Below are 144179 nucleotides of genomic sequence, written 5' to 3'. Positions count from 1 at the left end.
ATTTCTGTTCTCATCCTGAAGTAAAATTCTTAACCTGAGGTACTATTTCTGGGTTAGCGGAGTCTGTAACCTGAAGCGTATGTAACCTGAAGCGTATGTAACCCGAGGTACCACTGTACTGAAATTAGGTAATTGTTGAAACAGCTGCTGGTTTGTTGATATTGTTGTTATTATTTTAATTGGTTGTTTTTATATTTTGTATTAAGCATCTATAATAATTTTGATTGCTAAACTGCAATGTGACAATCTCGTAAAGGGTGGTATAAAGGTAAAGGTAAAGGGACCCCTGACCATTAGGTCCAGTCGTGACCGACTCTCGGGTTGCGGCACTCATCTTGCTCATATGGAGCATTGGAGATTCCCTATGTTGAATACCCTGCCCACCATTTTACTGTAGAGACAAGCTGCCATGCTTAGGCAGAGGCAGTCAGTGCAGGTATCACCTGTTGGCAGGTGTCAGTGGTGGCATAATCTGATAAAGACACAGGTGTGCCTAGTCAAATATTTCACACATAGTAATAATTTGTCCAGAGCCAGTGCAAACAATTCATATTCTGACTCCACCCAGGTCTTCCTCATTGTTCTGTTGTCCTCAGAATTCAGACATATTTGTTTAAAATATTTATCTTACTGAGGCTGATACACTAAGCCAAAATGCAGAAAGTTCATTTGCATCCTTGTTCTATATAGCCCTTGCAGCTTAATGGAACTATAGGTCACTTGCAGAATTGGGGCTTCACATTTAGCAACTCACCCCAAAGGCTTCCTCCTCCCCCCCCCCAAAAAAAAGCAGATTTAGGAGAGGGCAATTGAAATTAAGTTATCTCCACCTACACCAATGTGTCAGGCTACTTTTGTCCCCACAGGATTCAAAAGATATATTTGTGATGGTGAATAGATGTTTGAAACCGGGGTAAGGGGGTCATCACCTTGCCAACAAAGGTCCATATAGTAAAAGATATGGTTTTCCGAGTAGTGATGTATGGAAGTGAAAGCTGGACCATAAAGAAGGCTGATTGCCAAAGAATTTGTGCTTTTGAATTATTGTGCTGGAGGAGACTCTTGAGAGTCCCATGGATTGCAAGAAGATCCAACCTCTCCATTCTGAAGGAAATCAGCCCTGAGTGCTCACTGGAAGGACAGATCCTGAAGCTGAGGCTCCAATACTTTGGCCACCTCATGAGAAGAGAAGACTCCCTGGAAAAAACCCTGATGTTGGGAAAGATGGAGAGCACAAGGAGAAGGGGATGACAGAGGACGAGATGGTTGGACAGTGTTCTCGAAGCTACAAACATGAGTTTGACCAAACTGCAGGAGGCTGTGGAAGACAGAAGTGCCTGGCGTGCTCTGGTCCATGGGGTCACGAAGAGTCGGACACAACTAAATGACTAAACAACAAGGGGGTGGTTGGAAGGGGTGATTTGGAATGAAGAAACAGCAAGTGGGGAAGAGCGCCCCCAAACCTGTTGCTGCTGCTCTGCTGCAAATTGGCAATTGAGGCAGCTCTAGGGAAGTGCGACCGGTGTGGTTGCACAGGACATGGAGCTTCTGAGGCGTAGGAGCAAGATCCACCACTATTACTTCAACGGAAGATAAGAAGCGGTGGGGGTGCGAGGGAGAGAGAGAGAGACCAGATTTTGGCATCACACAGGGCGCCACTGAAATCTGAGACACCAAGGTCCGCCACTGGTTGACCAGCATGTGTTTTCATGGGTAGGTGGGCCTTCAATTTCTGACCTCTGAGCTGAATCACATCAGCCAGCAATTCACATGAGCACCAGTCCTTTCCTTTAGGCTCCTCATCTTTGCTGTGAAGCAAACAGGCCAAAGGAAAACCTGGCTGCTTAACAGGAGCCGGGCTGGTGGGGCAAGCTAAGGAAAGAGCAGAGCAGCAAGCAGGGCTGTCTTAAGCATATGCAGCGCCGGGGTTCAAAGATCCGCCCGGCGCCACGCCCCCCAGGTTGCCCAGTCCCAGGCACACAGGAGGGCGGAGCTGGCCCACGGCCTCAGCGTCTCGCTGGCTCGGTCACCCCCAAACTTGCGGCACAGAGCCACCCACAGCAGGAGAGCCTGCTGCGGCACTCCGACCGATGGACGGGCTCTTCCCCAGACTCAACTCTCCGGCCCCAGACTCTCAACCTGGCGCCCCTGAGAGCCTGGCACCCGGGTGTCCCACACCCCTAGCACCTATGGGTAAGACGGCCCTGGCAGCAAGCTTGGACCTTGAGCAGTTGCATTTGCCTTGGCACATTAAAAGGTACCAGTATGGTCTTGGAGCTGAAACTTAGTAGGGACAGCCCATTTCTGAGACAGAATAAAAACAACTGTCTGAAGCACCAGGTGCAGGGCTGCAGCAAATTGGCATCGCCCTGGGAGCCCCACTCACTCCATGATTGGTCCCTGGTCTTGCTGCTGCTGCTGCTGCTGCTGCTAGCACCACCAGCCTCGTCCTCCATGTCCTCCTGCCTGGCTCTTATTGAGTGCCATAGCAGGAAATGTCATTTGTGATATCTTCAACTTTTATGATCGTATGAATGCTGTGGTCTGTGTTGGAGGGAGGGAGGAGGACAGAGGAAATCAGCTTGATGAGCTCCTTGTTATTCTGGAAGTGGAAGTTGCAGTTGATGCAATGTTTAATGAGAGTTTAAAGTATCCCCCCCCTACTTTCCTATCCTCCAGAAACCACATCTACTAGTGTTCAGGTTTGCCACCTGTAGCCACCCCTAAATTTTGAGCCCTTTAGAGCAGAGGGTGGTGAAATATTCAGGAAGCAACCAAGTGTCCTTTTACATTTACTCCTCCTACAGCTTCCCACCTCCTAGGAAAACCAGACCAGTAGTACAAACAGGGCTGCCTGGAGTGAAACAGTGGATGGCACCCCACACCATAAAAAATGGATGCCCAGTTCCCAAGACCAGCCAAGTTATTTCGACCCCAGAGGCAGAAAATTCCACAATCACCTCCCCCCGGCAGTAAAATGCAGTAATTACAAATTCTAAAGCATGTCTGAACAGCACTGAATGAAGACCCTTGTTGCAGAATTACCCTTGTTATAGAACTGTATAGTTTGGTTCACTCTCTTTTCCTAACGGCAACTAGAACATGGCATGATTTACTTTAGATCAAATCCTCAGAGATTCATGTCCCTTCTTTGTCACAGCCCCAGTTAATTGGGACTTGCCAAGCTTTTCTAAACAGACAAGAATCCTGGCATTGCCTTTATTATTTCCTGAAATAACATCTATTAAAAGCATTTTAGAGCCCTACACATGGTGGATGTGACTACGTGCTCTGTTTTCCACAAAATTGGTGTTAATTGGCCCTAGAAAGGCGGGTGGGGGGGAGACACATGGTAAAGGACAGGGAGACTTGGAACATTTATTAACTGGGTTGCATCTCGTATACGTATGCAAAGGGAGACTCAGGGTGGAAAGAAATGCCACGTTTGTAGAAACAAATGAGAAGGCACTAATGAAGGTTGTTGGGTTTTGTTTTGTTTTGCCAGTTTGACTGGGGTATGTGACCTTGTAAATCCTGATTAACTGCTATTGTGTTTTCATCTAACCTGTTCAATAATTTGTCCGTTAAGTGGCTTGCTCCAGCGACCCAGTGAGCACCACCAGATGCTTGTTGCTGCAAGAGTTAAAATACTGTTGTGCTGCAGGTTGAGGGTTTTTAATGTTGCAGAACCATGTTGTGCTTCTCTCTCCCCAACACCTTTTCTTCTAATAGGTGGATGATATATAAATGGATCTCAGGCAAGCTGCTAAGATTGTTTTGTTCTTATAACAACTTTAATGCTGTACCAGTTGTTATTATCAAGACCTTTTCCAGATTGTTTGGATGACAAAAGTAATAAAAGAGTTGCTGTTTTGTCTCCCTTTTCGCTTCCAACCTCATTTCACAGCTCACTGTAAGAGAGATTATTTCTAGGCTCGCTTAACAATTAACTTGAAATGGCTGAACTATCACATTAGAGCAGCAGCGATATAATTGAACTGGCCCCTGAAAATAGCAGTTTGGAAAATTGCATGCCATATATATATATATTCTCCATCCAGAGGAAATCACTGACTTTCTAACATGCCTGGGCTCTTTTCAGAAAGAACAGGAATGATGGTGTGAACAAAGTATGGCAGTTTTATTTTCCTACAGGAGCATCACCCTCCTGTGCCACGCAACAACATTTTAGGAAGATCTGATGCCTTGAAGTGTCTGAGGCACAGGAAATATCAGAACCTCTAAAAAGAGCCCTGTTGTGATGGCACAACGTTAATTAGCCAGCGGCTCTGGAAATGGCTCCTCCCTTGTAGGCTATGACACCCAAAGGTCCAATAGAATTTCAAGTCACTGCAAGTCATATCTGTGAGCAAGCCGTAAGCTGCATCAGACTTTGCCATAGGCCTTTATTATCCCACAAATATTTGTGATGTTTACTGGGTCATTCATTCTGAAAAAGTGACTAAAAGTTTGCCTTTTATCTTGCCTTTCAAAAGGTAGATGCTAAACCTAGAGCTCATAGCTGCCCCACTATGTGGTTACATATTCAGCATTTGTCTTTAGATGTGTTTCAGTTTGGCAGGCCTACACCCCATGGTCGCTGGTGGAGGAACAGGGGGGTGGGGGAGCGCACCACCCCCGGCACCATCAGGGAAAGGGGTACCATTGCAGCCACCCCCCTGGACACGTGCCGTGCACCCCCCCCATGCTGGGCACCACGCCCCCGTGGACAGCATGTCACATGCCTGGGACTCGCCTCAGCCATGCCCCCACCTGCTCTCCACCCCCAGTGCCGGAGCATGCAGCTTCACCCACTATGAGAGAACGGCATGGCGCTCCAGGATTTTCAGCACTGCCAACAAAGCACATTCTCCATTAAATTTGTGTAACCTCATTAACTGCTATGACATCACACATGTTTTTCATAAAAATAATATACCTTATCAGGTATTCTAGAAACAGGACATGGGTGTCCAGACAAGTTTTTTGCTCTCTTTTATATAATAGTTGGGATACTACCAGGGAGATAAAGTCCATCATGGCCCCCAAGCCGGCTGCCGGACGATCCATCGATCTCCCGTAGTCACGCAGTGTGAGCGATTAGCGACACGAGTTTCCTGAAAATACCTTGCCACATTCCAGGGCTCATGCACACTCTTATCAGCAGATAATGCACAGCCAGAAGTTGCACTCAGGAGAGCATTATTTACAAGCCTTTATTCAGCGTTGATCAGAACAAAGAAAGACATGACTGTCTGCGTCAGTGTCTTCGACAGAGAGAGAAACGAAAGCAATAGCAAACATAAACATCCTGTGAACAGGACATGCGCAGACTCTGTGACTCACAAAGCCTGCTCCCTTTTAAGGTGGAACGGAAATATCCTAACACAAATTAGCCACATTTTTTAAAAAAGAAGTTTTTTATAGAATTGAATCGCTGGAAGGGATCCCAAAGATCAACTAGTCCAATCCCCATCCAACAAACCTCCACGGTAGGAGAATCCACAACCTCCCAAGGGAATCCATTCCACTGTCACCAGCTCTTACTGTCAGAAAGTTCTTCCTGATGTTTAGTCAGAATCGCCTTTCTTGTAACTTGAAGCCATTGGTTGGGGTCCTATCCTCTAGGCCAGGAGAAAACAAGCTTGCTCCATCTTCCACGCTGTGATGGCCTGGGACTAGGGCTCGGACTCGGAACCGGAGGAGTCTCGGTCCACACTGGATCCTCTGCCTCAGGCGGCATCTGAACCAAGTCTGGGGCCTGATTCTGAAGAGCCCCAGTCTGCATAGGTTCCCCTGCAACAAGCACCAGCTGGGCCATCACTTACAGCTGCTCCACTACCAGTTGGGTCAGGAGAGGCTGAGGCAGCCTCTGGGTCTAGTAACCCACCGACATCTCCCGAGTACTCGCAGGAGGAGTGCTCGCCTTCAGGTGAGACAGGGAGGTGAGTCACCGGGGGATCAGGACCAGCCATTGCCCCATCAGAGATAAAAGGCTGTTGGACCCTGCCCCGGGTTGTGGGAGCAACATTGCTGCTTGCTGGAACCTGCCTGTAACCCTGTGCCGGGCCTTGCCTGGTTTCCTGCCTTGACCCTGTTGGATTGACTCCTCGTGGAATCCTTGGATTTGGGACTGGACCTCATTGCTCAGGTTAACCCCCGGGCCCAGCACACGTGTGACAACTCTTAAGATATTTGAAGATGGCTATCATATCTCCTCTCAGTCTCCTCTTTTCCAGCTTCTTCAACCATTCCTCATCAGGCTTTTTCAATCACACTTTGAAATTTATGTCCTTGAATGACTCAATTAACTAATTCAGCACACAAGAAGGTCCGCTGAGAGGAGGGGGTGGGGACAACTCATGCATGTCAACTTCAACGCGTACCAAATATGACTGCAGATATGACTGAAAGAAGCCAACTTGCATTTTAGGGCTACAACCTTTAATTGGTTTGGTGGTTAATTAGATCTTTAATGATATATTGTTCCACTTTAAGAGAAAACTAAGTTGTGCAAAAGTTTACTCCTAAAGGTTTTTCACTATCCAAAGCGAAGCTGCAATCTGGATCTGAAGGAGCAGAGTGAGAGAGGGGGGCTTCTCTCTTGCCTCCTGGGCCATTTTTTTACTTTATAAAATACACTTTCTCTCCCTCTCCCTCTCTCCCTGAGCTATTTTTTGTCTCATGGAGAAAAGATATGAGTACCTGTACCTTTTCTCATGCAGAGCAAAAAAACAGCTTAGCAAGCACAGTTTTTTGATAAGAACAGTCTTGCCCAGTGACTGTCTTATCCAGATTGCAATTTCCCACAGCTGCTCTGAGTAAAAGAGAGATTGGTGGGAAACCTCTGAGAAAACATCCACATGACATCCACATATGGATTGACTCTAATAGGTGGGAATTGAAGCAAACAACAGTGGTTGCTGCTTGGGTCTCTTGTGCAAGGCAGGAGATGGAGAGGTATCAGCCTCGTCCTCCCCATATCAGACTTGATGAAAAAGGAATCTTAACATTGCATGGAATGAAAACAAAAAGGCTTTCCATCCCACTTTGTAACAAAGTGAACAACACATAGTTGGACTTTCGGGGGAATTCCTGTGCCATTAACTCTAATAGTAATAACTGCAAAAGCAATGGAAACTGACAGCCCTCAGTTTCAAATCAGTATCAATGGCTCTATTAAATCTGAACATTTCACAATACTAATAGGATTTGAACTTGTTTATTTTTAAAGTCATGTTGCTACGGTAATAGATGTTTTCATATTCACTAATTTAATGGTGGGGGAAGAATTCAATATGAGGCTTCCATCTAACCATGTGCTTACATTAGTGTTGTCCTTTCCTATCTTAAGGATAATTTGGACAGACGTCACACTTTGAGCACTTATTATTCACTGACAGATCCTTCTTTCCTAAAAAGAATAAGTGTTATGGTTCTTCTGTCTGTGTATGCAGTCTCTTTTATTGATCAGATGTTTGTGCAAGGTACATCTATTGGATAATAATACTTTTTATTTCTGCAAAATACACTGACATACTCACATGCCATCCTTTGCCTGGCTACAGAAGAGATGTGGAATCAGCAGCAGCCATGAGGTCTGCATAGCCAAATTTCTTATGGGCAGAGAATTTCTTCTGCTTTTTAAAAATGTGATTTCCTTCCATGGGGAGGTTTGGAAGGTGGCAACATGAGATCGGGTCTTTTCAGTGGTGGGCGCCACTGGAATCCCCCCCCCCCTGGAAGTCTGCCTGGCACTTTCTTCATCTATTTGTAGGTGCCAGGCAAGTACCTTTCTCTGTAACCCAGGCTTTTGGCCCTTAATTTGAAGGGTGGCATTGTGACTTCTTTATTGGGGTGCAATCGGTAAGTCCCAATATGTTTGGCTGAGTTTTCAGATTTTTTGCGATATTCCTAAATGGTTTTAATGCCCCCCTGTGAGAAAAGCTGCTATAAATAAATACACAGTTTAAAACTAACAGAGTCCTGTAAGTACCATCAAGACATTTATTATGGCAAAAAGATTGTGCAGATTAGAGTTCACTTTATCAGATGTGTGAAGAGTTGTTCTCAGTGCCAGGATTGACTATTCTCAATCTGTGAAATCACACTGGTGTTTGCATGGTCACTGCAAACTTTAATTGAATTTCCTTAGATCATAACATAGTTTTTTTTTTTGCGTTGTATTCATATTTGACCCTACTATTTGTCACACACATGCATATGTAATAAATGTTGTTAGCCTTTAAGGTGCTAAATGGCTCTGTGGTTAGGATGTTTATTCTTCTGGAAATTTAAATTGATTCATGTTCTATTGTCTAGGGCTGAAAGAAATGGGTTGCTCCACACGTCTTTGTTCTATGTTTTCTTCTTTTTCGTGCGTCTCTCTCTCTCTCTCTCTCTCTCTCTCTCTCTCTCTCTCTCGTGTGCCAGTGCATCTTAGCTCCAGTTCACACATTATTATTCAGCCCTCAACTGTAGCAAAAAAATATGACTTTTGTGGGAGAATGAGTCATCATAGGCAGTCCATAACTCCTCCATGGGCCTGGGAAATGTAATTTGAATGCAACTCTTCTAGGAGGTTTCACAGTGGTGGCTAATCAAATTTCAAGAGGCCAACAAAAGACAGACCCCAGTCATGCCCAGCCCAGAACATGGTCACTTTTCCATAGATGCAACTGCTCTGCTTTATCAATGATTTGAAAACGTTGGGTGGGGTTTTGAATCCAGAGTGTGAAGCCTGGTTCCACATTTTCTCTATACCCAGGAAAAATAGAAGAAGAAGAAGAAAATAAATAGCTTATGGATTTTGAATGCTAAATTCTGCCCCATGTACTTGATTCTATGCTTGTGTGGTTCTAACGCGGATGTGCAGAATATAGATAGTGCTGAATATATATATACAACTGTTTTATATCACTAGTTAAATATTGCCTCATCCTTTTTTACAGGAAAACTGCCTTTACGAAAAGCACCCCCACCGGTTGATCATATTGCAAATTTCACAGAATTTAAGGTCAGAAGGAACCATTAGAATAATCTAATCTCACCTCCTGCATAACACAAGCTGTAGAGTTTCTGCAAAAATTTGCACAGGTTTGATAGGATTAAAGGACACGCTTTATACTCCCTTGCTTTGCAGTAATTGAAGGCAATGATTTTTTTTTTTTTGCCTAGATACTTTCTTTATTGCACAGAAGAAAATCTGAGCCTATGAGGTGTAGATAGTTTGCAGAGACTTAAAATTAACATTAAAATCCCTTCTACAAACTCTGTTAAAAATTATGAGTTGATATTTCAGTGAGTGGGGGGGGGGAGTAAAATTACATGTCAAATATGAAATGAATACCATTTCTTCTTTTTCCGTGGTTAATTTTAGAAGTCTCCAAGACAGTCGCTGGTATTCTTTGCCATTAGAAAAATCAAAAGGTGGGGGAAGGGAAAGAGAGGGAACCACGTGGGGACTTTTAGCTTACAGCTATGAGACAGTTCTGCACTCTCTCCTAATAACCTTGACCTGCTTTTCCTGGCTCAGCAGTGGCAGCTGCGTCACATTGGTTTAGCATCTGTTTATCAATCTAACAGTGCAATCCTGATTCCTGCTTCTGTTCTCTTTAGTGCCCAGGATATTAAAATGACCGAATGAACGCAACAGAGTTCACGAGACTGGGACAGATCTGTTAAAACAAAAATGGAAAAAAATATGTTACAAAGTGAACTAGTTTGGGAAGATGCCATTTTTGCTTGGTGGAACTATAACATGTTAGGGGTTTTGTGTAGGGAGGGGGAGATATTTGAATTTTGCTGGAGTCTTGCTGTACATTGCATGCCTAGATCTTCATGTGGGCAGTGTAAAAGTACTTAGTAGGCCATTTTCCCCTTACCATCTTTTGACAAACACTTTTCAATATGTTTCTGTGAATGAGCATTAGAAGAGAGCAAAATTATTTTTAGTCAGCATTCATCATTGAAGGTAATGATGTCTCTCAACCTACCAGCAGCCTTCTTCCAGTTCTCTGTTGTTTATTTGGTATTTGGTAAGGCACCCCATCAGACCTATTCTTTCATTTGCTAATGCTCATCTAAGTGAGCAATTGAGGCAACAGACTATTCCCAGCAGTGGCGTAGCGTGGGTTGTCAGCACCCGGGGCAAGGCAAGTAATTTGTGCCCCCTAACCCGTGGATTTGCGCCCCCTAACCCTAACCCCCAGATGTTGCAGCCGGTGCGGCCGGCCCCCCCTGCACCCCCCACGCTACGCCACTGATTCCCAGATGTCCTGAACCACATAATGGGAATTGGAATCCAACAACATCTGGAGGACAACAATATTCCCATCCCTGCCCTAACATAGTTTTTCATCACATTTGCTGATTCTTACTAGCAACAGCCAATAATGTGGAATACAATACTGTATATATTTAATGGCCCAGAAAACCAGAGCTGATTCGTGCTATCAGACATGGCATGGAGAGAATGCGGCTTGAGTGGAACTGAACTGATCAGAGTTTGGCACAAATTACTGTCCATCCTACATCCAGTTGCATCCCAGCCCACATATACTTTGCTGTGGCCACCCCAATTCTGAGGCGGTGAGGTTAATGTCAGCTGACCTGTAAAAAGAGTATGTTAACATGTCACTGACATGCCGAAATAATGCAATGGTCAGAACTTAGGCTCAGGCACACCAAACCAGCCAATTACTCTGTTAACAAGGACACACAGACACCTATAGTCTGTTCTACAATAGAGGCCAAGTAAGCACATTGATTCATGACAATATACCTGTCAGCACTTGAAACTCCAAAAGAGGGAGGGCTGCTTGCTTTAGGGATGCTGAGTTTACTGAGTTTAAACACATTGCAACAACACCTAATAGTATATATACATGCAGAATATAACAAACAATGTAACAAACCAGAAGGGGTCATTGAGGGAAGTCAGATGGGGAGGGAGAAGATTGTAAATGTAACCGTAAGGCATAGCTGTCAACTTTTCCCTTTTCTTGCAAGGAATCCTATTCGGAATAAGGGAATTTCCCTTAAAAAAGGGAAACGTTGACAGCTATGCAGTAAGGTAGGATTGGATATTGGTATGTGATATATGGAATTTGCAATTATAAAACCGCAGTAAAATGTATTTATTTTTTTAAAAAGGAATGCTGGCACCCTTCTCATCCTCTTGGGAGATCATAGAATCATAGAGTTGGAAGAGACCACAAGGGCCATCGAGTCCAACCCCCTGCCAAGCAGGAAACACCATCAGAGCACTCCTGACATATGGTTGTCAAGCCTCTGCTTAAAGACCTCCAAAGTAGGAGACTCCACCACACTCCTTGGCAGCAAATTCCACTGTCAAACAGCTCTTACTGTCAGGAAGTTCTTCCTAATGTTTAGGTGGAATTTTCTTTCTTGTAGTTTGGATCCATTGCTCCGTGTCCGCTTCTCTGGAGCAGCAGAAAACAACCTTTCTCCCTCCTCTATGTGACATCCCTTTATATATTTGAACATGGCTATCATATCACCCCTTAACCTCCTCTTCTCCAGGCTAAACATGCCCAGCTCCCTTAGCCGTTCCTCATAAGGCATCGTTTCCAGGCCTTTGACCATTTTGAGTATTCCTTTCTGAGAGTTATGTTAGTATTAGTATTCCTTTCTGAGAGTTATGTTAAAAACAACAAGTAAAATTATAAATGCACATCATTTTGCCGTTTATAAACTGATCAACAGAATTGTATTACTTTTGATTTTATGTTATAATGAGCTGGGCTGGGTGATAATAATAATAAAAAGAGTCACTAATAAGATAACCTGACTTCTTCCTTCTGGTAGAACAGTTTACACTAATGTGCAAATGTACTAGAAATGCTTTGGACTTGTTCCACAGCAATACAAATTGATATGATTGTTGAGCAGTTTGTTTTGGCCAGGTTTTCTGATTGCAAAATAGGTGGGAAGAAGGAACCCCTTCAGGGTTATATGCAGGTAGCAGTTATTGGGAACCTGTCAACACATCTTGATGCAAGTTATCCGGATCCTTGCCAGACTTAGAACTCACACAAAGAGTAGAACGCGTGGGGGAAACGTTCTTGGGTTGTCATGTGCTGGTGCCAGATCACATGTGACGGGGTGTTCCTCTGCATTAAACAAACTAAACAAATACTGGAGGCACACAGAATACAAGAAATTGGAGAAAGGGGATTCCAGCTGGGCTTTCCCCTGAGATTTTTTATTTTTTTAAAAAAATATTTTGGCACCACCATAATCCAGCACCATCACCACCTGTAGTCTGGGAAGGGCCATAGCTTTGCATGCAGATGATCCCAATTTCAATCCCAGTATCACCAGGCATGTCTGGAAAAGGCTGCTTGAAAACCCTGGAGAGGGTGTGTGTCAGCCATATGGGGCTAGGTGCTAAGTCAATAAAGGATCCTGGTTTCTGGTCTTCTATACAGAGAATGGGGGCGTTGTGTCTCTGTGTGTTTAAAAAATGTTGAATTGTGCCATTTAAAAGTGGGTTTGCTGCTTATGGTATGTACATTCCTGCTTTCACTTCTGGCAAATTGATTTTGTATTGTTTTGAAAAATGTGACATTATAAGTTTTCCTAGAGGCAACAGTGGGACAATAAGTAAATAAATCGTTGAGTACACTATCAGTAGTTAAGTCTCTCTCTCTCTCTCTCTACACACACACACACACACACACACACACACACACACACACACACACACACATATATATATATATATATATATTTCTTAAAGTATGTCCCCTAGGAGCCTCCATAAGGATGCTGTTTCCAGAGGAAGAACTATGAGGGGAGAGAGACTCTGTTTGCCATCAGGGGGTGGTTGGTTTCACCTGTGCTGCTCCACCTCCAGCCTGAGGAATATTCAGAAGGGAGTTGCTGCCAAAGGCATGAGGTGTATGTGGCTTTTAATGTGATGAATCAAGTGAAAGATTATGGGGGTAGGAAGAGTGTGCATTTGAACTTAACAGTGCTTAGTTTATTTTTTGGCTGCTATTTTGTCAATGTTGTTAATGTTGTTCTATAGGATATAAAGGGACGCGGGTGGCGCTGTGGTGCAAACCACAGAGCCTAGGGCTTGCCAATCAGAAGGTCGGCGGTTCGAATCCCCGCAACGGGGTGAGCTCCCGTTGCTCTGTCCCAGCTCCTGCCAACCTAGCAGTTCGAAAGCACGTCAAAGTGCAAGTAGATAAATAGGTACTGCTCCAGCGGGAAGGTAAACGGCATTTCTGTGCGCTGCTCTGGTTCACCAGAAGCGGCTTAGTCATGCCGGCCACATGACCCGGAAGCTGTCTGCAGACAAACACCAGCTCCCTCAGCCAGTAAAGCAAGATGAGCGCCACAACCCCAGAGTCGTCTGTGACTGGACATAACAGTCAGAGCTCTTTTACCTTTATAGATTACAAATAATGTATTGATTTGTATAATATGTATAATATGACATTTGCTTTAATTGTGATGTTTAGCTTATTTTTTAGTTGTTGCTTTGTTAACAATGTTTTACAGATTGTAATTGTTTCACTGATAATTTGTTAATTATTCTATATGATTTATGATGTATTTGTTCTATTATGTTCTATCATGCTATTTTTATTTATTGTTTGTAAGCCACTTTGGGATTCATTTAAATGAAAAGCAGCAGAGAAATATAATAAATCAAATCAATCTGTTTGAATCCTCCCCAGTTCCACATTCGTTCATCATTCCTTAACCCCATCTCACAACTTCTTTATTGACCCTTGCCCTTTTCTTCTTACTAGAAGGTTCTGTGTGGCTATATCTGGCAGTAGATATAGCAATAAAAGTAGTGAGTCAGCATGAAGCTGAATTATTTCCACAAAAATAATAATAATTTAATAATAATTTATTATTTATACCCCGCCCATCTGGCTGAGTTTCCCCAGCCACTCTGGGCGGCTCCCAATCAGTGTTAAAAACAGTACAGTGTTACATACTAAAAACTTCCCTGAACAGGGCTGCCTTCAGATGTCTTCTGAATGTCAGGTAATTATTTATCTCTTTGACATCTGATGGGAGGGCGTTCCACAGGGCGGGCACCACTACCGAGAAGGCCCTCTGTCTGGTTCCCTGTAGCCTCACTTCTCACAATGAGGGAACTGCCAGAAGGCCCTCGGCGCTGGATCTCAAAAGGATGTCCAAGCTGAGTTCCCATTCAGCTTCTCATTTCTAAGCACATTTGCTAAAAGTAAGTCCCAGTGATTTCAGTGGACTTATTTCCTGCCTAGTGAAACTGCAATCTCAGAGCCATTGTATGTGGCCTGGTTCTAACATGGTGTAAAGGGACCCCTGACCATTAGGTCCAGTCGTGGCCAACTCTGGGGTTGTGGCACTCATTTCGCTTTACTGGCCAAGGGAGCTTCCAGGTCATGTGGCCAGCATGACTAAGCCGCTTCTGGCGAACCAGAGCAGCGCACGGAAACGCCGTTTACCTTCCCTTCAGATACCTATTTATCTACTTGCACTTTGATGTGCTTTGGAACTGCTAGGTTGGCAGAAGCAGGGACCGAGCAATGGGAGCTCACCCCATCATGGGGATTCGAACCGCTGACCTTCTGATCGGCAAGTCCTAGGCTCGGTGGTTTAAACCACAACGCCACCCGCGTCTAACATGGTGTAGAAGTTGTAAAACATGCTAAGATTAACTGGCACTAGCATATAAGCTCCATTCAGACGGATGATGAATTCATGCTTAGTGGCCACATGAAGTGGAGTAATAGCCCCCCCCCCATGTTGCTGGTCTACAGCTCACCCTTCCTGATGACTGGCCATTCTTGCTGGTGCTGAGGGTAGTTGCAGCCCTGCAGCATCTGAAGACCCAGAACTTGGCCACCTGTTCTGACATATACCAGATCTTTTCTATATACCGTATTTTTTCGTGTATAAGATGCCCCCATGTATAAGATGACCCCTATTTTTTTTTAACCCAAAATTAAGAAATTAAGTTGTTTAGCTTTTTTTGGAGGCGGAGGTCACTTCCACCAATCGCTCCCCTGCCTGCCCGCCACTGCCAATCGCAATCAGCCACTGCTGGTTGCACACCTCACCACAGCCGCCAGTTGTCTGGCCACTCGCTGCCACCAACAACCCACCCGGCCACTTGCCACAGCCGCCAATCGCCAGCAGGCCTTGCCACAGCCGCCAATCACCTGCCCAATTGCCACTGCCAATCTCCTGCTTGCTGCTGCCATTAATTGCCCGTCCCCCCTCTACATTCACTATCTGTGTATGAGACAACACCCAATTTTTGCCTATTTTTTTAAAAACAAAAAGCATTGTCTTATACACGGGGAAATACGGTGTATAAAAAAAATCAAATGCAAGCTTTTGATATGCAAACATTTTGACTTGTGGAAGTTTTCGCACAGAATAGCAGGAGGACAGAGTAACACAAAACATATTGAAATTTATATATTCTGGAAGCTAGGAAAAGCAGGTGTATTTGTGTCTACAAGGTAGAACCTCCTGTTTCTGGACACATTTGAAACCTGTTTTCTCCTGCTCTGGAGGGAAGGACTTGAACCAATGGATCCAAATTACAAGAAATAAGATTCCGACTAAGCATTAGGAAGAACATTCTGAGGGCAAGAGCTGTTTGTCAGTGGAACAGACTCCCTCGGAAGGTAGCGGACTCTCCTCCATTGGAGGCTTCTAGCCAGAGCTTGGATAGCCATCTTTCAGAAATACTTTATTAGTCATTCCTGCATTGCAGGGGTTGGACTAGATGGCACTTGGGATCACTTCCAACTCTGTGATTCTATGGCATCAGATGTATTCAGAGAGTATGGCTGAATGTGCCGAAGTTGAGGCTGGGTCAACAAGTCCAATTTTCCTTTTTTTTTTCTTTCTGCCTCCACAGAAATTGAATGCAAAGTGTTCATTTGAACAGGGCTACTTCAAAGTGAGAGAGGACCACTCAAAGCTTTTCTCTTTGATGTACTAATTTACTAAGGGAGTTTTTTTACTTGAGGAAACACACACACACACACACACACACACACACACACACATAATCATTCACTATTTGTAGTGTGAAGTGGTACAGTCCAGAATCCTGTGTGACACTGGTCTGCATAGGGACAGAACATCTCTGAGTCTCTAAAAGTGTACTTCATATTGAATATGTCCCCAACAAACGGTAGGGTTCAGGGGGCCTAAGGATATACAAGTAATCTGTAGGAGAATAGCATGCCGAGTCAGAGCTCACAGCAGCATTTACCCAGAATGCCTTAGTCAGCCCCTGCTCCAACCACATGTTATCAATATGGGCTATTTCTATTATTTCCAAGAGCATTAGTAATGTAAAAGCAATTCTCCCCATTTAGCTTGAGGTGCATGCAGGAGAAAAGGAGGCATCTCCAGGAGGTTGACCATTACTCAGTAACTCTGCATGCAACTCCACTTTCCCCACCTGTGCTCTTGTATTGCTCTAATGGGGTATTTATCCCTCTGAGACGATAGCTAGGAGAATATTTATGTGGCTGTAAAAAACTTTAACAGGAGGCTGCCTGGATCTAATAGTCTCAGGTATTTCAACACATCTCTGCTTGCCATGTGTCATGTTGAATTACACCATGTCCTGCCTTTGACAGCAGCCTCTAATGTGACCCATGTAACAAAGTCGGAAAGGTAATTCAACAGGAGGGGAACTTAAAGTGAAAGGGTACCTTTTATCTTTTTTTCTGGAGGGCATATGTTTTCGCAGAATTAACAGGATTATGGAAACATAGTCATAACTGTGTAGTAAGCTAATATATATATGATTTGTAACAATTATATAAACATACATAAATTAACAAATATGGTTCCTTAGAGTAGCATACAGAAGCTCACCCAGTATGGGCTATTTATTCTTAGAACTTCATATTATTAAATGCTCTTGAAGTTCAATAAAAGAGTGGGTTGTTTCCTCCTGCCTGATACTTAAAAAAAAAAAAGTTTGGGGGTGAGAAAGAAATTTTCCCATTTTATAACACTTATTTATCTTGAATGAGCAAGTGCAACTTATTTACTTTGATTGAGCAAGTGCAACACTGGATTAATGTATTTATTTAGAATATCAAAAATTTCTACTCAAAGCACATAAAATCGTGTACAATAAAGCATAAACAGCTATAAAACACAAACTATCAGTGGGGCATTCCAAACTATAGAAGTCAAGCACAGCCCATGAATGACAATGCTGCTTTTAATCCTTGGGATCTTTAAGATTACATTGTTAGCAATGGGGAAATAAGGCACGTGCTCAAATTTTGTGCAGTGGTTTCATAACCAATAGGAATTTATTTTTTAATTCACCTGTTATAAGCATAGTATACAATGATCTTTGTTCATTACCTAAATACAGAAATTTATTATTTGATCCACGCCGAAAACTTAAGCCCACATAAAAAGGGATTAAATGGAAGCATGAAAAGATTTAATAATCTGCAAGAGGACCTTAAGAAACTCAGGAGACATTGTTTCCATTTTCAGTGGTGAAATTTTACTTTTATGAAGCACTGGGCAGCATTCTGTGAATTTTCAGCTTCTAATGAATTTTCAGAACTTTAAAATCACAGTTTAATCCTGTACATGTCTATTCAGAAGAAAGTTTCATTGTTTTCAGTGGGGGTAACTTCAAATTAAGCATATATAGGGCTGTAGCCTTATGTTCCCATTTAATTAAATTTTGAGAAGAATTAAACATGTTTCACTTTCATATTGAAACCATGGAGACTCAAATGTGCTTCATTTTGGCTGGATCATGCCCAAAGTATTTCATGCTAGCAGGGTGGAGACTAATTTCATCTGAAATAAATTAATAGTCCTGCTTTCACTGTTTATGGCTGTTTTTGTAGAACTGGCTGTGCTTTTCATTGGCTTGTGGGGAGATTTTATTTTATTTAGCTGGCAGAAAAGGCAACATTTCACCCTCCAGCAAACTGACAAGAACTGATCATTCTGGCCATTTCTAAAACCTCCTGCATCCTAGGCAGCACAAAATTGAGCCTGCTTCATTCTGACTGGCAGACACTGATGGAGAGCAAAGATCTTGTGATTCTGCCCACTGAAAAGATACTGCAACACAATCTTGCAGTGAAATTGCGTAGTATGGCCACTATCCAAAACAGAGTTAGGCATGCTTAATCCCTATTGATTTCCTTCAGTCTAAAATATACCTAACCATGTACTGGATTATTGCTAATGGATCTGAGCCATCACAAAAGACATACAGCATACTAAAACATTTACCACCAATTCGGCAGAATTGCACAGGTGTGAGGAAGCAGACGAATGAGGCGCACAACAAAACATCCATGTTAAGCAAATAATCTAGGATATGTGGCAACTAGGAATGGGAAACAAATCTGCATTCTAATGAGAGCCAACACCAAATTTGCACTTCCTGAACCAGTATCTGAAGTGAATGGAGCTATTATTTGAAATTTGGCACTCCTTGCCTAGGGAGGTCTGCTTGACTCTTTCCCAGTGTTTATTTGTCTAAGATTGTAGAGTGGTACAACCTGGACAATAGCTTAGATGGAGAAATTGACCAAACAATGGTGAAGAAGAAAATATCTAACAAAGAAACATGATTCCAATCCTCCTCTGACCCCTGCCTCTCTTTGTGGGGAAGATGCAGCTCAACATAATTTCAGACCTATAATAACCTCAACTACAGCCTGGATATTACTGGACAATCATGTTGTGATGCAGTATTTACTAACAAGTGAGCATTGGTAATTATAACAGAACAAAATACCTTTCGTATTCAAAAATGTTTGTCTTACCCTACTCCACTAGTTCATTTTTTTTCTTCTTCTTCATTTTTTCCTGTAACTTGTTTACTGGAATATTTTATTTTGCATGCAAGGTTGATGTATGTTATTCTTTTCTCTTTCAAGTACTGCAAAATCTTTAAGAAACATATTCTTAAAAAAGAATGTTCAGGGTGATATTTGGTTCTCTGAAGAGGGAAAAGGAATAGGTTTATCACACTGCATGTTTAGTTAAATTTGTTGTGTTTAAGATTTATCATTTTAGAATGGTTTTATTCTTTTTTTATTGTAGCAGTGGTTATTATTTGCTGCAAGTTGCTATGAGACGCTGATGAGGCTGGTTAAGTGGAATTTTCTTTTTTTTTTAAGAAGAGCTTGAATTCCCATTGATCTAACTGGATGCATCATTTGAAGAAGAAGGCGGATGTTAGTTCGGAGTGACTGATTTTTACACATGACAAGTGATGTGCAACTGCAGCTGGTCAGGGGTTGGTATCCAAAGAGCTCCTAGCACCGCATGCCATTCCAAAAAGCCCCCACCCTCAGGAATTGCTTTCCAGCAGGTGAAAGCGGCCGAAGTAGAAAGGAGGACAGGAGAGACTTAATAAACAAATGCAACTCCACTTTGGATCCAAGCCAATGTGTCTGTTTGGCCAAACAACTGGCCATACTACAGAGATTAACACATGGCTTCTTTCAAAGTCAATATTGAAACACAAAGTCCAAGATTTATCTTTAAAACTTTGACATTTCAATATAAACTTTTTAAAAATGTCCCACTAGGTCCTATACTGCTGCATCACTTTTAGGGTGTGTCCCCCCTTCCACCTGTTAGGTTTAAAACTGGTTTTTTTAAAATAAAGAAATGACAGATGTGCTGCAAATATAAAACCTACATAAGCTGCAAATGCTCATTCAAATCGCAAGTACTTTCTTCAGCCACATCAACATGTCTCAGTGGAGAAGTCTGAATGACAACATTTCGATCCCTCTCGGCTCCTTAATTCTATAATGATATGAATATGTGAGTGGTTTTTGCTCAGATAGTTGAGTAATGAATTAAAAAGCCCTTCCCTTACTGATCCCAGGGTGGATTTTTAAGATTGGGGTTTTTTAGGCATGCATTCTGTGTGACTGGAATTTATTTCATCAGGCCCTCTGCTGCTGAGTTCACCAGAGAACAAACAAATCATCTGGAGAAATGGGGTTTAGTGGGCTGTCACACAACATCTGGGAGCATCAGGTTCTTGTGCAGTGAACAATCAGCATTCCTTCCATTCAGAGAAGTCTGGTCAATATTGTTACAGATTACTGTCATTAAGAGATGGAAAGGGAAAACCCATACATTAAAAGAGAAAGCAATGCTATCCATGACTGGTAGGAAATTTCATCTTTATTTACCAGCAATACTCACATGGAATAAAATATCCCAGTCCAAGCAATTCCTTCAAAAGGAAGTAACATTTTCTAAATAAATCCATTTCCACCAATTTTTATGATTTAAGAAAACCTTTAAAAATAACTGTTAAGCTACTGGCATTTTGTAGCCAAATGTTTGTGTAGTGAACAGAGCTTTTGTGTTGCCCCACTGCAGGTGCGAAGAGAGACAAGATGTTGGTAGGAGAGCAGGGCAGGAGAAACTGCAGATGTACCTTAACTGGAAGCCACAGGCCTGCTGAGATAAAGATATTTGGATATTGGCGACCTAGAAACCAGACAAGATATAAACTCTGAGCAAACCATATTGATTCCAATTATTTACAATGTGAGTCCAATGATAACCTAAACCCAGTGTCACAGGAAAAGGCTGTGAAGTCTCATCAGCACTAGCTGGGTAAATAAAAAACTATTATTTGTTATATTATTCATTTCTGCCACAATGAAGCCAAAAGAGGACAGCAATGCTTTCGTAACAAGCAACATAAACTGTGCATCTTATACGTGAACTGGAATGCACTTTGCCCAGTGCTCCATGCATGTGCCTAACAAGTATAACAGCAAACCTTTTCTCTCTAAAGGCAGAGGGAATAGTGTGAGCAGAGTTAACAGGATTACATCATAATTATAATACTTTGTTCTTGAAATGTTGCCCTTGGAACAAGAAGACACACCAGGTGATGCTCGTTGACAGCACACCTTTCGTACGGCTCTTTTGCAGACTTCTAACGGCTGCCTTTTATGGTTGTTGACAAGCTAGGACCAGACTTGCACACATGTTCAGAATGCCTTTGAGATTAGGGGATGGATTCAGGGCTCAACCAGACTTCCTTTTCACCCCACCATGAAAACCTGCTCTTACCGTCGAATGGGAGCAAACCGCAGAAAACCCAAATTAACGTTTGCGTGTTCAGACCTTTAAACCTCCCCCTTAAATAAATTCAGACAAGACTCACATTTTGGTTTGTTTTTTGGCAGAATTTAGGCCACAACTTTATTGATTACAGCAAGTGAATGGTTGCATAGGCTCTGGTTTGACTAGCTCCCTGCACTGTGGCAGGTAGCACTGACCCAGGGCACCAGCATAGGTCAACCAAGGGTGAACACCTGGAACAGCGGAAAGCTGGGGTCAGGCTAGTCCACCACCCAGATGTCCCCCTGGACTCAGGCATGGGCACAACCCCTCTCAGGGTCTGACCAAACCATTGAGTCCCTGATTCCTTTAATGGAATACCCTTCACATAGGGATGGCGAGAGTGTTCTCCCATCCCTATCACCTGAACCAGAGCCTATCCGCAACCTTACAAGTTGTGACGATTTGCTATTCGGCAGGCGAAACCCAAATGGCACCAGCCAATCAGCCAAGTGTGGGAAATTCCTGCCGTGCCCCTGTCCCAACGACAGACGACACACGATGGCATAGCAAGGTCAAGCACACAGCCCTAAATATAGGGACAGGTGGGCAGGTGTTCCGATGCACGCACCGAAAGAGGAAGCTCTGGGTCATGTGATTAGGTATATATAGGTCCCTTGATCCATTTAGCTTGCGTCCCATTGGCCTGATTAAACCCAGCATCAAGGGACACAATACCAACTGGGTGTTGTGGCTAATCAATCGACCCACCCACAACACAGGGTTTGGTTGACAGGTCTCACTGCAACTCGTGCCCTCTTTAAGGGAGGATCCAACAGGACTTGCTGCAAAGCACCTGCAGAGCACCTAAATAGCTCCTCCTTAAGACTGTGACCAGATGCAGACTCCCTAGCTTCAACCTGAGCCAAATGTCCTCCTTCCCTCACCTGCACCCTCCTCTGCTTCCTATGATGAAGAGCTCTGCAAATCTCCAAAGCTTACATACAATTTTCTGTTATTGTGGTTGGCCTAAAAAAGTATTGCCTTAATATGAATTTAGATTGTTGTCCATATCTGCCTCAAGCTTCTGGAAAGAATAAACACATACTATGTATTTTTTTGGTGCAGCCCACTTTAAAATGCATGTGTTTTACCTATCTAAGTCTAAACAGTGAAGTAAGAATTGGCCTCTGGAAAAGCATCCGTATGCCTGAAAAAAAGCCCGGTGGCGTAGCATGGGTTGACAGCACCCAGGGCCATGCGGGAGGGGGGGTGTTGGGTGGGAGGGAGGGAAACGGACTGAGCACGCATGTGCATTCAACTGCCAACAAACAGTATCTGCATCACCTAGGAGATCACAGCTGCAGAGATAAGTAAAAAAGAATAGTTTCATTGTCTGGAGACGTCACTTCCTGGTTTGCATGGAGAAGCCGTGTTCAGCAGATCCCAATGAGGAAAGCATGCAGCTGTATTGAGGCAGCACTGGGTGTTGAAATTAAGTGTCCCTTAACTAGTTTGTGCCCAAGGCAACCACCCCTGTGGCCCCACCACAGAAAAAGACTTTTTAAGAGTATGCTATTTCATTTTTGTACAGTGGTACCTCGGGTTAAGAACTTAATTCGTTCCGGAGGTCCATTCTTAACCTGAAACTGTTCTTAACCTGAAGCACCACTTTAGCTAATGCGGCTTTCCGCTGCTGCGTGATTTCTGTTCTCCTCCTGAAGCAAAGTTCTTAACCCGAGGTACTATTTCTGGGTTAGCGGAGTCTGTAACCTGAAGTGTCTGTTACCTGGAGTGTCTGTAACCCGAGGTACCACTGTACACCTTCTAAAATTTGTTTTGCTATCCTCCTAAATTCCACCTCACCAAGTAATAATGCTTGAACTGCCAAACTTTTTTTCTTATTCCTTGCAGCTCACATCCTTGCTGAGTAATGAATTATCTCCTTGCAGCATATTCAGGAGGGAGAAAGTGGACCTTGTAACAGCCTGAGCTTTTCTATGGCTGCCTAAAGAGTTGCCAGTCTGGATTGCATATTTTAGAGCAATGTGCACCTGAGGAAAAAAACTCACCTGGTGAGCAAGCTCCCTTTTCATTTAGAAAGAAAATCCCTCAATTTGTGTTTGCTTTACAATTTTAATTCGGCACTTAATTAAAGCCAACAGAGGATAAAAATTAGAGCAACAACTTTTACATTTTGCTCCAGGCATTCTTTCACTTTTCTCAAAAGAACATAGGCCCCTTTCCTAAATATATATTTAGATTATGATGACTGTACTGCATGCTCCTTTTCGTTAGGGAAGTTTTTTTTCTTTCTGACATGGCATTCCCTGTACAAACTCAATTCTCCACTGGTACCACAAGTAGTACAGCCAGCTCCCTTATTGTTCAGCAAGAGGGACTGGGCAGGCAACTTTCAAACCAAAATATTTATCAGCACAAAGCTGGTGCTACAGAAGCTTGAACATTACAAGGGTTTGTGTAAAGGGGAGGAAAAATCCATTTTCAGGTTGTTAAGAAGAGAAAACTAAGATTCCTTGCTAGGTTCTGCTAAACAACTGCTCAGGCCCAAACTGCTCATGATGGCCACAAACTCCTGGGTGGGATACAACTAATGTGTTCCATCAGCAGATGCTCTGCACAACAGCTTCCATTTGTGCAAAGGAGCTTTCCCTTCTGTCCTTTCCCAGCACCCTCTGAAACTGGATCTGGGGGGTCAGGAGAACCCCCAGAACCAGAGGTGCTAACTTGAATGAAATAATGGGGGGGGGGAGGTAAGCTCTGCCCTGCATAACTGATCACATGATGCAATGTATGCACACCATTTGAAATGCAATGCCCATCAACTTAGGGGGCCTGGCCCCCTCAAATGTTTTATTGGGGGGCTGAAGACCCCTTGGCCCCTAGGAGTTGGCTCCTATGTATGTGTGCCATCACTTTGTCCAATGTTTTGTTTTGCTATTCTTCTCAATGAGCACAATGTGTTCAACCAGCAAGCTGACAAGAGAGTGGCCATCTTGAATAAGGATTGGTTCGAGGCACATGTTGCTGTGCAACATGTGAAACAATCCTAAATTAGAATGGTAGCGGCGCTTGATGCAGGGAAAATAGCATACCCATTAACTGTCAGCAGGTTTAGTGTAACATATGGAATTCTGCCAGCACACAATGTGTGCCAAAAAGCACATTTACACCCAGACAGCTGCATAAAGGGATTTGGCTCTCCAAGTAGCAAGGTTCAGTAAGCAGCACATTTCCAAAGCATTACGAGTGCATTGATTTTGGTTGTGCAGAGTGTGCTGAGCCTATGTCCAGCATGAATCCACTAGACGGGGTCTTTTCTTCCTGTTGTGGCTGAAACAGTAACACTGCATATTTGTGTCTGTGATGCTTATGTGGCTGTGCCCATTCTCATATCATAGCCGAAAGACGTTGTTTGCTTCTTAGAGGCTGGCAGTGTCTAACATGTTGCTGTTCCCTTAGCGATTGGTAGCAATTTCCTTCGTCTTGCAGATCTGGGATCTTCTTTTCAAATTTCATTGTATCATTGGTCAAGAGCCAATTCACAAGACTATCAGTCTCATGGCAGATTTGCAATGGCATTCAGAATGCTTAATCCCGCATATGAAGGCTGCACGGCCAGCTGGTGAAAAGTGAAGAGCCAATACATGCTCAGGAATTTCAAGGGTTATCACAAGCCCAGTGATCAGCAGATCTCATGGCCTGCTGTACCCAAGGTCATCACTTTAGCTCCTGTTAAAGATGCCTCAGTTTTGATCACAGTTTATGAATACCATTCCTGTGAGGTCTGATTCCTACAAGAAGCAATCTCTAATTCACCACAACTGTCCTTTTAAAAAAGGAAATGAGAAGCATCATTGTATTCTATTCATGTATCATATTTATTCAGTTAACTTATGTACAGTTTCATAGTTCAACAGAAATATCTGTTTTGTGTACATATTGCAACAAAAAGAACCAATATAAAAATTACAATACGTATTATATTGTTGTTGTTGTTGTTGTTGTTGAAATGATTTAAAAATGCTTCCATTCTGCTCCAAGGTAGATGGTGACTACCACCTGTGCTCTGCTGCAATACCACATGAAGGGAAGAGGCAATAGCTTAGTAGTAGAGCATGTACTCCGCATTTTACAAATCCCAAATTCCGTCCTTAGTAATTTCATTTAAAATGTTTTCAGGCAGAATAGGCTTGGAGAAGTTCTTACCTAATAACTTATAAATTCATCATCACTCGGAGTAGGTGAGCCAAACTTTTGACTCATTAAATATGATCTCCTACTCAAGAAAGTGTTGCCAACTAGAACGGGGTTTTATGGGACAGTTATGATTTTGGACGATGGCCACTGTGGCTGGTTTTGTAAACACTCATTCTGCCATTTGGCTTCTCAGCAAGGGGACAGGTGCACAGTGGCAAAGTCGTTGAGTGTTCTGGGGGTCCCGGGCATGTGAAATCTGTGTGCCGAACACTTGAAAAGCCCTCTGTCTGGTAGCACCCTAAGATTAACTCAGTATCAGCACTTGAGGTACATCTCTCTCCCTACCAGCAAATATCTTGCTGTAGATCATAATGGTATAGAGTTAAATGGCAGGATTAGTAGTGCTGAGAAGTAAGAAGCTGCCTGTCGCACTAATCTAGGACTCCTTGGATTATTACATGGATTTCCTCTGTAAAAGTTGTATAGAGTGTGCAAGCAATAGCACAGTGATTTCTACCTGAGGCAAATGAATAAAATCACAAGCAGAAGCAAGCCAGCTTTTTGTAGGAGATAGGATGAATGGGTTCAATAAAAATCAGATAGATACTTCTGAACAGTGGCCAAGAATGCTTCTGGCTACATAACATCCCTAAAACTCACAACAGGGAACACAGCTCTCCAAACTTAAAACGAGTATATTTTCAAAGCACAATGCAACATTCTTTTAAAACAATGTATATATGTACAATTTGAAAAACGTATTTCTACTGGGAAAAAAAACATTTTTAATAGAATCTTTTCTAAAAGTCCATTTAAACTCTTCAGGAAATGTGATTATCTAAACTAAAAGTAAGCTGGGTTTCTTCAAATTTATGTGCTTAATCCATTTCCTTCAGCATGTTCAGCTCTGTGTATTTTGTAGAGGAGGAAGGTAAACAGTGTTTCTATGTGCTCTGGCACTCTCAGTGTTTCCCGTGCACCAGAAGCGGTTTAGTCCTGCTGACCACATGACCCAGAAAGCTGTCTGCGGACAAACGCCAGCTCCCTCGGCCTGAAAGTGAGATGAACGCTGAACCCATAGTCGAATTTGACTGGACTGAACCTAGCAGTTCGAAAGCACGTCATGTGCAAGTAGATAAATAGGTACCGCTCCGGCGGGAAGGTAAATGGCATTTCCGTGTGCTGCTCTGGTTTGCCACAAGCGGCTTAGTCATGCTGGCCACATGACCCAGAAGCTGTCTGCGGACAAACGCCAGCTCCCTCGGCCTATAGAGCAAGATGAACGTGCAACCCCAGAGTCGGTCACAACTGGACCTAATGGTCAGCGGTCCCTTTATCTTTAACCTTTACCTGTAGGGGATCCCCACAGACCCTTCTCTCCTATCCCCCAATCTCTCTGATCCTCTGCAGACACACAGTATAGCGGGTACACTCCAAGGCACCTGACTGAATGGAAGTTCCATCTGCATCTCTACTTTGGGTGGCTAGATGCAAAACATGACAGGGCCCCAGTACATTTAACAGTTGACTTCAGAAGAAGTCTGAAGATAACTTGATCAAATGCCATCTTCTGTGTCAAAAGTGCAAGAGCCCTCTCCTCCTCTGGCCGCCCTGTCAGTCATAGAGGCACCTAGGAGGTGCATATGGAGTTCATAGGTTTTACTGCTGCATCATTGCTGGAGAAGTAAAATTAATGGTTGGATTTCTTACACAGCTTTCGCCATAAGGTCCTAGGGTGAAATTACAGCAAAATAGAAATTGGTCTTTGCATAGACACACCCCACACAAGGACCCTTGAAATGAACTGACTTGAATGGGAAGAAGACAGGAGGAGACTTTATGTAGATATTTAAGAACTTGCACCCATCTTCCCTGAGAAAAAGGCCAGGGAAGAACTAATCTTTCTGTCTGAGAAACAGGGTGCAGAAATAGGTGTGCTGTGACCTGTTTGTACCACTGAATCTGTACATATCTGCAGAATCAAGATTCCTAAGTCTAGTCTTACCAGTGGCGTAGTGTGGGGGGTGCAGGGGGGGCCGGCCGCACCGGGCGCAACATCTGGGGGTTAGGGTTAGGGGGCGCAAATCCACGGGTTAGGGGGCGCAAATCCGCGGGTTAGGGGGCGCAAATCCACGGGTTAGGGGGCGCAAATTACTTGCCTTGCCCCGGGTGCTGGCAACCCACGCTATGCCACTGAGTCTTACGTCTTCTTGTAGCACTAATCAAAGGCTTGGGAGTGGGACAATGTATCACTACATCTATAAATAATGTTACATTTATCAGCCTGGGGTGGGCCCCCAAAAGGGGCTTTGTATCCGAACCAGTCTGGCCGATTCCATGGAAGGTTGCACCCAAGTCCATCCATCCTCCTGGAGGTCAATATATTTTATTGCTATCACAACATTTACATACCGCTTCATTCTAATTGTCAGTCCAAAGCTGTTGAGAACAGGTACAGTATTAACATTCAAAATATAATATAAATCAACAATAGGCTAAAGGAAACATGATTTAATATCAGCGAAGAGTGGTCATGTATCCAACTTCAGGGTTCTCTGTTTGAGGATCTGTCGGAGGAGTGCTAGAAGGATTGCCCAGGCCAGCTCGTTTTAAAGATAAAGAACCATAAGTAGAGCATGTCAGGGCCTTGAAGCTGCCCGTCAATAGTTAGCACCTAGACAGCAGACTGAGCTGGCCCTCAAGTCCTCCAGTCACAGACTTTCCTCACTATGGTATGGCGAGAATGAACTGTATTTCTATTTAAATCAGGAGCGGGGAATCTCAGGCCTGGGGCTGAATGTGGACCTCCAGGCTGGTACATCTGGCCCTCAGGACTCTTTCCAAGCCACACACCCTCTCCAGCCACACTTCCTCTGGCTCTGCTTCACACACCCCTGGGCTGGAATGTGCCCTTGAACTTCAGAATTGCCTTTTGCTTGCCTGGATGGCATGTGAGTGGATATAGAAACTAGCTTACTGTACAGAGGCAATATTTACATCCAATACTCCACCCACATTTGCCTCTGGTTTGTGGCCCCTGAAAAGTTGGCCAGAGGAGAACATGGCCCTCTATCTGAAAAGGATGCCCAGCCCAATTTAAATTGCAGCAATTATTTGTAAATTTGCACCTGTACATATGAATCAGCGTGTGTGCATTGTATGCAAATCTGTGCCTCATTTTGTGGGGGTGGGAGTGTGATACATTCCCTTTCTCTCTTGGCAATGCTTACATGGGTGCCCTAGGCTAGCTTCCTGAACTCAGTGCAGCAAACAGAAAGTACAAAAGCAGAATGCCAGAGCAGAGGCTTCACACCACCGGCCAATTGCAGGGCCCTCTATGACAACACCCTGCTCCTTTCTGCACTGAAGAAGGCTCTGAACCTTGGGCAGTGCACTCACTAGGCTATGCCTCATGCCTTGTTCAAGCAGCCCCCAATGCTCAGGGACTATGGCTGTGGGTGGAGTTGCTTGAGCCATTGCTGTCAGATAGGGAAGGAGGCATTGGTTGAGTCAAGCCTGCAGGAGCCCAGATGATGTGAGGCAGCTTATGATCACTCAGCAGCAGTTCAGTGAAGTTCTGGGCACCAGTCAGAGATGGTGAGGGACTGTGACCCATCCCTTGTTGCTAAGACCACTAGTAGTGACATGAGCCCAGGTTGGTGAACCAAAGAAACACCACAGATCCAATTTATTTGGGGGTAAAAAAACAACAAAAACCCCATTTCCCCATGCCTAGTAAGGCAATCTGAGAATCCTTATAATGTGGCTTCAATGGTAGCAGAACATTTTGCTCACAAAAAGAAAGTAAGTGAGCTGAGCTCCCTCCTGCCTCTTATCTTGCCACTGCGCTAGCAGCCAGTGTGACTGTTCTGTGGTGAAAATGTTATTCCTTCCTCATTTTTTCATAACCCACTGGAATGAACCCAGCCATTTCTCCAAATGGATGCCCTGTGACACTGTACTTTTAATATCGCTCAGAAAGATATGGCCATTGCCTTTATTTGACAACATTATGGTCCCCTAAACACTCATCTGCTATTTGTTCCTGACCTTAGCAGAGCAGCATCCTATTGCTTTTAATAGAGCATTTTCCCTAATACGTTGTTGACATAAAATGTCATTTAGCAGAATAGACAGGGGACCAATTTTGAACGGTCTGGAAAAATAGTTTGGCCTGAGATTTTATTATTATTATTATTACACAAAGCAAGACTAAAAGCTGTTTTATGAGGGGAGGGGAGGGGGAGGGGAGGGGAGGAGAGGAGAGGAGAAGGGAAGATAGAGCCTGCAATGCTGAGGACATTGACTAGCAGTTAAGTTCCACTGAACACTGTAAGACTTGGTCCTCAGCAAAGGTGCTTAATATAGATCTGGAAGAAGAATTGGGGAGATTCCTTGCAAAAATGCATATATTTGGCAAAATTTTGTATAAAAATGCATATTAGGATAAATGCATGTGAATTCATGCAAATTCTTTTTAAAAAAAAAAACTGGAAAATAGTGAGAAAACAGGAAAGTGAAAGAAACCAAAAATGACATATTCATCCATCCCTAGATGGATAAATATCCTAAGTAAATTTACTCTGTGTGATGGAGATATATAGCTTTGGGCAAGACTGCAAGAGCTAGTTTCTCTTTCCTCCAGAAGTCTTTAGTAGGGTCAGTCTCTCTGTCTCTCTTCTCTCTCTCTCTCTCTGAAGGAAGGTAACAAATTAGATTCAGGTCTCACCTGAAACAGAATCTAACAAATTTGCACTTTCTGAAACAATATGCAAACACAGCTATGCTTCAAAATTTGCTCTTACCCTCATTTTTCTGTGCACTTTGCTAGCCAAACAATGTTTACAGAAAGACATTTATTATGGCATAGTGTGAAAATCTGTAAAACTGATTGGGAGAGGTTGTGCTTTCCTCCCTATGGTTTTCCTTGTGGGCTCTGATTCAGTAGCCTTAGGTGGTGCCGCACGTAAAACAGGAAGCACCTCAGGTGCTAAGAGTACTTAGGGCTGATTGAACCCTGACTGGAACTTCAGTGGCACCCATGCGATGGTGGCAGAGCCCTTCTCCAACGACAAAGGAGATAATTCCCTTGCATTATCCTTTTCCTGTCATAAGCACATGACAGAATAAGCACATTTGCTTTGTGGGTTGCTTGCATTTGTTGCTGTCATTTATCTTAATTACGCAGGTGGAAGGAAGTCTAATCTGATGATGTTCCCCTGCCTGAAGAGTGGGGTGGCACCAGCCCCTTTCTGCTTCAGTCGAGAGCCAAGGAGCGGCACCCCTGTTCAAGAAGTGGCACGTGCTTCAATGCAGCGGCTCAATCTGTACTGAAATAACATACTTTCCCAGCTCAGTGGGGGGGGGGGGCACTGGCCCTTAGCTGCAGTGTTGAGTAATTGACATAGTTGCCCAATGCTAGAAAACAAACTCTGGAACTATTCTCATTAGGCATCCCCCTGGTTAGCTACTCTGTTATTGTAAAAACCCAAATGCCGAGATCCTACCAGCATGGTTCTGTTTTTAATTAGTTCTGATGGTCCTGGGCTATGTGCCAAGAAGGCGGGGGAATGAACTTCCTGCAATGGGAGCTTATTGCTCAGTATGTTGCTCTTCTGTACTGAGATTGTTTTTGCAACGTTTTATGAAAAGGGGGGCTACTGATAGAAATCATATAAGTTCTTTTACTGCTTTTGATTCTCCCTTCCTCCCTTCCAGGCTCATAAAAGCGCTCCAAGTGAAAGGAATCCTAAAGTTACAGCAGAGATTTGTGAGGCCAGCCTCACAGTTCCACTGATGAAAGACATCCTAGTACATTAATTTTTTTTTAATGGAGTAAGCCCAGACTCCTGTTAAAATTTTAAGACCAATGACTTTTTAGTGTTTTAAGTAAATTAATTTAGACATTTTTAATAGTGCCAGCAGTAGAAGTAGTGAAAATAATCACAAAGAGCACATAAATGCATTCCAACCATGTAGATGCAAAAGCTGTTTACAAGATACAGCAAAAAGATAGTAGCTAGCTACAATATTTTTTCTTTGATATTTTTAGAGTGCATTGTTTTAATTTCCCTTTAAATCACAGTGGTATTGAACAGAGACCCATCTGCTGCAAAAGCAGTGGCAAAATTATCTCAAGCGACAGAATGCTCCCTTTGCATCAGGGAGGCGATGGGGTCAATACCCATGTTCTCCAGCCAACAGCTTAGTGTTAGATCATTTGTTCTTCATACAGAAGATCCCAAGTCTAACCACTGTTAACTCCAGCCAAAGGAGTATGGCAAGTGATGTGAAAGATGCCATACAGATGCTGCAGGAATGGCAGGTAACACAGGTCCAGAGGGACAGAAAGGCATCTTCCTAAGATTCCTAAGATTTGGGGAGGATAGACAGAAATTCCAAAGGGTTGAAAAGGAGTTTGTTGCAAGGTGGTTGTAATGAAAGGGCTGCAAATATGGTTCCCTCCAGTTGTTGTTGGGCTAAGACTTCCTTCAGCCTGCTCCACAGGCCATGTCGGCACCACATTGGCTATCAAAAAATTTAATGTTCTAAGACTCTGTGGTTTCATGCCCCTGAAGGGTGTTCTTAAGACACAAGATACAACTAAGACTCTCCAGGGACCAGGGAAATTCAGGGAAGTGGTCCTATGGTTTTATTACCAAGTTAGTATCAAATAAGTGATTAAATGGAGCCTACCACAAATCTTCCTAATACACCTGATCAGGTAACGCTTGTGTAGGACATGCTTAAGTCCTAGATAAAACCTGGGTTGCGACTGCTCCAGATTTTGGCATACTTGAAAGAGCAAAGGAACATAGGGTGGTCTTGTAAACATTACACTATGGAGAGGGAAAGAGGCTTTTTAGCCCTTCTGATGGCAAATAGCCAACTCCAAAAGGGCAGGTTCCCTCCTGGGCACCCATACTTTTTGCCAATCTAGAAAAGGTTTGGGGAGGGGGTTGAACTGTTGGGGGGGGAATGCAGGAGAGGCAAGTATGTAGATCTGTCTGAAACAGATTTATTTTGTGAACAAAGCATTGCCCTGGAAGGAACTCATATGAGACACATGATCCAAAATCATGTGTACTTGGCCCTGAAATGGTGTGTACAGTAGTTTAAATAATGTGCAGTATGTGCTTGTAATTCTGTGGTTTAATTCTTGCCTTAGCTATGAGTTTGCTAAGGGACTTTAGTAAGTCAGTATCCCTCAGTTTCAGCCACCTTCCCCATCTTCAATATGGGGTTAATAATACTTTCTGCTTTCCCATCTTGCTGGTGCATTGTATTCACGTAATGTGTGTGCAACACTTTGAGTCCTATATAAATTGTAAGTTTTACATCTTTCATCTCAAATATCCCATAGATATGCCGTTAAATGCATTCGTCATGATTTCAGTAGGCTTCCAAGTACCTCTTAGTAGGGGTTTATTTAATTGCCCTGTGTGTTGCTACTCATCTGCATAAATAAATATGAACTGGTGTATTTATTCCCATAGAAATTTTAGTGCATAATCACTACACTCCAAGCCTGTGCAGGGACAAAGACTTCCATGGGTAAAGATTTTCTTTTCAGAAGTTTCCCTGTGCTCCAGTCCTTAAGGACCTAAGCCTATTAGAATACTTCATGGGGATCCAGTAAAGCAAATAGTGGCTGTCCCTAGAGCTGTTCAAGAAGTCGCCCTCAAGGGGGTGGGGAAAGCCCTTGATTATTATTATTTTTGATTGTGCATATTGCCTCCGTCCAAATGCTGCAGGCAATTCACAATCCTATAAAGCGCCATCCCCTCTGGGCGACATTATTGAGCGTAGACTGTAATGTGCACGAGAACAAGCTCTGTCTACTTCTATCTATAGTGACATTGTTATTCAAAGGACTCTTGTGGGTGAGGAAAAGAAAGATGCAAACAGCACTAAAAAAGAAAAAGAAAGAGAGAGAGAGAGAGAGAGAGAGAGAGAGAGAGAGAGAGAGAGAGAATGCTCCCCATTGCTCTGGCAGAAAGAATGTGAATTCTCAACCATCAGGTTTGACTAAACAAGAAGGATAGAATTTGAAAGCCAGTTATACACTTAATGTGGGAGAAGGTGATGCACTGGTAACTCTCAGTTTTTCGAACTCTGCTCCAAATCTTTTTAAGCCTCTCATCTTAACTACAGTGGTACCTCAGTTTGCAAACAGTCCTGTTTATGAACTAGTCGGTTTACAAACTCTGCCAAACCGGAAGTAGTTTGCGAACTTTAACTCAGTCTATGAACAGAAGCCGAATGGTGGAAGGGCCTCAGTTGGGAAAGCGCGCCTCAGTTTAAGAATGGGTTTGGTTTAAGAAAGGACTTCAGAAAAGGATCAAGTTTGTAAACCAAAGTACCACTGTACCACTGCTTAAGCTTGATTGATGAGTGATGATAGATATAGTAAATAAGTTTAAGAAATTATAACACAAATTACATTGTTGTTGTTTTCTTTTCATGGAGCTGAAGCTCTTGCAGCATAAATGTTTTCACCCTTCCACTATCCTCTTGGGTGACATGCCATCCAGTTATCCTTGGTTGGAACAGTATTGCTGTCCAAAATGCTATCCCTGTCTGGATTTCTTCTCTCCCATTTTGTTGCCTTGTGGCACTTCTGCTATGGCATTGTGCTTGTGTGTGTCTCAGCCTCACATCATTGGCAGGCCTCTTGGGGGAGCTGGGAAGTGCACAGTGCATCACACCGCACAAGGGGAAAGTGAAAGGAACCTGACACAGACGTGCCAGCAGGGGCGCCAACTTGCCCCATCACATGATGCGTCCTGCCCAGCACACTAGCGTTCGTGTGCCACGCCAGGCCGCACGGGTGTCCTGCCCCCACCGCCGCAATGCTGGTGCTCACAGCCTCCTTCTCCTCATGGAATACACTGGGTGGGGTCAGGACTTGTGGAGAGAGATCTTTGCCCTCACTCATTCCAGGCCCCTCCTGGCTCCCAGGCTTCCGGTGCGCGGGCTGGAGCGCATGGAAGCCCCCTGCTTCAAAATATTGAGGGGACTGAAGCCCCTTGCGCCCCCTATACCTGACGCCCCTGGATGCCAGATTTTGCAGGTTTTTATAGTGTGTATAAACACTCTATAAACTCTTTTTGATCAGAGCTGACTGTAGAACAAAGAAAGAAGTATGTACATAGGACAGGGTGTTCCCCCCCCTTTTCCACCTTTTACTCACTTAAAAATTATTGCTTACCACCAGACTGTGTGTGTTCCATGCTCAGTTTGACCCAGTCTAGGAAATCCAAATTCCCTGTTGTTGTTGCTGTTGTTGTTGTTTTAAAAAAAGTAAACTGGGTGCTGTTTGAGGACAGCATCATGTGAATGATGCCCAGAAAAGTGAGGCAAACAGCTTTGAATGCACAGTAAACCGTGATGTGGGCAAGGCTTTAGTCTCACTCCTGCACTCTGTCCACAACTGGCTTTAATGGGGAAAGCTTTCAGATTGGAACGCACCTGGATTGCCCTGGATTTTCATTGTGGACCCACCCATGCTTTTATGTCCACTGGTTATTTTTATGATGCAATGCACACTTGTAGAATGAGTTGGTAAATCGGCTCCAGGGGACCTTACACCAGGGACTAGTTTGATTCATTAATTTATGTGCATCACATGTACAGATCCCTGCAAGTATTCAATTATGTTTGATGTCCCATCTTTTAACTTAATCATTACTTAGATTTGTTACCAAAACAGCCACTTTTAAGAGGCTGTTATCCATCCAGGGAGGAGAGATTTACGCACTTACCTTCCATTAGCATTAATAGGAGTTGCCTATATAAATCACTCAGCACCAGAATGGGAAGATCAAGCCCTCTCTGAGTCCAGAAGATAAATGACTTTCTCAATTGGAAGATCATTTTTTGGAAAAGAAAGAAATGCAATTATCCAAGATGAAGCTGCCTTGAAACTCCATGGTCTGTAACAGTAAAGTGTATGCAGCATATACTTCCTTGCTCTGCAACAAGTCAGCTCTTCAACAATAGCAACAACAACAAGCCGTATTACCCTTAAATCTTGAAACTTGATGAAGCATGCAAAAAATAATAACATATCATCATAGCATGATTTAAAAATAGCAACAACATTTGAAGATATATTGTTGTAAATGTGCAGATTAACAGGGGAGAAGGTCTACTTTAAGACTATACTGGTCAGAGCTTTTTGTTACAAAGACTGCTGGCTAAGTGGTCCAGAGTGGCTAGAATTGCCTTCCAGGTGTTTTGGACTACAACTCCCATCAGCTCCAACCAGCACAGGGCTAGAGGGCACTAGGTTGGCAAAGGCTGGGCTAGATGGTGTGACCTTCAGAGCTCCAAAAAGGGGAAAGCATTGTGGTAGGGAGCAAACCTTCCCCCAAACCCCACCTCAGAGGGATGTGATGGTCAACAGTATTGAAAGCCACCAAGATGAAGGAGAACAGGGTCACACTCCCCTCATCTGTCTCCCAATAACAAGGGTGACCAAGGCAGTTTCAGTGTCATGACGAGGCCTGAAGCCAGACTGGAATGGATCCAAGTAATGGATCCAAGTCTAGTCGTTAGGTCTGGTTGAGGGCAACTGAAACAAAGAATGCTGAAGGAATCAATTAAAAAGGCCAATGGAAACCAGAAAGCCCTGTTTGTACTATCCTAGAGGTGAGCATGATAGAGCACGGAGGGCAAAGGGCATGGCTGGGGATGCACTATTGCAGACCCCTGCTTTTTAATTGTAATGTTGCCCTTTTTATAATGCACATACAGAAAATAAGGATGAGTAAGCATGGTAGGACACAATGGTTATTTTGAAACCTCATGAAACTAACAAAAAGACTTAAGCGAGACCAGTGTTGCCAAAAGCTAGTTTGGACTGCACTTAATAAGACTAAGACTCTAAGTGCATGTAGTCAGAAGTAAGTCCCATACATTTCAGTTTGATTCCTCCAAGTAAAAAGTATCCCATACGAAGTGCTATTTTCCTAGACTAAGAGGTGCCAGAACTCACCATGAACATCTCCCTTGGACTCTCATAATGGCAATGGCGCCCACTGAGTTCCATTGACTTCCGGCTTTAAAAAAGCTCTGCCCATAGGATTGTTGCCTATAAGGCTCTGGTGTCACGGAGGCGCACCTAACTCAACACAGGAGCAGACTGCACAGCTAATATGCACATGTGGGTAAGACTGAATGAGGTTTACTTCTGAGTAAACACAGATAGGATCAGGTGGTGTGGGATTTAAGGAGTCTAGTTGTGCACAGGGCTGTAGTGACAATTATAAAGATATGAGGTTATTAGGACTTCAAGCTCTTCAGAAAATAAATATCTAAAAATAAATATCTGAGAGTCAGAAATCACGGAAGAAATCTTTCTCCACCCCACCTCCACCCCCACCATGCCAAAAAAGAAGAAGAAGAAGTGAAATGGTTGGTTGTCTCCTTGTGACATATTTTTTCTCTCAGCCTTGCATATTTGCATTAAAGTGATTGTGAATAATGTACATTTGACCAGTGCTGTCTGTGGAACTAATGCCTATTAAAGTGATGGGAAGTAGCATATGTTGTGCCTAGGGCAGAGAAAGTCCAATCACCCCCACTGTGTGAGTCTCCAGCTCAAAATGCAGGACAGCCTGGGCTTTATCCTAAATGAACCCAGCAGGGAGAAGCAGGGCCCAGCCCTCATTCTGCATTTAAGCCTCTATACCAAATTCTAAAGAGTTTGATTGTGAAATGGCAACTGTAACATCCATCAGTTAATTCACACTGGCGCAATGGCACCCTCTTTCTCTTTAGACCAACTTCATAAATGCAAGGGAAGGCATTCAAAGAGAGAACGGCGCGTGTATTCAGTTGTCTCAAGATGTATTCACTTTATTTGCAACCAAAGCAAATTGAGAAAGAAAGGGAGAAAGAAGAGCCCTCTGCTCCAATTATTCTCTCATATTTTCTGCCAGTGAACAATTCTGTCAGTAATTGTCAAATGACTTGGGTCTGCGGTTTCACTTTTATATTCCTGCACTGTACTAGAAATGCTCTGCTATTTCAGTACTATGTAAAGACTCCCCCCGCCACCTCTCCCTCTGTCTTTTGGTGAGTTATCTTACATAAGCCTTCAAATGACCTCCAGCGTTAAGTTCAGATTCAGAACAGCCTTTCTTCTACTTCTGTGAGCTCAGTAGCTGGGGCAGAGAAAAAAGAAAACCACCACCAAAACCAAACAAACCCAAAACATGAGCCAATTATAAAAATGTACGTGAATGAGAAATTCAGCTGAAGTCAGGGGAATAAAAGTTGCCAACTTGTCATGGATACCATCATGCCATGATGCCTTTTGCCTCATTTAGACGCAGCTTTGGAAGCATGTGTGTAGCACAAGGAAGCTTTCGGATAACAGCTTTTCTACAGTCTCCCCAACCCCACTGAATAGAAGGGCACCTCTTTACGTTTTAAGGGAGGAAACCCTAAACGTTAAAGTATTTTATCAGCATTCCTTGTCACTGAAGCTGATAGGACACATTCTGATCCTTTGTGATATCATCGGACAGCGAAGTCTCGGATTCTCAGTGACACTGTTGAATTGTGTTGCTAAAGTATTAGACTTTATCTATATTGTATTTCCAGATTTCTCAGGCAATTGTATTGTTGTGCTGTAAACCACCCTGGGATCTTGAGATGATGGGCAGTATACAAATTTAATTAATGCAACAGCAACACAATTGTCAGAGTTGCACGTGTTTGGATTTGGGCTTGCAGGGAACTGCACACAGAGGAATAAGAAAGGTTTGGAGCATAAAATTCCCCTCAAAATCTGGAGAAGGACAAGGGGCTAATAACAACCCTAGTTCTGCCTTCAGATTATTTAAATGAACATGCGCTAGACATTCCGTGGGCAGATTTGTACTGTCAGCCTCAACTAGCAGATTTCTGCAGAAAATCTGTTTACAAGGGTGCTTACCTGCACAAAGACCTCTGGTGGCAAAATTGGCCAGCTACAACACTGTTCTGCACAGGAGCTGTGGTCAAACTGGACATTATGACAGAAGATCTGTGACTTGCTCACATGATGGGGTTCCTCTTCAGATGGCCCTGGTCAATGTGCAGGTGGGGGGTCACACTAGCCCAGAAGTGCAACTTTGAGAAAGGACCAGCAAGTCCAGCTATTTGTTCTTAACGTGGACCCCTCATCTCCACACATTCAATGTGTGAAGGATAGTACAGTCAGAATCCCATCCACAGCTGTGCTGTGGCTGTGTAGTGAGAAGAGGTGCAATCATCAGAGCCTCTCAACTGACTTTTAAATATAGCGATTTAACTTCTGCCAAGTCTTTGCAGAAAGGAGCCCTTGTCAAGGGGAGGAGTGAGGATTCCCATGGTAGCTGTGCTCCTCTATCCTCATACCACTGCTCTGCCCACCCTGTGCTCCTTTTGCTATGCCATAATAGCTTCCTGCTGGTGCAATGATGTCTCTGCAGGATGACCTAAAAGTGATCCTATCCTATCCTACCCACGAGGGTTAACGAGAATAAAAATGTTCTGTTAGTTTGAATGGGGGTGGGGGACAACATCATGGCTTTCCTCAAGCGACCTTTGTCTCTGGTTCCTTTAGAGTATCCCTTGGGATCTAAAGAATATGAGCTAGTTTAGCTGCAGTCAAAAGTGCCTTGTAGCTGAACTCTCCAAACATACATCAAAAATCATGCCAAAAATTTCCTGTGACTGTCTGAGACTTTGTTAGACATTATCTTAACAGATTATCTTCTGTGATTCCAAAGATTATTGCGAATTATCTCATTATTCTTTTATAATGTTCCCTCTTGTAAAACCACTCACTTTTGATTCTTTCTCTCTCCCCCCCCCCCCCCGCTTTAGTCATTTCCCTTAGAATGGAATTTTCTTGTTAGTAAGTTATGAGGTCCAGTGCCAATGAAATAGGAGGGGGGAGCAGGTCATTATTTCTGTAGCTTTTTTGCTCCGGTTATTGGAATGTCTTTCCTTATTTCCAGTTGGATTTCATAATAGTTATTATTTACAATGGGAAATTGCTTCTTCTGAGGTTAGAGACCTAGTTGTGCAACTGAGTCTTAAAGTCAAGGATTTTTGCACATGTAAAGAAGAAGACGCCTCCTCTCTTTCTCCCACTCTTTCTCTCTTGTGTGCTTACTATAATTCCCTCTTCTACACATCTTTTAAACATACAACAGCTTTGTCTTTGCATATGATCATACTAACTATAACAACTCTGTGTGCCCATAAAAAAATTAAAAGCACAAAGGAGTTATTTCCTTTTAAAACACTGGGCCTGGACTGGTTTTGCTACTACAGTACACAGGAAACTTTTCAGACGTGATTCAGTTTTAATCAAATGCTAGCATCAGTCCCTCCCATTTCCAAGTTTTAAGTGACATTCTAGAATGCCTAGGGCTGGAAGTGTGATGTGGGCTACTGGAGTTAGTGGAAATAGATACAGAGTCATTTTTTTCTGTGGTATATTCTTGTGCCAGTCCATATTACAAGAAGCCACTAACTCAAAAGTCAGTTGCCATGGAGTTTCTGAAATAGATTAAAGTTACAGTGAGAATCCATAACTGGCTTTACTGCCTGAGCACTGCAGCAGAACTCTAAAGCTGCACTTCATGTCTCTCTGCTGTCTAAACAGAAGGCTGGTTTGTGGGCATGAGACACAACAGATTTTTTTTGGGGGGGGGGGTTGTGGTGTATCACCAAGACTATGGGACCCCATTCCATGGGAGGCCTGCTTCACTCCTTCTCTGTTCACCTTTTGGCAGGCAGCTGAGACGTACTGGTACCTTTTTCAGCAGGCTACTTCAGAAGTAGCTGCTTCTTATAATACGGCACCAGGCTCCTCTCATTGAAAATGGCTGACTGATCATCGGTTTTAATTTTCTGTGTTAGTCTGACCTACAGTTGTTTATACCGTTTGCTGACTTTTAAATGGCATTTTAATAGAAACATGTATAAATGTCATAAATAAATAAATAAATAACCAATCCCCAAATTAATCTGGAGATTTCTGCATGCAAAACAATATGTGGTTGTACAAATTATCACACACACAAGCAAATCTTTTACTTGATGTTCCTTCAGATTTGCCCATCCGACATGAACTTTCAGAGAGGGTGGATTCCTGGATAGTTACTGTTTATCTTATTGTTCCGTTTAACACCTACCTTTTCAATATGCTTGCAAACGTTCTTACCCATATACTCTTGAAAACGTTAGAGAAGGCAACCAGTTCAGATAAGATACAAAACAGATGAACATTTGTCCATTTTGCACACACAAACTCAAACCAGATTTGTGTTGTGATTCTGAAATGTTCTTTTCCTTCTTATGGAAAACCAGGAGAGGAAACGGAAATGCCAAAGTTAGCAGAAAGCCTACAGTTCTCATGGTTGGATAGGAAGCAGATGTGGTTAAAAAAATAAAAATAAAGGAGAGGCTTTTCTCACAAGAGATTCTTCCAGCATAAACGTATGGACTTACCAATGCAATCTTTTATTCTGGTTGTGTTAAGGCCCATTCAAAAAAACAGGAATTACTCAGGAAAGTCTGAAATTCTATAAAGCTGTCTGAAGTTCTCAAAGTATTTTAACACACTGAAATCGTGTACACAGGCCAATTTAGGGACAAACTAGATTAGATGTGGGGAATGGGGGGGCTGGGTATCTCAATATCTTTTTCTTTCCTTAAACTGCTTGGGCATGGGCATGGATGGGCCCTGCTCGCCACAACATCCTTTCTTATTTTAAAAACTTTTTATAGTCCAGGGTTGGCTATCCATGCATATACAGTCATACCTCGGGTTGCGATCACTGCGGGTTGTGCATTTTCGGGTTACGGACGTGCTGAACCCAGAAGTACCGGAACGGGCTACTTCCAAGTTCGGTGCTCGCACATGCGCAGAAGCGCTGAATCGCATCACGCACGTGTGCAGATGTGGTGCTATAGGTTGTGAACGCTGCGGGTTGTGTACCGTATTTTTTGCTCTATAAGACTCCCTTTTTCCCTCATAAGAAGTAAGGGGAAATGTGTGTGCGTCTTATGGAGCGAATGCAGGCTGCGCAGCTATCCCAGAAGCCAGAACAGCAAGAGGGATCACTGTTTTCTCTGCGCAGCGATCCCTCTTGCTGTTCTGGCTTCTGAGATTCAGAATATTTTTTTCTTGTTTTCCTCCTCCAAAAACTAGGTGCGTCTTGTGATCTGGTGCGTCTTATAGAGCGAAAAGTATGGTACGTGCCTCCCGCACGGATCACGTCCGCAACCCAAGGTTCCACTGTACAGAATGTGGTTACAGATGCTCATTTTATTATTTTTTACTTTAACACATATATTACCCTTCCCCACAATAAAACAGTGCTTGTTCCTAAGTAAACGTGTTTGGCATCAGGGCAGCAGAAGCATCCCCTGTTTTATTCTTGTAGTCATAAGTGAGTTTAAAGTGTTGAAACTGCACATGCTCGGTATATTTATTTTTCTAGCAAGGTTGGTATCACAGCCACATCCCAACTGCCAGGCTCCCATGCCACTTGCAGAAGGGAGATTTGGCCACAACAAAGTGTATCCCTCTGCTTGCATGCCCCACGCCGCCCCTTGCCCCCTATGAGATATCCACCACCAGGTAAGAGCTAAATCGCTAGAAGAAGGATTTTGACAAGCTGGAATGTGCACAGAGGAAGGCAACCAAGATGATCAAGGGTCTGGGAACCAAGCTTTACAAAGAATGGTTGAGGGAGTTGGATATGTTTAGCTCAGAAAAGAGGAGACTGAGAAGAGATATGAGAGCCATCTTCAAATATCTCAAGGGCTTTCACATGGAATATAAAACAAACTTGTTTTCTCCTGCTCTGGAGGGTAGGACTTGAACCAGTGGCTTCTAGGTACAAGAAAGGAGATTCTGACTAAACATCAAGATGAACTTTCTGACCGTAAGAGATGTGAGATCATGTTCTTTCAGGAAACAGTTCACTTATTAATAATTATACTAAGTCTAGCGGATGTTTAAGGCTTCTAAACAAGGTAGCAAACACACCGCTTCTTTTAAATGTCAGTTGCTTACTTCAGTTATTACTCCTCTGTTATATGTTACAGGTTTCTAGACTAGATAGTAAATGCTTAGCTTATTTCCAGTTATTTCACTTCAGTTTCTTAAACTTATTTACAACAATGTTACAGCTTAATACTTTGGTTCTTATATAATTCGATACGTTTTGTCAGTTACCTAACCTTTTGACAATCACACTCCTGAGGTACTCCAAATACAGTGGTACCTCGGGTTACAGACACTTCAGGTTACACACGCTTCAGGTTACAGACTCCGCTAACCCAGAAATAGTACCTCGGGTTAAGAACTTTTCTTCAGGATGAGAACAGAAATAGCGCAGGGGCAGCAGGAGGCCCCATTAGCTAAAGTGGTGCTTCAGGTTAAGAACAGTTTCATGTTAAGAACGGACCTCCAGAACGAATTAAGTTCTTAACCTGAGGTACCACTGTAGTACAACAGACCTAAAGGATCCCCACACCATTCTGAACTGATATGGGTGTCTTCTCTTTCTAGAAGATCTCTCCCCTCCTGATTGATATGAGACCCAAGGAGACAGTGTCCTCACAGCTTCTACCTCTCCTTGCTCAAACTCAGCCTTCCAGTTATCTGCTGTCTGAATACACTCACAAGACACTAAACACTGTCCTTCACATTAAGCTCAAAGCTTCCTTTCTCTAGCTATACAGTGGTACCTCGCAAGACGAATGCCTCGCAAGACGAAAAACTCGTAAGACGAAAGAGTTTTTCGTTTTTTGAGTTGCTTCGCAAGACGAATTTCCCTATGGGCTTGCTTCGCAAGACGAAAACGTCTTGCAAGTTTGTTTCCTTTTTCTTAAAACCGTTAATACCCAGGGAAACCGTGCTTCGCAAGACGAACAATTCACAAGATGAAAAAACTCGCAGAACGAATTAATTTCGTCTTGCGAGGCACCACTGTATATGTTTCCTCAGCATGGGTGTTCCACACAGACCAGAACCAACTCTCTAATTCTTTAGCTCTCCTTCTCTCCCTCCTGCTCTCTCTTCAACCATCTCCCCATCTGAGCCCTCCCTTAGAAACAGCTCTTTTTATTCTCCCCCCCCATTCCCCCATAAATGATGGCACCACCCCTTTTGGCTGACTGTCTTGGTAGCCAATCAGGGAGAGGCTCTGGCCCTCTGGTGGAATTCCTAAGCACTGCACCACCAGACTCTGGTCTTAGCTCAGCTGTCTGTCACAGTTGGCAAATGGGGTTTTTCTTTGAAGAACTTTCTGAAATGTTGTGGATCAACACCTAATCACTTCTGTTAAGATCAACATAACATCTCATGTGAGAATTTCCCATGTAAACCCCCTTTTTAGGAATCAAAGAAAGCCCATGTTTTCAATGCTATGTCAAATTACATATTATTACAGGAACCAGACCCAAATCTAACCTTTGAACCAGCATGGGGGAAGTTCCCATTTCAAAGAGAGCTTTCGTAAGACGTGGCAACAATGTGCACTGTGTCCCCAGCTGGCAAAATGTTGGCAGCCATTCAGAAACCCTTGTTAACAATGATGCTTTTTTTAAATAGATATATCTATACAGTAGATCTTCTGTGTCTCAACACACTTGTTTGAACAGCATTTCAAATCTAAAGCACAATCTTCATGAATATATAAGATGTTCCAGATGTTCCAGCATCCCAGGCCATGCATTTTAACCAAGTTTATTCTGCATTTATATTTTGCCATGCAGAAAGTGCATGTTGATTAGACTTATCAGTGAAGTTGTTGTTATATTTTATTTTATTGTTATATTTTATTGCCACTTCCTTCTATATAGCCTTTTCTATTAAATAAATAGCTTTTTGTGCTCTTTATTACCAGTGTTTTCAAGGCTGTTTTAAACACATTGAGGACAGTGTCTGAAATCTTTGCCATATTTACTTTGTTCCAGAAGTACTTGATGAGGCTGGGAAGGAATTTGCATGGGTATACACTTGAGAGAAAGGCTAGAGATACTCAGATACACTGATTTAAATGAGCACTTTATTGATACTATTGTAGCTTCCACTGTCAAATCACTTTGAGGCCTGGATCCTAGGATCACCCAAAATGTGCAGTGACTCTGAGCCAGAAGGGATCCTGTGAGCAGAGGGATGTGCATGCTGGACAAAAGATAATACGGGGCATATAATTCATTTCCCTGAGAATCTCAGCTTTCATTTTAAGAAGATCCCACTTCTAAGTCCATCTTTGTGACTGTGAAGATATGTTTGCAGAGGAGTGTGGCCATGGCCAGCAGCCAGAGGAGTTGATAAATAAGATTTCCAAATGCTGGGGGCAGGTTGAGTTCCAGCATAGCTCCTTACCGCTTGTTCCTGATAAAGATCTTCACTCACCTCTTCTTCCCTGGCCTCAGGCACCAAAATGTCTTGAACCAGCCCTGTCATAACGTATTAGACTCATAGAATTGAAGAGGTAGAAGGGACCACAAGGGTCATCTAGTCCAACCCCCTGCAATCCAGGAATCTTTTTGCCCAACGTGGAGTTCGAACCCACAACCCTGCAATTGAGAGTCCCTTCCTCTACCAACTGAGTTTAATTACTATCTACAAACTGTAGGTTGTAGTGGAGAGTCACAATGATCATGCTATATCCAGCAGAGAAAATATATATCCAGGAAAATGTGCATGATGCTCTGAGTGTGGCTTTGTGGCACATGTGTTTGTGTTAAACATGAATCAGCCATTAATGAAGACATATGGACCAGTGAGCTGGAATTCTGAATATTCCTGATCGTAAAAACCTTCAGTATTGCTGAAGACATATTTCTAATTTCAGTGCCGAACAAAACATCTCTGATACGTTTATCCACCCCTTCTTTGCAAAATTCCACAAATTCTTCAAGCTCCCTAGAAAACCTGATGACAAACCATGCCTGCATTTGAATTCATTTGTAAAAAATGCACAGACTTCATTCCAAGGACTCTGTTTTGACTGGCTTGGGTTGGAGCTGCAGTTTTATTTGGGAAGAACCATAGCTCAGGGCAAAGCACATGCCTTGTATGCTCAGAGTCCCAGGTAGTAAAAGGCTCAGGGAAAAACTTGCCTCTGTGCCACTGCCTATCTAAATTGATAATATTGAGTAAGAAGGCTCATAATCTGACTCAGTAGAAGGCAGCTTCATATTATTCATAGTAGTTTTCATTTTTTAAAAATAACTGCCCTTCCCCCAGTGTGTGTGTATATGATGATCAGACATGTTTCTAATAGAATAAATTTCCCCTCAAAGAAAGATTTTGTCAGACTTGGGAAGTCTGTGTGTTCCTCTGACAGTGTTTTAATCAAAATAGACTGCTTTTTTGGTATAGTGTGAATTAACCATTGGCCTTAGGCATCTGCTGAGACTTTAAAATCTACCAGATTATTCTTATTTTGGAGCCAAGTCTTTGTGGGGCTGAGTCATCCAGGAATGCTAGAATTGCATTTTTCCCTTTAACCTGTCCCTTTTCCCTCTCAAAAAAGGTGCAAAAAGTTTCTAGCTCTAATTAGCCCTGGGAATATCCCCAAATTCAAAATGCCCTCCTTTAGTCAGTGACCTCTGCCCTCTAAGTTCAATGCACTGTCTGACACATGCATGGAACAAACCATTTTCCTTAGCATTGTAAACCATGCTGAGGCTGGGTAACTTCCCTAAATGCATCACCAGAATAATATAGGATGCAATTATTTGCAAGAAATATATTACTAGAAAAATACATTGCTCGGCTATTCACTGGATTAGCTCTCTCCAGCCATTTAAAGAAAGAAAACTATTTTGTAATAGGAAAATTATTTTTATATCTCTGATCTCACTTGCTGTTTTCTCCCCTTCTATTCTGCTGATAATTTCAACATTTTTTTATGAAGAGCAATTCCAGACTCTATTATGTTCCATGCTCAGACATTCTCGTAGGAAATGAAAAGCTGCCCTAACCTTCCTTCCTGCTCATAAAGTCCTATGCAAGGTGGATAAGACCAGAGACTCTTCTAACTTATGGTACCTTTTAAACCATTTAGCATAAGCCCCTTGGGCAAAAGGAGGCAAAACTATATTTCAAATCCAGATTCAGATATTTTTCATGGAGCATTTCTCCTGGCAATTACAGAGCTGACCCCATGAGCATAGTAAGAGATAGGCTGAATAATGTGGTATTATCAAACTTGGTTAGTAGCGAGAATGGCATTTAAATCAGTATTGCCCAAATATTGGAATGTCCCATTTTGGGGCAGCCTCCTCAGAAACATCCATTTTTTCCTTAAGTTAGTGGCTTCCAAGCAGTGGTGCTGGTGAAACACAAAGTTCCTGGGTACATCAGTGATAGTGGGCAAGCTTCCCTGAAAGACAGTGTGTCCCCCATGGCTGATTTTCTGTGCTAACAGCAAAACCAACAAGCATTCCTTCTAACTTCTCGTCTATGACAGCATTCTCCAAAGAATTCAAGAAAATGGAACATTCATGTTGTGATTAAGATTGCAATTCTGTCTAAACAGAATTATTGGCAAATAAGTCATACTGAACACAGCAAATTTTACTTCTGAGTAGACACAAAACCAGGCTGTGTATGTCAACTGCCCTGAAAAAGATTAGTCATAACTGGTAAATTACTATTGTGTTTTCATTTTTTTAATACCAGCAGCCTAAGACTCAGTACTGAATTTCAGCGTACTGGACCAAAACAGTCACAACTTGTGAAACAGTTCCATCCAGTTCATATGTCTTTTTATAAGAGAGCAATTTTGACTACTGCCCCTGGAATAAAGTTTGAACTTGTGGGTCTCTTCGCACACAACATTGTTGCAGGTGTATACCTGAAACAATTGCCATTCTAATATTTGTCCATAAGGTAGCCAGATGTGGAAGAGGAGACCGGCTCATGTACCACTGATAGTCTTGCAGAAGCGAGGCTACCAGCAGGATAGCTTGTCATGCAATACAATATTAATAGTATATTAGAACCTTTGCAATTACAAACTGTAACTACAGTTATAAAGATTGTCACTATAACCTTTCATATAAATGGTGTGAAACCTTTAATAAAGGTTAGAGGTTTTGTGTCCATATTCTGTAATAGCTGCAGGTTCCAAACCATCTTTCCATGCAACAAATTGCAGTAGCCTGAGAAGTTGCCAGAGCATGATGACTATAGGCAGGCTAGCCCTCCCCAGGCGATGCCATAGTTGGTGTACCAGTCTCAGCTGATAAGGCTCATCATGTCACTGAAAACAACTGAACCTCCAGTTACAAAGCTGGATCAAGGAACAACCCCCACAGCGAGCCTGATTATTCCATCTACAGCAGGTTGAACACTATCTCTTTAATCACAGGAAGCATCTGCCCACTGAACGTCTGTCTTGTCGGGACTGAGCTGCAGTTCATAATTATTAGTCATCTTCTAGCCCAGGGGTCAGCAAGGTTTATCTTGCCTGGACCAGATTGGTCCCATGGATTTCCAGGAGACACGATTTCCGGCGCCACGGAAGCAAGTCCCCGTGCTGCGCTGCGCAGGTTTAGCGCAGCACGCGAGCGGGCGGCTCAGTTTGGGGGCAGCTTGTGGGCCGGTCAAACAACCTCCACGGGCCGCTTCCGGCCCATGGCCCTTAGGTTGGTGACCCCTGTTCTAGCCCATTACCACGTCCAGGCACTGATTTGGCACTTCTACCATGCCACCTGATTTAGATGGCAAAAAGAATGAGATTGGGAAAAAGAATACTGATGACACCCCACTCAAATCCCTGAGTGAACTCTCCCAGTGGGTTCACATACATATTTGAAAAGTGAACCCAGAGCACACCTGTCAAAGAGTCAAGTAGAAATCCACAAGGATCCGTTTCCATGTCTTTATTTGATTTACAATATGTGTAATATGCCATCCAGCAACAGCATCTCTGGCAACAGTAAAACATTAAAATACAGTAACTACTGTACCAATAAAGGAAAAAAAGGAAAGGAAAAAATAGGAGCAGCGGAAAGAAATACAGCATCACTAAGAGCAGATCTAAAATTAAGCAGGGGGCACTCCCTAACCTCCCAGAACCACCATCAGAACTCTCTGCGGTAGCCAAAGCTATAAAATGAACCCCATACTCCTGAGGTCATTTGTGCCTTTAATGACAATGGTGGATCAATCAACACCCACAAACTGCAAAACCTGATTATTTAAGGGGAGTCCAACCCTCCCCACCCCCAGTACCAGTAGAACACCTGAGCAGACAAACCACCCAATACATGTAGAATCATAGAATCCTAGAGTTGGAAGAGACCACAAGGGCCATTGAGTCCAACCCCCTGCCAAGCAGGAAACACCATCAGAGCACTCCTGACATATGGTTGTCAAGCCTCTGCTTAAAGACCTCCAAAGTAGGAGACTCCACCACACTCCTTGGCAGCAAATTCCACTGTCGAACAGCTCTTACTGTCAGGAAGTTCTTCCTAATGTTTAGGTGGAATCTTCTTTCTTGTAGTTTGGATCCATTGCTCCGTGTCCGCTTCTCTGGAGCAGCAGAAAACAACCTTTCTCCCTCCTCTATGTGACATCCTTTTATATATTTGAACATGGCTATCATATCACCCCTGTGCCATGTCTGAGGTGAGCTTTAGTCATTTATTTGCCCTCATCCAGTTCATTACTGTGGCCACTACCCCTCCTAATCTGATGGAAAACAGAGATTAAACTGGGTGTCCTCAGTTCATATCCCTGGATGACCTCTCCCAGCAATGTTAATCTTAAGCAACATGGGGGAAAGAACAGAACTCTTTGAGACCCCATAGCATAATTGCTATGGAAATAAATTCATTATGTAATTAAAAGCTCCCAGCTCACTACCTACATTAGAGGCTACATGTTTTGTCTCTGAATGTTTGTGCCGTGGCCTCAATGTTCTGCCAGTGTCTTCTTCCCTTCAGTCTAGGTCAGAGGTGCCCAAATAAGCTCTAACCCTCATAATTGACCACGTCACATGACATGGTGCATGCCCATCAACTTTGGGGGAAGCCCCATCAAATATTTTATGGGGGGTAGGGTTGAAGAGACCTCAGCTCCTATGTGTCTCTTTGCTGGGAATGATTAAATGATTTGCCTCCTTTCAGGACTCAGAAACACAGCAGTGGGTATCTCTGAATTCATGCTGTGTTCTTACACTGTAGGTGTGTGACCATGAGAACACAAGAAAAGCTCTGTTGAATCAGACCAAAGGCCCATCCCTTCTAGCACCCAGCTGTGAGAAAACCGATGCCTATGCAAAGTCCAGAAACAGGACGTGAAGCCCTGCTTTTTGGGTGTAACAGTGAAGTATGCCTTCCATTTTAATTCAGGGAGGGAGGAGAAGAGTGTCTTAGTGAAACGAAGTCCTACCAGTGAAATCACAAGAATTTGAAGCATTACAGTGCTTCGGGATAACAGGAAACAAATCACTCTTTGATGGGGCATGGCACTAAATGAATTTATGGACTGATCTGACTCCCACTGAAATAATTTAAGTTTTCCTGCAGATAATAACAACAGCAGGATCAGATGCTGTAATAGCTTGGATTATTGTTAACAGCTAACAGTGTGCTTCTGGTAACAGGGGTATTTAAAGGTTTACTATTTTAACAACATCCTTTCTCTTTCATTTATGTTTCAAATAAACAGATGCAGTCAGGCTGACACCTAAAGAAAAAGGAAACTGATGTCAGTGTGGCAGTTATTAGCGTACCACTAAATTTAGGATTCACCTCTGGCGTAATTTTGCTAAGGGTAAAATTTGCTTCAGCCATCCCCCACGCCACCCCACCCTGCTTTTCTAAATTACTTTCACCATAAAATGGACCACACAAGCTTTGCTTTTCTGAAGTTCTTAATCAGGATTTTTAAAAAGGCTTATATGGCTTCAACTAGAAAGAATGCTTTGGGATGAACAAGTGATATTCCATGAATTGCATCAGGCTTAGAAGGAGGAATCGCAACACCTAATGCCACTCTGCTGCAGAAAACTGTATGGATGGCAAGCCATGGAAAATAGTCAGGGGAACACTTTAACATGCCGGGGGGGGGGGACTTATTTCAACCTGAGGGCTCTCCCAGGTGCTTGGGAGTGGAATTTGTGGGGTTTTCCTGCTGCTGCTGCTGCTGCTGATTATCAGTTTATTATTTGTGTTTGTTTTTATGTGGTTTTTCTCATTTTCTGCTGTTGATATTTTAAAGTAGTTTTGTAATCTGCCGCAAGCACTAGGAAGGGGGTATAAATGTTTTGAATAAATAATTTGGTCTCAAAATGCATTGTTTTACAAACAATATGTATGTCCTTTCTCATACTATATCAGAAAACTAAAATCAGAGAAGAGTTGTATTTATTTATTTTTTAACCTTACCACTAGGAAGGAAGGAAAAGGCTCCCCGGGCCTTTTAAAAAACCTTTAAATAAACACTTGGAACCACCAGCTGGCAAAACTTTGGGATATCCTTTTCATTTTGTGGAATGGCCTTCATGGTCAGGAAATATAAACCTCTCATCACATTGGCCACAACCAGGATTACTGCTTCATGCAGTAATGTATTTTCCCAAATCTATTTTATGCAGACCACAAGTGAACCCGCACTCAAACCATGGCTTATTAGGTTGACAGTCAGATCAAGTGCATACTTACTCAGAAGTAAGATAGACCCAATGAGCTGAATAGGATTTACTCCCAGGAAAGTACTGAAGGGATGCAGGCAGTGCTTGATTATATATATATGCTTTAAGCCTGGGCTCCAAAGTGCCCCAGCATTGGGTAGAGTGAGGCAGCTGCCACAGGTGGCAGATGCTGGAAGGTGTGAGGGGAAACAGCAGCAACTCCCACCCACCTTCCTGCCCCATAGGGGCCAAGGGGGCTTCAGGGCCCCCATAAAATATTTGAGTGGGTCAGGGGGCCCCAAAGTTGATGGGCATTACCATTCAAATGGTGTGCATACACTGTGTCGAGTGATCAGTTATGCAGGGTGGGGCTTGCCTGTGTCCCCCCCCCCCCAATTTTATTCAAGTTGGTGCCCCTGTTGCTATTCCTCCAGAATCCAGGCCCATTTTACTACCGTTGGAGAATAAAGCTGTTTGTCTGCCCTCCCCAGAAAGCTTCTCCCCTCAGGTACTGTGGAGATACAAAGGGCTGCTGTTTGGATTAACCAACAAAGGGCTGCTGTTTAGATTGCCAACTGATGGGAGTGGGGGTGGGGGTGGGCGTGGGGTGGGGTGTCTGACCTGTTCTTTATCCCTTTGAAAGCATCTTGACATACAGACATCAAGAAGCAAAGCGTGATGGATATGAACATTAGCTCTGTTTGATAATTCAGTACCTATGGATGCCAAATGCACAAATGGGCTAGTTCAGAATGCAGACTAGATGTACTTTGAATATGTACATTGAACTCTTTAGATCCTGACCTAAGCCTGCAATCCTGAGCATTGGAAGTAAGTCTTCTGAACAGCAATGGGACTCACTTCTGATGAGTTTAAGTTACTATGTCAGTTTATTTAATGTCTTTACTCTGAGTATAACTAACGGGGGATATCACCCCTTATTTGCAGCTAAATTCTGAACCAAACATAAATCCAGCATGTTAAGACCCTAATAGAAAGTGATAGAGTATGAATCAGAGGAAGATTTGTGAAGTGCTTTTTTAACTAATATGTTCAAGTGAATGCACATATTGCAAAACCTCAGTGAAGCTAGCCTTTTGAGGTTCCAGAAGACAGTGTAAGTGTAAAAATAATTTAAATTTCAAATTACCAGTCCATGTCAGAAGGAAAAAGCTATTTAAGCATTTCCTTTCTTTTCCTATGCAATCTTACAGCAATTAACTGTTAAGGATACTTAGGAGTCAAAATGACTTCAGTACACAAGATGTCAGAGACAGTAATTCCAAGTGACCCCTGTCATCTTTGATTGTCTGAGTGGTATTCAGCTTAGTTTTGCTCAGAGGAGACTCATTGAAACTAATGGACATAAGTTAGGTCCATAAATTTCCATAAAGCCTACTTTGAGCCCTTCAAGAACATTTTAGTTTGCTTGTTAGCCCCATCACTTACTTACCTTTAGACTTTCTCTCCAAAATTTATGTGCTACTCTCCATCGCAAAAGATCTCAGAGTTGTTTATATAAAAGAAGAGTGGGGGGATTTTACTCTGCAATAGAAGCTTTTGCTGAATAAATTTCACTAACTAGCTAACTTAGTGGTAGTATACACAGACAAATCCTCAGTCCCAGTAATCACACTAATGTTTAGATTATGTTACATAAGTACATGTTTTGCACACATAATCAGCTCCAGATGCTCTCTCACAACTACAGTTCCATACCTCCATTCATTGCTGGTATTCCATCACAAGCCCATTGGGAGTCACATATAAGTCAAGCACACTCCCAATAAATATTACATTCCCATTCAGTTACTGTCACCCCCTCTCGCCGTAACTAACATATACTCTCTCGGACAATTTCACATTCAGTTACATATACTCTCTGCAGCACTCACATCTTGTTATGCTCACAATGCAACACCCACCTTTAACAACAACTGCACTGCCACACTCCCGTTAATGCTGCATTAGCAACCCACACACAATTACAATCACTCTCTCCTATTCACATTCAATTCAAAAAACAGTAACACTACACCTCCAGAACTGTCCATCTCTCATGCTCACATACACACACAGTCAGCATATATCGGGTTGCTTGTCACATTCCTAGACATGAGAATGGTGAGGTTTTGACGGCGGCTGCTTTGTTTTTATGGCAGCATTCCATGCTTTCTTCATAAATGATGGGGGAAATAAATAATGCCACCTGTAAAAAAATGACAAGTACATACTACGTATGTTTATTCTTTCTTTTTTCCCCACTGGTCAGGTTCCCATTTTGCTTAACTTTAAACTTATTGGATGGTAGTTGTTCTGATTTTGATGCATGCTGGTTGTCCAGTCTATTTCTCCAGAGTCTGTTTTTACTTTGTTTTCTGGCTATTGTTACCAATCTATAGTGATGGACATCTTGGATATTTTATGTTCTTGTTCTACTGTTATGGTGCATTGTGAGTGTGCACCTCTCACTAGGGTGTTGTGTTATTTTGAGATTTAGTGGTATACTGGATATTGGTAGGCTGATCTCAGTGTTGTAATCTGTGGCAGTCTGTTAACTGCTGTTGGAGGTAAAAGTCTTCAGATCAATCCCTGAACACTATTCTGGACAACAGCCATACAAGAAATATGTAAAATAACTAAGCAAGTACTAGAAATCACCCCAGAATTGGCCCTACTAAACATCTTCCAAGACAATAATGCCCATTTACATCACAAAGAACTCATAACCCACCTACTCTCAGCAGCCAGAAACATCATAACCAGACACTGGAGAGACCTGTCAGGAGTAAGCATGGGCCAATGGCACCAAATAGTATGGGAAACAGCCCTACTAGAAAAATTAACCAATAAACTGAAACTGACATGGGGACAAATAGAAGAAGACACCTTCACCCCGGTATGGCTCCCCTTTATCACATACACAGCCCAACAAGAAGACAACAAAAATCCACCAACAGCAGATGAATCAATATGGCTAACCTGATCCAAACACCCGCCCACCCCACTCACACACAAAAACAAAGTTCACCACAGCCAATCACAAACAAACAACCACACCCTAGGGCAACCCCAACCTCTTTCTCTAGAAAACTAGTACAGTGGGACCTCAGGTTAAGAACCGCCTTTTTCACTGCCACCTGATTTCCCTCCTGATCCATTCCCCACTGGCTTTTGATCAATCCCTCCCTCATCTCCAAACCCTCTCAAGTTCTGGTATAACATAGCACTTACATACACACACCCTCATTTTGTCCTCACACCAACTCTGTAAATGTACGTTAGGCTGATAAATCGTGGCAGGACCAAGGTTATCCAGCGAACTTCATATGCTGAGTGGTGGTTTAAACTCCTCAGTCCTTTCCTGACACTTCGTGACTGCTTCAGTACACTTAGCATCAATACCCTTTCTCTTATATTTTATTTGCTATATTAGATTTGTATGTATGTATGTACACACACACTAGGTTATGGGTGACTTTTATGAAAAGCTGGAGACTTGTTTTACAAAATTATTGTAAGGATTACTGAGATTATCAGTTAGAGAGAAGTAGTGGATTTGTTTGTTTTTTAAGGACAGGTGAGCCTTTTTTCAGCAGTAACTCACGGGCACCTCTCAGGTGGGCGCCATTGCCATTATAAGAGAAGGAGGGAGGCGTTCATGGCACCTCTTTCTCTAGAAAACCAGTACTGAGACTAGGCAATATCGACATTTCCCCCGACTCACTTAGGCTGTAGGTACTCTGGGTAGAGAGACTGTTCCATGTTATATACAGCACCAAGCACACTGATCGTGACAAATACTAGCAGCAGAGCGATGGTGGTGATTCGTTAGAGTAACCATTGTTACCGCATGTAGCTGTTATAGTAGGAGCCCAAAGAGCAGCGTGGCATTGAGAACAGGATGATAGTTGGTTGCAGTTGTAGATTGTGCAGTAATTGGATATGGAGCAGTAGCTGTCATAGGGGGAGGATATGATCATAGTAAAAGCAATAGCCGTATTTATTGTAGTTGTAGTCCCAGGAGTCATTATAGCAGTAGTCAAAGAGGTGGAGGTAAAACAAGCAGAATCAAAACTTGGGCTGATATAGTAGTAACAAAAGTAGTCAGGGGAGAAGTGAGATGATAATGTAATAGTAGTTTGTGTTGTAAAGTTGGATTCAGTATAACTGGAGAAGGAAAAAGCCGTAGCTAGGATGATGCAGTCATTCCACTAGAGTGATATTAGCTTTGGACTTATCAATTTTAGGATCAGTGATGGTCCTTTTGCTCTCTCTCAGTTCTTCTCAAAAGTCTCCTGGCCACCCCCTTCACCCTGCCTGGGCCCTGAATGTGCCCACAGCCAGATCACAATATGCAAAAGCCTGGGCCACCTCGCCTTTCCTTTCCTAAGTGCTGTTTTGTAAGGCTGTGTCATGCTTCTCAGTTCAAACACGCATGGGCTCTTTATTATTCATGGGCCTTTTTCTCAGTCGGTGGTGTTGAATAATAAAACAGCCCAGGATCAAATGGGCCAATTCTCCACGCCTGACACCAACTGCTACTGTTCGCTGGGCTCTGCCAAGCGTTGCCTCTGATAATGAGTGGGATTTGGTTAAACAGTAAATTAATGAATAATGAAATATCCAGGTTGATCAGTTAGAGAGCACGCTTGCTTTGCCCCGGGCGGAACGCTGGGGGCAAATATTACTCTCAAACGGCGCTTGCCTGTCTGCTGGGCTGGATAACTATTATACAGCCTATTGCCTGACAGAATGGACTGGGGGGGAGGAACGGGGGGAGCCCAAGAAAGCTGGCAAGGGAGGGAGGGAGGGGGAGGGGGAGTCGGCAGGACAATCTAGTTATCACCTTGTGGGCTGCTGAATAATAGACAGGGGGACGGAATGCAAACATTAAGGATGGAAAGTCCAAAGACTTGGAAGACTGGGAAAGCAGAGAGCCCAAAATGCATATCCGCAGAGTTTCTTTTCTCCTCCCTTCCCCACTTTCTTTTTTCTTTTTTAATGCTTAGTTTTATTCTCACACCCCATTTCTCCTCTTTTTTTTGCAAGTTAGCGTTAAAAAGATACAGAGAGGCGAGGAGCAATTTTTTTAAAAGCCAACCAACCGCAAAGTTCCGTGCTTTACGCCCTGCATTTCCCTCCCCCCAAATCCGTTCTGGAAGTCTTCAGGCTGGACCCTCCACCCGAGAGCCTGCGCGAAAGAGACAGCCTTTCGGCGCTCTTCGCTGGGTTGGGAGGACGCGCGCTTCGCCCCTCGCTCTCAGATCCAGGAGACTCCGCGGGGCTTCACTTTTGGCCAGATCGGGCCTAAACCGCGAGCCTTGGTGCAGGGAAGCGGAGGGCGCGGGGGGGGGGGAATCCGTCCCGGACTTTCGCTCTCTCTGGGACTCCAAACGACTTTTGTCGCTCACTTCCAGTAAATCCGGCTTGGGTTATATGCGAAAATGCTATGGGCTATATGTGGCTGCTGAATGCACGAATGAGTGCCTAGATACAAAGCAACGCTTCTCGTTGGGGCCTGATCCTGACTCCATTTAATAAAAAGCGGGGAACTGCCTCTATTACGCACAGAATTATTTGGCTTGGGCGCGCTTTGATATGGCGAAGCTTGCGCACATTCCTTCACCCACAAACCCTGCCCGTGGAAAGTCCGCAGAGAGGCATCGATTGGGGAAGATATACATAGAGTGTGTGCGCCCCTCGTCACCCCCTGAGAGATTTTACTTAAAGCACCCAACCGCGTCCACTGATCACAACTGACTTGCAAGCAGCCGCGCGCAGGCTGGAATGCATGAGCTGCCCAAAAGTCAGAAGAATGTCTGCAGGCAGGCAGGTAGTGCTCACACCTTAACTGGCGCCGGCAAAGCAATAGCCGTCCCGGCTCGGGATAGATTTAGCCTGAAGGCTTAGGCTGCAGTCTTCCTGCATCGTCTCCTCCCACCCGCCGTGGAGTAATAACTGTGTTCTGTGTGGGTTTCCAGGGAAATCCACCTTGTTCCAGCTAATACGTCCGATCATTCTTTCAAGGGGATTCCTTAAAGAAGAAAAGGTTGGAACCGCTTGGCCGCAGATGGGGGCGGGGGAAGCATTTCATGGGAGCAAAACGTAAGAAGTTCCGGAAGCTACAGAAAAACGAATTTGTTGTAAACACAAACGCCTACACGAAAAGGCGGCAGCGATCTAGTGTTCACGTTCACTCGGTGATGTGTTTTTTTCTTGTCCAAGGGGGGCGGGCGGTTGGGTTAGAAATCAGCTGATAAGCTGAGTACAGGCAACTCTTCATGACCCGAAATAACAGCAAAAGCGCCTCAGTTTCACACTCCTGCAAGTCTAATCATGCGGGAGGCAAGGGCCGGCATTTCCTGTACATTCACCAGGGCTACAAATACAAGAGTGTTTGTATAGTATCTAGGGAACTTTAGGAGGGCTTCTGTGGTGTGGTCAATTTAGCATCCTCCCCTAACTGGAAATGGAGGAGGGGAGCAGGGTGGTCTGCAATTTAGAGGCGGTCGCTCAGTGAGATTCGAACCAGGGACTTCTCGCCTCATACCGTTAGTCAACACAATGGCCAAGCGTATAGTATTCTTACGACAGTGCCTCATTCGCCAGAGGTAAGCTCGTACGTTTCCGAGCACGATTCAAAGTGTTGGTGCTGACCTTTAAAGCCCTAAACGGCCTCAGTCCTGTATACCTGAAGGAGCGTCTCCACCCCCATCGTTCAGCCCGGACACTGAGATCCAGCGCCGAGGGCCTTCTGGCGGTTCCCTCATTGCGAGAAGTGAGGCTACAGGGAACCAGGCAGAGGGCCTTCTCGGTAGTGGCGCCCGCCCTGTGGAACGCCCTCCCATCAGATGTCAAAGAGATAAATAATTACCTGACATTCAGAAGACATCTTAAGGTTCAGGGAAGTTTTTAATATGTAACGCTGTACTGTTTTTAACACTGATTGGGAGCCGCACAGAGTGGCTGGGGAAACTCAGCCAGATGGGCGGGGTATAAATAATAAATTATTATTATTATTACAAAGCCGACCACTCTCGCCTAGACTGTTGGGCAAGTCCAACCAAGTCACACTGGGGGCAGACCCATTAAAACCAGTAGGCTTAAGTACACTCATTTCAGTGGGCTTCCTCGGAGTCTGACTTAGTTGAATGTTGCTGTTGTGTCACTGGAGCAGGAGTAGTATTCTTCCATCTTTTGCTCAGGTGGAGATCTCTTACCCGGATTCCTAAATGTCTTTCCACTGGTAACGTTAGCAATTTATAGAGATTTATTGGTTGCGTCATTATTGCTATTTACCATTATCACCTACATTCGTAATTTGCTATAGTTTTCCATTCAGTGGAAACGGCAGATCTCTTGCCTGCGCGAAGTGGCGAACTCTGTGAGTTTAGGATCGGTGTGGCATATTCAGGATCAAGGCGTAAGCGGGACTCCCTCTTATCCAGGCCACTTTATTGCTGACCTGGATAGAACCCGCGAATATAATAACGATCATATCCATGGATGCTGCTGCCGCCACTTAAAAGTTTGGATCCTAAATTCGGTTTCATCCAAAGCAGATCTTAGCTGAAGGGGGGTGGGGAGTTGAAATCTGCATGGATCCTCCAGCCACTTAAGCTTCTTCATCTCGATTTCAACTAATACGCGCCTCCTCCTCCTTATCGCATTAGTTAGAAGCAAATCCCACTACCTTGTGAGTTTCGGATGTGGAGATTATTTTAACTGGATTTGCACCTAGACCCTAAACACGCTGACGTGAAGTATACCCAGCTGCTTAGCGTGAAGCAGGCTTTTCGGGAAATCAAATGGGATTTAGGTTTAAAAAATCCAAGGACCGGCTTAATTGTCTTGCAGGCCGTTTTATTAGTGCCTGAAGCATTTAAAGAGTGTATTATCCGCTGCAATTAGGAACCTCAACAGTAATTACTCCGCAGTTCCCGACGTTTGCTTGCATTCGTTAAAAGAATCGTCTGCGAGTCCCCCCCAAAAAACAGATTTTACCTGGGATGCTAGATCTCTAAAGGGTGTTACGTCTTTCTCTCTCTCTCTCTCTGCGTGGAAATCAAATAGAATTTCCAGACAGATTAATATCTCTCGCTCGCAATTATGAGAGTTGCTGAACTGGCATGCAGGAAGCATTACCCGGAAGTGCGACACTTTCCAGGCTGTCCCTGCAGACCAGGAGCTTAACCTGGAGCGGGCAGCAAGATCATAGAATCATAAAGTTAGAAGATACCCTGAGGGTCAACTAGTCCAACCCTCTGCAATGCAGGAAACATGCATGGGTCGTTGCAGGAGGACAGAACTACGGCCCCAACCAACTATCAGCCCCAACCAACACGGCCCGTGGGACCCCATCTGGGGAGCGACAGCCTCCCCAGCCCTGCTCCAAAGGGGCCAGCTACTAGCAAGCTTGTTTATGGCTGATTTCTGTTCTCATTGTTTGGCTTTGTTCCACACGGAAGTGGAAGTGATGGTTCTAGCTTCCCAGGCACCTCGCATGGGATCCTGAAGGTCTCTTTGTTTTCAGCTAGTTTTAAATAGTCACCCAGATCCAGTAACGAAGGCTGCGTACACACTATGCCTTTATAAGGCACATTCGACGGGCTTTCTCTCCCCCCCAAAAATTCTGGGCACTGCAGTTTGTTGAGGGCTTCTGGGAAGGGTAACTCTGTGGAGGGTAGACTACAGCGACCAGAATTCTAGGGAAAGAATGTGCTACGAAGTGTGCTTTGAAGCATACTGTGTCTACCACCACAGAGCCCGGAGACGGAGCAGAGGTGTCCGCCCACAGTCTATCGTGGGCTGGGATGGCGCCCCGAGATCCACCAGCCCCTTCTTGCACGTATCGCTGCCTGAATGAAGCCAATGAGTTCCGGGGCTGTGGGGTAGTTGTATCTGAAAAGCATTAATGGGGCCAATCTACCTTTTAGAAGTGACTTAGTGGCCACGAGGACATTCGAGTGTGAGGCTCACGGCTGATTTACACCTGAAGGGGTGGTGGTGGTGTTTTACAGGTGCAAGCTTGAGTCCTTTCATTTGGGAGGGTAACAGGCAACTAGTGTTGTCTGCTGGTTTTCACTGCTGTCTGTAATCATTACGTCATAGTGTCGTTTTAAATTGTTTTAATGTGTCTATTGTGAACCGCCATGGGCTCCTCTTGGGGAGGAAGGGAGAGTTATTATGTTCCAAATTATGGATACATTTTGGCTGATTAATCCGTGGAGGGCAATTTTAATGAGTGAGGCTAAACACTATCCCGACCCCTTTTACTCCTAGGAGTACATTTTCTTCATTCTCTCGAAAAGGTGTTACTTTCATACCTTTGGGGGAGAATGAAGAAAACATAAATTTAGGTTTTCCTAATAGGCAGGTGCATTTCAGTTGAACCTATTAGTCGGTTTTAAAAGCCAGTTTAATCAATAATGAGGCGATGGCTCTTCGGAGAATTGTTTAATAAAATGACTATGAAGTCAGGCTTGGGATCTCTCACCCGCGTCCCAAACACAACAACACTGCCGTCGATTTCACTGCTACTGGGCTGGCTTCCCAGTTCCCGATGATGGGCCACTCAGTCAAAGAGTATGCAAATAGACAGAGTCAGAAATTCAGAGAGAAGCAGAACGCCAGATGTATTTCAAACCGGCGACACAATACGTTGTTTATACTGCACGAATCAAGATGAAGGCTCGCTATAGGAAAGGCGGCAGTCTTAAGCCCGTTTACCCTGGGAGTAAGCCCCGCTGAATTCAGTAGGACTTACTTCTGAGTAGACGTGGTTAGGCCTGCGCTGCCAGTTGCTAATTCAGAACAGAGAAAGTAAATGATCTTTTATGGGGACAGTGTGGAAAATAGATTAGAAATTTAGTACAGTCCCGAAAACAATTCCGGACAAAGGTAAGTTATTGGTGGGGTTCTATCAACATAACATAAAACGAACGGGACAGAGCCGTAAGGATGAAAAGGAAGATTGGATTTCCTATTAAGAGAAGGGCGGCTCACCTCTACGTTTCATTCCAATGTTGATCCTACATCCGGATCCTAAACACGTAGCTCCAGTCCACTTAAGTTAGTTGTGGACTTAAGTTAGAGCCAGTGTGGTGTAGTGGTTAAGAGCGGTAGTCACGTAATCTGGGGAACCGGGTTCGCTTCCCCGCTCCTCCACATGCAGCTGCTGGGTGACCTTGGGCCAGTCACACTTCTCTGAAGTCTCCCAGCCCCACTCACCTCACAGAGTGTTTGTTGTGGGGGAGGAAGGGAAAGGAGATTGTTAGCCGCTTTGAGACTCCTGAAGGGGAGTGAAAGGCGGGATATCAAATCCAAACTCTTCTTCTTCTTCTTGTGACCGTCCCATAGAAAACAATGCGGCAAAGTCGGTTGCCAGGAACTTGCTGCTCTCCATTGCTTCCGATAGGACTCGGGTCACAAATAATGGCTAGATCGGGGCCTTTTGTTTTATTTCAGTGGAACGTACTGCCAGGTTAAAATAAGAAAATACCTTCATACTTTTTCAATAACTTTTTTTTAAAAAGAAAAGAAGAAAGAAAGAAGGAAAGAAAGAAAGAAACAGCTGAAAACCCAGTTCTCCTAACTGTCAAACACTGGTGGCCCAGATCCCTCAAAATTAGTTTTTTATTGATTCAATTATTATTTCAGACTTATTACCCGCCCACCAGTCGAGGCGGCTGGGCTAGTCACTCTAAAATGAGAGGCGTTTACTGATGCGCAGATATGCGCATTTATGAGGTGCTTCTGATGGTGGTGCCGAGGCTCAGGTTCCCACCAACTTTAGTCTAACTGTGGGGCAGTGTGTGGGGACAAAACCCCGAGGAAGAATATTCCCCTCTCCGTGCCGACGCTATTAAATTGTTATTGCGATGCAATCTAAGGAGAGTCGCTTTATCTATGGGTCTACTCTCTAAATCGGCTGCGCCCTTTTTCTTTCAGACGTGGAGGGACGACAGTGGACTGGGCAGCTCCAGTGGCGTAGCGTGGGTTGTCAGCACCCGGGGCAAGGCAAGTAATTTGCGCTCCCTAACCCTAACCCCCAGATGTTGCGCCCGGTGCGGCCGGCCCCCCCTGCACCCCCCCATGCTACGCCACTGGGCAGCTCATTCATTGCTTTCGCTTTTTACCCCTTCCCTCGCTCACAAACCAAACTTCCCTTCGTGCTTGCCAGCCAATCGGAGCGCGGCGTCCTTTGGGGGCTTTGGGGGCGTTCCATTCAGAAAGTTCCCTTCAGAACCATTCCTGCTGCGAGGCGGGAAACAGGAATGAGAAAGGACGCCCGGGTCTCTCGCTTTCGCATTCGGAGCCCATCAGAGAATTCTGCGCACTGTCGCCTGTTAAGGGTTGTTCGAATTGAAACTCTGTGCAGGCTAAACTACAGTGCCCAGAACTCTTCCCGTGTGCTTGGAATGTGTTCTGAAGGTCGTGTGTACCCAGCCCTTACAGCTCAGCCTAAAACGGCAAGCGCATCCCTTGCACCTAAATTGGGGCGCCTGAACCCCTTGGCAGCAAGTCTCGCGCCGATAGTAGAGGCCGGCAGGGCAGGGTTAGGATCCATCTAGGCCTTTCCAGGCCGCTGCCTAGGAAACCAACCGTATTTGGAAGGACGCTCTGCGGAGACTAGCAAAGAGGAAACGCATTTACAGTGTAACAGAAATCAGAAAGATTCAGGAACCTGCGTTAGCCTTTCCTAGGCGGGTATTTCTGTTTGTGGGCCAAACTGCCTCGGACGCTGAAGAACTCTGCTTCGGGGGTTGGGTGGTCAACACCTTTCAGAGCGGATTTCCTGCATCGGGTTAGACTAGACGCCTTTCCCTCTCTCTGATTCTAAGCATTGACTTGGAAATCGATCGCATTTCCTGGCAAATGTGTTTAGAATCGGGATGCACCTTCGCCTAGCAATCGCTCCCTTCCACTGTCTACTATACAGGATTCTTCCCAATATATGTCTTTTTTTATTGCAGCTGTAAAATGCAAACGTGGTCCTTTCCAGAGGCTTCAAAGTAGGTCACACCGTGACACCAGCCGCGGGGATGTTTGGCGGGGACAAAACAACAACAAAAAACCGTTGCTCGGATTCAGGCTCATAAAACTGGAGAGAATCCCCCCGACCCCCCCCCTCTCTGCGTGATATTTTGAATATTGAGCAATAAAGTCATCCTACAGAATAATGGAGAGTATTAAGGGGAGGAAGGGGGAGAGTTTCTTCGTGGGCTGGAAAATGGTAACGCTTTCAATCAATTCTCTAACCTTCCCTTAACTTGACTGGCTCTAAAACTGAACGGGACCGAATGAGGGGTGAGCAGGCTTCGCTGAATCCAGACCGACCGTGTGAACGTTTTCCAGAATGCGGTATCTTCAAGCTACTTCAACGGGGGAAAAGAGGGATCAGCTGCTCAGTCGATTGTGCCATCAGACCAAGAAACTGAACTGAGTAGCGTACTTTGAAGCAATATAATACTATTGGACCTCTATTTCATAATTTTTAGGGCCCGGAGTGGAGTTCCGAGGATATTTCTGTTTGGACTGTCAAATCCTTTCACACTGGACTGGGAGTGGGGGGGGGGTTGCTGTTTGTATGGTTATAGGTATCTCTCTGTGTTTGTGTTTACAGTTTGTTCTTTTAGGCATGGTGAAGAATGGAGCGTTTAGGAAACTAATGCTGCAATGCAGAAACTCTGACTTGGGGTAAATTCCATTGAACTCAATGGGACTTGCTTCGGAGTAGGCTTTCTTCTGTGTGGGGAGGGAGAGGGGGGAGAGGGGGCGTGGCCGTGTGGCAAACCGCAAAATGGTGCGCTTCTCCCCTACCAGGGAAGGAGGAGTGAAGATCCACTTCTGGAACCAGGGTGGGAGGAGACTGGCAGTGGCTCCTCTTCGCCAAGAGGCGCTGTAGAGGCAGCAGGGGGATGAGGGGCTGCGAAGGAATCCGGCCTCCAAGAAGCCCCCCTCAGCTGTTGCTGCCCTAAGGGCAGTGGTAGCAGGCCATGCATTCATTGGAGGCTCAAACTGCTGCCGCCTAAGGCGGTTGCCTCACCTTGCCTCGGGGTGGGCCGGCTCTGTGTGTTGGAAGGCTTGCCTTCCTAATCTGCGGTGCTTTCGTTGACTGGTGAGGATGAAGAGGCCGACCATGTGTCCATTAGACTGGAAGCAGCTCTTTGGGCGGGAGCGAGCCGGCCTGCTCCTTTGCCAAAGGAGTTCGCGGGCGCCGCCGGCTTCTGCCCAGCGCGCGTCCAAAGCGCAGCTGGCGTCCGCCGCGCCCCGAGCGTGGAGCGAGCGAGGACCGGAGTTCCCCGGGATCCCTGGAAGGCAACGCGCTCGCGAAGAGCCGCCCTCCAGGCAAGTCTGCGCTGCGGAGGCGACAGGAAAGCCGAGGTGTGGGGCGAGGCGGGAGGGGGGCAGCGGCCTAGGGTCGCAGGCGACTTGGGAGAGGAATCAGACACAGTCAACGGGGCAGCACTTCTGAGAAGCAACGTTTATTTCTTTCCACTGTAGAACCGGGTCCTGAATTTCCCAAAGTCCAGATTGGGAAAGAAAAGATTTTGTCTTGGCTGTGGAAGTAAATCCATCTTCAGAAATGAAGCAGCACCAACATAGTTTTTAAAAAAGGGAAAAAAATATCTGAAGAGGAAAATACAACAAAACACAACAATCTTCTTTTTTTTAAATTCGTATTATTATTATTTATGTAAATCAGGTCATCACTGGACAAGAAACCAATTTCTACCCATTACCATAACAGCTTGTCTATAAAGAACAGAAAAAAGATCAGATTGGGTACTATCTAGAGTCAAGCGTTTGTAATTTTTTTTGTCTTTTTGATCGTTTTTCTTCTTCTTGGTTTAAATTCCCCACCCATTCACAGAGGTATAGTCACAGATAAATAACCCCAAAACTACTTGCTCGCCATATTTACACAATCCCGTTAAATTAAGCATAAATAAATATATACAAACTCATCATTGAATGCCTCTCCGCGTTTGCCCCCCCTTCTTTTCTGAGAGTCGCTAAAACCGATGACATTTTTTCATTTTTATGGAAAGACTATTCAAGAAGAGTAGATGTTGGTTTTGCTTTGATTTAAATAAAGGACTCGATTTTGGCATAGAAAGGAGAGACTGTAGATTTCACACTCCTATATTCGGTATATCTATTTGTCTTATAATTTCAGCTTCAAACCTTGCTTCCTAAAACTCATTGCTGGAACGTGCAACCCACTGAATGCAACGTGATTCACTGTCACATAAATGAGCTTAATAGAGTGGTGATAGACACGCTGGCACGCAAAGGGTTACACTATGGAGGTTGACTTTAGCCATCTGCAGTTCTCTAAGTCACATGATTGTTTTAAACTTTTTAAAAAACAACAACACATGGGCATGATATAATATTGGAATAAACGTCAACCAGGAGAAATAATATTTTATAAACATGGCCAAGAACATTCATCAGTGCAATTAAAACATTAATTCATTAATTGCATATATTGAAATGTTAAGAGTAGAAGATTGATTTTAATCAGAGCTGTCCTTCAGAAAAGGGTATTCAGTGCTGATGGCCTCAAAATAAAAATAAAAAATCCCAAAACAAACTATGTACATGCATTGATTCAACAAGACGGGTTTTAAGAACACCCCTCCCTCCAAAAAAAGAGGAATAGAAATTATTTTCATCATGACTCAGAAGAGAAAAATTGCATTTGATTAGACACATAGGGAGGCCTACATTGTTCTCAGAGGGAGGCTGGTGGTGGACGTTGGCCAAACAGTCAAGAAAGCACCTTAGGCAATCAACTAAAAGTGTGTTTATTCAGATGTTTAGCTGCAATCCTGCACACTCCTAAGAGAGCAAGTCACTTAGCAACAAGACACAGGATTGGTAATGCTCAGCCCTGAACTGGTGCTCTGTGAACTAACAATCTAACTGTATACCTGCCTAGCCAGAAGTAATGCAAGCCTGCTCAGTTAAATGCAAGTAGATCACTCCCAGGGAAAGCAGGCATAAGGCTGCAGCCTAACTGATAATCTAGCAAAAAGGAAAGTTGAATGGACACTGGCGCTTGGCTGTTCTTGTATCTGTTCCTAAAGGGGCAAATGGCATTGCCAAGGGCATATGCACTTCTCCTTCAAGGGTTCTTTGTTTCTCCAACTATTTGCAAGGCCTCTCCTCCTAGAGCACCCTTCCCCAACCACGTGCTCTCCAGATAATTCAGGCTACGGCTTCCATCTGCCCCCAGGCCGTGGTGGCCCAGATCTGTAGTTCAAAACATCTGGAGAAATCCAGATTGGCAAAGATGGCACTAGAGAGATGTATTAATGGAAGGTGCCAAGAAGAGAAGGAGAAAAGGGCTGAGCAGGAAAGCAGAAAAGGTGAGAGGTGCAAGTTCAACTTCCTTCATTCTGGCCTTGGGGCAAGCAATTAACTGTCTGACTTCTTTCCCTAGTGAAGAATGGAGACTACCTTCATGGACTACCTTCATGGACTACCTTCTTCAATGGAGAGACACTTGAGTGGGGCAATTTTGAATGGGAAATTGTCATGAGAGCAAAGGGTTAAATAGTCCCTTTCTATTCACCCCCTCCCCATAAGATTACTGATTTCCCTTTTCTTTCTCTCTTTTTAAAGTTTGGGGTGGAGGGTAAGAAATCACACTGCCTGCATGTAATAGGTAGTTTGATTACTAAGATCAGGATCACTGCACTATTGTCCATGAGCACATCATGATCCTAAATGCATAGCCTTGAAATGATTTTTTATTTAAACCAAATCCCTCCCAAGTGAAAGGTGTTTAGGACTGGATGCAAAAGTAACAGTACAACCTTACTTCTCATTGTTTAAAAAGGCACAATTTATCCATTTGCTTCCAATATGACAGCAGGGCAATCTTGATCCCTAGGGTCTTTCCCATAGTATGGAGTCTTTGTACATTTGACAGTTGTATAACTGGCAAAAACCTAACCAACAAAGCTTTTTCCAGCAGTGATAGCAAAAGTGTCCTCTACTGAGTTGCAAAAAGAATGAAGGATCTTGTGGCATCCTAAAGGCCAGCTTTCTTTTAATGGCATGAGCTTTCATGGGCTAAATTTCACTTTGTCAAATGCATGGAGCATAAGCCTAAAATGGCAGATATGTGTGTGTGTGTGTGTGTGTGTGTGTGTGTGTGTGTGTGTGTGTGTGCTCGTTTCAGAGGAGATGGAATGAATAAGGAAGTCAGAGGATAATGAAATGAAGAAGGGACAGTGGAAATTGTTTACCAGGAGTTGTGGGGGAGGGAGTGTAAAAAGGACATTGGAAATGCATGGTAATTTCAGCTGCAATCCTATACATGTGTAACTGGGATCAAGTCCCATTGAGCTCAGTGCAACTTACTTCTTAGTAGACATGTGTAAGATTGCACTATTAATAGTTATGCAGCACTTTCAAGTTTTGGAAACTAGGAGCCATTTTACCTGTTACTCAACAATAAAAACAATTTTGCCACTGAGATCTGGCTCTGGCTCTCCAGTGAGGGGCAAAACCTGTTTCTTAGGTGTAATCCTCATGAGAAACGTAGGTGTCTACAGGCCCTGAATAAATATGAAAATTTATAAGAAGCTTACCTGGTCAGCTCTCCCCACCCCTTCCTTTAATAGCCCCATTAATGATAGAGGCAGGTAGAAATTGAGCATGTGAAGTATCCCCAGCAGGCAGCTGCAGCAAAGGGAAAACTTCCCATTCTGGATTTCCATTAATCAACAGGCACAGGAGCTCTGCCATTAAAAAGGTTGTATACAAATTCAGCAAGGTTATCAGTGGCTATCTGCTACTACCAGCCATCCCCACAGAGTGTGTGTGTGTAAATCATAGCTTTTAATTCCATTACTTTTAAGTAGAAATCATTATCTGGGATTAGGATTGCCAGCTTTTGTACCAGCCCTAGTACTTGTGCCTTTAGTAGCAACTTAATATGTGAGAATGAATAAGCGATATGTTTCATCTTCTCACACTTCTACTCATTCCTGCATACCAGGTAGCTGTTATGGGTTCACAAGCAGGCCAGAGTAGGTTTTTTGTTTGGGGGGGGGGGGTTCTGCTCAGTTGGCATCTCTGTCTAGATCTTAATGTTTTGGTCGACGTTGCTGGCAATCAGTTAGGTTCTCCACTCTAAAATGAAAATGTTCAAGTTTTACCAGCTGCCTGGACGATAGTGGAAGAGGCAACTTCTTATGCTCCTCCTCCACCACCACTAGATGCCATAAATGCAATTTATGGAGGTACCCAAATGAATGGTTTAGCAACATCCCTTGAAATGTAGAAAGCAAGACCCAAGAATTGGTGATGCTATGTAAATCCTTTTAGGTGGTCAGCAGAACTCTAAAGGCTGTGCTTAGGTGCCATGTTGTTTGAAGAGACTGGAGATCACTTCATGGGTTGTTGGATTTTTTGCTTGTCTTTTTAATAAAAAAGTACCAAGAGTTATCATTTATCCATGAATAAATCTCATTTAGACCAATGGAATTTATTCATGAATGACTTTAAGATGGCAGCCATTTACCCCCAGGTATGTAGATGGTCATTATTTTAAAATGCTGCTGTTGCAGCAAGCCAGGCCAGGGTATATATAATGTGACCCTTTAAATTTCTGGTACTATATAGACTCTCCACATACTCAAGGTATCTATGAAACTGGATAAATATGGTTTCTTTGAGGAAAAACAACATACATAACTTTTAGAGAAAGAGGAGTCAGATTATCAGCTTCTAGCAGCAGAGGCAACTGAGTGCACACTTGAGAAATAAGGAATAAAACTATCATAAAGTGTAGGGAAGAGATGTAGCTCACTGGTAGTGCATGCTGGGTGCACGCAAAAGGTCCCAGGTTCCATCCCAGTCATCTTCAGGAAGGCTGGGAAAGAATCCTGTCTGAAACCCTGGAGATTGCCAGTCCGTACAGTTCAGTATTGCCTCACCTAGTGTCCTTCAAATGTTGTGGGACTCCACTCTCCATCAGCCCCAGCCAGTATGGCTGACGGTGAGGACTGATGTGAATTATAGTTCAACAATAGCTGGAGGGCACTAGTTTTGGGAAAGCTGCTATAGACAGTAGTGAGTTAAATGGAGCAATGCTCAGAATTGGTATACGTCCCTATGGGCAGGCATCACCAAGAATTTTGGGTCCACAGGCATATTGGGGATTTTGAGAGAGTTCTGTGGGCAACATCCTCTGTGGCTGCTTCTCTGCTTCCCTCCCTGGTTCAGTCTTTCCAGGTCAGAGTTAAAGTTGGTTCCAGCAGAATTTTTAAAGGGCCTCTTGAATTTCCATGAATTTACCCTGCTTATCCCCTCCCAACAAAAAGCACAGTCAAGAAGTGAAAGATTACAGTGGTAGACTACACAGTAAAAAAAAAATTACAGATCCGGTACTTTCCAGCACTACAAAAACATCGAAGGCACAGATCTTCACGGTTTTTACACAGGATGCCAACAAACACACCCAAATCACAGAACACAGCTGTGGACACATTCTGAAAGGTGTAAAAATATGAGTATCCAGTATGCCTAGGGTCCATGCTTTCATGCTGTGGCATTTTCTCTCCCAGCTCCTGTGGTGCACCACTTTATCCCCTCTGGCTATTCTCCTTTCCTGCCCCCGTCTCCTAGATGGATCTCCTTTCCCTCCTGCCTTCTTGGTTGCTCGGCTTTTTGTTCACATGTTGACCTGAGCCTTAAGAAGCACATGGAGCTGAAACAGAAATAGGAAAGAGCTAAGGCTCTTCCAACATCCTCCTTCCTCTGTATGCTTTTCAAGTGGTGGGGGAGGGGGAGGTAATAAGCTATGCCACCTCGTGACAAAGAGGACAGGGGAGGGGTCTCAGAGACTTTGTGAGTGCCACTGGCTATTCTTAAGGGCACTTCTGTGCCATGTTGGCAACCCCAGCCCCATGGTTTTCAGTCAACATGTGCACACTGCTCCATGATTTTAGGATTCTAAGCTCCATTCTAGTGTCAATGCCAAGGAAGAATTTGTAAACACAGATGCTTTAACTGGGGGAAAATGTCAAATGAAAGGAGGCAGGAGAACCCTGAGATTTGCTTCTGTCTTGTGAGGTGTTGTAACCACTGAGCAGCCAACATGGTGCCTCCCAGCTGTGACTAGACTACAAAACCAACCAGCCCTACTCCACATGGCCAATGATCAGGACTGATGCGAGTTGCAGTCCAACAGCATCTGGAGGGGACACCACAGGGACCGCCTCAATACCTACATCCTAAGGACAGTTTGACTATAACTGGTTGCTGATTAACAAAAAGAAAGAAATATATTTGGTCAATACGGTTTTGAAGAGAGCTAAGACTTCTGTATAACATCTCTCTTGGGGTTCCTTGCATTGTTGTCCACAAAGTTTGCAAGTTTAAGTTTGGAGGGTGAACATGTCTGCGGTATAAACTAGAAAGATTTTGCTCCCTATTTACAAGTAGGACAAAACACCTCCTCATTTAACTTTGTAGATTTTCTGCTTTTTGTGCCACAATGTTTCCCTCAGTTCAGTGTTAATAGTTATCCTAGATTTTATTTTATTTTTAGTCACTGAAATATTTCTTCAGGTGGCCTTTTAAAAGATATTAAGTTTGGGTTCTTTCTTGTGCAAGGCATGTTCAGATCAGTGGACTGAAACATAGTAAATTATTCTTGTGATGCATAAAGGTGATTTTGTTACATTTATAAATTGTCCAAGATAGTGTACGGAGTCAGAGCTAACAAATATGAGAACCGGAAAGCATTAATTACTATCGCAGCTGTCTTCAGCTCCTCAAAAGTGCCCTTTAGGGTAACAACTGCAAATAAAGGTACATTTACTTTCTTCCTCCCTCTTTTGAGATGGTACAGTGTACAAAAGACACAGACAGAATGTAGATTTCAGAAATACAGGAAGCAAAAAAGTATGGGGTGAGGTTTAGTCAACGTTAAGCACATTACAGTCCCATTGATTTCAATAGGAACAAGTTAAACATATGCTTGATTCTCCCCAAAACTAAATGGGACCAACTTTGGTTGGACTAAAGCAGCCCGACTGATAGTAGTTCCAACTAGGGGGCCTGAATTTAATCAATTAATATTTTAAACGTTTCCTGATTCTTTGGAAAGTATTAAAACAATACACCATATTAAACATCATCTTAATTCTTGCTTTTCTCTCAAATAGGAGAAAATGCATCAGATAAGATGGTGTCCACTATCTAAAAGCAAACCTATGCTTCTTGCTTCATGGCAATTGTTTTGGCCAACATTTAATCAATGAATCAACTAAAACTCATATGATTAATCAACTCATTTCATGAATTGTATGACAGTCTGGGTTCCAATACTGCTGTAGAGTACTATGCTCAGTCTCTCCTGCATAATTTGTTCTAGTGACATTCTAAAATTAGCAACTTGAGGACCAGCACCATAACTTGGCAATATTGCAAATTCACATGCATACAGGTGTGCATTTAGGATTAATGTGTAAAGCTCCACTCACAGCTGAACTGAAATACTTAGATTTAGACCAAGGCCCATAGGAAGGTCTACTCATTTTGATTAAACTTGCTTCCTAGATAATTGATCACATCCAATATACAGGTACTCCAAGTTAATCATCTTCTGAATATGTCTGATTACAAATAACAACACACAGTTTACTTCATGGTGCAGGCAGAAATATCCAATGGGAAAGTATTGGCTTAATTTCAAGTACTTTATGGTTTATAAAGGTTGGAAATGAGATCTTAGGGACCAGTTCTAAAACACAGTGTACGTAATTCAGCAGTTGCATTGTGCATGATACTGTTTGGAACACAGTAGGTGATGAATTCAGAATGTACGTCTTCATGTTTCAAGCAACTACACATGCATATTTCACTGTGTGTATATGCCGTACAGAACTCCAGTATGCTGAATATGTGTTGAATATTTATACACATAGTGAAACAGACATGTGCAGCCATTTCAATTGGGGCACTGGTCACTTCTTGTACTCTTGAAGTTTACATTGTCAGAAATAACCTTCATATTTTTAAAATTAAAAACTACAAGGACCCAGATTGCTTTTGAAAACTGAATTCCAAACGTAAAACACTACCCTGTGAAACAGATGGACCCCATCCATAAGTGTTCGCTTAAGGAGAACAAAGTTCTACCAAAAATAATGGAAGTTACAGCCATGGTAATGTGTTTATCCTATTCTCATCTCCTAGCATGAATTCAGTAAGTTAAGTCAAAATGATGTATAGACATAAGCGGTTGTGACAAAAGGGAAATGATTTTTCAAAATGCATGAAACACCATAGCCATTATCAAGTCAACAAGGTATTTCCAAGCTGATAACATGCAAGGTAAAATTCATCTTCTTTCACTGAAGTATAACTTTAGTAGGTATTCCAAACAAGGGAGGGGGGAGCTTTTTAAAATCTCATTTATAAAATATACTGTAATGCACTTAAATTTCTGCAAATGCTTGGAATTTGGTTGATTGCCCTCATCCCAAGACATGTTGTTTTTTCTAAACCAAGAACTGCAAACTCATTTAATAACCTGGGGAAAAGAGACTTCCTTAAACAAAGCTACTGGAAATGCTCAAGAATCCTTCAGTCCCCTCCTTCTCCTCTAAAGACACTTAGCAAACCTGTGTTATTCTGTGCATCAAATATTATTGGCCCTCCCCAAATCTTTTCTATATATTGGATAGATTAGCATTTGCCTATCAATATGACATTGCCCATTCAGCTGCCTTTGCCTTGCTTAATCTATTCCCTTTGAGCTTCTTTAAAGAAGTACACCTGCGGAATTCCAAAACAACTGGCTTTGATTTGAAAAGAAAAGTGTCAGAATTGTGGATTTTCATCTCTGTACCTGATGAAATGTGTAGGGAGTTCTAGTCCTCTTTGAAGAAGCTCATAAGCCAAGCGGGCAAAGCTTTGGGAAACAGAAGAAAATAAAAAGGGTACATACTCCTGAGAAGGAAATCACATACTCATCAAGACATTCCTGTTACTAATACTTCTTTAAAAAGAGAGAGAGAGAGAGAGCAGTCTGAGACATATTAAAAAGAGCAAACTGAATTGTTGAGAATTAGCCAATATCCATTCAGAGTAGCAATTAGCAGACTGGCACCTCTGTCTTAAGCATATTGTTCCCAGTCTTAGAACAGCCAGTTCTCTGCACTTGAATGCACACAAGAAGCTCCCGTTCACTTCAGTGGCGCACCTCCATGTACAATTCTCGTGGGGCCCACTGAGCTATCTGCTCAAATGAGATAGGTGGTTTCATTGCAATGCAAAGGAAACTCTTGCAAACAGGAGAGATTTGTGTGCACATCCGAAGTCCTGCCTCTACAAGGGATTGTCAGACTGCAGCAACTGGACTTGGAAATAGGTCATATTGATTTCAAACATAGGATCAGTTCTATGTAGCATTTGACCTTCATGGAGTAGAAATACATAAAAAAGTTATATATGAATGCAAAATGTGTATATTGGATTTAAAAAGAATAATCCAGAAGCAGGAGAATGTAGTATGCATCCCCTCTTCTGTTCAGAGCTTTTGCATTCCTGTATAATATTTTTTCACATGTACATCTCCATTTTGAAAAAAATGTTATGCTGGAGGTTACCACCTAATTCCAAGTTAGTTCACCGCCTTGTTATCAAAATCTCATTGGATCCTGTATGCAAACTTTACACATCCTAACAGCCAGTGAAACTTGCAAAGTTGCAGCTTCAGAATTTTAGGAATAAATATGTAAAGTATCTAGTTTTCAGTAAACCCAGAAATTTAGGTAGTCTGTATTGAAAATGGGGACACTCGATAACTGTCTTTTTAGCTAACATTATTTGAAATACTCTTCCAAGTAAGAATAGTTCTAACTTCATCAGAACGTGAACTTGTTAGATGCAAATGCACTGCTTTAGGTTTCCCCATAATGGTTTCTAGTCTAAACAGACCCAGAGCTCTCATTTCCTGCTACCTCAACCCACTGTGAAGAAATCTGCAAGCCAGAGACTATTGGTAGAGCTTAGGCCTGGGCATTCTGATGACACAGAGTGGCAATGGCAAGACATCACCCAAGTCAGGGGGCTACAGTTGGTCTGAGCTGAAAACAGGACACTTTGCTCTGAATGGGACAGTCCCATATAAAATAAATCTATCCCTTAGTTTTTTTGATTTTTCTACTTTAGATAGACTTCTTCTTTTTTTTGAAAAATAACAATTATACAGAAACAGACTATGTATCTCGGCCAACATATCAACATTATCAAAAAGATTCTTCCAATAAGTTATTGATTGTTTTTACCTATTATTGACATTTTTCATACACACCCTCCCCAATTATCACAAAAAGATTGCAGGAGAACAGAAGTGGAAATTCCTTGAAGTTGTCTTCAAAAGTTCCTTTGCAAAAGCCACTGAGCCTCTGTGTTCCTGTTTCCATTGTGCGTCTCTGACCTTACTTCCTTTAAAATAAAATAAAATGTGGGTGTGACCTACCTAGTATAATTCTTCCAAAGCCCAATCCAATATTTTAAAGCTAAAATTAAAATGTTTGTTTAAAAAGATTTCTCTCTCTGCTTTTCCTTTTATTTATTTTTCCCCTAATTTCATTAGCTTCCTTGTTTTTTGTTTTTTGTTTTTTTTCATTTTCTGTGCTTCTCTTCCTTGTCTCCAGTTTTACTACCTGGTCCTTCCCCAGAAGTGTGCCTGTTAGCAGAGTTGTTGTTCAAGAACATCTTGTCCATGCCTTTGAGAGCTTCAGTCAGGTAGTTCTGGAGAGCAGTCAGGGCAGCGCATATGGCTGGGGACCCAAAGCCATGAGTGATGAGGCTGAAGTGAGTCAAGCAGCTCTGAATCCCAGGTTCCAAAATGGGGCTGGGCCTGCTATTGCCAATGGGTGTCCTGTCCTGGGCCAAGAGATCCGTAAATTCTTTACAAAGTTGCCTGCAGAGGAGGAAGACAAAGAGCAGATGGCAAGAGCCAAGGTTGATCAGGATCAGACCATTTCATTTTCAACACTTTGTAAGACATGTTTAGCGCAACCTTACAATTATAAAAATAATTCTCAACATGTAAGGGAAATGTTCTTCCACCAAGCAGCTCAAGAGCTGGAGAGTCCTATTTTAACCTCAAACAATCCAGGTTGAGAAACTGACAGGGGCCTTTTTAGGTGCTTAAAATATGGCTCTGGGCAGAGGCCCATGATGCAAGCAGCGCGCGTTAATTTATCTATTTATAATTTATATATTTAGACTCCATAGAATAGGAGTGTCCAACTTCCAAGAGACCGTGATCTACTCCCACTATAAATAAACTGGCAGTGATCTACCCATTGGATTGACTGGAGTTGTTGAGCTTTCTTTGGGGGACAATCAGGGTCCTGCGATCAACCAGAATCGACCAGGTACATCAAGCCATCGACAGGTAGATCGCAGCCTTCCTGTTGGACACCCCTGCCATGGAATATACAAGAAAAAGCCCTCCTGGACCAGGCAAAACTCCATCTATCCCATCATCCTGTTCTTACCATGGTCAACCAGATGACCCTGAGAAGACTAAAAGTAGGACCTCAGCACAACAGTACTCTCTCCACCTGCGTTTTCTGGCTACTGGCATTCAGTGGCATAGACATAACACCTACGTATGTATTTATATGTATACTATAGAGGTACATATAGGCAGACATGCAGAGGGCCACATTTTGGTCCAAAGTCCACCAAAGAACCAAACAGCTTATTAATACCAATAAGGATCAAATAAAAGTACAATAAAAACTTGCTGTCAGGGCTGTGGGGTGAAGACAGGATGTCCTGGGCCTGCTACACCCCACCTGCAGTTTGTTAGCAAAAACTGCTGCTTATATTAAACCAAGGGTCTCTGGGCAAATTAAGATTGTGGGAGACTCAATGGCTCTATTAAAAGGCAGGAGATCCAGGACTGTCCACCACCCACAGTGAGCCTCATGCAGACCAGGGAATTGATTGGGTTTAAAGAAACATGTATAAGCTGCCTTTCCAAGTGATACTCTGCCAAGGTGCCTTACGTCTTAAACATCCAACCATACAATAATATCAACAAATAAACAAGTGAAATTGCTAAGCCCAGGATTCCTTGCGGGGTCTGAACACTCTCCATGCCCACACGCAGTCCACTCTGCCACACCAGTCCTCAGGGGGCTTGTTTGTTCTAAGGGGAAAGAGCTATTGCCTGCTGGCTTTCTGCTTGCAGCAGTTATCCTCTGTCTGACATATCCTGAAGGATTTACACACCTGCATTTTATAGTCATTTCAAAACACGGACTTGTTCTTTTCCCCCTTTTTGCATTGTATGTGATCATTACACGTGTCATTGCCAATATTTCACCTGAACTTTCAAATGTGCAGCATTTTCTAGCAGGTGCTGGAGTTATATCATTTGAACCAGAGCTCTGTGTCAACTCCAGTACATTTCACAGAGCTTCTGCTAGAAGGGGAATCCATTGCTAGAAGGGATCAAAAGCCCCCAGAGCAAAAGACTGGATGTGTGGGTGTGTGATGAAATGGATTAAATAAAATAAACTTCGTCAAATAGTTTCCTCAAGGCAACACCACTGCACACACCAGTCCTCCCCTCCTCAAACAGCCTGTTCAATCTGATCTCCAGTGTGCCACCAGCAGAACAGCAGTGCACTGCAGGGAAAGGCATCTGAAGATAACATTAGTGAGAAAAATCAAGCCATGCACTGGAACTGATATGTTCCTTACACATAATCCCTCCCCTCCTCAAAATTATTAAACTTATTGAGAAAGCAAGCCATGCACATACATGCTGAGCAGTTACAGATAGGTAGCCGTGTTGGTCTGCCATAGTCAAAATAAAAAATTCCTTCCAGTAGCACCTTAAAGACCAACTAAGTTAGTTCTTGGTATGAGCTTTCGTGTGCAAGCACACTCTTCAGATACACTGAAACAGAAGTTGCCAGATCCTTCTCAGCTATCTGCCAATCACCCATTCCCACCACCCTTCTGAGTAATACCCCTCCCCACCTTCTCACTATATAGAAGGATCTGGCAACTTCTGTTTCAGTGTATCCGAAGAAGTGTGCATGCACACGGAAGCTCATACCAAGAACTAACTTAGTTGGTCTTTAAGGTGCTACTGGAAGGAATTTTTTATGCTGAGCAGTGGTTATGGTACTAAGCTACAATGGATTTAACACATGAAGAAGAAGAAGAAGAAGAAGAAGGAGGAGGAGGAGGAGGAGGAGGAGGAGGAGGAGGAGGAGGAGGGAGGGAGGGAAGCCACTATAGTTTTTATTTTACAGATCAGGAACACAGATTTGTGCAAGCTTACCCAAGATGCCCATGGCTGAGCAGTAGAGCAGTAGTTTGAATACAGCAGCTACTCTTATCTATGACAATGATTTTGTATACCTCCCTTCCTCCATAGATCTCAGGGCGGTTCACAACATAAAATGCAAGGGATTCTCAAAGTCTGCAATGGTGAACCTTCCTAATTCAATAAAAACATTCCTAAACTGCTTGAGTGGTATCTCTCATTCAAATTTCAGGGCAGTCAGAGCAAAAGAAGGCCAACCTACCACATGGTAGGAGGTGTGGTGCCCCAAATAAATTCAAAGTCTGCAAAAAAAAAAAAAAAGTATAATGGTTGCCACATAGGCATTATAGATCAACTGACTCATAGAATGGAGTAAGCAAGGAGTCTGTCTCCTGGTCAAATCTGTCCCAGTCAAAATATCACACACACAGCTGAACTGGGAAGGACCAGGGAATGAACCCAAGCAGCTAGCCACATATCTCTGAAATAAACACCAACCTTAGGGAAGCAGAGCAGTAGCTCACAATGCTTCCTTTGCATGACATTACATACCTGATCCATTCTGCTCAGCTGGAGTTACCATGCCAAGAGAGGAGTCAAATTGTTTTAATTGCTGTTCCCAACCCATTCTTTTCAAAAATGCATTATCAAATTAGCACAAGGGTCGTGGACTACACATTAAGTGCAACAAGTTGCAGAATCCCACTGTCTTCTGTGCATTTGTTGGTGGTGCGGAAACTAGGGAGCAAACCATTCTACTTAGTCTTCTTTCTGACAAGCTAACCCCTCTGTGAGCAGAAATGCCCAAGGTGAAGGAAGCCTAGGCCTGCAGTCAGAAGTGGTAAAACCCAAACATGGGCTCATCACCACGTTTCTTGTGTGTGACAACAGGGCTTATCCACACATTGAGCTTGGGATTTGTTGCTCTCTCACTAGTGTTAATCTAACACAGGGGTGCCCAAACTTTTTTAAGGAGGACCAGATTTGATGAAGTGAACATGCATGAGGGCCGACCAAAGAAGTTGTTGACCTTTCTTTAGGATTGAAGTTGTTTACCTTTTTAGGATGTTACCCCAAAGTTGTTGACTTTTTTTTTTTAGAACCCTGGGAAGGAACTGCCTGTGGGAGCCAGATTAAACTGACCGGCGGGCCGGATTAGGCCCTCAAAACGAACTTTGGACATTCCTGATCTAATATAATGGATGGTAGTAATTTATAATTACCGTATTTTTTGCTCTATAAGACTCACTTTTTCCCTTCTAAAAAGTAAGGGGAAATGTGTGTGCGTCTTATGGAGCGAATGCAGGCTGCGCAGCTATCCCAGAAGCCAGAACAGCAAGAGGGATTGCTGCTTTCACTGCGCAGCGATCCCTCTTGCTGTTCTGGCTTCTGAGATTCAGAATATTTTTTTTCTTGTTTTCCTCCTCCAAAAACTAGGGGCGTCTTGTGGTCTGGTGCGTCTTATAGAGCGAAAAATACGGTACTTCCATAGCAACCCAGCAGTGCAAGACCTAACAAGAAATATCTTCTAGGGGTAGACAGAGTTCAAAGGGGAGGGGAGAATTGTGACAGACATGCCTCCAGGTGTGGCGTTCTGGACATACAGTCAAGGAAGCACATGAGAGTGACAGGTTACAGAAGCTGAACACTAGCAGGTCTAACCCACAGGGATCCATTCTGTCTCACCAGACTTTTATGTGGTTCTGTTTATTGGTTGGCCCTTTATAATTATAGCTCTGGAGCCAAGTGAGGATTCCCAGGTAAGATCCTCCCTCTATTGTGTGGGCAGGTAATCCCTCCCCCTACCTGGCCTGGTCTCCTTGGCAACGCTTCCCCCAGGTGGGATTGGACAACTGACTGAGGTAGGTGGGGACCTCCAGGTATCCCACCTGAGGGAAGGCAAAGCCAAGCCTATGCTGATGGGGCCGCTCCAGATCCAGGGCTGCGCGCGTCCACGCAAAGGGCGCCTCCCGTTTTAAGTGGGGAGCGGTCATTATTGGTTGGCCCTTTATGATTATCTGCTGTGATGCCAGGAGAAAAAAAGAAGGCAAGTAGCAAACAGATATACACTTGGAGTGTGTACGTGTGCACCCTCATTTTTAGAACTGAAGCTTCAAAATCTAAGGAGCTTTCAGTACACAGGTATATTTAAATGAATGTACCTCTTTTGACACTCTCTTTTGACGCCATACCCTGACTCACGCTGCCATGCATAGTAATAATAATAATAATAATTTATTATTTATACCCCGCCCATCTGGCTGGGCTTCCCCAGGCACTCTGGGTGGCTTCCAACAAAATATTAAAAAACAGTAATGCATCAAACATTAAAAGCTTCCCTAAACAGGGCTGCCTTCAGATGTCTTCTAAAAATCTGGTAGTTGTTGTTCTCTTTGACATCTGGTGGGAGGGCGTTCCACAGGACGGCTGCCACTACCGAGAAGGCCTGGTTCCCTGTAACCTCAGAACTGCAATCATAGGTTGCTATTCATCTCCCCTTGAACTCAGAAGCATTGTAATTTGCACAGTTTATAAGCTTAGTTTAAAAAGCAGCTGAAGGAGAAGAGGGGAAAGGCTGGAAAAAGAACGGTGAGTGGGAAAGCAACCTTTTCCCACCCTTGGAAACTCATCAAGCTGCTGTACAGTGGTAACTCAGGTTACAGGCGCTTCAGGTTACAGACGCTTCAGGTTACAGACTCCACTAATCCAGAAATAGTACCTTGGGTTAAGAACTTTGCTTCAGGATGAGATCAGAAATTGTGCAGCGGCGGCAGTGGGAGGCCCCATTAGCTAAAGTTAATAACAGTTTTAGGTTAAGAATGGACCTCCAGTTCTTAATCAAAGGTACCACTGTACTTGGAACTGGGTGTGGAGACGACAGCTGGCTGCGGAAAAGAATACGGTTGTGGGCAACCTGAGGATGCTTCATCCACCTTGGGTCTGCCCATAAAAAACAAGCCTAAAAGACTAGGCAATGTCAGCAGCAGTTTCTAGGAACCTTCCCTTTGTGAGATTTTTGAGGGAGAGATATGAGCTTGTTTGGGCCCTGGGTGAGAGCCAGGAATCTGAGAGAGGAGATGACATCGGTTTATAGTATTAGTAATTTTGTATCAAGGTAACATTTTAATATTGTAAAATTTGTTGATGCTTAAGTTGTATGTTTTTGCTTTGATTTTCTGTACACCACATAGAGATATTCTTATATATTAAGTGGTATAAAATCAATAAATCGTGTCCTTCCTAAAAGAGGGCACGTACTGCGGTGAGACCTGGAGACCAAACTCCTGTGTTGTGGGTGGGTGAGATTGGACAGCCACAGCACCCCATTGGTAGGCCCCTCCATGTTGGGTTCAATCTGGCCAATGGGGCACAGTCCAAACAGATTGAGGGACCTATATATACCTATGCACGTGACCCAGAGCTTCCTCTTTCAGCTTGTGCATTCAGAACACCCGCCCACCTCTCCCTACTTTCAGGGCAATTTTGCGATTGATCTTGCTATGCCGTTGTGTGTCATCTGTACACCAGGGACACAGTAGGATTTTTTCCCACTTGGCTGATTGGCTGGTGCCATTTAGGTTTTCGCCTGCCATGTAGCAAATCGTCACAACTTGTAAGGTTGCGGATAGGCTCTGGTTCAGGTGATAGGGATGGGAGAAGGCTCTCACCATCCCTATGAGAAGGGTATTCCGTTAAAGGAATCCAGGGACTCAACTGGTTTGGTCAACCCCTGAGAGGGGGTTGTGCCTGTGCCTGAGTCCAGGGGGGCATCTGGGTGGTGACCATAGTCTGTTCCTGGGCTTTTCACCTACCTCAGGTGTTCACCCTTGGCTGACCTATGCTGGTGCCCTGGGTCAGCGCTGCCTGCAAGTGTGCAGGGAGCTAGTCGAACCAGAGCCTATGCAACCAGTCACTTTCTGTAATCAATAAAGTTGTGGCCTAAATTCTGCCAAAAACCAAAACTAAAATTTGAGTCAAGTGTGACTTTATTTAGGGGGGAGATCTCTGGGTCTGAACACGCAAATAAGCCACCTGCCAGAGCAAGCCCCAAAGGTCTTCTGTGCGTGCACACACACAGCAGAAATCTGAAAATTTTGTTTAGTTTTACAATTGCAGTCATTCTTCACCATTGTTCACCATCATTCAACCTACAGTCTGGAGTCTAAATGAACACTTAAAAATAAATACATTAAGAGCCCTAGCCTTTGGGGGCACATCTTCAAAGGCCTTGACAAATGCAGAAATAACCAGTACCCATTACGTCAAGCCCACATTTCACAGTGGGCCTGTGACCACGTTTTATGAATAAGCAGCCCAAGTGGTACAAGTATTCTTGAGGGATGTGATGCAAGTGGTGTACTCTAGGATGTCTTGCTAGGAGAGACAATGTGGCACTGCCGCTGCTGGAGTATTGATTTGCCATGTGAAGAACCCTCATTCAAAATGTTGCTCAGCTATGAATTCTTCTGAACAACTCACTAATTCTCAGCCTAATAATCTACCTCACAGGGTTGTCGGAAGAGGAAAATAAGATTGTCAATTGTAAGAAAAGGAAAATGTCACTTTTTCATAAAAGGTCAGAAGGCCTCAAACAGTTGCAACACCTGGGTAGAAGGTTGCAACAGCTAAAAAACCGCAGACTCGCTTGGGTGCTTGGGGTTAGAATGCCAGAAAACAGGGTGGCTTGCTGCTAGAATGTGGTTTATCTAGACACTTCAGCAGGGTAGGACTCGTGTATGCCTAAGGCGTGGTCGGGATGTGGCTTTATTGCTTGGGTAGATGTGTGAGAGAGCATAGGAACACGCTTCTTATTTTGGCAAAAGTAATTAAGGGTAATGGTCCCTGAATTCAGGGGAATGGGAGATGTCAACAGGGGAGGAGATTTTAGTATTTTAATTGGGAGGTTGTGATAGGCTGTAACCCAGTGGAGGACAGGGGACAGAACTTTTCGCTCAAAGGAAGGTGATATAAACTTGTGTTTTGCTCAATTTGGGTGTGCCTGGTTTGGACACGCATCCTTGCAAGCAATTAATGAACCTTTGCTGCTTCACCAACTTTGCTCAGAGGGTCCGTCCCAGGACCCAGAGTCTTGGGACAGGTGTTTTATATCCAACTGTACATCAACCTGAGATCCCTGGTGAGCTTCAGTTACAGTTTACATTTTGCTTTTACATTTGTAACACTACACATCTACCTTTCATTACTTTTCCTCTCTTCCCTACTCCAACTATTTTTCTTCTGTCTCTGAGAAACTAAACACACGCAAATAAGTAAAACAGCAGAGCTAACTCTGATGTGGCTCAATGTCCAACACAGCTCAGGACACAGTTGAAGTCCAATGTGGTGAACATTATGTGCTACTACACAGACTACTACACAGACCACTATAGAGCATGAAAGCAAAAGCCACACCAGGATAAACCAGGAAGAATGCTTTAGCACATGATGAAAAAAAGATTTTAAAACCATGGGGATATTTTATTCACTGTTCAGTTATGGGCAAGATGATGGGAAGATAATTAAACGTGTTCAGAACGGTAAGCTCTTCTATTGTATAAGACTTCTATGGTATAATAGGAAGCAGCCCCATAAAAATATGGCAAATGTGGGGTGACAGGGCGGGGGGGGGGCAAGAGTACAAATCCCTCATCAAATTGGACTGTCTGCTGCATTTGCCGTAGTAATATATGTTCTGAAAACCGTCATCATTTTGCTGTTCCAAAGCCAAAACCACCAAAGAACATTCAAGAAAAAAACATTATTTATAGTGCTACGTTTCCATACCTTTAATGGAAAGGTGGGCACATTTTATTTATTCATTTATTTGTCATATAGGAGAAAAAAATCCTCACCTCTGCAGAAATTACAATCCTAGTTTCCATCCCCTGTTTCTAAGACTCCACCAGCAGATAGGTAGGCACACAGATGTTTACAACCTTGCCTTTCTATACACCACTATTTGGCCACATTGGGGCCTGGAGGATGAATATCAGCCCTTTTTGCTCATTAACATTCCACTGACAAAGCTCCACTTCAGCTACAGTAGCAAAGTGTGTGACAAGTAAAGTTAAACCCTTTTTCTAAATGCAACGCAGCTAGCGAATATATGACACATGTTTGATTAAAGCAGACAAATGGATGCAATCTACAATCTGGAATGAAAGCCCATCTAACTTATTTACTGAGGCAGGGTACCATGTGTGGGATGTATTATTGCTAGAGCAGTCAAGTTCCATATTTTCCTGTTGCCTAGAATGGACACACAGGGGAATGTGGCTCCAGACAAGAAGGACTTCCTGTCATACCTGCTCTGAATTCTCCTCCCCTGTGTGTGACCAGGCAGGTGGGCAGGGCCCTAGCTGACCAGATAAAAGGGCTGGCTACGCAACCATCTCTCTCTTGGACTTGGACTCTCTTACTCTTACTCTTGGACTTTCGCTCTTCTGGCTCTTAGTCAGTGCATGGCTCAACCTTCACATAGGATGGAGCCCACAAGCAGAAAGTCTGATATGCAGCTCAAACTTCTTTTCACTGTAAACACGTGATAAAGTCTGCCTTTGGATTACTGCTGTGAACTGAATGTGAGTAACACTTTATTCAGGATGTTGGACATAATATTATGTTTGCTGACTGGGAACAGTTATGGACCACAGGTATGAAGTTTACGGCATGTAATGCCCTAAGAGAGAATATTATGAAAATGGTATACAGGTGGTACATGACCCCAGTCAAGCTTGCAAAAATCTATCATTTGCCCGATAATAAATGTTGGAAATGTAAAGAAATTGAAGGTACATTCTTTCACCTTTGGTGGACATGCCCAAAGATTAAGGCTTTCTGGGAAATGATATATAATGAACTGAAAAAGGTATTTAAGTATACCTTCCTGAAGAAACCAGAGGCCTTTCTCCTGGGCACTGTCGGCCAATTGGTGCCAAAGAGGGACAGAACTTTCTTTATGTATGCTACTACAGCAGCAAGAATACTCATCGCTAAGTATTGGAAGACACAAGATCTACCCACTCCCGAAGAATGGCAGATGAAGGTGATTGACTACATGGAATTGGCTGAAATGACTGGCAGAATCCGAGACCAGGGAGAAGAGTCGGTGAAAGAAGACTGGAAGAAATTTAAAGACTATTTAAAGAAATATTGTAAAATTAATGAATGTTAGAAGGATGTTGGATAGAAACTAAGTGGTTTCCAGCTGTAATGCTTTAGGAGACATAAAAAAAAAAGATCCACAAATGGGTAAAAGTTTAATGGTAAGGATTTGCTGAACTAACAAACTGAATTGGAATACAGGGAGGGGAGGTGTGAGGAGGTCTGAGGAAATAAGTGTATGGAAGTTATGTTATTGAAAATTAATGTGTGTTTTTAATTGTTTTTTATTTTGTATGTTTTTTTCATTTTTTGCTATATTTTAAAAACTTTCAATAAATATCTTTTTTAAAAAAACAAACACTTTATTCTTACTTTTAAAGAAGACTGTGATGTGTTATTATTATTTTAAGAGGAGAAACTTACCAGGAACAATCCAGACTGGACAAACCAGACTGGATTGCTTAATTAAAGGATTCTAACGAATCATCAATTTGCTTCCAATAAGTTGCAAAGGGAATGTGCTCTGCTGTTTACTCACTAGTGTGAGTGAGGAGGGATAATATCAAAACAATATATCCTCTCCTACCTTCCTTAACATTCCCACACCATGATCCTTTAAAGCCCATGGATTTCACCCAAATCTATTTATCATACAAATGGTTAGAAATAAGGTGCAAGAGTGCTGAATACATATTGACCTTCTAAACAGAACAAGATGAACAGCAAGTCTTGTGGCACTTTAAAACTAATAAATTCATCATGGGAAAAGGTTTTATGGGCACCAGTCCACTTCACCAGATGCACAAAGGGTTATCCTGAAGTATACATACACAAGTGGAGTAGTGGGGTGGAATTGTAAACATTCATGTCAAAACAGGGGACATGCAGAAAATACAGATTGTGATAATTGACAGCAGCCATTCACAAAAAAGTCTGTTGCTAATACAAATTTCTTAGCGTTGCTAAGCCAAGAAATGTTGTATTATTAAACAAAAAACATTTGCCCCAATTCATGACAAATGAGATAAGAGTTCACAATGAGACATAAATGGTGTGAAGTAGTCAGGTAGTTATGTTAGGCACAGAGCCATATTATAATAGGATGGTCCAGCTGTGCAGTCCTGAAACTGAAAGCAGATCAAATGTTTCAGATGATGGAAAAAGTTCTTGTATGTGCGTCTTATCCATTAGGAAACAAAAGGAGAAAAAAGTAGAAATGTCAAATTTGCAGACCAAATATTTTTCCATCTTCAAAGAGCAAAGGCTCTGTGAGCAATTAAAGTTCTGGGACATTAATATCTTTTGACCCTGCGGAAAAGGGCAATCAAATTCCAATCACGTCTAAAAAACATCTGGACAAATTTGAGCAAATGATTTTTCAGCCATCCATATATTTCTTTAAATTACGCTGTCAACGGAGAAAGCCACATCCTAGGGCACAAAATAAATGAGATCTGTTTGAGGCCTGCCTGCAAGAAAGAACGTGGGGGGGGGGGGAAACAGGCAGCCCTACACTACCAAAGGCCTAAGCCTGCCATAAAACACCAAACAATATGGCACAGGAGCCAAAGGGAGGCATAAATCAAACAAATAGAAAAGCTATTGTAAAAGTTTCAATGAGCTAGAGAGAGACATCTAAATATAGCAGCAGATTTAATATTCCACCCCCCTGCTGCCCCCCAAGCTGCTGCTGTAAAAGCGTCAGATATATGGATGATTAACAGTAAACATTGGAAGGCGTGGGGTGAAATTTATTTTTTGTCATCTTGGATGGATAGCCAAGAATCCTATGGAAATCAACTTAAGAATTTTCTGCTGACAGGGGTTTAGGCCCAAGGTCACCCTTCATAGGGAAAGATGGGCTGGCAAAGAAGGGAGTCATGTTATGCCAATTTTATGTTATGCAAAAATTAATGCAACGAGTGCATTTCATCTGTTGGCATGAGAATGGTAATGCAGTTTAACTGACATTTCTAAACTGACATTTCCTCCCACACCATTAAGCAACCTTGCAGCCATGCAATAAGTGTGAGCTGAATGGTGTATTTCACTCAGGTTGAAGTGACGGCACAATCCAATGCCAAAACCCCAGAAGGCAAGCTTTGGACACATCCTTGTCCACACTATACTGCACCTGGACCTTAATGTCATCAGCTCAGCCTCTTACAGTGACAAGCATTGATACAGTGACAATACAGTGACAAGCAGTGACAAGTATACGCATTGCCGTGGGTTTTCTAGAGCAGTTGCTCTGAGTGCAGCATAGTGTCTAGAGCACAGCTGGGGAACTTGTAACCCTCTAGATGTTGCTGGACTATGTCTCCTATGATCCCCAACCATTGGCCATGCTAGCAAGGACTCATGGAAACTTGAACCCAACATCTGGAGGGCCACAGCTTCTCCACCATTGTAGGAAGTAACCACTGTAGGAACCCTACACACAAAACACATGGCTGGCACCGTCTTCAACTTTTATTCTCCCATCCACATGAATCTGACAATGCTTGGATGCAGGAACTGTGGGCTGTCCAATTATTTGTTTTCTTCGAAGCCAAATATCAATCAGACAAGAAAGCAACATTTTGGCATCTTTGGTCTTGCCCACACATATTTCTAGAACAGCAAGAGAAGAGGCTACTAGCAAGTGACTAATGCATTGATACAGAAACAGTCAGTCCTTAGTTTTTTCACCACAGGAAAAGGACTGTGTCTAGCCCTCATACAATCGCTTTCACCATGGCTACACAACTACTAGGCCCACCCAGTTAACAGCATCACAATTCTAAAGAAGCAAGTGACACACATCTCCAGGTGGACAGATCTGCACAGCCAAACAGAACAGGATGAAACAGCAAGGATGTGCAACACCATCCTGAATTAACTATATCTGAACACAGACAAAATGGGAAAATGTACACATGCAGATAACACCAGAGTCACCCGGAAGAAATTTGGAAGCACAGGAATCAAATCTCATTGAAGCTATCGCAAAAATATTAATTGGTTTTTTGTTATTTTGGACCACATCAGGAGGGGGAAATTAAGCAAAGCAACAGCTACACAATCACTGTAGAGATACATCCACTCACAGAATTGAAGATTCAAATTATTAGAGCCCAAGGAATACGGAAGTATAGGTGGGTTGTTAAAGAAATTGCAAATCAGTACAGAGAATACTGTATCTAACACCTATTGAGAATTCAGGGGTAAATAGTATGACTTTTGGAAGTGATTTCATAAGCATGTGTGGGGAAGGCCCACTGGAATTGGTTTTCCATGTATTTCTGGGGGTGGGATGAATGGGAAATGATCCCATCTGTCAAAATGTTGTGTTGCCTGAAACTGATTGTTAAATATGGAAGACCAACTGTGTCGATTCACAAAGTCAAGTCCTCAGAAGGTAAACATTTATACAGATTTGGGGGTAGAATCATAGAATTGTTGAGTTGGGAGGGACCCTGGGGATCATCTAGTCCAACCCCCTGCTTGAACCTGCACCACCATCTAACCAACTGAGCTATCCAGTTGAAAGGGCTTCACGTCTGGACCTTTCAAGTTTTGTGTATATCATATATTATCTCCCCTGAAGTCAAAGGGGCTTGTTTCTAAGTAAATACGCTAAAGATCAGAACTGGGGAGAGGGGGGAGGGTCAAGGAAAAACACGCTGGATTTAATGTCAGTTCTAAAAGCCGCAGACAACACTAACCAAAAGCAAAATATGGCTTCCACACGAAAACATCTTTTCAAATCACAGAAGCTGCCTTCAAGAGAGACACATCTGCATGCAGCAACTCACTATGTGCAATTTTATCCACGCTACCTTAATCAATCCACACAACCTTCTTAAACAAAACACACACAGAAAAAGTTGTCTGATGCACTGCAATGAGCCTGTGGCCAACTGTTTTGAATGTTGATAGCTTCTGTAATGCAAATATACTATAAACCTATAAAGCTGAAGGCACAGGTGTTGCTGGTTATTTCACATTAATAGGGTCTCCTGGTCTTAGGAACCTCTCTTCTGCAGCTTTTTGCTTTTCCGGTTTTACCTTTTTGTTCATTCTGACTCTCCCTTAATTCCTCTGGTTTGTGAAAACCCTGCTTCTATCTAGAACCGGAGAAAGTCAGTCAATTGCTGCTATAGAGACCCTTCTGACTGACTTTGTGCCTTCCTTCCACCTCCACCCCCGGCCAACACTAGAGCACCTCAGCCAACCACTTTAGAACGGAAAAGAATGTCTAAGCAAATAAAAACCTACAATACATTTGGATTGTATTACAGAAAATTGTTTGTTTGTTTGTTTGTTGATTGTATCCTGCTCATCTGACCGGGTTGCCCTAGTCACTCTGAGTGACTTCCAACAGAATATAAATGAACACGAAAAAACAGCAGACTTTAAAAGCTTCCCAATACTGGGCTGCCTTCAGATGTCTTCATGAGCCCACATGGTACTGTATACAATACACATGCTCATTAAGTCACAAGAGCCTTCCTATTCAAGCCTTCAACCCCAGTAGGATTCTAATAATGAAAGGGAGACCATGTTCCCAGAGTCCTGGCCACACCACCTTCCATGTTTTGGAGGGGATGCCTAGTTTGCTGTAACATAAAATATTGTTCCACCTTGGGTGCTTCCTGAATGAGAGACCTCCTGGATACCATATATAAGCCACTTGGAGCTCTTTGGAGGGAAAGCAATATATCAAATGTAATAAATAACCCAGCAGTAGACAAATCTGAACTGAGCTTGATATGTGAACACTACCACAACATATCCGTTAATCTGAAAATTATACCAAGGGGATAAAATCCACAGGGAGCAAAAGTTGTGACAGTGTGATCTGTTTTGTAATTTAAGATCTACTGATCCCACGAAAACAACCTGCTAAAGTATCAACATGAAACTATCAGTTTCAGGGCCAGAATGTTGAAAGCAAAGTATATTATAGGGTCATTCCTACTCACTTTGTGGCAAGCAGCATATTCTTCCTGGAGTGGAGATCAGTAGGGTCTGTATGCTGTCTGTTCAGGTACTCAGAAACAGCTTTGGCTGGGAACTCAGTTTCACAGATGTATCCAAAATCCCGAGCTAAATGTACAGCTTCTCCTGGGGAAAGATGAGCAGCTTTGATCATCACAGGTCAACCACATTGACACAATCCTTCTTAGCTAAGTGAATACTAACTGAATGAGACTGGCATATAGTCAGATCCTTAGATCTGTCAGACCAAAAACTAACTTTTCAGTTATCACGATCTTCTTCAGTCATTTGCAGATGTCCTGCACCTTCATGCTTAGCATTGCATTAAGCCATTGGTCATACTGAACGTAGTAGAGTTCTAGAGCATTAAATGTCTGCAACCTGGGCTATGAAAGGGTAACCAATATAACCACATCAGCTCAACTAGATGCTGGCTGAAGCTGTTAGCAAGCAGGTTGAATCACACAAACAGGGAAATGCACATTGTGCATGTCTACACAGCAAACCTGAATTAGTTATTCCTGTTGGGTTTCTATTCCTCTCACTGTGCAGATATTGTTTAGGTTTGGTTCATCACATGTCTGTGTTATGCATTCCAGCACTGACTGTTGGAATCACGGGGGCGGATGTTTTACTGTATTGTACTCTGTTTCCATTTGTTTTTGCTTTCACTTCTGCCTTCTCTCCGAGGAAGACCAGAGAGAGGAGACATGTTTAATTTTGTTCTGCCTTATGCTTAATAAAGCAGCTTTGTGCTCACAACCCCAGCCTAGCTCTGACTGCGTTTTATCTCTGCTGGACTCTGGGTGTGTGCTCAATGTCTCCAAGACTTGAGTCACTATAAAGCGTCAGGGAAAGCTGTCGGAACTCCCTAGAGCTGCACGCTGATGGGGGGGGGGGGGAGACAGGCTGGAAACGTTCCTGTCATTTGCCTGGGGGTTGTCCATGCCCCTGGCCAACCCAACAATTCCATCCCCTGAAAGGTGTTCTATGATGGGAATCCAAAGATTCCTAATAAATCTACAGTTCCCAGAATTCTTTGAAGGAAGCTGTGACTGTTAAGTGCCATAATGATATCACTTAGTCGTGGGGTCAGCCTTACACTAAGAGTGAGATAAGAAGTAGTTTTACTCCCCAAGGTTGTGCTGGCAATACTGTGGAAAGAGCTGTTCAGCTAAGCACTTTGAAGCCCCATTTATTTCAATGGGAGAGATTGACATGCACACTTATTTCTTCTATTGAGAGCAGTCCAATTTTATAGCGCTTACTTTTGACTGAATTGTACCTTTGGAGTGCAATGCTGGAAAAAAATACAGTTGGGTTTTATTATTCTCTTTCCCAAGAGCTATTTCTGAGCTCTTCATGTACACTTTCTTCAGACTGCTTTCTCTACCTTCGTTGCCCTCCTTCCCATAAAATTAATTGGCAAACAATTAAAACCAAACAGGCTTGCACACTTGTTATAACACCTTCTTTCAATAGGCCAGAGTCCAGGAAGCGAAAAACAATGTTCTAGACTCTCATAGCATTGTAGGTTCTCTAATAAGTAGAGCTGGAAGAGAAATTCAAGCAAAGAAAGGAGTTCCTTCTTCCCCTGTGGTAGAAGGCCTGGATACTGATTGAGCAAAGCCTCACTTAACATTCACAACTTGGAGAACATTCGAGACATCCAGCCTGTCATAAATACAAAGCAATGTAATGCTATTGTAAGAAGTTACAGACTGAGTTGCAGTTAGGAAGAATAAGGACTCAGGAGCTTTAGATCATTGGATGCTAGCATTATATTAGGGCTCCAAGTTGAGCTAAGTCTTGTCTAGCCTCCAAGCACAAATGCTCAGTCCTGAACTACATGAAAAATGGACAAGACTGTACCTCTGGCATTTGTAGCACGCGTTTTTCCTCCCTTGTTGCAAGTGAACTTGGGCATTCTGTTGATATGCAGGAATGGATAGTACAAAGTTCTCCAAACCTCCTGTTCCTCTAGTGTTATATTATAAATCTTCCCTGCACAACTCCCTTGCTCAACTGGATGCCAAAACTGTCCATCAAGAGTCTCCATATCTCCTAGGTGAGGGAGATGTGAAGGCTGTATTTACATTCAAATGTGGCTGTGGAGGACCATCAATTCTTTTTATGCACAACAGAAGTCCAAAAGCACCCTGTTAACATGACTGAGCCCTACCCTAAGGAAGTAGAGTGCAAGTCTCAGGCTGGGTTCCTAAACAGAACTGAACCCCTAAACAGGCTACCAAAAAACACAACAGCAGACAGTCAACAGATGTATACATTCTGTTGTTGTTGCTTGTTATGTATTTTGTGTTCTCATTTTGTATTATGATATTTTTGACTGTGCTCCAGTGTAAAACATCATGTACTTCATCAATTGGTGCTTGCATCCAGCTGAAATTTATCCCTTTGCCACTGAAAAATAAAAAAAATGATACCTTCACTCACTACATCTCCCTCAAAATGTAGCATGTAGGATAAAATTCTGTGTACATGTATTCAGGAACAGTAAGGGCTTGTTGACATGGGAATTTATAGTGGATTTGTTGCTACTCATGGACGCAAGCTTTACAACATCTGCACAATGCTGTCCTAATCAAAATACCATCATTTAATTGGGAATGTTCTGTTTTACAAACAATCCTTAAGTCCAACCACAGTCAGTGTGGATTATAGCTATGGTACTGGGGGTAATGATAATATTACAAAATAAGTTATTGTAAAATTTAAATACCTGCCCCTTTTCTGATTACTGATACCACACTGTAGTTTAAACCTAGTGGTGGAGGAGGAGGATCAAGGCAACCCCAGAGACTGTTACCTATAAAAACAAATATGTCTAATAATCCTAATGACACATTATTTTGAAAAGCAAAGGAAGTGGGAGAGAAAGATGACCTTCATCAAATCTCCATTCACCATGGATGTTTAATTCTCCTTATGAAACTTACAAGATAAAGACCAGACTCCCTGCCCCTTGTGAATCCTGAACAGTGATGAATGAAACATTTTTGCCACAGGCAATAAAATGGAAGAGCAGTGGAAGAGAGTGGGATATTGCTGAAGCAGCTGCTAATTCAGTAGGATAGGCCAAGAGATAGTTCTTTAAGGGAAACTGTTTGGCTTGCTCAGCAACAATTTTGTATATTTTGTAATGCATCCCACTCCAATATTCACAAACACAAATGCATCTCAATCTAATACTTGCATGCACAGTTCTAGTTCCCTGTTAACTTTGAGAATTCCTGAAGCACTTGAATAGGGTTTGGGTGGAGTTATACTCTTACATCGTGGTCCAACACAGAAATGACACCATGATGGACTGTAATCACACAGTATCAGCAGTTTATTATGTGCAAGTTTGCTGTCCATTTCAGTCTTCAGGGACCTTTGGGCTGCTTTCCTCAGCAAGCACCTCATCCCTCTCCTCTCCATTTTCTGTGATCATTTCCTATTTACTTTATAAACTTTGGAATATCTTCACTTTTCATTAAATGTCTCTCCTGAAATGGACATCATCGTCATTATTCTTTTAACAATAACTTAGGAACCAGGAAATTGAGTGATATCTTGCAGATCCAAACAGAAGCAGAATTTTGTCAAGTAACCAGCAAAGACCTCTGGTACCAATACCTTTATTCCTGAAGTAGGTATGCTGACTTTTCTAATGGCTTCATTCAGGTTTACAGCTTAATCACATTCAAATAACCAGATTTTGGAACCCCGAAGTCAATAATTACACATAGTATACTAATGATACCCAGTGGTGTTTTTTTTATTCTGCTTTTGAAAGAATCCTATGAATCCTTATTAGTGTCAGATGCAAGTATTTGTCAAGGGGAAGCCTCCAATTCTTCTCTGAGCCAGCATGCCTCTCTATAACCCAGTACTAAATTTTCCACAAAGCACAGTTCTGTCCACATTGACTGGGGCCCAGCCACTGAACACTGAAGGGATTACTTGCAAGTAAATATGCATAGGATTGGGAGCTTAGTTTGGAATCTAGCAGCAACTACCCTTTCTCCTCTGCAACCCTGAAAAAATACCCCTACAAACACACACACACACACACACAGAGAGAGAGAGAGAGAGAGAGAGAGAGAGAGAGAGAGAGAGAGAGAACAATTGCAATTCAATAGAAAGAAAGCTCCCACCAGCATCAATGGAGTTCCATTGGAATTACCTTCATAATAAGACAATGCAAGCAGCCAACCTTCCCCCCCCCTCCAAACAAAAATCCACCCATGTTTAAAATTTCTGTTTTTATATTCTCCTCCATCCTAAGGAAGAGTTGCTGCTTAACTCAAACGCTCACACAGCACCTCTTGGTATATTAATTTACTGTTCTTGAGTCTGTGCAGTTGCATCTTAGGATGAATTCGGTTGTGACCCCTAGGCTGGTCCGATCAGAGGCGTGCTGATTCCAAAGCACGTCTCGCTGCCCTCAGTGGGACTCACTCCGAAGCACAGGCTGAAGTCAAGCCATTTCGGATGGCGAGATCTACACGCGCCCCAGAGTGGAGATATGGGCCGAGCTTCATGACGCTTGAGGTCTTTGTTCTTTATTCAACACTCCTGCTTCCTGCGTGCCGGAGCTTCAGTGCAACGATTTCCACTCAATGCACGAGCCGCGTGCGAAATGTCCCCGCTCCCCCGCCCTCGAGAGCCGCCCGGGGGCGCCGCGGGGGGGATCCGCGCGGGCCGCATCTGCTTACCTTCCACCAGGGAGGTGAGTAAGGTGACATTTGCCGCTTTGCGCCGGCCGGCTGGCAAATTCAAGCCGATTTTTTCTAGCCTCTCTCGCAACGATCTGCCCCCGTTTTTCGATTTGGCTCTGCAATGGCAAAATGGGGGGATAAAGAAGGTGCTGATTCGAAGCTGAAGGAATGTTCCCAGGAAAGAAACTTTGGGGGGGGGGAGCGAATATGAGGCAGTTCCCCGGAGCTGGAAGGGGCTTTAGCGCGCGTGACTGTGTCTGAATTGCAGCTGACTGAGGAAGTTCTAGCAGACAAAATTGAGAAACGGGGAGGGGGGGAGAGAGAGAGAAGTATGGTAATAAGAGACAGACAGGTAATGAGGAAGGGGAGAGAGAGAAGGAGGGGAGAGTGGGGGGGGGAGAGAAGCAATGAGACAGACAGATCGAGAGATGGGCATTGGGGAGGGGGAGAAAGGAGAGGGGAGGGGAGGGAGAAATAATGATTCTCGAGGAAGAGTTACGCTGAGGGATCACAGATTTGTAGAGTAGGAAGGTGTCCCAAAGGGTCATCTAGTCCAGCCCCCCGCAACACATGACTCACTGGTACTGGCTGGACCCTGCACCAGGAAAACAAAAGGAGATGGGCTGGTAGCACCCAACCAAGGCAGCAACAGCCCGATTCCATGAGTTTTTATTTGAGCACTGGTTTCATTGTGGCTTGCTCCTAGTAAATGGCTAGATCAGGGGTCTGCAACCCGCGGCTCTGGAGCCTCATGTGGCTCTTTTACACCTTTGCCGCGGCTCCGGGGCGGATACTAGCGATGGGAGGAGGCGCATTGTGCACCCCAACACTCCCCACTGTGGCGGGCGCTGTACTGGCTGTGACGTCGCATGGGGGCGGTGCGTGCGTTAGTCACGCACCGTCCCGACATCACCTTCCCGCCTGCCCGCTACATTGTAAGGGGCATGTACGCTGGTCACTGCATTGAAAGGGGGCATGTACGCTGGTCACTGTTTTGAAGGGGAGTGAAGAACACACACACACACAAAAAGGTAACTTGTTAATTTAACTTTTTTTCTATGAGGAGGAGTAATTCTGAGGGGTCAAACAAAGAAATAATAAAAAAGTGACAAAAAAGTTATTTTTATAATGACGAGTTTTGTGGCTCCCAGTTTTTTTTTTCTTCGGAAACGGGTCCAAGTGGCTCTTTTTGTCTTAAAGGTTGCAGACCCCTGGGCTAGATCATGTGCATAGCCAAGGGAGGCAGGGGGCTGGTGGGCAGCTGCCCCCAATCAATAAAAATCAATAAAAATACATAGCTAATTGCAGTTCTGCTCCACCCCAGCAAAAGGCCTGCCTCCCCCCTTAACAAAAATCCTGGCTACGGCCGTGGGATAGATTATTAGTTTTGAGGAAAAGCAAATGTCTAGCCTTGAGAAACACCTCCGTGGCCATAAAACTGGAAAGGTGGAAAGGTCAGAGAAGTAGGAGATCAAGACTTCCAGGATACAGGTAGCTGTGGAGAGGGGAGTGACGGCTTGTACAACTGCCCTCAGCAACGCGAAGAGTTTAGTATTGGTTCTGAGTGTGTGTCTTTTAATTGCAGCTGGCAACCTTATGACCAATTTAAATATATTTGCCTATTATTGAAATCTCGGTATTGCAGGCACATTTTAACAATATCTACCATTCCTTTTTTAAAAAGACCTCTTATCCATTTCAGCAACATACCACAAATCAAAGAAGCCCACAGAACTGACAGCCCTGCTTTTTAAAAATGAGTCCTCTCCAATTAAAAGTGGGTCCCACTGAAGGAATGGAAGCTTTCACTAGTTGATCTAGCAATTAAAGTATTGCTGCTTTCCATTCATTTGACAATAGCAACAGATTTGACTTGCAATGACAGAGGAAGACCCCACCTCTACTTCTGGACTTCACTTCTTCATCAACCAAATGGCAACCATTGGCCAGGATGCATGTGTGCATATGAGCATAGATGGATGGATGCTGAAGACCACGTGCCCAAGCTTCACACAGGCTGAGGAGGCCCCAGTTTTACCTTTAATATCCATGGCTATTAACCCACCTAGAAATGACACATTGTCTCATACTACAGAGGGAAAAGTCAGGGGGGGGGGATAAGAAGGAAAGGGCTTACTCTGCAACTGTGAATATCTTACATTAGAGATGTGATTTCTGCACTGTTTCCCACCCTCTCTTCTGAAAGACATACCAGCCACCCTGTAGAACAGAGCTTCACACCCTTTCCTTACATGTAAAGAAAGAGATGTTAGGATCCTAGGCCAGCTTGAGAAGATCTATCAGAAAAGCTAGAAGGTTGTCTGCATGCTCAACTCATGGGTGCTTATTCCTTTTCCTGAAGTCAAATTAGGTTTTAATATTAGCTGGTGTGGTGCCCTCCAGATAACTTCCATCAGTCCCAGCCAGCATGATGGGTCAGGGATGATGGGTGTTGTAGTCTAGCAACATCCAGATGGCACCATGTTAGGCTTCAGTTGCAAAAGCAGCACTGTGGAGTCTGGCCAAAGGCCTATATCAGGGGTTGGCAACCTAAGGCCCATGGGCCACAAGCGGCCCATGGGGGTCATTTAACTGGCCCATGGATCCCCGCCGCCCCCTAAGAGACCCCTGCTGCCTGCTTGGTTGTCTCCAGTGCGCCGTGCTAAACCGGCGCGGAGCAGAGCATGGACCACCATCCATGACGCTGGCCGGCTTCCCATTGGCTACAGGAAACTCCTCTGCACACGCCTCCTCTGCGCCAGAAGGAGCCCCAGAAATAGTCTTTGCACATGCGTGTGTGCGCATGCACACACACACTACGGCCCACCACTTTGCTGACTCCTGGCCTATATACTTAGGCACTCCATTTCACAAAGTGGTGAACCAGATGCCAATCAAAAGTACATAAGCAGCAGACAAGGCCAATAGCCCTCTCCCTCTGGTTGTTTCCCCATAACTGTTCTTTAGAGGCATCATGTATTGTAGCCACTGATAGGCCTTTTAAAATATTGTGGCAGTGAATTCCGTCGCTTCAGTGTGCCCTGTGTGAAGAATGACTTACTTTTGTCTGCCTGAACCTTGCTTCGTTTTGTTTGAGTACCATGGGAAAGGGGAAAACACATCTCTATCCACTATCTCCACATCATAAATATTTGTGAACACCTCTCTCATATTGCTCGTTACTCACCCTTTTCTAAACTAAAAATCCCCAAACACGGTATCATTTCCTCCCAGGTGAGTTGCTGTGACCCAGTGATCATTTGGGTTGCTCTTTCCTTGCAATCTCATTGCCATCAGCAAACATGGCCACCTCACTGCTCACTTCTGCTCTGGTCAGACCTCACCTGGAGTACTGTGTCCAGTTCTGGGCACCACAATTCAAGAAGGACACTGACAAACTGGAACATGTCCAGAGGAGGGCAACCAAAATGGTCAAAGGCCTGGAAACGATGCCTTATGAGGAACGGCTAAGGGAGCTGGGCATGTTTAGCCTGGAGAAGAGGAGGTTAAGGGGTGATATGATAGCCATGTTCAAATATATAAAAGGATGTCACATAGAGGAGGGAGAAAGGTTGTTTTCTGCTGCTCCAGAGAAGCGGACACGGAGCAATGGATCCAAACTACAAGAAAGACGATTCCACCTAAACATTAGGAAGAACTTCCTGACAGTAAGAGCTGTTCGACAGTGGAATTTGCTGCCAAGGAGTGTGGTGGAGTCTCCTGCTTTGGAGGTCTTTAAGCAGAGGCTTGACAACCATATGTCAGGAGTGCTCTGATGGTGTTTCCTGCTTGGCAGGGGGTTGGACTTGATGGCCCTTGTGGTCTCTTCCAACTCTATGATTCTATGATTCTAACTCCACATCATGTATGAACCATTAAAAAAAAAATCCAGTTCCTATGCAGATACCTGTGAGGTCTTATACACCTATGTATACACCTCATAGTCCACTATGAGGACTATCTATTTATTCTTATTCTCTGCTTCCTGTTCTCTAACCAGGTACCATCAGAGGACCCATCCTCCGATTCCATGGCTGCTAGAGTTACGCAATATCTACCAGGTCACCACTGTACACTTATTCAATGGAATTCTCAAAGAACCAGAGTTCAGGCTCAAATGAAGCCCTTACTGAAGAGATGTACCACGTTAACTGAAAGTAAGGAGTGTTTCCATGGTGGGGTATGAACAGCAAACGGAGCCCCTGCACCAGGCCAGCCCTCGCCACTGGAGCAACACACCCCACCATGGAAACACTCTTCAAGCAGCTTTGGTGTATTTCCGTGGAGTGGTGTGGAGGGTGAACGGAGCCAACTGTGGCAGGCCAGCCCTCACCACTGAAGTGATACCAACCCCGAGCGGTGTCATTCCAATGGCTGGTGTTGCTTGGGAGTGAGGGATGGCCAGGCGCAGTGGGCTCCTTCACCCTCTGTGCCCCCCTGCACCCCCCCAAGGGGACATGTGTCCGCCCCAGGAGCAGTGGGAGCACCCTTCACCACTGGTAGATCATCACTCATTCCTTCTTCCCTGGCAGGAGGGAGGAAGCAGCATTTTGTGGTTGCCTCATGTGACAAAATGTCTTGGGCCAGCCATGTGCCTTAGCAATTCTTACAACAACCTTTTAAAATAAGCCAGCATTATGAATTCATGGAGGGGGAAGTTAAGGTTGAAAGTGAGTGCTTTGCCTAAAAGAGATGGCTAACCGACAGCACTCAACATGTTGCTGTACTCCAACTCCCATCAGCCCTTGCCAACATAGCCAATGTTCAAGGATGATAGAACTCAGAACCATAGCTGTCAACTTTTCCCTTTCCTTGCGAGGAATCCTATTCGGAATAAGGGAATTTCCCTTTAAAAAAGGAAAACGTTGACAGCTATGCTCATAGCTCAGCAACATCTGGAAGAGCCCAGGCTAACCACTCCTGGCCTAAAACCACCTAATGTATTTTGACCCCTAGAATGCCTGGCTCACAACTTAACTCCATAAAAAAATTCCTTCCAGTAGCACCTTAGAGACCAACTAAGTTTGTTATTGGTATGATCTTTCGTGTGCATGCACACTTCTTCAGATACACTGAAACAGAAGTCAACAGACCCCACACACACACCCTCTCACTATATATAAGGGTCTGGTGACTTTTTCATATATAAGGGTCTGGTGACTTCTTCACTTCAGTGAAGAAGTGTGCGTGCACACGAAAGATCATAGCAATAACAAACTTAGTTGGTCTCTAAGGGGCTACTGGAAGGATTTTCTTTAAAAAAATTTGACTATGGCAGACCAACATGGCTACCTGCCTGTAACTAGAACTTAACTCCAGGCTATTACAGTACAACAGCTAAAGTGCTGAATATGCATACATTATCATATCATCCCTACCCTTCAAGTAAAACTTACTTAAAACAATGTTTAAAAAATAGATGAAAGCAAAAATAGGACATTTGAGATTTCAGCATTGCAGGGGAATTGACTAGATGACCCTTGGTACCCTTTCCAACCCAATGATTCTATGCTTCATGGTTATTGATAACAACAACAACAACAACAACAACAACAACAACAACAACAACAACAACAACAACAAATTAGCATATCACAGGAAACAAAAATCAAAGGGCACCTGAGCAGGACAAGGTCCCAAAAGGACATGAGAGACTCGGTCGTAGGCAAGCCTCACTGGGGGAACACCAAAGATGGGGTGCCACAGCTCACCAAAGGCACAGCCACCCAGGCCCAGAAGATGATCTTAACATTTGGGTAGATTCATTTGGGAGCATTTGAAGAACCTGAGTCCCAAGCACTATATTGCTTTAAAGGATATGCTCCTGAACTTTGAATTGTGCTCTGAAAAGCAGTGCCAATGTAGTCCTTTAAGAACTGGTGAGATGTGTTGCACATGACCAGTCCCAGTCAAAAGCCTTGCAGCCAACTGTTTTTTCCCAAGAAGTCCTCAGAGTCCCATGCATGCATATTGGTAGCCAGACTGTTAAGTATATTTCCTATGAGGTCTTCTACATGCATCAACATCAACAGATACGCACAAAGCTGATCCCTGTAACACCACGTAATAAATCTCACACATAAGCACACATATACCTATCCCAAGGCCTTACCTTCTAAGTACTCCTCCAAGAAGCGAGGCATTCAAACATTCTGGGGGTGAGAGGCGCCTTTGAACTTCTCCAACAGTTACTTTGTACTTGGAAGTTGAGCTGAGCAAGGAGAGCCGCCCAGGTACTGAACAAAATACTTCGCCTGTGTTCACAGACATGCCACCAAGGAAGCCGTCTTTGTTCATCATCAGGGAAGTTACAGATTTTGGAGGAACTGGAACTGGGGAGACAGAAAAGTAGGTGTGGGGAACAGCACACTTCAGTGACCGGCTCAGTCATAAGACCGCATTTGATCAACCAGAAGTCAGTCCCATTGATTCAGTACCTTTTGTTTGGATGGCTTACTGCTCAGAGTCATATGGGGGATCCCATCACAGGGATGGTTCTTATAGAGCTGCCATGTCAGGCCCCAATGCCACATTAGCAGTGTTTCACATAGAAAGACCCTTTGGGCATTATCCTCGGAACATGAGAGCTGCTAAACTGAGAGGGGCCAAAGGACCCCATCCAGAATGACAGTGAACAGAGTGGGAGCAGCTGCCATGGAGCCTGACTCCATCCTTTACGGCTCACAGTAATGCTTGGAAGTCACTCTAAGACTAAGCTGTGGGCAGAGGAGCTCCTTTCCAGGACAGTGAGACTCTTCTTTCAGGAAGGAGCAACTGTGGCATAATAATGAGGAGTCAGTCTTGGACATTAGGCATTTCCTACAACACAGAAAGAAGCCACATTGCTGAAGGTGATGTTGGCAAGAGTCCCATACTGCCTATGGAAAAGGACCAAATGACAAATTCTTTCCATGGAAGTAGTGAAAGGAGACATGCTGCAATGGGTCCCAGGACAGCAAGGTGAACTTGGAAGGGAAGGAACACAACCCATATGGAATAAGTCAATACCTACAATACTACCAGACTTAACACCACTGTTTTCTATGCAATTAATAGCTCACATATTTTGTGCTCCTGGATACTAAGTCTCCAGTATAATGCAAAGGTGGGTCATTCTAAGCTCTCCAAAAGGGATCACCTAAAAACTCAGAAGAAGAAAGGGGTGCACTGAAAGTTGGCATACTGCCTTTACATGTCTATCAGAAAACATTCAGCTGCCATGGGGTTGGGCTGGAAAGCCTTCTCCACCAGCAGAAGCTGCCAACTAGTTTTCTTGCACAACTCCTAGTAAATACCTACATAATAGTCAGAAATGCAATAGATTAAGGGTGCCCCCCCACGCTGCCCCATGCCAGGACAAGATTTCGATCATTTTATATCTACCTATTGGGTGCTAGTTTTACTTACTTATTTGCTTAATTATTCATAATCCACCGTGTGTGTGTGTGTGGCAGGGTACAACATAAAAACACAACAGGCACAGGAATGCCAGTGGTGGAGAGGAATGAAGAACCCCACTTGTCACTGAGAAGCCAGGTTTAACAGGTGGATGTCTATGAAGAGAGCCAGCTTCTATTGGTCAACTTGAGTTCAGCAGAATACAACTGTTGTATCCCAGTTTCTTTATTTTTTTTAATCTGTGCTCATCTTAATTAGTGCACAAACTCTGAGTTTCCACTCTCTCTTTTAGGGTGACATGGAGCCTATGCTCTAAACCCTTACATGGAGTGGGAAGGGCATTTCACTAGATTTATAGAGTTGGAGGGACCTGAAAGGTCATCTGATTTGCTGCTGTTGCTACAGCATCTTGGATAGGTGGCAATTAAGCTTTGAAAACCTCCAATGAAGGAGAGGCCTCCATCTTTCAAGGGAGTTTCCCTAACACTTTGTCAAAATCACCAATATTGTAATTTCAACCCACTGCTTCAGGTCCTTTCCTAAAGCATCAGAAAATAAATTAGCTCCATGTTTTAAGATGCTTGTCATATCACCACCTCTTAATTGTCTTTTCCGGGCTAAATAGCATGTTAGGCCACACCTGCTGAAGCTAATTTTTTGCACAATATTTAGGGTGGGGAAGACTATCCCTGTTGTATTTAGTCACCCAGTTGTCTCTCTAAATCTCAAACCAACAGTTGTATATCTTTCTCTGGACCAGTGACTGTTTCAAGCTTTTTCACAGATTAGATATTTAGAACACCAACCCATGAATCTATTAGTTTAACCCCAGGGTAGTTGCAACAATACTCCAATTAACCCTTCATAGATTCTTCCTTATCTCTAGGGAAGTTGCCCTGGTGTTTCTAAGTATATTTGTAATTATGTAGAAGTTGGAGACAGCAGGCGGCCTTTACTACAACCACATGGTAAAACAGAATATGAAACAAGGGCAATTAGAGATTCACAGCCTGACCCACTAACCCATTGAGCCAGAGAAACTTGTATGGAAAGCTCATTTAGGCACCGTGAAGTGATTGGGACATCACATTCAAAAGAAACATTTTGGTTTAACTTGTTCCTGGATCACATCTATAAATACAGTTTTTAAAAAGAGGGAAGTAAGCTTTTGAGCTGTTTAGTGTAGCTCCGTAGATTATAATGGACAAGCCAAAGAAAAAAATATCAGTGTTCTTAATAATATTTGTGGGATATCCAGAAAGAGCAGTCAAGTCCAGCATTTCCTGTTTGCTAGAATGGGCACTCAGAGTTTGGATTGATCAGTAGCTTCTCTCTCTACATATAAACTGTAAGACACTTTGTGCACTGTATAAATAAATAGTTTTTACTCATAAATATTTGTTTCATTATTTTTTAGTACTGATTCACAAATATAAAAAGGAAAGGAATCCAATAAATTGCTAGACTGGTAAGCTTAGCAGCGGGATCATTTTTGCACTGGTTTGATAAAAACTTGTATATTTGGGTTTTTTAAACCCTTTATCCTGGCTTGGAATTGATGGAAACATTATTTTTTATTTAACAGACATACTGGGACGGCTGGGTGTGTAAAAAAAAACCAAATCATTCTAATTCCAAATGAAAATGGAGCTCACTACTGAAAAGCTGCTTTTCCCTAAGATTCCAAGCTGCTCAAACAATTTATTTCAAGAATGAGCGCTGTTTTAAGAGAATTAGAGCAAATTCACCAACTATAAGTAGACTTGGGTATAAAGTTATTAAACAGGGCACACACACACACCCCAAAAATAGAAGGAAATTATTAATGATATATTTTGCTTGCTACTAAGCTTTTTTAAAAATCCCTCTGATTTGCAGCAGGTGCTCTGATCAATCAACCAATCACTATAATTTATACAGAGACTTACTGCATCCCTCCCCCAGTTGTTTCATTTGCTGCCTGTAATTGAGAACAAGCCATACTTAAGGTACGCTTCATGCAAGAGTCAATAAGGGCTGACAGCTGCTGCTATTGCTGCTTCCTTGAGATCACTGCAGGCTGGTGCTACCTTAATAGACAAAGCGAGTTCTCAAGTTCCGAAAGGGAGGGAAGGAGACATTTGGATTCTACAAGCATGCCCTGCAGGAAGCCAAATATATGGCAAGTCCAGATTCTGTACTTTACACTCGTTCTTATATATAGCAGATGAAATGATAAACCTGTGTCCGGACTGTCCCACTTCAGATTGTAGGTGAATGCTTTCTTTTTTTTGGGGGGGGGGGAATTTCTGGATATAGAAAACTAAATGTCAGAGGAAAGGGTTATAACCTAGCCATTTTCCTGATGTGCTAGATTTCTTACACTTGGGAATGTTATCCAAAGGCAAAACACTGCACCGTTTGAGCCGCCCGCCTGCAATCTGAAGTGGTACACTCCTGTAAGGAGGCTACCACAACTATTATTTGTGAGAACCAGGTCTCAGCTTTCTATGACACTTTCATGCCTCAAAATGAATCGCATCTATAATTGGTTGGGAGAGAGGAAAGCCAACTTTTAAGAACTCCTTAAAGATTCTTAATATCATCATATACTGGCGCTAGAGTTTCAGCCAGGTGTGAAGTACAATCTGAGCTATTTCAACGGGACTCCAGCTTTGTATCCCTAGGAAAAGGATTGTTGTCCCATTCATGAAAATACTCTTTAGTGGCAAAAGGGGCGGGAGTATGGTGTGCGGGAGTTGCATATATATTGATTATATACACATCATCTCCCGAGCTTCCCAAACGTGTAAGATCGAGCGTCTTAACAGGCTAGGCTTACCAAGGAAATTGGCAAGTCAATAACCTCAAGGGAAGGAGTAGACAGAACAAGCCTTCGTCCAGCTTTTATTACAAAATATTTCCTTCCACCACACCAGAATCCCACACTAAAGCGCTGTAACAACTACAGAAGTCCCAAGCCCGTGTTAGATTTCATAAATCCGTGCTGCTTGGTGCGGATTGGACGGAGGTTTCAAAGTAAACGACTGAGTGGTTTTGCCACATGGGAAGCGAAAGCTGGCTCGGCTTCCGTTTGCTCTTCTCGCTCATATATTTTATCTTCCTTATTTCACGCAGTTCGATTTATTATTTATATTATTTTTTTTGAATATATATCTCTATCGCCCTTCTTCCGAGGGCGGTTTACAATATAAAAACACAAAAATACATAACATAGTAACAAACTAAAACAGTAAAACGCCCCGCCCCCATTTAAAAGTCCATAGATATTTATTTATTTATCTATCTATCTAATCGATCTATGACTCGTCTAGGGCAAAGTGTTGCAGGGGCTTATCTGTGAAATCAATCCCAACTGAGTGACTCAGTTGTGGCTTAACTGCGCCCTGTGGATAAGGGGAATGCACTCTGCACATGCTCAAAGGGACTATCTTCATTATTAATCTGCATCTTCTAGACCTTATTATCGACTTTGCAAAACACGTTCTAGGGGTCTCATAAATCTTTCAGCTGGATCCTAAACTTGATTTTTACTAGCATTCTTTAAGTTCCCACCAGAACTTCCTTCCGAGAGATGTATTTAGAATGAATCTCCCTCCCCTCCCTTTTACCTCCCCTACTCTGCATTTTAGAAGTTTTTATATTAGCTCCTCAGTCTATCAGGGCTCCTGAACGCCTTCCATGACCAGAAAATAAAATATCAAAATCACAGAAGGCATTTAATTAGGAAGAAACGAAAAAGGTCCAATCTCGTCAAACAGAGTGGGAGCAGCAGCCTTGAGATCTCGGCTGACCAGACCTAAAAACAAGTCTGGGGGTGAGTTTTGCTGGCGGTCCTCTGCAAAGACCCCCCCCATCCTAACCGCCTTCAGCCTCCGTCGCCCCCGGCCGCTTAACTGGCTTAGCGAGGAAGTCATAGCAGCTCTTACTGGCAACGCAACAACATGGTCACGCCAAGAGAAAGGGGTCCCATTTTTAAAACGAAGACGACCCCCTTACACACCACTTGCTTTTTAGTTGCATCCTCACACGAGGAAACCGCACCCTTACAGGGCAGGTCTACACAGATTTACTCCGAAGCAAGCCTCACTAGTTTACTGCGGCGGGGGGGGGCGGGTCTCAACCTTATTCTACAAGTGGCAGCGCCCCCTCCGTTTTATCGATCGAGAAGCATTTTTAATAGGCGCTGAAAAATATTTACAGCTGGAATCGCAGCCAACTCCATAGGTCTGAGTCATTTCGGGCCGCAATGCTCTCAGACGCGCGTGCCAACAAACCATTCGTCTGCCCCGAAGAGTTTTAGAAGGACCGGGATGTAAATGAAAGTGCCTGAGATGCAGTTCTGCCCCCTTGTCTTCAGCAGAAAGAGGCTGCCTGTCTCCAGGATTGCCACTACTACGAGGACGCTGCTGGTGGGGTTCGTTGGTTTGTTAAATTTCTGTACCGCCCTTCATCCGAGGATCACAGGGCGGGTTACAATAAGACCATAGCAAAACTAGAAAGATGCCCTATTCCTAACGCTGCTCATCTTTCCTGGAAGTATCTTGCCATAACTGTTAGCAGCAGGTATCCTACATTTCTTGGGTTGTGGCTGAAGGAATATATTCAGGAAACATGGGTTTTTTTCAGCTTTAGAGGACTTGCGTTGGAACTGAGTACTCTTACGAAGCCTGATCCCTATACATATTTACTCGGAAGCAAGTCCCACCACCTTCGATAGGACTTGCTACCAGAGAAGCATGCACAGGATTGCAGCCTTACCTGGAAGTCAGTCCAAGACAATGGGACTTACTTTGCGGGGTGGGGGCGGTTAAATTAAAATAGTGACCAGAAGACCAGATCCAAGGGTCCAGCAGCCTGCATCCTAAAGTTGTCTCCGGGGAGCAAGGGCTCCAGAAGGCGCCCTGACCCCACCCTAACCCCAACCGCACTTTCTCCCCAGATGCTTAATTTGGTTGGGACCATTCTCACGTCCAGGATCCTTTTCACCCTTTCCTTACGTGGGGATGTGCTTCCAATTAAATGTGTTGAGGTCGGAGCGCGAGTCCTGCGGCCAACTGGGCGGTGGATCTGGATGCCAGTGTCTCATCAAACCCATCCTCCAAGTAAGTAGACCATTCAGGCTGCAACCCTGTGCATACTTACCTGGGAGTAAGCGCCGTTGAACACACTGGGACTTACTTCCGAGTAAACATACATAGGATCGGGCTGGACATGAGGGGGAAAAAACAAAACAAGAACACACACACTCTACTTGATGTAAATAAAATATTCATCTGAGCCAGAGGCTGCGATCCTAAGTCACAAGAGGGACACTCATTAAAATGAACGGAACTTGCCTCTAAGTAGATCTGATCGGGACTGGAGTGCAAGGGGAGTTTAAACAGATATTGCACTTGTCGCTTTGCCCGTTTATATAACTGAAGCGAATGCGTTTCATAGCATTTTCCCATGTAGGTACGGTCTAACAGGTATTATGGCGCCTGCCTGCTGCTGCTTCTTGTTGTTGCTACAATCCCTTTGAAAGAAGCAGCCCTTTAGTAAAGGGCAAGATGACATGGGCAAACGTTTCCAAATACACGGAGAGCTCCTGCAAACCTCTACATAACCGTATCCGTTGCAATTTCATAGCTCCGGAGATGTGCGCTCTAATCTCCAGTCCATCTTTTGTAAATTACCTAATTCTTCTCTCTCTTTTTGAAGGGGAAAAAGGAAAGGAAAGGGGAAAGCGAGCCTCCCATGGAAGAAACTATAGGGATCGAGTTATCCAGATCTGTATAATTACTTTTATATTAAAGCTATTGCCAATTGTAATGCAATTTGGAGATTTCAGTTGCTCAAGATATACCCATTAGGTGCACAAGAGCGGGGGCGTACGCGGCACAACGAACAGCGAAAGCACACAGCTCATGATGAATTTTAACCTAAATGCCTCCTCCACTTTTTGTTGTTATTGGTGATTACGATGATCCAGAAGAGCTTAATTTTGTTCTTGAGTTCAGCGTAGCAACGATTTTACGCTCCCAGCCATGGTACCTCCACTGTCCCTGAACACCAGTTGCAGGGAACCACAAATGGGGAGCATTTGTTGTGCTCTGGCCCTCCTTGCCGCCTTCCCATAGACATCTGGTTGGCTAGTATGAGAACAGGATAACGGACTAGACAGGCCTTGGGCCCGATCCAGCAGGGCTCTTCTGTTAGCTCAAACTACTTGTTTCTCATGCTAGCGCTCAGCCCTGAAACTTTTCAGAGGCAGAGTGACTCTGAGCATGGACAGAGCTCAGTTGGCTCCTCGCTGGGTCTGCAGTACTATTAACATCTGTTTTACTTCTCTGTAGCCATTGAATGCAATAGAATTTACTTCCCATAAAATATTGAGGATCGTTCTTCACTTTATATGGAGGGAAGAACTGGAATTCCGGACTGGTATCATTTCAATTGCCGAAGTGTGGCTGGGGGTGCCGTTTCTGAATGCTCCCCAAAGTAACCCCATCGCTCTGCATTGGGTAAACTAGCACACGAAAGAGAGAGAAGGTTTTGCACAGCATCTTTCCTCAGTGCCAACATTATTAGCGGCAGGGAACTGTGACGGCCACCAGAAACGTGACCCTAACCTGCAACTCCCCAGTTGAATCCGCCACCCCATTCCGTAAGGCCATCAACCCAGACACACTTTGCAACAGCCCCCACAGAACTCAGCGGGGTCTTTCCGTCCGAGCAAATCCATGTTCCCGGCTAGTCATCTACTTTCTTTATAAGCCAATGGAATTTACTCCCAGGTAAAAGTCACTAAGATTGGGGAGCGGATGGGGAAGGGGAGTTAAGTAATTGCAGCTTTTCTTCCACGTATTATCATTATCCCATATTTATTTATACCCCGCCTTTTTCCCTGACAAGGTCTCAAGGCGATTTACAGCCACTACATCCTTTGCTTCGGCTGCTGTACCGGGGAAGGGACACCCCCCCCCCAGCTCCTCTCTCAAACCCAAGAGCCTTTTCCTCTCTCGTCTCCTTGAGAGCGCTTCCTCCCGCACCCGCTGCCACTCCGGTGTAATATTATAACCGAGGTGGGTGCTTTTGTTTTAATTTCTAACAGAAGGGAGGGTCCGCCCGCCCCGCTTCGCTCCCCCTCTTCCCCCCTCCCCTCCTCCCTTTCTCTTGAGCTTATCAATAGGAGCGAGGGAGCCGCAGTAGCCGCTTGGTTTGCTAGTAATTATGAACGACAATCCTGTTCCCGAAAACGGGAGCTCTTAGTTGAGCAAGATCGCTTTGAAACGACAGCAGGAAACGGCAAGGAAATGGAGCGTGCAGCAACCCAGCGTGAAACTTTCGCTTCTTTACATGTTTACCATTTTCCACGCATATATTAAGGCTGGGCGGGCAGGGAGAAAAGAAAATCGGTTCTGCATTGGGTTGCTCCCACACAACAGAGAGCAAACAAATAAACAAACTAAAAGGGGGGCGATTCCGGAGCAATGGGACTCCCAAATACCTTGTGATGGGATCACAAGGCTAGATTTATGGCGTTTCTGAGTTTCTGTTTATTTTCGTTTTATATATTAATCATACGTTAAAAAAATAACAACCGCACTTAATTAGGGTTTGGAATCGTGGAATTGTTCTTATGTAATGTGGGTGTTTTCTGCAGCAACACCCCAAGCCACGGCCCATTTGCTCCCGAGGAATCCTCTTAAAATAAATCGGGCCAGTAGCCAGCAAGCGGATTGTGCTAATTTATCTGGAAGTCTCTTTAAAATCTGTTTGTGTCGAGTAATGAGCGCGCAATAATTCGAAAGTTTCCCTCTTTTGAATAGACAAGTGTTCTTGGAGATCGGTCCTTTGGATACTTGTTGAGAAGTGAGTCCCGCGGGTTTCAACGGCCAGTTAAGTGTACAAAGATGCAGCAACGACTTGGCCTTCAATCCCACGTGGCGCACACATTTCTCGGAAGAAAATATTCCAGCAAGGCCCAAGGAAACCAAAGGCTGTGGGCTCCAACTCCCTGCAGACCCGACCACGGGCCACCACGGCTGAGGGTGCTGGGAGCCTCTGGAGGGCACGTGCTAAACAGCCCTGGTGGAAAGCATTTCTTCGGTGTAAATAAACATTTACTTCCAAGCCAAGCTGCAAAAACACATAAATCTAGAATCACAGCGTTGGAAGGGACTCCAGAGGTCATCTGGCCCAGCCCCTGTGGTGCAGGAACATCCACACACGGTTCCCTACCCAATCTGAAACCATACCCGACGACCCTGCTTCCCTTTGTAAATCTGCTGGCAGGTTTCCTCACATCAACCGCTAACGACACAGAGAGCTTTATTTCCCTATTTTATATTATTGTGTCTCTTCTAGGACCAAAAAAAAAGTATGTGTCCAGTCGTGGGAGGCTACAAAGCTTCAGTTCCGGGAAACTTTAATGTTAAACCCATTTTCACTGAATGGAATCCTACACGCTCTCGAATTCATCAATCCAGTTATTTCGATTTAAGCAGTTTATAGTGCCATCCTAAAAGACTTGCCTAGAATATCGCAATGGGATTTAGCCCTCTGTAAAGACCTGCCGAGGATCTCACGCAGCCTTAAACCGCACTACTCAACAGCTGGAAGAAAAAGGAGGAAGTTCCTTCTCGACTCAGCTCAGTTTTTGCATGTTGTGAGTTTCGTTGAAATGACTGGCAAAAGCTCAAGCGATTTTAGCAAATATTTGCCCGATGCGGTCAGCTCTCTCTGTACTCTCTCTCTCTCTACTGTACTCGAGATTTGCCTGTCCCTTCTCTTTAGCTGGCAGCAAGTTCCTTTAGCTCTGGGCTTTGGGCAGGCGTGGTGCTAACTCCTGCAAACAGGTTTCAGGCAGGCCTACAAACCCGCCTCGCCGCTCCTGTGGGGGGGGGGGATATCAAGTCATAAATCGCTACATTCGGCAAGTTCAAGACGCCCCTTGCCCTTTTCACACGGGTTGGACAAGGGCGTCAACATAAAGCGCTGCATTCAACTGGATCCCAAAAGGCAGCCTTGGGATGTCTCCCGGGCAAAAAGAGTTAAGCTTTGACCCGCCGTACCTGCCCCGCTGCATTCAAAAGCGGTTTTTCTCGAAGGAGAATTAATACTAGCCGATGGCCCAGAAAGGTATTTTCCCTTCACCGTTCCTTGCAAAATGGTGTCTAATCTTATCTATACATATAATGTGTGGACTTCTTTCGTGAGAGTCTTGACCACTGCTGAACCGCCCACAGGGTCCATCCCTGCACACTATTTCTTAGAATGGCTTCCAACTGCTCAGATCTTGGCCACTTCCTGCGCTTTACACCATAAATCAAGCACAGCCAACGCATATTTAAAGGGCACGACTTTCCTCAAAGAATCCTGGGAACTATGGTTTGCTATCGGTACCGGGAATTGTAAGTCTAAGGTTGCCATGATTCTTGCGTGCATTGAAGGTACGTTGGTTATAGGTGTCTGTGTGTTTCAAAACTACAATTGCGCTCGCCACGCAGAGGAAGAAAATGCGAGCAGGGTGGCGGACAGTTCCCCGTTGGGTTCCCAGGGGTTTGCCCACCGTGGGGAGTCAGGATACGATCCCACGCATTTGCTGCTGGGATGCGTTTGCCGCTTTGAGGTCCAATTATCTACATATTGATCCCGAAGTAACTGCCAGTGACAATTTCAAGTGGGAGAGGGCTTCCTACTAGCCACATCCAAAACAGCCTAATAAACTACCAAGCCCTCGGGTTCAGCAAAGTCATGAGGGTGGACCAGCCACCAGCCATGAAGTCTGCAGAGATGGGAGAGAATCCATATCACGCAACGCGTTCCTTTAGGAAAGCCTTGCAGCGAGTCTCCCTCAACGCGGCTCCGCACTTCCGACAGACTCCACCCAGAGGCTACGGGGACAGGGAGTCTCCTCGCCCCCGCTTTACCGCTCCGTGCATAATCAAAACATCGCTTCATCCAGCCTTTTAGCCAACGTGCCCCACCCTCAATGCCGGTGTTTGAAAAGCCATTCGAGCCGCTGGGGGATCCTGCTCCGCGTTGGCCGTTGCTAATATTTAATGTCTGCCCGGGCGAAGGGTTCATACATTTCCCCGCCCCAGGAAAGCGTGCGATCCGGCAACTCAGGTAACCCGGATTATCGAATCATAAGCGTTTGGAAGGGACTCCCAAGGGTCATTTAGTCCAACCCTCTGCAATGCTTAGTTACTCTTAACCTGATGGAAGTAGTCTCCAAATCAGAAGTAAGCTCGACTGAGAAACAATTAGGTTCGCTATAAAGTAAAACAAGTTAAAGACGTGGTGAAGTTTGCTATGGGGTGTTCCAGGGTTGCTTGTTCTAGAGTTGGACTTGAATGGCCCCTAATCCGCATTTCACCTCTGAGGGTAGGAGGGGCTGCCATGAGGTCGCAAAAGCTGCAATCCCTAAGTGTGTGACTTGGGAGGGCCTCCTTCGTTAGCAACAGGGTTTTCTGTTGAGGATTTGACTGCAGAACATCGCAGGGCGCGACGGAATCCCAAACTCCACTTTCGTGGAGGGGATTCGGCGCTGCCACCCTTTGCGCTTAGTGCTCTCTAAAGCTGGGACTGCCGCCGCCGCCGCCGCCTCCCTCCGCCTGCCTTAATGGAAATAAGAGTTACGAATGATTTTTTAATGTCTCGTTGGATTTTTAGCCTGTTAATGTAGCGCATCCCTCTCATTATTACTTTATTGATTGCTCATTGACCAGCCCCCTTCAAATCGTATTAACCACCCTCTGCCACTTTAGATTAGGAATTGCTTCTCCCTCCCCCCGTTTTCTTCATTTTTGTCTTTTCTTTTCTTTTCCTTTTTTTTTTGCAAAAAGCACCTTTCATTATAGCCTCACCAGCACCCCAGCAACGGAGATCCGGCTTGGCAGCTTAATGCTGGCTCTAATGGGGCAGCTCAGAGACAAGGGGCCACGGTCCCTGCCTATTGCATTAATAGCTCAAAGGGGGCTAATACAGAAAATTAGCCTTAAACGAGCTCTGGAGATCTCCAAATGAAAGAGCCATTTATCACGCTGGCTACCTCCACTCCACTCGTTTGCTCTCTCTACTGGGAACAACTCATTTCCTCTTAACTAAATTACCTCAGAAATGTCAAGGAAGCCCAGATCGCAAACATAACGAGAGGGGAGGGAGGGAGGGAGGGAGGGAGGGGGGGAGACAGTGTGCAGCTCACAACATATTGTGTTTCTGCGACGGAGTCAAGCGCCTCAGCCAGGAAACAGCGAGGTCGGGGGGAGAGAGAGGAGTATAGACGACCCATCTGTTTACTTCAGTTCGAGATTAGTAGATAGAGAAGGAAGGGAGGACGAAATAAAAATAAACAATTAAAAGACGACACGCGAGGAAGACAGAACTTGACTATGAAAAGTAGTCCTAGATTAAATTAACAATTCGACCCAGCGCACTTTTACTACAAAGTAAGCTCCTACTAAACTCAGTGGGATTCGCGCTCTAGTAAGTTTGCTTAAGGCTGAAGTCCCTATGGAAGCGAGGATGTCTACTACTTCCTAATGAATACAGCCGGGCAAACGGGGTTAGGATTGCAAATTAAATTAAATTCACGGGGCCTTCAGCAGAACCAGCCATCGGACTCTGAAGTACGTAACACAACAGAGGCTCCACAGCACACGCAGGTCAGGTTTGGTTTTTGCTGTCGCTGCTACTGCCTCAAAAGAAACTAGACAGGCAGGCAGGCAGAGAGTTTCGCACCCAGATCAGAAAGCAGGTTTATTGGGTATTGAGGACTGATTCATTCGTTCAAATACATTGCTTGATTATTCACGCCACGCTTTCTGCCTTGCAGCCCTGTTCAGGGAAGTTTTTAGTGTGTGTTGTATTGAGCTTTTACTGTTTGTTGTTGGGAACTGCCCAGAGTGGCTGAGGTAACCCAGTCAGGTGGGCGGCGTAGAAATAAGAAATTATTATTATTGCAGCTGCACGTGTGAACTGTCTGAATTGAAACGGAACTGCGTGTTTGCGGGAGAGATGCGCCTTTTGTCTGCAGGGGCTTCTTCCACCAGGCCTCCCAGCAGTTCAGAATCAAGCCCGCACATGCGAAACTCCTCTCTCGGCCACCCAGTTCCAGTGGAGCTTGCCACCAGCCGGATGTGTGCAAGATGGAGATATGAACTGAATTTTATTCTGGTTGGTACCAAGGTTTTCAACAGACGACTAGAGGGAATGAAGAGGGTTACCGTGTAGTCTTTCCTCTCCTCCCTCTCACGCTAAGGAAAAAAAAGGGGGGGGAGTGTCACACACTGGGACCAGCGTGGCAATAAAAGATGACAGATATCGCCATTACTTTCATAGGCCTCAAAGATCGTAAGACATGGGCGCTAAGGGATGAGCTGAATGTGTTAATAATTTATCTCCATATCGCATCTCCTTTGTCACTGGGATATTTTTGCCTAGAAAAATGGGCACCGCTCTGTGTGAAATAGGAAGCGTCACTCCACTTTTCTATCCGTTCACACGCAGCAGAGAGGGTTGCAGCTGCAACGATCCCTTTGGCATTAGGTTCCAGCCAGAAGAAAGAGAGCGGCCGCCTTCTCCCTGCCACAGATCCTGCAACTATCTGCGCAAACACCTCGCGGCCCCTGCAGCTTCCCTCTTCCCAGGATCTGCTTAAGGACAGGCAGCCACAGATGCCCTAGGCCTTTCGTTGTTTTGCTACTAGAAACCTGTCCAGCCATATTTCTCGGAAGGGATTTCAGACAAGGCTCACTGGAAGGAAAACATTGAATTCCCAAGACTTTTGAATTGTGTGTGCAGAAGGTGTAGGGAGTCGTCCACACATCTGATTTTAAAAACAGGACGCTCTTCTAAGAGTAGCGAATGCGATTCTGGGCAGTGATTCTAACGCAGTTACTATGGCAATGGAACAGATACCCCACTCCTTTATACAGTTGTACCTCTGGTTAAGAACTTAATTCGTTCTGGAGGTCTGTTCTTAACCTGAAACTGTTCTTAACCTGAAGCACCACTTTAGCTAATGGGGCCTCCTGCTGCAGCTGCGCCGCCAGAGCAGGATTTCTGTTCTCATCCTGATCCAAAGGTCTTAACCAGAGGTGATATTTCTGGGTTAGCGGAGTCTGCATACTATACAATTGGCATCTATGCTTGCAATCCTATATAACTTACCTGAGAGTAAGCCCCATTGAACTCAAGAAGCTCACTTCTCAGTAGAGAGGAAGGCAATATAACCAAAAATACTTAAGATCGTGCTACGAGTAATCAACTTGAATAAAATATATGGGGCGGGCAGGTAAGCCCCGCCCTGCAAAATCGATCACATGACGCGGTGCACCACACCATTTGAAAAGCAATGCCAATCAACTTGGGGGGCAGGGGGCAAATACTCCTTGACCTCTAGGAGTTGGCTCCTATGTAGAGAGATTTGTTAGACAATATTATGCAGCGCATACACACACACACACACACACACACACACACACCGGGGCAGGAGGGAAGGACTCCTTAGGACTAAGTTCGACTGGACTGACTTCGCTAGCAAAAGGCGACAGTAGCCGCGGTTGTCAACGTGGTGTCCGCGGATGCCGCCGGACTCCAATTCGCAGCGGTACAAGTCAAAAATGATGACGATCATCTCTAGACATTGGCCATGCTGGCTGGGGCCGATGCGAAAGGGAATCCAACAACATTTGGAGGATATGTAGTCTCATCCTCATCCCTCAACCTCAATCACATTTACTTAGTTGTTTCATTGGCTTCGGTTGTTCAGCGCCGCGGCCTTAAATTGATTGGCTTGCTCATTATCGAAATTTATACGACGCCGTTCTATAAAATATGCAGTTACTTCCCTCCCGAGAAAGTTATTAATAAGTACTCTGACTTCGGAAGAGACTTGTGCTCTAAGACTGGGCTGTAACGGTGCGACCCAGGAGAGATCCTGCTGCCATTCAAGGAATGGAAGAGCGCACGGGCTGAAGGGGGCATGTACCCTGTTCCCGCAAGCAAAGTGCGCCAAGGCTGAGGCCACGTTTTCGAAGCTGGGCTATCAGTTAACGAAGAGGACCTGAGAAAAAGCAACGCGCTTATGAGCTCCATGGTGGCAGACCAATCTACGTGCAATCTACCTTTCCTGCCCAAGCCAGTCAGCTGAAGAGGGCTGCCTGCTCTGCTCCTAAGTGCCACCTGAAATCGTGAGCAGAACTGTGCCCTTCCTTTTCGCTTCATTCCAGTTTAGGATTTCCCATAAAGGCAGCAGCAATTCTATGGACGTTTACTCGGGAGCAGATCCCGCCCGCATCTGTGGAGCCGAGTTCTATGTCACCTGCACTAAAACCAGTAGGAACCCGCCCCATCGGGATTTTGACTTACTGGGGAGCAGGGGTGCCAACTTGAATAAAATATTGTGGGGGCCCAGCTAAGCCTCGCCCCACATAATCGATCATATAGTGCAGTGCGCGCACACCATTTGAATGGGAATGCCCATCAACTTTGTGGGGGCCCGGCGCCCTCAAATATTTTATTGTGGGGGCCGAAGCCCCTAAGAGTTGGCTCCTAGGCTGGGGAGCTGCGCCCCCACGCAGCCTTGCATCGTGATGAAAGCAGCAGAAATTACAGGGCCCGAAGCTCTTCTATACGCCGCTAATCCACATCTACCTTGGAGCACATGTAAATACTTCCTCCTAAACTTAGTTCCTTAAGCCGCCTTTCCCTTGATTATAGAACCCTTGAGTTTCAGAGGAACTCTCAAAATCGGGGTCTAAAACAGCTTTCTGTTTCCTTTCCAATCAGAGCTGGGGGAGCTTTGTTAGGGAGCTCGCCGGAGTGGTTCTTAATAGTAAGGCGAGCCCCGGCAATTGGGGCTGCCATTTAGGACGCCGAAGAGCCAGTGCTACCACGCCCATCCTGCGCAGTTCAGAACTGGATCTAGCAACAGTAATTCCGGAGATCATTAAATCTAGTACCCCTCTCTTCGTTGAGTAGGGTCTGCTCAATGTCTATTGCCTTATCGCCGTAATCGTCCCACGTTTTCAAGAGTCTGTCAGGGAAATTCAAACGGGGGGCGGGGGAAGCTGGGGAAAGGGTGAAGCAGCTGCAACACGCCCAAAATGAGTTATTGTAATTACATTTAATTAGTTTAATTAGTTAATTATTTTGCTTACAGCTGTACAAGAGATTGCAAACATTTGTTAATATCACATTCCCTCTAACAGTATGGGGCGAAGCTACACTTACACTAAATCATGTATGCATGTGTAGATTTGTTTTTTAATGGAGCATGTGCGATTCGTAACCCTCCCCATCCCATGTTTTCCCGAAGGACAGGCGTGCGTGTGTGTTTGTGCGTGTGTGTGTGTCCACAGGCTGGGAAAACCCCTTGCAACCAAGCTCTTGCCACACCCGTGCACGTTTACTCAGGAGTTGTCCGCTGGGTTCAATGAGACTTACTCCCAAGTGAACTGTGCATAAGGCTCAGCCTAAAAATCAAGGCTGTCATTGGGCAAGCAGCATGGAGGCAATATAAACAAGGGGCCCGAATCGCAACCACCAAGGATCATGGGAAATTTGTTATTTAGCCAGAGCCATTGTTCTACGCAAAACGAGAATTGACGTGGGGGGGGGGGGTTGGAAGCTATGAAATGATTTGCGGCCGCTTCACAACTGGACTTTCCCTTTCTGAGTGGAGGAGGGGAGATACATTCCAGAATTAGGAAACCTTTCGTTCCCACACCAAGGGAAGTAACCTCACTTAGATGCAAGATCCGTTCATTCCGCTTTTACATCACAATCCTCAAAAGGTTTGCCTACAAAATGGTTCCATGAAATTTCAGAGATACAGCCAATCAACAGTCAGGTCTTATGAATGCTTACCGGGACGGAAGTTTCGGTGGCTACAATGGGGCTCACTCCCAACTTAATGTGCACAGAGCTCGAGGCTAGGATTCTTCGTAGACATACTGGAGAACAAGCCCCATTGCGCAATTAAACTGGTTGCTTCCCAGGCACATTCCTAGGCTCATGACGTGTTCTTAGGATCACAGCTGTGGTTCCCAGGAAGCAAATTTCATTGATTACAAGTGTGGTCCACATGATCAGTAGGGAATTTTGCTTCCGCTACCCTCCCTCCTTATAAAAAATCTGCCTTTATTAACCCCTCCGTTCTCTTTGTTTCTACTGACGTATTCTTGTCTCTTCCACGTGAAACGTGCAATTCAATCCTATCCACGTTTACTCGGGAGTAAGCCCCAGTGGAATAAGTACTTCCAAGTAGGTAGAAAAAGGATATTCATTACTTGGAAGGACTATCGATTGTCCCCAAACTGTGAAACAAATGCCACACATACGCGCGCGTACACACAGTATCGAAATGTTTTCCATACCTTTTTTGATGACAGACTGGTCCAACAAGTTCATGCCGCTGTTATTGGCATCTTCTACTGACTATGAATACAAAAAAGAAGGGGAGGGGGTATCACTATTCAAATTGACTGGCCGGCAGAGTACAACGTACACGTAGGTATAAACATATGCACTCACTCACGCGCGCGCACGACATCACGTCAGCCCAGGATCTGGAATTCCTGTTATTACCATTTATATTAATTCACTAGGGAAAGAGAGGCGTTCCTTATTAAATCGACAGGGCAATGAAGCGCTCCCAGATTAGAGGATCTAATAGAAAGGGGTGCAAAACACCTGGGCTTCTTTTTCTTCTTTATTGCTTAAAAAAAAAGAGCTAAATAATACACCGACTTTATTCCTTTAAGCTTTTAAAAATTCCTTTATTTGCCCTAGTTAGACAATAAGACCATTTGAAATAGGGCACATTCACGATATAATAATTCTGTGCGAGTTTGCTTGGAATTTAGGAATACACACTCTCTTAGCCAAGTCGACGATCTCGAAACAACCCGATCTTAGATGTTTACTTATAAGTAAATGTTACTGAACCCAATCGGGCTTACTTCCGAGTAAGCGTGCATTAGGTTGCCAGTTGAAGTAAAGGATGAGCGCCATCAGTAAAGCACATAGTAAGTTTAATTTAAAGCCCACGCTGTCAATATCTTCGCTTTCAATATCTTCTCTTGGAACAACTTCCTTACCTGTGCAGGGGGAGAAGGGCAACTCGCATTTATTTCCATATATTGGGGGGGGAGGAGGAAACGAAGATGGGGCGGGGAACAACAACTTACTGATACTCTGATAAGCGATTAAAATAGATTGTCTACCGAAGCCAATTTTTTTTATGGCCCTCTAGCCTTCTCCTTCCCGCTATGATCTAGGAGCCACACCTGTAATCATGGCACGTCTGTCTTCAACTAAAAAAACAATCTTTTGGCCCAGGAGCGAGCATCGTTGGACACGGAGGAGGTACTGCAGAAGGCTCTTGTATTGCGTGGCTGCATGATCCGATTGGGTCTCAAAGGGGAGAAAAGCTTGGGTTTTGCTTACTGCTTGCTCGGAAGCCTGGTTTTCTGGAATAAGAGTGCCAAATCCGTGTTTGGACCATACCTCTTTAGGGCAATAGGTGGTAGCGGTGTGCCGCATGGTTAAAGTCCCTTCATTAGAAAAAGTCCCCGGACGTAGAAAACTAGCACAGCGGGGAGACGACTACCTTGGAATCCTTCTCCACTGCACAGATTTATCTGCGGGAATTGCTCTTCAGGATAGGAACACCGCCACCCCACCCCCGGCAGCCTGAAGTGGTACGGTCCAAGGCACGACCAGGCCTCCGACTTTGTCCTCTGTATTATGAAAGATGGGCCTCAGTTTAATGGGATTTCCTTCCCAGTTAGCATGCATGGAGGTGCAGCCTTTATTTCCCCTCCCCATTGAAGATAATTTCACCTGTTGCCCAACCCTAGTAAGTCTTAGTAAGTGGAAATATTGTCATAATCTTCAAAGAAGCAGAGGAGTTCCTCCTCATCACAGCTACCGCGATACGCGCCCACAAGTCAGTCCATGGAATAAAGGGAGTCCTATAAGGCGTTTCAAACTCCTTATGAAGGAAGAGGATTCCTCCCCTCCTTCACCGTTACTCAGACGAACAAAAACCATTAGGTTTCCAAGACAAATGAAAGAAAATAAATTTGCATCAGTTCATATAAAACTGGGCTGAGGTTGCCTCCCTGCATTCTCTCCCTCCCACTTCACAGAGCCTGGGTTTAAATGCCGGTGTTTCCCCCAAAGTTTTACCAGCGTACTGCCTTGGTCTACTCGGATGTATGACCTATTGAATTCAGCGGCACTGATGCTGCCTAACTCGATGGTTTCACTTGCTCTCCCAATGAGGACCATGTTGAGTCTAGGCTAGGGTGTCTAGAGCGAACAGAACCCAGGGCACTCTATCCCTAAGCAACAGTGACCGACCTAACAAACAAACATTTCCCACTCTTCTGCTGAGAGGATGGCCTCAGCGAAGGATTTCATTCAAGGGCTTCTGCGTAACTGGGTCAAGCGGTCTCTTGCCAGCCACTCTGACTCTAGTGCTAAGCGCGTTTACTTGGAATTAGGGTCCTCGCGAATGGTCATGGCACTGAGAGCTTGCCAGAGAAGCGTCCGCTAGCCCTCAGCTTCAAAAGTAGCCGCAGGGCAGAGCACTAGACAAAAGGAGAGGGAGGTCTTCCTTTCGCCCCCTTTCCAAGCGGCAAGCCTACGCACGCTTACTCGGGCATAAATCTCGCTTTGTGTTCAGTGTCTTTACTTCAAAGTAAAACGCGTCGAGGATGGCTCTGTAAAAGAGCGAGCGGCTGGACCGCGTCTCTCACCTTACAGACGCAACCAGAGGGAATAAATACCTGCCGGGGCATTTTCTCCGTCCTTATTGGGGGCAAGGAAAGGGTGTCACAAGCCCCTAATCCCTAAACAAAAAATAATTAGCTTGGAACGGTTCTTCCCCACCTGAACAACCCCGGCTGGACGTCTAAGAACACACACCCGCCCGCCCCCCCCCCCCAAAAAAAGTGGCCATGCTTGAGTTTCGCTGGGAAGCTCGCGAGCAGAACATTGGCGGCAGCGCCCACCCCCTGGTGCTCATCCGCAGCTCTTGCAAGGGATGGGGATTCTAATCCTCTTTCGCTCAGGTAAAGGGGCGGGCTTGGCGTTGATCCGGATTAAGTGCCCCCGAAGGGCGTGCCTGTGCTCTAGGGGCGCAGTTCCTGGGAGGCGCGGTGGGTGGTGGCGGTGGGGATGGCGGTGGCGGGGCTTCTCCTGGAAACCTGTTCCTCGCACCCTCCGCTGCTCGCCTCCTCATCAGCAGCGCGCCTGAGCTGTTGTAGTTAATGAGAAGAGTCTTGTCTGATTTTCGATCTAATTACGGCCGCCTGCTGGGTTTTTGTACAGGATATTCGCGCAGCATGCTGGCAGTTAATAGTCACAGAGAGGATCGTAAAGATTTAATTAGGACTGCATGCGGAAACACGCACACGCACACTCACACACAACTCAGACTTTTAATTACTAGACTTCTTTAGTTAAAAGTGATACCAGGGGTTACTTTGCATGGGTGCAAAGTTAACTTTGGATCCCCAGCGCCTCTCAGAAGAGACGGTGGGGGTGGAATTCAGTCTTGGACATTCTCCGCTATAAAGTGCACACATTTATTTATTTATTTTAAATAAAAAAAGCTAACACTTTCCAATCGCCGCCTGACATATCGAGAGCAATAAATGGAGGTGGTGGGAGGGAAGAAAAGCCTAGTAGTGCAGGTCTCACTTCAGTTCGAAAGGGATTTACGGGGAACGAATGCGCATTGATTTCAGCGAGACCGTGATCTGCCTTTAATACGTGCCTCGGAAGTCAGTCCCGTCCATTAACAATGGGACCGGTTTCCGTGTAACTCTGCCTGCGTGCACTTACTTAACTGGGAAAGTCCCACTAAACTCAAGGGGCTGGCTTCTGCGCACAGATGCGTAAGAAGGATACAGGATTGCCTTCAGGATTGCTGCGAGGAAGAGTAGTTTTGAATCTTAAACCCTGAAGCAAATCTAATATAGAAACCAGTTAAGCCGAAGCAATCTTATTGAAAAGGCTTCAGAGCCACCAATTCCAAGCGAAGCACCCCTGTTCTGATTAACACGACTTTGTAAGCAATTCTGGTTGATTTCAGTTTGATTTACGATAGCAGCGTTTAAACTGCATAAATCCGAATAATGTACTTTGGATTGCCAGGACTGTGAGTTTGCTCGCCTGCGAACACCTGAACTGATGTGCTTAATGAGAGAACAATAAGGTATTTCAAGAAAACATTACATCAAATATTAACCCGTAATATATTGCTGGGGATGAAAAATAAAGCGCTGCAATATATCATACTTGGTATCACGAATACTCGAGTTTCAATTAAAGATAGGGAGCAACTGCAGACATATTAATGGCATATAGCCGTGAATATATCATAACTATTTCTTCATCGATCTCTCTGTCTAATCTTAATTTATTAAGGACATTAAGAAGAAACAAATTTCTTATCATCCACCTGATACCTTAGTTACATTGCAGTAAACATTAATTGCACATGTACACAGAACGTACCAAATGAAAGTATCTTCGCTCTAATAATAGATAATGACTGCTAATAATTCATAAAGTATTCCTGAGGAAATAGTTTCTCAATGGTGCTATTTATCAAGGAAATGCATCACCAAGGAAACGAAGAATCAAAATTTCGTAGACGTATCTATCTAGCTCTAGTAGATTCCATTAATTCAAATAAGCCAGATATCAATTTCATGTAGACTCGCACGCTAAGATGTGCAACCTTTCCAAACATGCCATTAAGAATATACGTTGCAGAACATTCTTCACTTATTCCATAACATTCACATCTAATAGGATTACTTAAGAGGAAATGGATTTATTGAGCACTCTTGCACGCCCTTTAACAATATATACACCTACGATCCAGTTACAATTAAGCAGAACTTCTGCTGATTCCAGTGGGGTTGATGCAAAGGTGTACTCTCACCCCTCGCACTGAAGTCAAAGGGACTTAAAACTGCCTAACTGTGCCAGGATTTGGAAGAACGCCCACGCAGTTTGATGGACCCCCCAACTTCCTAAATAAATCTTTGCAGTAGACAAAGGTTACCAGCGTCCACTCACTATTCAGCTACTCTGGCACCCCTGCCTTCAGTCACTGGTCCCTAGATCCTAAACACTTCCCCTTGGAAGTCAAGCCCTACTGATTTCAGCAGAACTTCCCAGAATATATGAGCAGGCTGAACTTTTAAGGACAGTCTAGAAATCTTCCCATATAGTTAGTCATTCGTTATGACGGAGGCGGCACGCTCCCTCCCTTTACTAGAGAGGTGTTCATGTAAAAGTTGTGGACTGCATCAATTGCCCGCCCACATGCTCTACCCTTTGCGTGGCACCTCTCTTGAGGACCATTTACTTGCTTCAGAGCAAACACCCATAGAATCGGGCCGCACGTGACCAAGTGCAGAATTTAACGCTCCCAAGGACAGCAACATGTTTACAGCACTGCAACAGAAAACTCTCCAGTTACAAGAAACGCTTCATTCTGTCCATGAACAATGGATTACACATGGCTTCGGTTTGTATTTCTATAATTATATATTTTCTCCCTAATTTCTTTCTGTCTCTGCTTGCCTTATTTCCCCCCTGTTACAGCCAACCACATTTCTTTCCAGGCAGCTTAAGAAATGGGGAGGCGGGGACGCAGGCACCGTTTCCCCTCTGCATAACCCTTTTCTTGTTATTCGAGAAACTGAATAAAAGCGATGCGTGTGATTTTTTTTGTAAACTTCTGGATTTGTGTACAAGGTAAACTGGATTATTCTTACAAAGTTTAGAATGAATTCTATGGTGTATTCCCCCATCCCAAATAAGAGTAAGTTATAATGGAAGGAGACTGGACAATTCCTCCCTCTCTCTCCCTTAGTAGCAAATGCTTTTCAAATACGGTAACACCAAGTTCCTCCCCATCAGGGTCGCTTCCTCCTGCTCCACCTGCCTTTTTCTGTCTCCCAAAAACTGCACATTACTCACAAGAGTCATAACTCAGAATAGCTGTTGCCTCTTAGGCGGTTTCAAGGGAGCTGGTTCCTAGCCGAGAATAGGTTTGTTTTGGAACAGAACAATCCGCACACCTAGCACATTTTCTTCAGCTAAAACCTGGGCCATAAACTTTCCTAGGACTGATGCTCTGCATTTTCCCTTTGTTTTCACATAGCTGAGCGATTTGCCCCGAGTTCCCATTCCTTTGCATTCGAATTCAGAGGAGCCATTTTCAAATAAATGTTTGGCCCCCATCACCACCCGATTTTCAAAGCTGAATACGGATCACGCCATGAAATTTCTCCATTCAGCCCAGATCCTCTAATTCGCTCTCCATTGGTCACTGGACACAAACTCATACATTCTGCCCCCTCAGTGACCGCATTTGGAGGGAGAGTCGCTTAAGTGAAAAGCGCAGGATCGGGCCTGCCAAGTCCCTCTCCTCCTCCGGATCGTTTGCGTCATGCATATAAACGCTTGATGCGCGCGGAATCTGACGCCCCCTCTGCCTTAGTTCATAAAGGCTGGCAATAAACGCAAACCGCCCAAAATAATCAGATGCGTTTTAACCCTCTCTGCTCCATCATGCTTTCGTGAAACTGGGGAGTTCCTAACGAAACACCCAACGGATTTCGTTCAATCTATATACCAACAATTACTGTACTTCGTTCTGGAGCAATTTCTGTACTGTCATTATTTACTATAATGGAAAATCGTTGATTAGAGTTAAGTTCTCTTGGAATAAATTCAGAAATCACGTAGGTTCACGACAGAGATAACTGCGTTCAGAGGATCTGTCTTCAGTGCACAATAAAATAAATGCACTAGCAGAAACGATGACATCTGCAGAAAAGAACGCCCACCCGCCGGAAGAGAATGTAGCCCCCCAAATAACTAATCCTATAGGCCACTGCCACCTCTTTTCAAGACACTGTGCGAGGCTTTTGTCTTAAACAAAAAAAGTAGCCCTTGATCGTTTGACTGTCGAACTGGAGGGGAAAAGAAATTTAGCGCGTCATCCAGTTCTCTGAAACACATGTTTAGTATTTTATTTTAGTATTTAGTATTATTAATAAAATAAAATCAAATCTAGAGCAGTTCATTGTGTGCGTGGATTTAATTCCAACTTTCTGTCTAGCACATGTCTCTGAAATTTTCTTCAACTTTTGCAAAGAGGAGGGCGGGGTGCGTATCCTGGGAACTCACATGACTTCCATCGAAGTTATTGGGGCTCCCCCAGCTGCCCCCCTTGCTGTCTACACGGAAATAAATTCCATTGATTTCGGTGGGACTTTCATCCCAGAGAAGCCTGCCTCACGCTGCCCCTGGCTGTCTGGCAGCTTGGGGCTGCAACCTTCAGCTGATCATTGATGGCTGCAACTCACAACTCATTGACTTCCAAGCAACGCTGAGGGAAGTTGCAAGGCAGAGTTTGTTTCAAGTCCTTTGAAGCAGCCGGGAACGTATTACCAGAGATAGAAAGGAGTGGAATAAACTCTGGGTGTGTTCCGTCTTCCAGAAAACAAAAGCCTCAGAGATTGCTAAACATGCAAGCCTCCTGGGGTTGGGGGGGGGCGCACTATTCCAAAACAGACCTTGAGTAGAGGTCGATCACATTCGCAATGATCCTGGGAAAGCACAGCAAAACCTCCAGCGCTGGAAGGCATCCGCGCACGCCCCCCGCCCGCGACCCCCGCAAGTGTGCGTGGGAGCTGGTTGCTCCTTCCCGAGCGCATTACCTGGACGTCCTCCATCCCCGGGTGCCCGATGCCGTGGAGAGAAAGCGCGTCGCCCATGCCGGAGTCCAGGCCGTGGTGAGCCGAGTGGAGCAGGACGTCTGGCCGCCTGACCGAGTGGTAGTCCCGCCTGGGGTCCAGTCCCGAGAGCTGAGGCAGCGAAGCCCGCGGCTGGGGCAGCAGCGAGCCGGTCTCCGAGCCCACCTCCTGCCTCTGTCTCTGCCCCCAAGGGTGCTGCTGGGGCTGGTGCAGAGGGTTCAGGGAGTAGGGGTCATTGACATGGGAGTAAGGGTCCTGGCTCTGGTGATAGGGAAGCGGCTGGTAGGGCGGCGGGAAGTAGGGCGGCTGGAAGTCCGAGGACGGGGTGTGAGACAGCGGAGGGGCGCTCGAGTAGGGTCCCTGCGAGACCGAGCCCAGCTGGGACAGCCGAGAGCTGTGACTGGGCACGCCATCGTGGCGGTCCTGGAAGGTGGGCAACCGGAGGGAGGGGAGAGGAAGGAGAAAAGAGAGAGGAGAGAGAGAGAGAGATTGGGAAAGGGAGTTTAACAGCCAATTTATTATTCTCAAAAAAATACAGTTTAAAAGGTGCCTATCAAAACGGCTCCTATTCAGATTAATCACCCCTCGTTTTCAGCGGCGAAGAGACTGCCCGCCGTTTCTTAAAGCTTCTCCTATGGTTTGTGTATAATTGAAAGCAGAATGAAAAATCCACAAATTAGGAAAACAGAAGAATAACTCCTATCTCCTTTCCTTAAGTTCCAAAACTTCCCATGAACTTCTCGACTGCAAGCGACAATGGCAAAAATAAATGAAAGAAAAAGTCTGGTTTTAAAAGAAAGTGGAGGAATTAAAAACCCCTTAACTCTACCACGAAGGACTGGGGTGAATTTCTCCACCCATTCCATGCTTCTTCCCCACGAATAATCTCGCAAGAGCACGAACAAATATACATTTATTCAACACTGTATGGCTTTAGGAAGAGCTTTTGATGAAAACAAATAAACAAGCCACCCGCTCGTTTGCCCGTGGCAGAACTGGAAAGATGCGATTCTAGGTTCGTTCTGGAAGATTGTATGGAAAATAATATGAAACAACATTTCTCCTATTAAAATTGATCTCAAAATCGGAGGAAAAAAGTTAGGATTAAGCCAGTGAAGCGGGGGCCTTCAGAATATAATTTATTGATATTTTTCTAATATTTGATTCACGCCTGTAAAAAGAAAATTAACAAAAATGTTTTTGGCGTTATAATGAATAAAAGTTTTTGTAAAAAACAAAACACTATTTACATTTTTTTTTTAAAAAAAGAGTCACAATCCAAATCAATATTCTTCTGAATCCTGGATTCTATATTCGAAGTGAAGCTGTGATTTTACACACACACACACGCACGCATAAAATCTATTCCAGAAAAAAGTCGTTCAAATCCCCGACAGCAATTTTTTTCTATAAAAAGTTTCCCCTCACTCTGCCCCCCTCCTCACCCCCCTAGCTCAGACCGAGAACACAATGCAAAACCGAAGAAGCAGCTGCGAGCTTCCTTCAATTATTGTGCTAAATTACCAAGCCAAAGGCGTTCAAAGAGAGAAAGGAAGAAAGAGAGAGAGGGAGAGAGGGACTGAGAGAGAGAGAGGGAGGGAGAGGGAGAGAGAAGAGGGCAATTTTAAATCACAACACAGAGCCAACTCACCATGGCGGAATAGGTGTGGACTAACATCTGGAGGGGGGAAAAAAGTCTGGAAACAGCTAAAAATAAAATAGCGATAGAATAACAGTATCAACGGGAGGGGACGTATCAAGGAGATCTGCGAGGGAACGCGGAGCACCCAGGAGAGCCGCTGGAGGTATTTCCGAGTCTATCCATCAAAACAAAAATTCGAAGAAGGAAAAAAAGCCAGTGCCCCAAAAGCTGTGTGTGTGTGTGTGTATATGTGTGTGCGTGTGTGTGTGCGTGTGTATTAAAAAGGCTCCGCTCTCTTGTCCCCCCCTCCCGGCCCTTTGAGCTTCCAAATGCAATCCTCTTCGACCCAAGGCGAGGTTCAGACTGCTCCGGCGCCCCTTTCTCCTTTTCCTTCCCTACAACGCCTCATAATAATTGATATTCATGACTATTAATATTACACGACTACTTTAAAGGGAGAATGCAGGAGCAAATGGAGCGTGAAGGCTTTGCAGGCAGCTCGAGAGCTCCCCTAGTATTGTAAATGACGTTCATTCAGTGGAGAATTACTAGATGTAATCAGACGAGGGGGCTGGCGGAGGCAGAGTTGGGGGAGAGGGAAGGGACAAAAAAAAAAGTTGAGCGAGGAAGAGGCAGAACTTCAATTAACTCGAGCAGAGGAAGACGTGTAAACGAGGCACTGCTGATTTGGAGCTAGGAAGTGATCTGGAGCCGCGCCAGGGGCTAAAGAGGGGAGGGGGAAATCATATTTCCTTCTTTTACATTTAATTATACATTCCAAATACGAAAGAAAATCGATTGCCCTTGGTGCTTTTGTTCTAATTTTTAAAGCAAATAATAAAAGGGCTTCTCTAATCCGGCAGTGGTTTTTTTTAAGTCAGCCAGTGAGATTTGTTTGTTTACAGAAGTAATTAAAGCACTTAAAATACTACCAGTTATTACAGACTGCCCTCGTTTTGAAAAGCTATACAGAGAGGGTGCAGAGCACTTGGCTTCTATTTAGCCTGTCATTATTTGTGTGTGTGACACACACGCGCGCGCGCACACACACACATCTCAAACGTATAGACAGCTTTCCTCTGGCTGTGCCAAAAAAGCGTTCTATTTCCACCTAGATGTAAAATCTACGCAATGAATTTGCAAGGATACTAGATTTATAGTTCTTAGGCGAAGCCAGAGGCGATTAAGAACCTTTTTGATGTTCCCAGAACCCGTTCGACTGGCCTGACTGCCATTTCAGTTAAAGTTCAACTTAACGTTCCTGCCTAAATCCACTCTCACTTGGCCGCGCTGCGCTCCCTGCCTTCTCCGTAGCGGCGTCTCTTTGAGGGGGAAAAGTCGCTTTATATATATATATATATATATGCATATGTTTAGAGTTATCAAAAGCGATCGATCTAATGGGTGAACGTGTGTTCCTTCACCTTTTAGGCTTTTTATTTTTATTTTAAGAGAGAAAAGGATATATATATATATATATATATATATATATATATATATATCCACGCAGATCTATATAGCTGCCTTGGGAGCGGGTCTATCGCATATTTTCCGCAGGATTCGGAGACAAATCCTGGGATTTCGATTCCTAGCCACGAATTTCCCAAGGCGTGAATTTCTGCCCGGAGTCCAGCGGTCAAAGCGCAGTAAGAAGCCGAGGACCCCTTTTGTGAGCCACAGCTTAAGGCTCAGCGTTACCATTTCACAGAGGAGACCCTGGCACCGTTTCACTCGAGAGGGGCCAGATTCCGAGGCAGGTCTCGGTCCCCCCAGGGAGCCCTGAGCTCGCCCTGAAGGGAATCACTGGAAATGCGTTTGGGGAGAGTAGGGCGCGCAAGAGAGGACCGAGCTCTGTGAGCTGGAAGGGAGAAATTGGACCCGAGAAGGAGGGCGCTGCAAATCCCCACGCCGGGCTGGATTTTGCCGGCGCTCAGTAGATAATTACCCCGACAGGAGCTTTACACAGCCCCGGAGACGTTGCTCGTCGTCGGACGCAGGCTACCCACCGGGATCCCCCCTGCGCCCTATCTGGCAGTAGCCCCCTGCCTCGCCTGCCCTGGCGTCTCCCCTCCACCCTTCTCCTCCGCAGACGGCTGCACTTTTAAATATTAACTCATCGCCGGCAAAACGCGGCTCTTGGCTTTCTTAATCGAGTTGGAAACTCCGCAGACCGGCCGGCGGCTCTGCTCGCCCGCCCGCCCTCCTGGCCCACACTCCAGTAACCCTGCCCGGGTCCGGAAAACGGGCACACGCTACTCCACAACCCCCGCTTGCTGCCCAAACTTCCACGGCGGAAAGGGAAAGACGGTGTTCTCTCCCTCGGCTCCTTCCACTGGCAGGGGGGGGGGGGGAGAGAGACCAGCGCGCCACTTAATTCTCCCTTAACCTGCTCTGGAACTCAGCTAGGAGGGAGCCCGGATATTTCGGAAAGAGGGCAGTCCACCTCCCATGGAAAGCAAAAACTAGAAAAGAGAGCCAAGCATCGATTTTAAGAGAAGCTGAGGGGATCCCCGTTGTTTCTAGACACAAGAGGGAGGGAGAGACAGACAGAGAGAGAGAAAGGGAAAGAGAAAGAAAGAAAAGATTTTTTCCCCTCGTGTACCGTTCTCACGAGGGAAAAAAACCCCCAAAGCAGAGCGAACACCTTCCACCAGCACCACCGCTGCTCTTCTCCAGAGTCTTTCTGCATCCGGGCTTGTGCAGAGTCCTACAGAAGGGGCCAGTTTAGGTGGTCTCCCCACAGAGGAACTGAAAAGATGGGATGAAAACTAAAGAAGAAAATGAAAGCCTATCCTATTATATATGTAATGAACGGCATTAGGCTGCATCTAATCGAATTACACCGACTTCCAGATCTAAACAAACTGCAGCGTTTAAGTTGCTTTCTGTCATCCCCCAGATCATTCCGTGCTTTGATGTCTAAATCTCGTCTGCTTCTTCTTCGGCTTCTTTTTCGGCTTCTTCTTTTGAAAAAAAGCAGCTCCCTTTGACAACAAACACGGCGTAAAACCAGCCTCTCCAAGTCCTTTCGCCCCTGAACGCGGCTCGTGTGTCTGCGTCCGGGCGCCCGCCTGCATCAGAATCTCTCTCAGAAATAAATCCAAACGTATAAGCGGGCACTTCCCCACTTCTCTAAATCTAAGGTTCCTTCTTTTCACCAAAAACATGCTTCTTATCTCTATACTTACCTCGTAGATATCTTCATACTTGACATTTTCGACCAGTTTCCAGAGCATGATGGCGGGCTGTTCTCTAGGAGGTGAGTGCATTCATGTGAAGAGCAGATGTCTGGATTCTCAGTACTTCTCTGTCTGTAATGATCCATCTATAATTGGAAATGGGGGACAGACACCAAACCCGACGTTCCTCTCCCATCGCAACTTATATCTGTTGTCTGAAACAATAGGCTGGAGAAGTAAACCTCAGCCGGATAGGAAAATCATTCCCATCTACACAGTTTATATAGAACACATAGACATATTGAACACACATATATTATGCATATAATTATACACCCCTGATGCACACACAACTCTATATTGGCACACACAGTCGCTCACACCCATGATAAATATAAATATATCAATATACAGCCACACATCCGTATATGCATATAAGAAAGTGAGTCAGTGTTAATGTGGACTTTTTGATCATGACGAGCATGCATTGCAAAATAGATAGCTATAGGTATTGATTTGTTTACATGTCTGCTATTATTAAAATAGATACACTAGTAGAAATATATGCTGCTATATGCAGATATACACAGATTTGTGCATGAATAGGTTCCTTAAGACTGGGCTCAATAAAAGTGGGGGAAATACACCATCCAACCTACCCTTTAGGAGTATTAATTATTTGTAATGAGAGATGAGGGAAGATGCTTTCCCACCCCGAAGAGGGACGTGTAGAGATTTACAGATCCTCTACCGATTCATTGATAAACGCAGAGATAGCGAGACCAGGACATTAGAGAATATTAAACCTGATCATGTACATTTGGAACATACGAGTTTAATTTCGGCAATTTTAGACGTGCCCCCCTCCCCCACGGATCTAAAACCGAAGCAATCCAAAGATTTAGGAACATCTCGATTTGGATGCATTTAACAGACAACAAACACTTTAAAATACCCTGGTTGTGAATAGTTTTGGTTCTTTTTTTTGCGCAGGTCTGTCCGTTTGAGCTAAGACTTCGCTCTTCCCTGCTCAATATTATTTTGCAATCAGGATTTCAAAGCAAGTTTGATCAAGCAGGCAAGACCGATTTTTCTGCCCCTTGGAAAGATTTTATAAAAGCCTCTGATGTGGAGGCCTTTGCCTTAGAATCTCAGGCTCTCTTTAAAAGCGCACCCCCCCGCCCCTCCAACGCATGTTTGCCTACATCTCCATGTGACCTTGTAGGAGAATATGTATATATATCCCTAGAGTTTCTTTGCAATATCGAGAAATAAATCGATCGTTTGGACCTGAGGCAGGGCGGGAGGTGAGAACTGCCCCTGGGCTTCCTTGGCCACCAAATAAAGGGGAACAACCAACTTTTCCTCTTCCTCATTCCTCGCTAACCCCCGTTTCCAGCAGGAGCTGGAGGGACGGGGGTCTTCCTCCGGGGAAGGCGCAGAACGTAGGCTGGTCTTAGGAGAGGAGTCAGGCAAGTTGGCGTTTGCTTGGAAGTTAGAGTGGCTGGTAAGAGGAATTCGCAGCAAAGGTTGTCTTATATGCGTTGCTGAGCGGTGATGGTGGCGGGGTGTGTGTGGAGGAGGACAAGGGGGAGAGGCATACGAGGAGGAGGAGGAGGAGGAGGAGAAGGAGGAGGAAGAAAGGGCAACCGCATCTTAGAGCATTAGGAAGGAGCCTTCCTACACAGGCAGAGCAGCGAATGCAGAATGAGCCTAGGGAAGGGCAATCAAAACAGAACGGGGTGCATTCTTGGGAGCTGTGCATATTCATTGGTGCGGGTGCGCGCGCACTCCACCCACCCACCTACCCTTTCCTCCTTAATCTGACGGGGGGGGGCACTTTTCACACAAATGGAGCCTCATCTCAATCCGACGGAGGTCCCTTTCGCTGCGTGCTCAGTAGAGTCTCCTCCTCCCGAGTCAAGTGGGCCGAAGATTGCCGGCCCTTCTGTCTCGGAAGCGAGTTCCGCGGCGGGCTTGGGATGGATCTGACGCCCACGTTTTTGGAACTCGGAGTTTGGCCGCTGGCTTCCACTCCTCGCCCTCTCTCGGCTGCGCTCTTGCGCGCTGCCACTTTGGGCTCTGATGTGATGGAAATGCCACGCGTGGTGGTCGATTCACCAACAAGCCCTTGTTGGCCGTAGAGTTGGTTTCACCATATATAAGGAAGTCTATCCGCACAAACTCACTCACTTCTATGCCTACAGTTTAAGGACTTTCCACGTTCTCTTGAGCGGCAGGAAAGAACCCCCCCCCCCTTCGCGACTAAAGAGCCTGAGCTTCTGGCGCGCTTAGCGATGTCAAAATAAAGCCTCACCACAAGCGTTACGCATCAAACCCAACGAACAGTCTTCCTCTTCATGCACAGCAACTCACCAAGTGAACTTGGCGAAGTTCTTGTGGCGCTGAATTGAATAAGCTAAAAGCTGTAAAGCCTTATTATTATTTTAGCTAAAGAAGTGCAAGAAGAGCAATTGCCGGTAAAACATCACCATCATCTTTTCTCTTTACAGCTATAAAGGCTTTGGAAACTGAGGCTTTAATTGGTGAGTGGCGGGATCTGAACATTTTGCACGAGGAGGCAGCCCTCGCCACGCAAATGAGCAGGTTTCCTTTTGAAAGAACCGCGCTTTTTTATGCAAGAAAATATTTGAACAAGTTATTTGAGGCCTAAGAGTTCCCGCCTCAAGCCTATGCCTTGGCAAGCGAGTCCAGGCAAATTGCAGACTTCTGCCTAAGGAATGGTGTTTAGGGCTGGCGCATAAGAGCGCTTTGTTTTAGGATCGCGTGTAGGTATTTTAACTGACTTGCCCAAGCAGGAACACTCAGCATTTTGGAGGAACTGCAGTCGAGGGGAGCTGCCTTTCGATGGCTTATAGAGACCCTAAAACCTTTATTACGGTAATGGAAGGCTTGCAAGAGAACGGCTGAAAACGATCATTCAGCAGAGTAACAGCGCCCTCTGTAGGACACTGATATTTTGCGGTCGCCGCGGCGAAACCGCTCTTCCCTTTAGTGATGATATAATTAAAATTAGTCTTTCAATTTATTAAAATAGAATGAGGACCTTTGTGATGAATAAGCAGTAAGCTATAAAGAGTTGTCCCACGCATCGCTTCAAAGAAATTACCAAGTGAAAATAAAGTGAACAACTATGGAATCGTACATATTTCTTTTGCAAATATTATACAAAGATTTAGGCTTGTTTTCATTTATATGTTGATTAAGTGTTACTAGCCTGATGTATAAAAGAAGGCTTTACTCAAAGCTGATGGTAGGTCCACACATAGCCGTAATACTTATGGGGCCGGTGCAACTACAGACATCGTCCTCACCGTCGTCTGCTCCATCAGCATAAAAAAATAATTTTTTAAAAAATTGTTTCCAGTTTCTTCTTGCAAGGTCTCGTTGAGATGTTGCATACTCATTCCGTTGTGTTGAGTCACTCAGTCTCGGTCTCTCTCACACACGCTTTGTGTGCGCGTGCACGCGCGCGCTGCTAAAGCCAAAGTGCATCTATATAACTAGGGATGGCAGGTGCTGGAATTAGGCTGTCTTCGTGGCTTTTTTCAACGATTTATTCCGGCGCCCTCTGCTGGTAGTCACATAAAACGTTAGCACCATAATTTTAAAACTTAGTGCAGGCATCCCCAACCTTCGGACCTCCAGACGTTTTGTACTACAATTCCCATCATCCCTGACCACTGGTCCTGTTAGCTAGGGATCATGGGAGTTGTAGGCCAAAACATCTGGAGGGCCGCAGGTTGGGGATGCCTGACTTAGTGCCCTCCCACTGTAATTTTGTGTATGGCTTGAATTTCTCTCTTTTCATTTTATTACATTCAGAATCGACACCTGACAAGTCCTTTACAACTGAATCCTATTTAGCAACATTTTCCAGATGTTTTTAGTGATTCTTAGAAATTCATCATCATCATTATCATCTCACACATTGTATATATTTTGCAACCACAATCTAACCCATAGAGCAGTGGTTTTCTTTTTTTCTTTTTTTCATAAGATATTTATTAAGATTTTTTAAAGAGATACACAAAAACATACAACAAATATAACAGAATACAAAGCATAAAACAAAGAAAGTAAAAAATACATAAAAAAGAGGAGAAAAAAGAAAACAAAACGACTAAACATTTTCCCCTTTAAAGTTCTAAGTTTCTTAACCCTATTTCTTGACTTCCCCACACCTCCCTTCCTTGTATTCCTGTTTACCATCAAATTCAGCAAATCCCTATCCTCTTTCAAATCTCGATACCTATTAAAATATTTAAGTAAGTCTTGTTTCCATACTTTCCTCCCAATTGAATTCCTTATTGCATAATCATAGCTTATTCACTAATGCCATATTATTTTATATCTCACATCATTTTAACATTCATGGATTTTACAATGTTTCTGCAGGTCGTCTTTAAATTTCTTCCAGTCCTTTTCCACCAAGTCTTCTCCCTGGTCTCGGATTCTGCCAGTCATTTCTGCCATCTCCATATAGTCAATTACTTGCATCTGCCATTCTTCCACGGTGGTAGAGCAGTGGTTTTCAACCAGTGTGCCTTGACACCCTGGGATGCCTTGAATGATGGTCAGGGCAACACTGGCATTGTCTGTCTTTCCTTCCCTCCCTCCTCTGATGCCTTCTCCTGTCTCTGCCTCCCAAAGGCTTGCACAGCTGTTTATTGTGAATGTTGCCTCTGGGAGGCACCTCTCTTTTGGGAGTGGGGGGCGGCTCAGAGACCAGGGATGGCAGCAGCAGCTGCCCAAAGGCCTCCCAAGGAGAGAGGAGAGGAGAGGAGGCTGAGGGAACACTCCACAAGGGAGGGACTTCAAAAAGGGGCGAGGGGCTGCCAGCTCTGCAGGCAAGGGGTGCCATAACTGGGCTCCTGAGCCCCACAGGAGTGCCACAGAAAGAATGTAGTTGGATAAGAGAGCCATGGACTCAAAACGGTTGAAAAACTCTGCCTTAGAGAAACAGACAATACTGGTCGAAATGGTGAAACTTCCTAACCTAGAACCGTGTCTCATTGGTTTCAATGCATCTTATATCCAAGGAAGCCTTATCTTCTAAAATGAGAGGTGTGGGGGATCAAAACCTTTATATATATATATAGAGCTTCTACTCTGAAAGCCCTCATTTCTATGTAATCCCAGAAATGTGGAATATGGGCTGCCGCAGGGCACTGTCTATCCCTAATGCTATGTCGTATCTATCTGAAGGCATTGGGAATGATCATTCGGGGATCTGGGGGGCAAGGAGTCATTAGTATACTGAGGTCACTCAGCTCAATTTCTCCATAATATCTGAATCAGAAGAGGCTGTGCAAGCCCTGGGTCAGGGCTTGCATGCAGTGCTGAACTGGATGAGGGAATCGTGGCAAGTCAGAAGCACTTTAGATGAGTCATTTCCATGTCTGAGAAATCAGACAGTTGCCTGCCCTGGACAATTGCCTCCTCTGGAAGGAGTAGGTATGCAGTCTGGGGTGCTTCTGAATCCAGATTTGTCCTTGGAGGCCCAAGTGGCCTCAGTGACTAGAAGCATCTTTTATTAGCTTCAGCTGCCACAACAGCAGCAGCTGTTCTTGGAGAGTTTGACTAGAGTAGTCTAGGCACTGGCAACTTTAAGACTGGGTTGCTGCAATGCTCTCTATGTGGGGCTTCCCTTTTGCTTGATCTGGAAACTGCAGTTAGTGTAGAATGCTACAGGATGACTGCTGACAGGAAAGATGTCCTGTCAGCATGTTACATGCCTGCTCTAAGATCTGCACTGGCTGCTGATTTGTTAGTGGTGTGCAGTAGAAGATGTTACTATTAGTATATAAGATGCCAACTACCGTATTTTTCGCTCTATAAGACGCACCAGACCACAAGACGCACCTAGTTTTTGGAGGAGGAAAACAAGAAAAAAAATATTCTGAATCTCAGAAGCCAGAACAACAAGAGGGATCGCTGTGCAGTGAAAGCAGCAATCCCTCTTGCTGTTCTGGCTTCTGGGATAGCTGTGCAGCCTGCATTCGCCCCATAAGACACACACACATTTCCCCTTACTTTTTAGGAGGGAAAAAGTGAGTCTTACAGAGCAAAAAATACGGTATTTGAGGCCGGTATGCTTGACGGATTACCTAACCCCATAGGTGCCCACTTCACTGCCTCAGTCTGCAAAACTGGGACATTTAAGAATCTTCATTCTGCACTTGTAAGGAATCAATACTTCATTGGGGCAGCAGCACCTGTTCTCTGGAACTCCCTGCCCATTAATAGTTCAAGGTAAATGTAAAGAACCCCAGATGGTTAAGTCCAGTCAAATTCAGTTATGGGATGTGGTGCTCATCACTGCTTTCAGGCTGAGGGAGGCGGAGTTTGTCTGCAGACAGCTTTCAGGGTCACGTGATCAGCATGACTAAACCGCTTCCGGCGCACAGAGGACTGTGATGAGTGTCAGAGCGCACGGAAACGCCGTTTACCTTCCCGCTGCAGCGGTACCTGTTTATCTACTCATGCTGGTATGCTTTTGAACTGCTAGGTTGGCAGGAGCTGGGACAGAGCAGTAGGAGCTCACCCCCTCACGTGGATTCAAAGTGACAACCTTGTTTGTTTAGGCAAGCCCACCCAGACATGGGATTTCAACATATAATTTTATTTTATTATGTATTATGAAAATTTGTTTCAAACTGATTTTATTTATATTTTGATGAATTTTAGGTCAACTAGCTTGTTGATAACACTTGATTTTACCTGGCATTTTTATTGACTATCCTATATCTTTTTATGTAAACTACTTACAGATCTTTGGTTATTAACTGGTATGTAATTCATGTTTATTAAAAATAAATGAATGCACTCTGTGCATGTTCAAAAGCACTCATTTAATTATTCACACATAGGTGCCATTTGCTAAATTCTGGCACTAAGAAAAGGTATTCTGGTCCTAGCTGTCATTGAGCCCTATTTTCAAGCAAGTATGTTTATTAGATTATAACAAGTCCTGGGCCTGCTCATTCAGAAGATTGAATTCAGTGGGACTTAGTTTAAGAATGCATAGGGTCAGGCAGCTGGCCTCACTCACATAGTTGTGTGATCTGTTTGTTTGATAGTTTAAAATACAACCTTGTTTCATTTTGTCCAAGGTGTACTTTATAACTTCCATTCTTGAATAATATTTAACATTTTCCACATGAAAAGTTCAGCTGCAGATCTGATTTTCAAGCTCAAGCTCTCAAATTTTCTCATGACTTATGTCATTTCAGTTAACTTATATCATCTGAAAACATCAGAAACCCATTCTTAACAGCAAAACATTTTACACAAAGCCAGCAGAAACTCCAAGCGGGGAAATGAAATAATTCTATTATACATACATTCCTCTCTCTTAGAAGCTCATTTACTCAGAATTCAACAGATCTGCACCTACCAATAGCAGCAAGTGGCCTGACTGATGAGTAAGTGGAATAAATCAATCAGTCCATATAATCTTGAAGTAACTTATGCAGAAAAATGATTATGACCGATGATAATTTTTTTTACAAGCTTCCTTTCTGTTTTTATCAGATATGAACAGATAGCAGCTGCCAAGTTTCTGTGATGAATAAAAAGTGAGCATGGATGATATTAATAGAAAGCAGCCTCAGTCATAGCACCCACACACCTCTAGTTTGTGGACTACAGTATAGTTGAGCTCAAGAGGAAGGCACATTTGGCAAACCCTCACCGTGATCAACTCCCACCTGGAAACCTATGTCCCCACTGTCAAAGGATATGTGGATCCAGAATTGGCCTCCACAGTCACTTATGGACTCATTGTTAAGAACATGCTCATGCAAGACAATCTTACTCAGTTAAGAGTGATCAAAGAAGAAGAAGGAGGAGGAGGAGGAGGAGGAGGAGGAGGAGGAGGAGGAGGAGGAGGAGTTTGTGAATTTAATTAAAAAGCAGTTGATACTGTAAAGAAGTGCAAAGTTACCAGTAGGGAGCACTGGAGAACTGGAGAACTCCCAAAAAGGAGGTCAGAAATTAGTATGTCCTCATTAAAAAGGTAAAGGTAAAGGACCCCTGACAGTTATGCCCAGTCACAAACGACTCTGGGGTTGTGGCACTCATCTTGCTTTACTGGCTGAGGGAGCTGACGTTTGTCTGCAGACAGTTTTTCTGGGTCATATTCTGCTCTGGTCAGACCTCACCTGGAGTACTGTGTCCAGTTCTGGGCACCACAGTTCAAGAAGGACACTGACAAACTGGAACGTGTCCAGAGGAGGGCAACCAAAATGGTCAAAGGCCTGGAAACGATGCCTTATGAGGAACGGCTAAGGGAGCTGGGCATGTTTAGCCTGGAGAAGAGGAGGTTAAGGGGTGATATGATAGCCATGTTCAAATATATAAAAGGATGTCATATAGAGGAGGGAGAAAGGTTGTTTTCTGCTGCTCCAGAGAAGCGGACACGGAGCAATGGATCCAAACTACAAGAAAGAAGATTCCACCTAAACATTAGGAAGAACTTCCTGACAGTAAGAGCTGTTCAACAGTGGAATTTGCTGCCAAGGAGTGTGGTGGAGTCTCCTACTTTGGAGGTCTTTAAGCAGAGGCTTGACAACCATATGTCAGGAGTGCTCTGATGGTGTTTCCTGCTTGGCAGGGCGTTGGACTCGATGGCCCTTGTGGTCTATTCCAACTCTATGATTCTATGATTCTATGTGGCCAGCATGACTAAGCCGCTTCTGGCAAACCAGAGCAGCGCACGGAAATGCCGTTTACCTTCCCACTGGAGCGGTACCTATTTATCTACATGCACTTTGACGTGCTTTCAAAACTGCTAGGTTGTCAGGAGTTGGGACTAAGCAACAGGAGCTCACCCCATCACGGGGATCCGAACTGCCGACCTTCCGATGGGCAAGCCGTAGGCTCAATGGTTTAGACCACAGCGTCACCCGCGTCCCATTATGTCCATATTAGTACTGTGGTAAAGGACAGAGTATAAAAAGGAGAAATTAGGTATGTGCAAATGTAGACCATATAATAGGCCCAAGATAACCCCCCCCCCCGAAAATTACTTACACTTTCCTACTTTAAAATGAGGACTAACAATGTTTCTGCCTTGCCCCTCAAGTTTGTGGTGTGTGTGGAAAACTCAAAACTAATACTGGTTCAGCAACAACTGATATATAGGACTCAAAAGTGTGATTTTCAGGGTTGCTCTAAGATTTTTTAATTTGAAGGGAAGGAGGCACTCATTCAAATTTCTAAAACATTCATAGAACATATCAGGAGAACCCATATTAGGTCCATAAATATTGACCATAGCCATTACATTTCCTGCTATTTTAGCACATAAAATTAAATAGTACCCATTATCATCAGTGATGGTCCATTGTACATCCACTGAAAATCCTTTCTGCACCAAGAAAGTCACTCCATTAGCATCCCCCCCCCAAGAAAAACAGGTGTTATTTTTAAAGTATTGACTGAGTTATTTGTCACATATACTTCTCTCATTCTGTTACTTGTTTTATCTTGATCCATTAGATGAATTTCCTGGAGAAAACCATATTTGCTCTCAATGACTTTAAATATACTAGGATTACATTCTGCCTCTTGGGTTCTCGCAGCCATTTCACATTACGACTATCTATCTTTGGGCTTCCATTTCTGGTCTGTGCCAGGAATGGACGACTCCCTCGACACTGCAGGGAGAAGCAGATAAACAGAATGGTGGGGGCTAAACCATTCTCTGAATTCTTCTCGGGGCATGGTAGGAATGGGATTTCACCTGCATGTGCTCTGGCACTCGCTTCCCTATGGAATGTGAGAGCAGGCAAAGGCACTGGGTGCAGGAACACTTTGTCTGCTGCAACCCCCCCCGAATCTGCTTCTGGAAGCAGAGGTTATCCTACTAATTGGATTTTATTTGGCAATTAAAGTAAAGGCACGTGCTGGAGGAGATGTGATTACAAACTGTGGGACATTCAGCTGCATGGATCTAAGGTTTGAACTGAGATAAGATTTCATTCTGTGGGAAAGTCGGTTGGGGAGAGGAAAGCCCACTAAGTTTCTTCTCTACATTTATTATTTGGCAGATTAGAAGTTAGGGAGAGAGAGAGAGGAGTGAGGATGGAAGAAGTGGGGGTAACATGAGATTACAAATAACAACAATGGAGACTGTGTGTGATTTGAAATGAAGTGGGGGGGAGGGGAAAAACTCTGATTTTTGAATGGATTATGTTGGAAATATAGAGCCAATCCCCTACTCTCCATTTTCTATAAAACAAGAGGGAAAGGAAGAAGACTTGGAATGTAATTTAAATTGAATAAATCTTAGATGTAAAGATAAAAGGAAATTCTGGGGTGTGGAAAAAAGGCAACAGGGGCTCTTGTGAGCTGAAAAGGAGTATTTATTCATCGGCGTGCTTTGCTTGAAAACACCCCACTCCTTGCCATTTTCTTTTCAGCTGGGGAAATTCTGTGATATACCAGTGGGACAGAGTGGATTATTGCTGGCTGTTGTCTCTGCGACGGAGAGTTCAAGACCCAACATCTCTATCCAACCTGCTACTTTGGTGGCAGAAGCAGAGCACAAAGATGACTGATGGTTAAGGATAACTAAAATCTAAAACAACAAAAAAATATTGGAATATGATGTTAACTGTAAGGAATGTAATGTCAATTAGAAACAACTAGGAAAATGAAGCACCATCAAGAGGAAAGTTTGGACACATCAAGAATGGAGTGCAGGAAACCAGTTTTTGGAGATATTGTATTAAATTTGTCTTAATTCGTGGCTGATTTGGTAAAATTGGGAAAACTAATAAAAATGATTTGGCCAAAAAAGGAGGGATTTAATGGTATCACTTATAGACAGTGCTTTTTTTTTTAAGAAAAATGTTTAGGGGTACTCTCATTTTCCTACTCATATTGAAGCACTGCCCTCAATGAGGCCAAACTTAGATTCACAAAATGTTTAAGGGTATGCGTCCCCCTGCGTCCTCCCAGAAAAAAGCACTGCTATATGCTTTGGAACTGCTAGGTGGGCAGGAGCAGGGACCGAGCAACGGGCGCTCACCCCGTTGTGGGGATTTGAACCGCCAACCTTCTGATCAGCAAGTCCTAGGCTCTCTGGTTTAACCCACAGCGCCACCCGCATCCCCTTTTGGTATGGTATATACCGGTAATTCCATTTTTTACATTAAAAAGATCATTAATATCTTTTGAGCTTTTATAGACTTCATCTTCCCCTCCTGGGATCATTGCCTTATCTTTCTTTTGTTTTAATCAATCAGCCAAACTTTTACCTGGCTGTTCACCATTCTCCCAATATCTCTGTCTTACTTACACAGATGAGCATACATTCTATTTGCTGAGATAATCTATTGTTTAATTCATATTTCCTTTTTGTATTTCATTATACAACGCAGCAGTTGGATTCCTAACCATTTGCACCCATAGGTCTTTCAATTCATCTCTCAACATATTTTCCCTCTTATGTTAAAGTCTATTTTTTTATGATGAGTGTGCAATTATTTGGCCCCAAGTATATGTTTTATATGCTTCCCATTCAAATATTCAGGCAGATGATGTCTTGAAATTAAATTCAAAATATTGTAGGGTCTCTGCCCACATTTGTTGTAGAAATTCATTATCATTAAATAAGGAAACATTAAAATACTAATTTCTCAATGCCTTATCCAATTTATGAAACACACAATTCAAGATAATTGCTTACTTGTTTCACCAAACCTTTATTAGGCATTACAAATAATAAAAATAATTGCACTAAGATCTGATGCATAACTAATATCAATGCTACAATATTGGTGATATAGCAAAAATGGTATTAGAAAATAATCTAGGTAGATTTTAGGCTTTGGGGGATCGGCTTCCTCTCCTGTGGCAGTAAATAAGAAGAGATCGAACAAAAGGAATGTCTTAACAGTTTGGTTCTTTGTCTCTCACTGTGATTATTAAAGAATCTGTCTACCTAGAATGGCGGTGCTCCCAATTAAGGCACCCTCCCTCCATCCCTATTAATCTACGTCATTCCTATGTTTTGTAATCTGAGTTTGTAATCTCAGCGTTCTCTGTTCTGAGACTTTCTGAGCTCTTTCTGAGCTGGAGGAATGCTGTCCAGAGACTGTGAATCTGTTAACTCTCTCCCCCAGTGTTTCTTCTCCTAGCTCAGGGGTCTGCAACCTTTAAGACAAAAAGAGCCACTTGGACCCGTTTCCGAAGGAAAAAAACCCTGGGAGCCGCAAAACTCGTCATTATAAAAATAACTTTTTATCACTTTTTTATTATTTCTTTGTTTGACTCCTCAGAATTACTCCTCCTCATAGAAATAAACGTTAAATTAACAAGTTACCTTTTTGTGTGTGTGTGTGTTCTTCACTCCCCTTCAAAACAGTGACCAGCGTACATGCCCCTTACAATGTAGCGGGTGGGCGGGAAGGTGACGTCGGGACGGTGCGTGACTAACGCACGCACCGCCCCCATGCAACATCACAGCCAGTACAGCACCCGCCACAGTGGGGAGTGTCGGGGCACACAATGCGCCTCCTCCCCTCACTAGTATCCGCCCCGGAGCCGTGGCAAAGGTGTAAAAGAGCCACATGCGGCTCCGGAGCCGCAGGTTGCAGACCCCTGTCCTAGCTGTTCCCCTCCAGTATTTCCCAAATTCTGCCTTCTGAACTGTGCCCCTCTGCAAACCACTGTTCCAAATCTATACTGTCCTCCTGCTCCTGGGAAATTCAGGATCAGGATCAGGGGGAGGGGACGGCTCCCACCCTTCTTCCTCAGTGCAGCCTTCCTCAGCATGGTCCCTGACAGCAGAACATTTTTTGATGGACATTTGAGAAAAATGTATATGCTCTTTTAGTAGGATGCTTCACATGACTCCAAGAATATCCCTGTAAAAAATGAAACTACTGTACAAATTAATGGAGGTGGATTTGGTATTCCGAATTTGGAACTAGACCATTGTGCTTATTTATTGTCAAATACTAAATATTGGAAACCTACTACAGTCAAACCTCGGTTCCCGAATGCCTTTGTTATGGTGCGTTTAGGCTCCTGAATGCCAGAAACTTGGAATTAAATGTTCCGGTTTTCAAATGTTTTTCAGAACTTGAATGTCCGACGCAGCTTCTGCTTGAGTGCAAGAAGCTCTTGCAACCAATCGGAAGCCGCACCTTGGTTGTCAAACATTTCGGAAGTCAAACAGTCTTCCGGAACGGATTGCATTTGATAGCTGAGGTTTCACTGTATCTGGTGTTAACTGTGCAACTTGGGCAACTTTAGAACACACACATACAGCAACTTTAGTTGGTTGGACAATACTAGGATCAAGATATTTGAAAATTTGGGAGACTGTTGAGACAAGCCAGAAAGATATGGAACACAATGTCTAATAAAAACCAGTTTGATCCATTTTCACACAGTAAATTGACTTTGTGGGGAAACCCAATTTTATAAACTGGAAAAAAGATGGTAATTTGGAAAAATTGGATGGAAGAGGGCATATTCACTTCGGATCAACTGATAGATGAGAAAGATGAATTTTATACGTGTAGTGTTTTAGGAGATAAATATAATTTCTCAGATGCATCAGATGAGATATCTGTGACGCAATTGGTCAGTTACTTAAGTATTTTTATTTATTTACTTGATGGGGGCAGCTGCCCTCATCTGCCCCCCCCCAATCTGGCTACACCCATGCTTACAGTGTCCTATTCTCACTAAGTTTTGGAAGAAAGTGTTGAACTGTGTAATCTTGACTGTACTGTACAGGAAAATATAAAAATTTCAGAGGAAACTATTTTTTGAATCATCTACCTGTTATATGGAAGTTGACAACTGCAGTGCGATAATGGATTCTATGTGCCCTAATATTGGCCAAAAGACTGGGATTGATGAACTGGAAGAACAGAGATATACTCCCCTTTAATCAATGGACTGGAGACATGGCAGCACTCACAGCGTATGAACAGACTGCTTAGAGTTTAGACATTGTTTGGGTAGACATATTGATATTTGGAATGAGTTTATACAGAATATA

At 44.1% G+C, this 144179-nt stretch overlaps 1 protein-coding gene across 10 annotated transcripts; it reads right to left on the bottom strand.

The window, feature by feature from the left end:
• Nucleotides 1-64449: 64449 nt before the first annotated feature.
• TFAP2B (transcription factor AP-2 beta) lies at nt 64450-131806 on the bottom strand. Of its 10 annotated transcripts, XM_083495238.1 has the most exons (10): nt 130142-131397; nt 125276-125734; nt 117896-117956; nt 106671-106733; nt 100240-100459; nt 94125-94243; nt 89388-89529; nt 74684-74943; nt 72862-72924; nt 64450-64610 (listed from the first exon to the last, which is right to left on the bottom strand). In XM_083495238.1, the coding sequence occupies exons 1-9, from the start codon at nt 130220-130222 to the stop codon at nt 72884-72886; spliced, it is 1446 nt and encodes a 481-aa protein (XP_083351364.1). In that variant the 5' UTR covers nt 130223-131397; the 3' UTR covers nt 64450-64610; nt 72862-72883. The 10 variants fall into 10 exon arrangements, 9 of the variants coding, with proteins under 9 accessions (XP_083351364.1, XP_083351359.1, XP_083351361.1 ...); XR_014523949.1 differs by lacking the exon at nt 64450-64610 and adding an exon at nt 68050-70265 and having other exon boundaries at nt 70452-74943; nt 130142-131396; XM_083495233.1 differs by lacking the exon at nt 64450-64610 and adding an exon at nt 131423-131806 and having other exon boundaries at nt 68050-74943; nt 130142-130347.
• Between the last annotated feature and the right edge of the window lie 12373 nt (nt 131807-144179).

Source organism: Podarcis liolepis (assembly GCF_965112155.1).
Source record: "Podarcis liolepis genome assembly, chromosome: 3".
Lineage (NCBI taxonomy): Eukaryota > Metazoa > Chordata > Lepidosauria > Squamata > Lacertidae > Podarcis > Podarcis liolepis.
This window is presented reverse-complemented; position numbering and strand designations above follow the sequence as displayed.

Excerpts from the sequence above, each read along its gene's own strand:
- TFAP2B (XM_083495233.1), bottom strand. The coding sequence starts at position 130,222 with ATGCACTCACCTCCTAGAGAACAGCCCGCCATCATGCTCTGGAAACTG. Across the intron at positions 125,735-130,141 it reads AGTATGAAGATATCTACGAG|GACCGCCACGATGGCGTGCC; the intron begins GTAAGTATAGAG and ends CCCACCTTCCAG. Across the intron at positions 89,530-94,124 it reads ACTCACCTCCCTGGTGGAAG|GAGAAGCTGTACATTTAGCT; the intron begins GTAAGCAGATGC and ends ATCTTTCCCCAG.